This window comes from Sapajus apella, unplaced genomic scaffold (genome assembly GCF_009761245.1).
Source record: "Sapajus apella isolate SASKATOON/1434 unplaced genomic scaffold, GSC_monkey_1.0 scaffold16, whole genome shotgun sequence".
In the NCBI taxonomy this organism is placed as follows: Eukaryota; Metazoa; Chordata; class Mammalia; order Primates; family Cebidae; genus Sapajus; species Sapajus apella.
Window position 1 is genome coordinate 5,872,379 of NW_022436956.1, and position 144,179 is coordinate 6,016,557.

The 144,179-nt window shown below is 42.8% G+C and overlaps 1 protein-coding gene and 1 pseudogene across 1 annotated transcript; one reads left to right on the plus strand and one right to left on the minus strand.

The window, feature by feature from the left end:
• Positions 1-19,113: 19,113 nt before the first annotated feature.
• Positions 19,114-96,155, minus strand: BARX2 (BARX homeobox 2). The gene is made up of 4 exons (XM_032284995.1): positions 95,652-96,155; positions 34,100-34,400; positions 28,603-28,687; positions 19,114-20,253 (listed from the first exon to the last, which is right to left on the minus strand). Exons 1-4 carry the CDS (start codon positions 95,836-95,838, stop codon positions 19,987-19,989), a joined length of 840 nt encoding a protein of 279 aa, XP_032140886.1. The 5' UTR covers positions 95,839-96,155; the 3' UTR covers positions 19,114-19,986.
• Positions 96,156-128,852: 32,697 nt separating this feature from the next.
• On the plus strand, positions 128,853-130,061 carry LOC116556041 (annotated as a pseudogene).
• Positions 130,062-144,179: the final 14,118 nt, after the last annotated feature.

Genomic DNA, 144,179 nt, shown 5'->3' on the forward strand with positions numbered 1-144,179 from the left:
ACAAGGTGATTGATATTGTTTGGCTGTGTCCCCACCCAAATCTCACCTTGAATTATAATGATATCCATGTGTCAAGGGCAGGGCCAGGTGGAGATAATTGAATCATTCGGGCAGTTTCCCCCATACAGTTCTCATGGTGGTGAATAATTCTCATGAGATCTGATGGTTTTATAAACAGGAGTTCCTCTGTACAAGCTCTCTTGCCTGCTGCCATGTAAGATGTAACTTTGCTTCTCTTTTGCCTTCCACCGTGATTGTGAGGCCTCCTATGTGGAACTGTCGGTCAATTAAACCTCTTTTCTTTACACATTACCGAGTCTTGGGTGTGTATTTATTAGCAGTGTGAGAACAGACTAATACAGCGATTCTAAAATTTATATGGAAACGCAAAGGACTTTACATTTTACAATAAATTTTGCTAAAGAAGAACAAGGCTGGAGGATGAATGCTATCTGATTTCAAGACTTGTTATAAAGCTATAGCAATTAAAACTGTAGTATTGGTGTAATAATAGAAAATAGATTAATGAAACAGAATAGTGAGTCCAAAAACAGAAAGTCTTGACATATATGAACCACTGATTTTTCACAAAATTGTAAAGTCTCTTCAGTGGATTAAGAATGATCTGTTCATCAGATGGTTATGGAACAATTAAATACCCATATACAAAAAAAAAGAGAGAAAGAGCTAAAAACTAAGTACAAAGTACTTTCATCCATTTCTTATACTTTATACAGAAATTAACTCAAAAACTGATCAGAGACCTAAATGTAAAATCTAAACTATGAAACTTCTAGAAGAAAATAGAAAATTTTGTGATTTTTGAGTGAGGTAAAAATTTCTTAGATATGACATGAAAAGTATAATCCATAAAAGAATAAAACTTCTACTTAGCAAAAGACACTCTTAAGAGAATGAAAAGACAAGTCACAGACTGGGAAAAAATTATTTGCCTGGGAAAAAAATTTGCAAAGTATGTATCTGATAATGATTTGTACACAGAATATAAAGAGAACTCAAGAAAATAATAAGAAAACAATTCAATTAAGTGTGCAAAAAGTTTGAATAGACATTTCACAAAAGAAGATATACAAATAGTAAATAAATACATGAAAACCTGCTAAACATAATTAGTCATTAATGAAATGCATACTAATACCACAGGGAAAAGTCACTATACACCTACTGGAATAATTATAAGTAAAAAGAGTAACTATCCTAAGTGTTGGTGAGGATGTGGAGGACCTAGAACTCTCACACACTGCTGTAGGAATGTGAAATGATGCAATCACTTTGGAAAACAGTTTTGCATTTCTTAAAAGATTAAATATGAGCCTATTCTATGAGTAAGCTATTCTTAAGTATTTATCCATCAGAAAAGAAAGCAGACATCCACACAAAAACTTGTACATTAATATTCTTTGTTTCATTTGCAATAGCATAAAACTGTAAACAATATCAATGTTCACCAACTGGATAAACCAATCTTGGTTTTTACACACATTAGAATACTACTCAGCAATTTGAAAAATAGTTATTTATATACACAATATAGTACATAAGTATATATATATACATATATATACTATATATATATATTATATATATATACACACTATATATATATATATATAGTATATATATATAGGCTATATTGTGTATATAATATATACACAATATAATATATATATACTTGAGATTCACAGTATGAATCTCAAAATAATCATACTGAGTGAAAGAAGCCAGACAAAAACAGAGTATCTACTGTATGATTCATTCATGTAAAACTTTACAAAACACAAACTAATACTATAGTGAGAGAAGGCAGGTCAGTGGTTGCCTGGGGAGGAAGGGCAGAAAGAGAAGGATTAGAAAGGGCATAAGAAGGCTTTTTGGGTTGGAGGATATGTTCACTCTCTTGACTGTGGTAAGTTTTACATGTATATAGTTACGTCAAAATTTACCAAATTACAGTCATGTGTTGCTTAATGATGAAGATATGTTCTGAGAAATACATCATCAGGCAATTTCATCATGTGAACATCCTAGAACGTACTTACACAAATCTAGATGGGATAGCCTACTACACGTCTAGACTACAGGTATAGCCTATTGCTCCTAGGGTACAAACCTACATAGCATGCTTCTATACTGGATGTTGTAGGCAACTGTAACACAATGGTATGCATTTGTGTATCTAAATATATCTAAACATAGAAAAGCTACAGTAAAATTATAGCATTATAATTTTATGGGACCACTGTGATATATGTGGTCTGTCATTGAAAGAAACATTATTATGTGGCACATATATGGGGTTTGAAATACATGGAGTTTGTTGTATATGTCAGTTATATCTCAATAAAGCTATTTAAAAATAATACTTATGAGATAGATGCAGAGATTGAAGAGAAAGGAGTGAGGAGATATAATCTATATGGTAAATTTCCAAAAGTTGGCAGTGGAACATGCAAAACACATGTCAAAGAAGCAGTTTTGGCTGTGTGCAGTGGCTCACATCTGTAATCCCTATGCTTTGGGAGGCTGAGGCAGATAGATCACCTGAGGTCAGGAGTTCAAGACCATCCTGACCAACATAGTGAAACACTGTCTCTACTAAAATACAAAATTGTCTGGTTGCAGTGGTGTGTGCCTGTAATTCCAGTTACTCGGCAGGAGAATCTCTTGAACCCAGGAGGCAGAGGTTGCAGTAAGCCAAGATTGCTCCATTGCAATCCAGCCTAAGCAACAGAGCAAGACTCTGTCTAAAATTTAAAAAAAATAAATAAAAATAAAAAAGGCAGGGGTAAGGATACCTCTTCAGCAATAGGAGGGAAAAAAGAAGATGGAAACAGATGGGCAGGGTTTGTAGATTTGGTAGCAGGGAGATGAAAGGGTTCCCATCTAATGGTTTCTTTTTTAAATGGAAAGTTGAAGGCAAACTCATCTGCTGAGAGTGAGGTGGAGAAGGTTTAAAATAGTCATTGCAGATGGAATGCAGTGTGTCTAGAAAGAGGAAGAATAGTGTCCAGGAAGTGCTGAGGGCACAGCTGAGGTGGCTCAGAATGAGTGGTTAATGGTGCCCCTCTGCCCTCCCATGCCATTTCCTGCAGCAGAAATCAGATGCCCTCATGCAGACACCAAAGACGTAGACAGTTCAGTTCACACAGGATTGGAGATTTTCCTTGACAATGATGGCAAAAAAAAAAAAGGAAGTTCGGGTTATCAATGGAATGTGAAATCTAAAGTGAATAAGGAGTGACATGAAGAAAGGAGAAAGCTAATATTTTGTGAGAAAATAAACTTATTTGGAATGAAGGTTTTGATGACCTTTCAGAACAGTTATAGGGGAAATCATTGAATTATGAATAGAAAGAATTTGAAGTTATGATCAGGGAGTAAAATGTGTAAAATAGTCATTTTCAAGCTAGATGAGTTTTAGATGTTGACAAGATTCACAGTGTGACTATTGAACCAGGACATTGAGAGAGACTTACCCTGTGGAGACAAAGTTAATAAAGTCCGTATAGATGTATTATCAAAAAGATTGCGTTTTGTTGATTGCATCCCTGAGCATTGTTTAACATGTTCTCTGTCCTTTTATATCCTATAATTTATATCTAAAAGTATAATTAGGTTCAGATTTGATTTTTATTTTATTTATTTTTTATTATACTTTAAGTTCTGGGATACATGTGCAGAACATGCAAGTTCATTACGTAGATATACATGTACCATGGTGGTTTGCTACACCCATCAACCCGTCATCTACATGAGGTATTTCTCCTAATGCCTTCCCTTCCCTTGCCTCCCACCCTTCAACAGGCCCTGGGGTGTGATGTTCCCCATCCTGTGTCCATGTGTTCTCATTTTTCAGCTCCCACTTATGAGTGAGAAAATGTGGTGTTTAGTTTTCTGTTCCTGTGTTAGTTTGCTGAGGATGGTTTCCAGTTTCATTCATGTCCCTGCAAAGGACATGAACTCATTCTTTTTTATGGCTGCATAGTATTCCACAGTGTATATGTGCCACATTTTCTTTATCTAGTCTATCATTGATGGGCATTTGGACTTGTTCTAAGTTTTTGCCATTGTGAATATTGTTTCAACAAATATACATGTGCATTTATCTTTACAGTAGAATGATTTATAATCCTTTGGGTATATACCCAGTAACGGGATTGCTGGGTCAAATGTATTTCTGTTTCTAGATCCTTGAGGAATCACCATACTTCCACAATGGTTAAACTAATTTACACTTTGACCAAGAGTATAAAAGTGTTCCTGTTTCCCCACATCCTCTCCAGCATCTGTTGTCTCCTGACTTTTTAATGATCGCCATTCTAACTGGAATGAGGTGGTATCTCACTGTGGTTTTAATGTGCATTTCTCTAATGATCAGTCATGATTAGTTGTTTTCTTTTCATGTGTTTGTTGGCTGCATAAATATCTTCTTTTGAGAAGTGTTTGTTCGTATCCTTTGCCCACTTTTTGATGGAGTTGTTTGTTTATTTCTTGTAAATTTGTTTAAGTTCCTTGCAGATTCTGGATATTAGCCCTTCGTCAGATTGATAGGTTGCAAAAGTTTTCTCCCATTCTGTAGGTTGCCTGTTCACTCAGATGATAGTTGCTTTTGCTGTGCAGAAGCCCTTTAGTTTAATTAGATCCCATTTGTCAATTTTGGCTTTTGCTGCAATTGCTTTTGGTGTTTTAGTCATGAGGTCTTTGCCTATGCCTGTGTCCTGAATGGTATTGCCTGGGTTTTCTTCTAGGATTTTTATGGTTTTAGGTCTTACATTTAAGTCTTTAATCCATCTAGAGTTAATTTTTGTATAAGGTGTAAGAAAGGGGTCCAGTTTCTGTTTTCTGCATATGGCTAGCCAGTTTTCCCAACACTATTTATTAAATACGAAATCCCTTCCCTATTGCTTGTTTTTGTCAGGTTTGTCAAATATGAAATGGTTGTAGATGTGTAGTATTATTTCTGAGGCCTCTGTTCTGTTCCATTAGTCTATATATCTGTTTTGGTACCAGTACCATGCTATTTTGGCTACTGCAGCTTTGTAGTATAGTTTGAAGTCAGGTAGTGTGATGCCTCCAGCTTTGTTCTTTTTGCTCAGAGTTGTCTTCACTATATGGACTCTTTTTTGGTTCCATATGAAGTTTAATGTAGTTTCTTCTAATTCTGTGAAGAAAGTCAATGGTAGCTTGATGGGAGTAGCACCGACTCTATAAGTTACTTTGGGCAGTATGATCATTTTCACCACATTGATTCTTTCTATCCATGAGCCTGGATTTTTTTTCCCATTTGTTTGTGTTCTCTCATTTCCTTGAACCGTGGTTTGTAGTTCTCCTTGAAGATGTCCTTCACATCGCTTGTAAGTTGTATTCCCAGATATTTTATTCTCTTTGTGGCAATTGTGAAAGGGACTTTGCTCATGATTTGGCTCTCTATTATTAGTGTATAAGAATGCTTGTGATATTTGCACATTGATTTTGTATCCTGAGACTTTGCTGAAGTTATCAGTTTAAGGGGTTTTGGGACTGAGACAATGGGGTTTTCTAAATATACAATCATGTCATCTGCAAACAGATAATTTGACATCGCCTCTTCCTATTTGAATACTCTTTATTTTTTTCTCTTGCCTGATTGCCCCTGACCAGAACTTCCAATACTATGTTGAATAGGAGTGGTGAGAGAGGGCATCCTTGCCTTGTGCCAGGTTTTCAAAGGGAATGCTTGCAGCTCTTGCCCATTTAGTATGATGTTGGCTGTGTGTTTGTCATAAATAGCTCATTATTTTGAGATATGGCTCATTAATACCTAGTTTACTAAGTGTTTTTAGCATGAAGCGGTGTTGAACTTTATGGAAGGCCTTTCCTGCATCTATTGAGATAATCATGTGGCTTTTGTCATTGGATTATGTTTATTGTTTTGCATATATTGAATCAGCCTTGCATTCCAGGGATGAAGCTGAATTGATCATGGTGGATAAGCTTTTTAATGTGCTGCTGGATCCAGATTTGCCAGTATTTTCTTGAGGATTTTTGCATCGATGTTCATCAGGGATATTGGCCTGAAATTTTATTTTTTTGTTGTGTCTCTGCCAGATTTTGGTATCAGGACGATGCTGACCTCACCAAATGAGTTAGGGAGGAGTCCCTCTTTCTCTACTGTTTAAGAAGCATAGTTTCAGAAGGAATGATACCAGCTCCTCTTTGTACCGCTGGTAAAATTTGGCTGTGAATCTGTCTGCTCCTGGGCTTTTTTTGGTTGATTGCTATTAATTGCTGTCTCAATTTTAGAACTCGTTTTTGGTCTATTCAGGGATTTGACTTCTTCCTTGTTTAGTCTTGGGAGGGTGTATGTGTCCAGGAATTTATCCATTTCTTCTAGATTTTCTAGTTTATTTGCATAGATGTGTTTCTAGTATTCTCTGATGGTTGTATTTCTGTGGGATCAGGGATAATCTCCCCTTTATCATTTTTTATTGTGTCTATGTGATTCTTCTGTCTTTTCTTCTTTATTAGTCTGGCTAGCAATCTATTTCATCAATCTTTTTTTTTAAGCCAGCTCCTGGATTCATTGATTTTTTTTTTTGAGGGTTTTTCATGTCTCTATCTCATTTAGTTCTGCTTTGATCTTCATTATTTCTTGTCTTCTAGCTTTTGAATGTTTGCTCTTGCTTCTCTAGTTATTTGTGATGTTAGGATGTTGATTTTAGATCTTTATGGCTTTCTGATTTGGACATTTAGTGCTATAAATTTCCCTCAAAACACTGCTTTAGCTATGTCCCAGAGATTCTGGTATGTTGTATCTTTGTTCTCAATGGTTTCAAAGAACTTCTTTATTTCTGCCTTAATTTTGTATTTACCCAGTAGTCATTCAGGAGCAGGTTGTTCAGTTTCCATGTAGTTGTGGGGTTTTGAGTGAGTTTCTTAATCCTGAGTTCTAATTTGATTGCACTGTGGTCTGAGAGACTGTTTGTTATTATTTTTGTTCTTTTACATTTGCTGAGGAGTGTTTTACTTCCAATTATGTAGTTGATTATAAAATGAGTGCAACATGGTGCTGAGAAAAATGTATATTATGTTGATTTGGCATGAAGAATTTTGTAGATGTTGGTCCAGAGCTGAGTTCAAGTCCTGAATACCCTTGTTAATTTTCTGTCTCACTGATCTGTCTAATATTGACGATGGGTGTTAAAGTCTCCCACTATTAATGTGTAGGAATCTAAGTCTCTTTATAGGTCCCTAAAAACTTGCTTTCTGAATCTGAGTGCTCCTGTATTGGGTGCATATATGTTTAGGATATGTTTTCTTGTTACATTGATTCCTTTACCATTATGTAATGCCCTACTTTGTCTCTTTTGACCTTTGTTGGTTTAAAGTCTGTTTTATCAGAGACTAGAATTGCAATACCTGCTTTTTTTTGCTCTCCATTTTCTCGGTAAATCTGCTTCCATTCTTTTATTTTGAGTGTATGTGTGTCTTTGCACATAAGATGGGTCTCCTGAATACTGCATAGCGATGGTCTTGGCTCTTTATCCAATTTGCCAGTTTGTGCCTTTTAATTGAGGCATTTAGTCCATTTACATTTAAGTTTAATATTGTTATGTGTGAATTTGATCCTTTAATCATGATGCTAGCTGGTTATTTTGCACATTCGTTGATGAAGTTTCTTCATAGTGTCAATTGTCTTTAAATTCTGGTGTGTTTTTGCAGTGGCTAAGTATAGATTTTTCCTTTCCATATTTACAGCTTCCTTCAGAAGCTCTTGTAAGGCAGGCCTGGTGGTGACAAAATCTCTCAGCATTTGCTTTTCTGTAAAGGATTTTATTTCTCCTTCACTTTTGAAGCTTAGTTTGGCTGGATATGAAATTCTAGTTTGAAGATTCTTTTCTTTAAGAATGTTGAATATTGGCCCCCACTCTTTTGTGGCTTGTAGGGTTTCTGCTGACAAATCTGCTGTTAGTTTGATAAGCTTCCCTTTGTGGGTAACCTGACCTTTCTCTTTGGCTGCCCTTAACATTTTTTTCCTTCATTTCAATCTTGGTGAATCTGATGATTATGTGTCTTGGGGCTGCTCTTTTTGGGGAATATCTTTGTGGTTTTCTCTGTATTTCCTGAATTTGAATGTTGGCCTGTCTTGCTAGGTTGGGGAAGTTCTCCTGGATAATATCCTGAAGTGTGTTTTCTAACTTGGTTCCATTCTCCTCGTCATTTTCAGGTACACCAATCAAATGTAGGTTTGGTCTTTTCAGATAGTTCCCTATTTTTTAGAGGCTTTGTTTGTTCCTTTTTATCTTTTTTTATCTAATATTGTCTTCACACTTTATATCATTAAGTTGATCTTCAATCTCTGATATCCTTTCTTCTGCTTGATTGATTCAGCTACTGATACTTGTGTATGCTTCTCAAAGTTCTCATGCTGTGTTTTTCAGCTCCATCAGGTCATTTATGTTTTTCTTTAAACTGATTATTCTAGTTAGTAATTTCTCTAACTTTTATCAAAATTCTTAGCTTCCTTGCATTGGGTTAGAACATGCTTCTTTAGCTCATAGGATTTTGTCATTACCCACCTTCTAAGGCCTCCTTCTGTCAATTCATCAAATGTATTCTCCAACCTGTTCTGTTCCCTTGCTGGCGAAGAATTGTGATCTTTTGGAGGAAAAGAGGCATTCTGGTTTTTGTAATTTTCAGCCTTTTTGCACGGTTTTTCCTCATCTTTGTGGATTTATTTACCTTTGGTCTTTGCTGTTGATGACCTTCAGATGGAGTTTTTGCACGGTCATCCTTTTTGTTGATGTTGATGCTGTTGCTTTCCATTTGTTAGTTTTCCTTCTAACAGTCATGCTCCTCTTCTGCAGATCTGATGGAGTTTGCTGGGGTTTTATTCCAGACCTTGTTTGCCTGGGTATCACCAGTGGAGGCTGCAGAACAGCAAAGACTGCTGCCTGCTCCTTCCTCTGGAAGCTTTGTCCCAGAGGGGCACCTGCCAGATGTCAGCCAGAACTCTCCTGTACGAGATGTCTGTCGATCCCTGCTTTAGCACGCTGCTGGGAAAACCCTCCTTGTTTGGATCCACTGCCCTCCTCAGAGCCAGCAAGCAGGAATGTTTAAGTTTGGTGAAGCTCCACCCACAACTGCCCCTTCCCCTAGGTGCTGTGTCTCAGGGATATGAGAGTTTTATCTATCAGCCCCTGACTGGGGCTGCTGCCTTTCGTTCAGAGATGCCCTGCCCAGAGAGAAGGAATCTAGAGAGGCAGTCTGGCTACAGCAGGTTTGTGGTGCTGTGGTAGGCTCTGCCCACTCCGAACTTCCCGGATGCTTTGCGAAGGGGAAAACACCTACTCAAGCCTCAGTAATGGTGGACACCCCACCCCCACACCAAGCTCAGGTGTCCCAGATCAACTTCAGACTGCTGTGCTGGCAGCAAGAATTTCAACCCAGTGGATCTTAGTTTGTGCGCTCCGAGGGGGTGGGATCTGCTGAGCAAGAGCATTTGGCTCCCTGGCTTTAGCCCTCTTTCCAGGGGACTGAACGATTCTGTCTCACTGGCATTCCAGGTGCCCATGGGGTACAAAGGAAAAAAAAAAAAAAAAAAAACTCCTGCAGCTAGCTTGGTGTCTGCCCAAACGGCTGACCAGTTTTGTGCTTGAAACCTAGGGCCCTGGTGGTGTTAGGCACATGAGGGAATCCCCTGGTCTGCAGACTGCAAAAACTGCAGATTGCAAAAAAAAAAAAAAAAAAAAGTATAGTATCTGGGCCAGACAGCATCATCCTTCATGGCATGGTCCCATAGAATTTTTCATACAAGACTGAAAGGAGATGTAAATTTATTAAATTTGGACATCCAAATGCTCTACCTTGGAAATAAAAATAAGGATCCTTGCTTTGATCTAGAGTAAAAAACTAGCATGTAGAATGGAGATTCAGTTTTCACTTTGGCTTATGAAATCCATAAGGCTTTATAAAAGTCTTAGATAATATGAAAAGTTTCCATGTTTTGTATTGTTTCTGCAACACTAATTTAGTGCTGATGTTCTCTTAAGTTTTCCATTGCTAAGCCTTTGCCGTTCTCTTGGGAACTAAATTGTTTCTTTTAGGGTTTTGCACTTGACTTGCTGTAAGTCATTGACATGTGCCGGAGCAATGATTGACTGGAAACTACTCAAAGTCTAAGGCTAATTATCAAATCTTGTTTACATGCTAAAAAGGCTAAAAGCTAGATATTTCCTTTCACACATCTCCTTTCACCAAAAGAGAGCAGGATTCTTTTAGCTATGGGAATATGACCCCAAATAACTTTAAATTAGTGCTGCTTATTTCAGCATATGTAAAATATATAGAAAATTGTAAAAGATTTACTTAATTTTTAAAAAGTCAAAATTGAACATTGGAAACTCACCTCACAAAAATTCTGGTATGTTACAGCTATAAATACTTTTTTTTTCACATTTATGAATAAAGTTAGCTGCCTTTGGAGCACTCTGTATCAGCCAGTGCTTTAAATAGTCCGATCCTGACACTAAGTCTGGAGTTACCTCAATTCTGGAAAGATTTTACTGCCTCTGAGGGCAGAAGCTTGTAGAAATATGCACCCATTGAAGCCTCTGATTCCCATGACCACACATTTGTGTTCCAGGGTCCAGCAAGCATAATAGTCTTGATAACAAAAGCAAATATTTGCCATCCTTAGAAAGCAATAAGAAACAACCAGCTCCAACACATTCCAAGCTTTTGTATGGGTGAATGAACACCCCTTCTTGCTTCATATTCGCATGTACAACACCTGTTTTGATTGTTCATTGTATGTGTGTAATTGTGTTCTGTTCATAGTAACTTTTTCATATGGACTTTATTTGCACTGAAAACACACTGCAAATAAAAAGCAATGGCAAAAGAGAAACCAGAGAAGAAATGGAGATGAGGGAAGCTGGGAAAGGAAGAGTAGCTCTAGGCCTTTAAGGAGCAGAAGCCAAGTGATCTAAGGGCCAGACCCAGGGCTGCAAGGCTGAAGAGACCTCAGAAGTAACTGCAAGAACGGCTGAGAAGGAGTAGCATCTGCATCGGCAGCTTGGACAGAGAATCGGCATTCCAGCAGCATCTACTGTGGTTCACCCTTCCTCTTGTGCCCTCTTGCTCTCATGTAGGAAGCCATGTCTACTAGCGAGGCTTGCTGCTCCACAGTGAGGATGCTGTCCTGTTACTGTGCTTCAGTTGGGAGCTCCCCCTCCAAGTTCCTCCAGAGTCTAGCACCCCTTCCAAGGTCAGTGCGCATGCCAACACACTCCGATGCCCTCAAATGCTCCTGAGCCCCTGATACACAACCAAAGAGGTGGCAGGGGACCTGGACTTCTTGCTAGTACAGGTGAGTGGGTGGAGGGTTTGATCACTCACACTAGAGGGGAGGACTGCACCATAAACTGAAAGTAGGCTGTGAGAGATGGCCCCCATTACAGCTGTGTGGGGGCAAGGGTGCCTACCCACGCTGGGGGGTGCAGGGTCAGCTTGCCTCGGCAATGTGCTCTGAGATCAGGCTCAGCCAACTCGGACTCCTTAGAAGTAAGCACAGGCCTGATTGGGGGATAAGAGACCTCCCAGCTGTGTTGATAGCTGTGCAAGTTACCTAGCCACATTAAGTGTCAGTCTCCCCACCTCTGAAATGGAGACAGTAATAGGATCTACTGCATAAGGCTGCTGAGATGATGAAATGTGATGATGTAAAGACCGTCCTTGTCTGGTGCCTGACATATAGTCTGCATGCATTAAAAAGACACTGGACCGGGCTCTTGCTACTTTTTTGTGTGGGGCGGCAAGGTTGCCTTGCCCAGGCTGGAGTGCAGTGACGTGATCATGGCACACTGCAGCCTCAACCTCCTGGGCTCAAGCAATCCTCCCACCTCAGCCTCCCAAACTGTGAGATTACAGGCACGAGCCACCACACCTAGCATTCTTGCTACTTTCGGCTGAGCAATTTGTGTGTTTAAGGACCAGGTGCTTGGGAAGAGATGCCGCCAGAAGGAGGGAAGCCCTGGTAGAACCAAGAGAGTTTGGATTGAGGAAATTGACTGAGGATCCCAAAAGGGCACAGATTCAGCCTGACATGCCCCGAGGTTCTTGGGAACCATTTTGAGCAGGTACACAGCAGCCACTGAGCCCGCCCCACGCTGTCTGCTCTCTGGCAGCCCAGACAAAGAAGAACTCTAGACCTCAGAATCCTGCAGGAGAGATGACACACGTCTTGATAAACAGGGTAAATTCAGGGCAACTGTGAGGGCCCTTGTTACATTGTTGAGCTACAGGAGAGGCTGCTGCTTGGGTTTCGGTTGTTCTTGGCCTCCTCACTAACCCGGGGCACTATTTCCTCCTCCTCTCCTGTCCCCCATGCCTCCCCCACCCTCTTTTAAAAAAATGTTTAAAGGGTTTTGTCAGTGAATGATCTTATTCATGAAGCAGGCATGATGACAGTTTGCAGAGCTAAATGGGCACTTAACTGTGTGTCTAATAAATCCGCAACAAAAATAAACAGAAGGGAAGAGGGTTTGGGAGAGAAAAGAGGGCAGGCATGAAAGGAGCCTGTCACAGTGATTTACACAGCCCCCCTCGGCAGGCGGTTTCTACCCCAGCCCCTCCTGGCCATGGCTGACCTGCAGATGTCAGGGGCTGCCAGCACAGAGCAGCAGGTGGAGGCCAACGACAGAGCGCACCTGGGTGGAGTGCAAGCAGTGAGTGCGACAGGAAGCAGGAAGGCTGCCCCATCCACTGCCCATCCGCTGCCCCTTGGTAAGACAAAGGCAAAGTACAAGGCAGGCAAGCCAGGCTGGTGGCACCCACTTTCCTCAGGATCTGTGCCCAGATTACAGTTGGTATTACCTGGATCTGCCTGCTCTTCTCAAACCATTCTCCACCCAGGATCTTGTGGACAATCCGGGATTAGAGGCATATTCAGGTGAGTTTAGCAAACACCTGTTATTCCAGTGTTAATCACCCTTCCAGGGGCACAAGAGGCCTACCTAAGGCATGAACACTGTCTTAGTGTCTTAGCCTGGTGAGGACGTGCTTAGGAATGCATCTCCCATGAATCACCTCCCTTGCCCAGAAAGAACACCATCGTGCAGCGTAAGGGAAGGCGTAAATGTTACAAAACCTTGGCTGGAATCCCTAGCCCCACCCCCAAACTCCCTAGACTATATGTTTCTCCGACATGATTTTATTGAGTTTGAGGGCAGGGACAGGTGACTTTGCCCCCTTGGCCCCCTCCCACCCACTTTCCTCCCGTAGTACTAGCACAGGGCTAGGCAGAAAATAAATGCTGAAGAAATACTCATCGGCTTGGAGGGTGGCTAACGCTGCGTCTGGCGGTAGGAAGTCCCAGGCACTGCTTTCTAAGGGCAGGGCTGCACTGGCTGTGACCCTGGTTGGCCTTGAGGCCCTCTCTCAAGTCACTGCCATCTCTTCCAGTTTATCCCTCTGCAAAATGGAAAGGATGTCTCTGGCTGCTGCTTATTCTGAGATTTTGACTCCAATCCTGAAAGCTGAGTTCCTGGAGAAGCCTCCAAGGCAGAAGTCAGCTGGAGACCAGGAGAACCAGGTCCTTTAAGGCCCGTCTTCAGGCTTTAGAGACTTCAACACAGCAGAAGGAACTCAGAATGTACAAACTGGAAAAAACGCCTTGAGGAATTTACCCTCTAATAGGGAAACAAAACTAATCCGTGTCCACTGGAAATACGGCAGTGATAATTACGAAGGGTGCAGGAAGAGGAAGAGGTGAGGCAGGAGTTAACAGAATAGACTGGAGAAAAGGTGAGGTTAATTAAGGAACACTTGCAGGGAAAGGTGACTTCAAACCATTATGCTGAGAAGCCTAAGAGAGAGGAGAGCCAGGTGGGCAGGAGAAAGGACCCACAGGGCACGCTGGGGCAGAGCATCTCCGAGCAGCACTGGAAGAGTCGAAAAGGAGGAGAGATGCCTCTGTGCCTGGAAGGGACACAGCTCTAGCGAGGCCTCCCAGGAGGAGAGCCGGAGGGGACTGGAAAAGGAGATATTTACACAAAGAGCAACAGTAGCCACTCAAGGTTTTAGGCAAACACAGGCAATTAAGTGCATAGAAATCCCGAGAAACAAGTTTTAGTGCAAAGAACATTTTAACTCTTTAACCCCAACACTACCTGCCCCTCAAAGGGTCGTTTCAAATACAATGCAGGAAAAGATTTACATAGCACCTATGGAAAACTGCCAGAGGATCTGACTCCCAGCTAGCATTGATCTGGGTGGGAGAGAGAGTGGGGGAAGCCCGTGGGACGGTCTTTCAGGCAGACTGCCAGCCAGGTGACTTCTAAGTCCCTGCTCACTTTCTGCTGAGCAGACAACACTAGTCCAGGCTCACAAAACAGTATTTCTGAGGTGGACAGAGTTTCATAGCCTCCAGTCTAGTTCTAAGCCAGACCCAGCCCAGGCACATGGGGCGAGGCTGAGGTAGAATGAAGTTCAAGGGTTGTGAGAAGGGTGGCTGAACTCTAAGCACTCTGTGGATGGAAAAGGCTCACAGTGCCCTCATACCCGCTCTTCAAGTCAGCTCTAGAACTGACCAGATTCAGAGAAACTTGTTTTTTTTTTTTTTAATAAAGATGGGGTTTCACCCTGTTGGTCAGGCTGGTCTTGAACTCCCGACCTCAGGTGATCCGCCCGCCTTGGCCTCCAAAGTGCTTGGATTACAGGCATGAGCCACCGCGCCTGGCCTCAGAGAAACTTTAAACCAGCCTCAGTAAGGCTGGTTTTGGATAGGTCTGTTTAGATGAGTTTGAGGGCTCATGGCTCATAGCATGAGACCATGTGGTTGCTGGCTATCAAGACAGGGCTGCTGGGGCTGGGCACGGTGGCTCACGACTGTCATCTCAGCTCTTTGGAAGGCTGAGGCAGGCAGATCACTTGAAGTCGTGAGTTTGAGGCAGGCCTGGCCAACATGCGGAAATGCCATCTCTACCAAAAATACAAAAATTAGCCAGGTGTGGGGCATGTGGCTGTAAGCCCAGCTACTCAGGAGGCTGAGGCAGTAGAATTGCTTGAACCTGGGAGGCAGAGGTTGCCGTGATTCGAGATCATGCCACTGGACTCCAGCCTGGGCCACAGTGAGACTCTGTCTCAAAAAAAAGAAAAAAGATAGGGCTGCTGTTGTGTCTTAAGAAACCTTTGCAGACCCTGTGTAAGCAAACTGAGGGCATCGTGATCCACAACAGAAACTCAGATGTGCAGACTTGGAGTCTGGGAGCTGCAGCAGGAATCCTTCACTCTTGAGCAGTTAAGATGCGCCCTGAGGAAGCAGAGGCAGGAACCCCCCACCTCCAAATGCCTGCAGTGGGAAGAAAGCTGAGTACCGGGAGCTTTTCCACCGCAGCCCTTTGCAGTGCTAATGGCAAAGACCCACTGCAGGGAATCTGGCCCAGGGCCTCGGTTCCCAGCAAGGCTCCTGAGTAACCATAAGACCCCAGGAAAGACATTAAGCTCTCTGTGATTAATGGGTTTGTATAAAGCTGGAGGAACAGCCCATTTTACAGCCCAAGGCGGCAGCAGAAGGGCAGTGTGCTTGTGAAAGTGGTTTACAAGCCTCCCAGAGGAGACACTTCTAGAAGAGAGGGCTAAAGTCCCTAAGAGGTCAGCTTCTCCAAGTTGGATTCCTGAGGGCTTGCCACGGCTCTCGTTTTCCCGGAAAACTTCAAAACAGCAGCAGTTATCAGACCCTTGAGTAACACCGGAACTTTCAGGGGCTGCCCTCCTGGATGCCAGGAAGGGAAGAGGATGCTTTTGTTTGGCAAGGCCTGGAAAGGCAAGTGGCCATGGGAAAGCTAAAGTGGAGACACCCGGAGAAAGAAGCTGAGAGAGCAAAGGGCACTTCAAGCTGTGTAGTCCTGCTCCAGACCCGCACAGAACCGCCTCCAATGCAACACGCTTCAGAGCAAAACGGTGAAGCTGGTTTCTGGATGCCAGTCACATGCTTTGGGAACTGGGGAAAAAAGGGAAGGATGAAGTTCGTGCAGCAGGGCTTGGCTCTCAAGCAGGGCACAGACAGCAGTGTCCCCATTCACATTCAAAAGGCCAGCCCTTTCTTCAAAAAATTAAAAGTGGAACTACCATATGACCCAGCAATCCCACTCCTGGGTGTACAGCAAAGGAAATAAAATCAGCATGGTAGAGATAGTGGCACCCCCATGTTCACTGCAGCTGCATTCACAACAGCCGAGCTATGGAAACAGCCAGGTGTCCATCACAGGGTGAATGGAGAGAGAAAATGCGGTCTCTATACAGTGGAATACTACTCAGCCTTTAAAGAGAAGGAAATCCTGTCATTTGTGGTGACATGGTAACCTGGAGGATGTTATGTTAAAGGAAATAAGCCAGGCACAGGAAGACAAGTATCATATCATGTCACTTTCTTTTTTTATATTCAACTTTATTTTAACTTCTGAGTATAAATGCAGGTGTGTTACAGAGGCAGACTTGCGTCATGGGGGTCTGTTGTACAAATTGTTTCATCACTCAGGTATTAAGCCTAGTGCCCATTAGTTGTTCTTCCTGATCCTCTCCCTCCTCTCATCCTCCACCATCTGAAAGGCCCCAGTGTGTGGTGTTCCCTGCCGCATGTCCATGTGTTCTTATCACTCAGCTCCCACTTATAAGTGAGAACATGTGGTATTTGGTTTTCTGTCCCTGTGTTAGTTTGCTGAGGATAATGGCCTCCAGCTCCATCCATGTCCCTGCAAAGGACATGACCTTGTTCTTTTTATGGCTGCATAGTATTCCGTGGTGTATATGTGCCACATTTTCTTCATCTAGTCTATCATTGATGGGTATTGAGGTCACTTTCATGTGGAATCTAAAAAAGCTGGACCAATAGAAGCAAAGAGTAAAATGGTGATTGCCAGGGGTGAGGGGTCGGGGGAGACTGGGGAGATGTTGGTCAAAGGGAACAAAATTTCAGTTAGGAGAAATAAGTCCAAAGGTGTATTACACAACACGGTGACTATAGTCAATTACGTATTGTATACACGAAAATTGCTGAGAGAGTAGATTTTCAGTGTTCTCACCATAAACATGTGAGATCATGCATATATTAATTAGCTTGATTTAGCCATTCCACCATGCATGCATGTTTCAAAATATCATGTTATACACCATAAATATATACAATTTTTATTTGTCAATTTAAAAAAATAACTTTTTAAAAGGCGCAGCCTGGCCTTTCTGGGTCACCAGGCAAAGCCATGCATAACTGAGGCCAGAAGACAAGCCGAGGGCTTGGACTTGGATCCTCCAAAACACAAGGAAAGCTCATCAGAGGTCTTACGTTCACCAGCAAATTCAACCCTGAGGGGCAAGACACAAAAGCACAGGTCAGGTGCAAAGGAGTGACAGCCAGAGGTCAGAAAGAGCGCCCAGAACCCAGTGCTCAGGAATATGGCTGTGTATGGACACGTATATTGTGCGGTGACAGTCACTATCAGGTATTTCAGAGGAGGACACCATGAAAACACATGGACACACAGAGGGGAAAAATACACACAGGGGCCTAGCAGAGAGAGGAGGGTGAAAGTAGGGAGAGGATCAGGAGAAATAACTAGTGGGTACTAGGCTTAAATACCTGGGTGAGGAAATAATCCGTGCAACGAACCCCCATGACACAAATTTACCTGTGTAACAAACCCGCAGATGTGCCCCTGAACTTAAGTAAAGAAAAGAACATCGTGGGAGCCCAGGGCAAGAGAACAAACACCATCCTGGGAAGCCAGCATCCAGACAGGAGGCCTCTTTGGGGTAGGGTGAACAGGACAGAACGCTTCCTTAGGATTGAGACTGAACTAGTACCAGCCCACCGGCTTACTTTGGCCGTTGTGCACGTTCTTTGGCTCACTGTGACACCACCTGGTAGGTAGATCATAAAACTGTACAATGGGGTGGGCTGGAGGTAGAGGAGGCGGCGTTCTGCCCGCTTGGTGAAAGCAACCTCAACAGGCAGCTGGGTGTGGTCTGCTCAAACTGGTTCTCAGAAGCCAAATCCTCCCCTCCTTTGTCTATTCACAAGTGTTAAGAAAAAGACTGCTTTCTCTGTTGATCTCAATAGCAAAGGGAATGAGGCACTACCTTGGCAAAGTCAAAATTGCAGTCACTTTCTGATTGTCTCTGTTAATGGAGAAAAGCAGGCTGCCTGCCAGGTGATGGAAAACACGTGGATCTTTCCTGTTTCAACTTTGAAATGAATTATGCGATTGTTTTACAGAACTAGTAACAGGTTTGGCTTCCTTGTTGAGGCCACTGTTAAAAGTCGGTTGGTATTCTCCAAGCCTACAACTGGGAAGAGTTACTGTGTAATTAATAACTGAGAGTCCTCTAAATGGGCACTCAGCCCTGTAAGGTATCAAAGGTGAGCATACGGGGCAGTGATCATAACGGTGACCCCTGTGAGATCAGGCTCTGGGTCGGAATACACGAGAATCAGACAAAAAACGGAGGCAGGGTCCTCCTGCTAGGAAGTCTATATAGATCCTCCCTCTTTTTGGTCTTAAATTAACATGGAACACCGTTTTTAAATTTAAAGTCACCCAGCACATCTAGCTAAGTAATTCTCAAGTCTTCTTTTGATAAAAGTTGCAGAACCCATCATCCAAATGAACACTTAGTCAAGAAACCTTGGAAAGATGAACAAGAAACCAACAAAAATAAATACCTGCAGGGGATTCAGGGGAAGAGAGGGCAGGGAGGAAGCAAGACTTCTTTTTTATAATTCTGACTTTTGAAGCGTATACATTTCTTACCTCTTTAAAAAAGTAAAACAGTTAGACGCCCAAATGTAAAGCGGCTGAGAGGGGAGCTGCTCTGACAGAAGGCAGTTGGAGAGGTGGAGGGAAGAGCCCCGCTACTCTGCCCTGTCCCACCCCGGAGGCTCAGTGCCACTCCCGCCGCTCTCAGCACTTGGACATCAATGGCCTGACCCAATCCTTTGTTTTATAGACAAGGAAAAAGTGACCCCCCGAGTCTGGTTCACTCTCTGGGTCTCTCTTCCCATAGGACACATTTAGGCAGAATTAGATACACTCCCAAGAAGACACAAAATGCTCAATCCTTTTGAAAGATTTATTTTTAATTAAAAAATAAAAGTTATCTGAACATATCTGCATTGCAGCTTCAGGGATGTCACCTTAACCCATTTATGCTGAAGGTCGTAAATTTTTTTTTACGAAAAATCAGACCTTGGTGATGATCTTGAGCAGTAGGATATAAATAACTCCCACAAGCTTGGCATTCCAATAATGGAACACTAGGCATAAATGGGCTAATGAAGCAAAAAAAAAAAAAAAAAAAAAAAAAAAAAAGCTTATCAGTTCTTGGGTCTCATGACCATTTTATAATGGGTACAAAGGCACACGTGTCTGCAAACACACTTGATTCAGAAACATTTCTAATAACTCAGAACTCTCCCCATATTTTTGCCCACCCTCACCCTCCCCAAAAAAAAACAACCAAAAACATTGAATTCTTTTTTAAAACTACAGAAATAAATGCTGAGTCAGCAAGGAACCTGGGCATGCCCACATGCCGCCATGTCTCTCTGCTTTGATGACTGACTGTCCAGAGGTCGGGAGGGAGAGAGCTAAGCACCCTCCACTGCATGCCAGGATAGGGCTTGCAGCACAGACCCACCTCCACAGCCGTCACCCCAGCTGGGGCAGGCAGCTCCTAGGCGCTTTCTCCCTTAATTAAGGGCATCCATGGCTAAAGCAGCCTTTCAGGAAGAGAAAGGCCCAGGACAAGCAAGTCTTTGTCAAATGCTTGTGATGACAAGGCCACTGGGAACTGTGGGAGGGAGGGAGACGGGTAGAGATCTTCTCCCCCAGTTTACCAGGCTGCTGGAAGGTTTTCTCTCCCTACGCTCCCTGCCTTCTCTCTTTTCCCTTCTCCCCAGTCTCCCTTTTCCCTCAAAAGGGTTTTACTTTAGCTTAATGGTGGGGGTTCTGAAGAGGGTATTGGCAACTCCTGGGGTGGGTCTGGTGGCTCTGCCATCTCTAAGGGGACATCACATGCTTTCGGTTCCTGTACTTCACAGAGCTCCTTCTGCCCCTGGGAGGGCTCCAGTCGCTCCTGACCCTGGGCCTGGCTGTTCATCTTCTCTTCGGCTTCAATCTCTTCTGATGTGGGGATAGAGTTCTTCTTGGGACGACCTTTGGGTTTTGTGGGTGCTTCCTGTCCACCTTTAAGAACCTGCATGAGTAAAACACAGTTATTAAATCTAAGAAATAACTCCTCTCTGCCTTTTTCCTCCCAGTATAACCTCACACTGCATCTATACCATCTGTTCTGGCAGTGAAACCGCAGGATTTGGCAAAATATATTCTCAACCCATTACCTCTGGCCTACAAAGACACCTTCATTCTTTAAATGCTCAATGCACTTTTGGTTAATCTTACGTATTTTGGCATTTAATATAATATTCATAAGCAGCTACAGAATTAAACTTCAACAATAAGGGAAGAAATGAAAATTAAAATGTTAATGCAACTACTATCAAGTTGACAAGCTAAACAGGCAACAATATACATAGCACGGAGGGAAATAGACACACTGTGTAAGCGTGATTGCTACAAGCTTTTCAAGGCAACCTGAGAGTTCAAATCAAAAGCCTTGAAATCTGCATAGCTTTTTGACACAGAAATTCCTTAGGCTACATTTAAAAAAATGATCTAAGACTGAGACAAAGATTGATCTGCCAAAATATTCATCACAATATTGGTTATAACTGCACAAGTTGGAGGGGAGTGATATGTAATTGGGTAGAATTATACTGTAGTAAATCCCAAAGAGAGAATACTTGACAACCGCTACAATTACCATGTAGAAAAATGTTTAATAATATGGAAAATATTATTAATATATTTTTGTAAAAAACAGGTTCTTAGCATAATCCAATTTGAAGGCTAGACAACCTATACACCACCTTGATTGCAGTGATCTGTACACCTTGTTTGCATGATCATGGATTATTTTTAATCTTTTCTGTTTTCTAAACTTTCAACAATGATTAAACACAAATATTTCTTTTTTTTTTTGAGACGGAGTTTCACTCATGTTACCCAGGCTGGAGTGCAATGGTGCGATCTTGGCTCACCGAAACCTCCGCCTCCTGGGTTCAGGCAATTCTCCTGCCTCAGCCTCCTGAGTAGCTGGGATTCCAGGCACGCACCACCATGCCCAGCTAATGTTTTGTATTTTTAGTAGAGACGGGGTTTCACCATGTTGACCAGGATGGTCTCGATCTCTTGACCTCGTGATCCACCCGCCTCGGCCTCCCAAAGTGGTGGGATTACAGGCTTGAGCCACCGCGCCCGGCCTACAAATATTTCTTTAATCAGAAAAAAATATGTTATAAAACATGTAGTCTTGCAGTGTACAAGGAAGTAAAGCAGAGAGCTTAAAAATCGTTTTGGCTTTGATAGTAGAAAAACTGGGTTAAATTCCAACTGTGCCACTTATCATCTTTGTCTTTGGGAAAGTCCTTTAAAGGCCTTGAGCATCTTTTTTCTAATCTGTAAAATGGGAATAATAATATCTTGCATTACAGGGTGACAGTGAGGGTGACCAACAGATAGCATGCATGAAGGGACCAGAACTACCCCTGAATGGTAGGTTTCCTTTGCCCAGGATAAATTTGCCACCCACCCTCCTTCTCCTGGCTAACTTCTCCTGGAAGCCTTCCGGATCCCCGAGGTCTAGGTTAAATGCCTTCTGCTATGTGCCCTAGGAGCAGCCTCTACTCTCCCGACCAGAACACTTTCAAGAAACTATGGTCACTGCGTGTTTACCTGCTGCCCCTCTCACTCAGCCCCTGCATGTAGCAGGTGTTTGGCAACTGTCACCAAATGAACTAGGCTTTCTCAACAAACCTTTCCCTAGAGTTGAGGAAAGATATAAAGCAAGCCAAATAACTGAACCGTAAATGGCCTTGGCTGACTTCAAAGGCCTGGCACCCTATTACCCCAATTTGTGACCCACACAAGAGTCCCAGGTGGTAGGCAGGGATAATTTGGAAAATATTTATATTTTACTTTGAAATGTAACAGACACTCCTTCCTCCCTGGCTTGGCATAGTCCTTGATTTTCTGGGCAGCTAGTGAGAAAGGCTTCAAGAGGACCTGGATTAGCACAGATGATTAGGGGTGGGAGATATTCTTGCTATTTATAAATCTTAATCTTATCTTCTATATATAACCTAGCTTAATCTTATCTTCTATATTTGCATATAAGCTCCCTGAAGACAAAACCTGCTTGTCTCCATTTCTCTATGCTCCAAGAATCAAACTTCCAGCTAACTTCTATGCAGTCCCTAAATATTTACTGACTGTTCCTCTTTTCTTCAAGAGCAGCAGAGGACCTCCAGGTGCTGAATTTTAAGAATGAAGCCATAACTTATTTTTTATGTGGCTTTGAGATATAATTCACATATCAAAATTTAAAGTGCACTATTCAGTGATTGTTACGATAGTCACAGAATTGTACAACTATCACCACAATGCAATTTTCGAATACTTCTATCACCCCACAAAGAAAGCCCATAGCATTAGTGGTCAGTCCCTATTTCCCCCCAACCCCTACCTGATCTGCCCACAGCCCTAGGCAACCACTAGTCTGCTTTCTGTCTCTATAGATGTGCCTATTTTTGGACATTTTATATAAATAGAATCATACAATAGGTGGAGTTTTGTGACTGGTTTCTTTCACTTAGCATAATGTTCTGAATGCTCATGTTGTAGCATATGCCAGTTAATATATTCCATTTTATGGATATACTATATTTTGTTCATTTGCTCATCAGTTGATGAACATGCAGGTTGCTTCCACCTTTGGGCTACTGTGAATGAGGCTGCTATAAACAGAGGCATATAAATATCTGTTGGGGTCCCTGCTTTCACTTCTTTTGGGTATAGACCCAGAAACTGAATTGCTGGATCATTTGGCAACTCTATGTTTCACATTTTGAGGACTGTTTTCCAAAGCAAATGCACTATTTTACGTTCCAGCCAGCTGCATATGAGGGTTCCGGTTTTCCACATCTTTTCTAACACTTGTCGATGTCTGACCATAGCCATCCTAGGGGGTGGGAAATAGTATCTCATTGTGGTTCTGCTTTACATTTCCCTAATGACCAATGAAGTTTAGCATCTTTTCATAGTGCTTATTGGCTAGCTGTATATCTTCTTTGGAGAAATGTCTATTCAAATCCATTGCCCATTTCTAAATCTGATTGTCTTTTTATTATTGAGTTGTAAGAGTTCTTTAAATTGTCTGGAAACATGTCCCTTATCAGATGTAAGCTTCTTCCATTCTGTGGGTTTTTTGATTTTTCTAATGATGTCCTTCACAGCACAAAATTTTTAAATTTTGATGAAGCCAATTTATGTTTTCTGCTGTTGCTTTTGCTTTTGGTGTCATATCTAAGAAGGTTTTGTCTAATCCAAGGTCATGAATACTTACTCATATTCTAAGTTTTATAGTTTTCACTCTTACCATTTAGATAATAATTCATTTTGAGTTAATTTTTGTGTATGAAGTGAGAAAAACAAGAAGTTCTCAGTAAACACCTCCTTTTAGCTGAAAATCTACTCAACCACTGTCTTCACCCAAACAGCTAACACATAGATATTAAGGGGACATTTAACAAGGTAGAGATGCTGACAGAAACCAACCCTGGGGAGAAGACGTTGCCTATATTTCTTTTCACGTAAGTGATTATCTGATTTTGATTTCAGTCTTAGTGCAGACTTTCGAAAGCACCCAATTGTACCAAGATGGAATTTACATGTTGAAAGCAGCTCCACTCAGTATGAAAGAGGTTATACAAAAGTAAGTTGCCTTATGTAGTAATCAAACTAGAAAAGGGCAGGTCTATGGAAGCCACCTAATTGGCAAAAGAAAGTCCAGCCCAGCAATTAGAGAACACCACCCACACGGTTTGGACAGACCCCACCTGGCTGTTTGCCTACTGCATGGAAGAAAAAAAAAAAAAAACCAAAACAATTAGACCATTTTCTAAATGGAATAAAACATTCCAGCACAAGCAATAATTAGGAGATAACTACCCTCTTGGCTGCTTTCTGCACTCAACCTCTGGCCCCCTGCCTTCCAGCACACTTGAGACATGCAATTATCTCAGAACCACCCTTCATCAGGAGCTGCCCATTCACATGCACCCTGTGGTCCTCGTCCCGGGAGCCCTCTCCCCATTTATCCTTAGAGCCAGTTTAGTCCCATTGATCCGGAGAAGCCAGAGAGCTCATTGTATGAGCTCATTTTATGCCTCCTTCTGCCTCTCAGAAGAACACCTAGCACACCATCCGCTTTTATGAGCCGTGCCTGCTCACAGCCCTCCTCCAAACTCTGAAACGAGATATTTAGATGTTCTGCTGCTGAGGGTGTTAAGACCGGGCCTTTTGCTTCCCTCCCCAGCAGCCTGGGTAGGGGGCAGGGAATGTCAGTGCAGGGAGGAACCCTCTCCTTCCCTGCACTTTTCAGATAGGAAACTGAGCTGACAGAGTTTGTCAGTATCAAAGAACAAGCCAAGACAGAGTTGGGATTTGAACACAAACCTCCTGACCATTTGAATCGAACTGTCTTAGCAGTATTGCACTCAGCATAATGGGCAAGGGAAATGTAAAATAGGCCACTGTTCTATGTCTGGTATTTATTTGTAAGTACCCAACCTCCCAGCAGACTCCAGGCAGTAGACTTATTAGTGGGGGTGATCTTTGCTCCTTTTTCTCTGTCTCTCTGTGCAGCTTTATAGAGCAGCGAGGGCCACGTAACTGATGACTGTTTCCATGAGGCTGAGAGACAAGTTTGGATTCCCCAGCATGAATCTCCTCCCAGACGCTGCTCACATTAGCCAATCTTCTCAGCCTGAAGACGGGATGTTCCACTGGACCTCAAGCAGGGCCCCAAATGCCAAGGCGCTGACTCGGACACAACTAGGGAGCAGGGACTGAGAGAGGACAAGCACTCAGGGCTGCTCGGAGTCCCTGAAACTCGTAAAATTCGCTTTTGGCTTATGTATCCTGGCCTCCAAAAATGTGGATTCTCTGAGGACATGGATTTTGTGGATAGGTTAAAAAAATGCTAAAAATGATAATAATGGCAATCACATCTCTTGGCTGTATCCTACATGGCAGGTCCTATTTATGTGTTTTACAGAGATTGGCTCAGTTAAAAATACAACCCTGCAAGGTACATGTTAGGCCTTTTACTGGGGAGTAACAGGCACAGAGAGGTTAAGTAACCTGCCCAAGATTACACAGAGGGCTACTGGTAACAATTCACGGAGTTGTTAACTATTCGGGGACTTTTCATGAGAAAGACAATGACCGTGGGGCCCTCCCAATTCTGTGACTAGGAGAGAGGAGGTATCTGTTTGGATCCTCTCATGGAACAGAATTGCATTTTAGAGCTCAAAGAGACCACCGAATAATGAGACTCTTTCGGCCTATTGCAAAACACTGTGGGTCCCGCTGGAACTAAAGCCAACAGACATGAAATAGAGGGTGCGCGTCCCATCTTAACGTGTAAGATTAAATTTACCCAACCCGCTATAGGTTACCAATGCTGACCGGTCAGGACTCGTCAGAGATGCTATCTTGGTTCTGGCAAGGTTACCCTTGGCAGCCATATGAATAAGTCTGAGAATCAAGTGCTAATCTTTTTCCAGTTCCAATTAGGTTACTAGCCTTGAGACATCTTTATTACCCAATTATCTTTTTCTTTTCCTCCCCAGTACCTAAAGAGATAGCCTTGAAAGAGTTTTACTGGGAAACTAGATGAAGCAATCAGGATCGCAACAAAGCCTTGCTTCACTCTGTGCTGATCCCATAAATCTCCCTGACGGCTCCATATAATGATACCAGATTGCAGGTTTGTCTCCTGCACTTGACTGAGTACCTTTTTATAATTTTATTTTCTAGTGGACAGGTTCATGTCTTATCTTTGCATCTCCATGGCCTGAATGTTAAATGCTCAATGAATTATTGCAAAAGTGAACTGACAGCTTGGCCCTCTTGGCTCTTAAAGGGACCTGAATGTGATTGGCATGTAGAATGGTCTCTAAGGTTAAATCTAAGTTACTTCCATTTTGGTTTACACGGCCTTGATACCTATCAATAACTGGCCCACAACTGTGCCAGCAGCGCAGTTGCTGGTGAAAAACAAGTGATGTCAGAGGCGAAGGCACACGCATTGTCCCACGGGCGCTGGGCGGTGCTGGCAGAGGAGGCTGGTTGTCAATTCCTTAATCATCTGAGTCATGAAAAGATTGCTGATAACCAATTTAAACAATACCTCTGCTACTCGGGAGACATTGATTTCAATGCTGATGATTGACGAGGAAGGAGGTGGGTGGTGGATCTTGCACAGAAAGCAGTGAAGGGACTTGCCCAAAATCAGCCAGGGAAGGGCAAGCATGGGAACACGGGCTGGTGCTTCTCACTCCCAAGTCTAGTTCTTTAGAGATCAATCCCCCAAAAGGTGTACATGTGTGCTTAGCACTGTAGAGTATTTGGTTTTGGAAGACTACCTATTTAACCGAATCCATTCTTCCTTCAATTTCTTTCAGACGGAGTCTCGCTCTGTTGCCCAGGCTGAAGTGCAATTGCACGATCTTGGCTCACTGCAACCTCCGCCTCCTGGGTTCAAAGGATTCTCTGGTCTCAGCCTCGCCTGTAATCCCTCCCTAGCTGGGATTACAGGCACTCACCACCACGCCCAGCTAATTTTGTATTTTTAGTAGAGGCGAAGTTTCTCTGCGTTGGTCAGGCTGGTTTCAAACTCCTGACCTCAGGTGATCTACCCACATCGGCCTCCCAAAGTGATGGGATTACAGGCGTGAGCCACCGCACCCAGCTGCTTCTTCAAATTCAACTTGTCTCAGAAAGCTTCTCCACCACCTCTCTTCTGAACTCCGATGGGCTTACAAATCCGTAACAACCAGCGCTTAATGATAACATGCTTGGGCTTTGTTTCTCTGACTAGACCATAAATTCCATGTAGGCAGGGGTGATACTTTATTTCATTACTTCTTATAGTGCCTAGGAAAAGGAATGTCTCATAAGAGACACAAAATATGTATTTGTTGACTCATGCAGTATCTGTGTTTGAACACGTAACTGGCATCTCTGTTCTACTTTGTGAACACTTCATGAGCCAAGTCGCCTCCATTTGAAAACCCTTTCATTTCAGGGTCAGGTTCCCCCAGAGGAAATTTTGAGATTTCCCCAGGAATTCCCTGTTTTGGGAATACAGTAATTGCTGCTTGTTGACTTCTCTCCTAATTTTTCCATTGATGTTCATTTGCAATTTACTTTATTTTGTTTTGCACCCCGTCACTGTTAGCAGAAAATAGCAAGGTATAGCAAGAACTAAAAGTTTAAGAAGAAACAATATTGGACAAAACCACAGCACTGGGAAAACATCTATCCATTGACTTTTTTTTCCTGAAACTGGCATGAGGAGAATACCTTAGTTACTTGATTCTGATGAAAAATATCACATTCCAGCCCTGAAATGCCAGGAAATGGGGCAAATTAGAATGTCATCATGAAGGCATGGGATGGACGAGAGGAGAAACAGCCAGTAAGATCCGGTGAGGGGTAAGAAGCCCATGTCAGGTGACAAGGTGGCACCTGGGCTCCACAGAACAGCCGGACTTCTTTCCTAATCGCCACCCATCCTCTTTTTCTTTTTCTCTGGTCTTTGACCTTGTCTCTGCGGCTTACAAAGCTGAGAAAGGAAACACTCAACTACTTTGGAAAATTGGGATTTAAGTGCTTTTTTTTTTTTGAGACGGAGTCTGTTGCCCAAGCTGGAGTTCAGTGGTGCAGTCTCGGCTCACTGCAACCTCCACCTCCTGGGTTCAAGCAATTCTCCTGCCTTGTCCTCCTGAATAGCTGGGACTACAGGTGCCCGCCACCAGGCCCAGCTAACTTTTTACATTTTTAGTAGATATGGGATTCCACTATGTTGGCCAGGCTGGTCTTGAACTCCTGACCTTGTGATCCTCCTACCTTGGCCTCCCAAAACACTGGGATTACAGGCATGAGCCATTGCTCCCGGCCAAGTTCTGCATTTAACCTGCTACCCAGGGGATTCTGATGCCCACCAAAGTTTGAGGATCACTGCATTAGAGGATGCACAGCTAAAAGAACAGATGCGTCCTCTGTGTCATTATTAACAAAGAGTACTGACTTTTATTTTTAGCTCTTGGTGGGAGGAAGAAGGAAGTTGTTTGAAAAGACTCACAGGTAGGGTTAAAACTAGCAAGTAAAAAGCCTGTGAGCATTTTTCCCTTTGATTTCTAAGGAAACTGGAAAAGAATATCCCTCTAGTTAGGAAATCCAGGTCAGGAGAAATAGCTTAACCTACAGTTCCAACAGCTTCCCCACAAGCCAGCAGCATGGAAGGCCTTCCAATCTCTGCAGCCCAAACTGCCACATGGTCCTGCCTCCTTCCCATCAGCCCTGGAGTAAAAAGTCCTTCCCATCAGGATGGGCTCATGGCTAGTCACTCCTTTCTTACCATTTTCTTCCATTTCATCCTGCGATTCTGATACCAGGTCTTCACCTGCAGCTGAGTGAGTCCCAGAGACTGAGCCAAGTCCAACCTAAAAGGCACGAGATACAAAGGAAGGGTGAGCAGGATGGGGAGGAGTGGGAGAAACGGGAGCCTGCTGACAGGTTCCAGACAGGCTCCAGCACTGGCTACCAAGGCTTGGACCGCCCCCATCCAACCAGGTCTTCCCCAAAGCACTTTTCTTTCCTCCCAAGAATCCAACAGAGGAAACTTAGGGACACTGAGAAACAGATGTCCGTGCCTTGAGGACACCTGGGCCAGTCCCCATCCTGAAACATTTGTGGTCTGCAAGGGACCTGAGAAGGATGCCTGGGCCTTCAACACACAGTCCTTTTCCTGGCTTGACAAGAGTATTCACTCTGACTCTCTGGCCCAACGTCCAAACTGGAAACAAAAGGCAAAGCCAGATGTTGCTGATAAGAATCCCACTCATCACTCCAGCCCCAGCCCTGGTCCCAGCTCCGGCAGGTGAGTCTCCTGGCTCCCACAGCCCATCTCCCCTGCACCCTCCCACAAGCCAGCAGTCACTCTGATGTCCCACGTTTCCCGCCGTTCTCTAATCACTCCGACTGTGTTATTTCTGCCTCCCTAACTCAGTACTTTTCTACCCATGGAAGTGCCCATCACACTGCTAAATCCAGAACCGGTGCTCAAAAAATACCTCTTAATGGATCGATTCAATCATTCCAGCTGCCCTAAATTGTTATAACAATTAAAATGTTATAAATGAATAAATATTATAAAAATTCCGAAAGAAACATTAAATCCACAGCCCTTCCTGCTTTTCATTCTACTGCTAATCACGGTTCTGTACTTCTCTGTAGTGTTCTGAAAAGCCCTAAAAGTCAGAGCCATTTCTGGGGCTAAATCTTACAATACAGCCACCATTTCCTGAGCACCACGGCATTCCAGGCCACATGCTAAGGTCCTGACATGCTGTTTTCTCAATCCCATTTGCAGCACAGTGAAGTAGGTATAGTTATTCCCATTTTACAGATAAGAGATTTGAGGCTTGGAGAGATTAGACTCTCCCAGCAATTGTGGCCAAATCCTGTCTGTTACCTGGTTGTGTAAACAAAGTTTCATTGTAACAAGCCAAGCACAGTGGCTCACGCCTATAATCCCAGCACTTTGGGAGGCCAAGGCAGGTGGATCATCTAAGGTCAGGAGTTGGAGACCAGACTGGCCAACACTGCGAAATCCCATCTCTACTAAAATACAAAAATTAGCTGGGTGTGGTGGCAGGCACCTGTAATCCCAGCTACTCAGGAGGCTGAGGAAGGAGAAACTCTTGAACCTGGGAGGTGGAGGTGGCAGTGAGCTGGGATCACACCCCTGCAATACAGCCTGGGCGATGGAGACTCTGTCTCAAAACAAAACAAAACATAAAAAGGAAAACAAAAGCTACTTCTGTGCTACAATATCAGAGTGGCGTAGTTGTCACAGAGCATATGGCCCACAAAGTCTAAAGTATTTACTATTTGGCCCCACTTAGAAAACCTTTGCCAACCTCTGGCAGATGATGGTAGAGTTAGGAAGTGGGGTAGGATTCAAACCCACAATGTCTGACGCATACAACAGCTTCTATGTTGGGGCTCACCCCCACCCACAATGTATCTGCACAAGTTGAATCTGTCAAAGGGAATCACAGGGATGCTACATCCCAGGAAGCAGCAAACAACCAGGTGGGGCAAGTGGAATGAGAAAGAGAAGTCTGCAGTGAGGCTTCCAATGTCAGCCTTTGAGACTACAGCCATTGACCAAACAGGAAAAGAACCCAGGTCTACCTCTGCACCAAATGGATATCTGCCTCCCTAGGCCAACATCAGCTGCCTCCCTGCTGCGCCAGCCCTGCTCAACAAAGCAGTGTGGACTTCAGCTGCAGCAACTGGGGACAACCACCCTTGATGGAGCTTGGGCAGTGACCCCCACTTTCTGCAAGGCCCCGGGTTTCTGCGAATTGCTGTTGGTGAATCTCGGGCCCACAGTCTCACCTGCCTGCTCCGTGGGGAGTCTGAGGCGTGGGTTTTCAGCTGCAGCTCTCTACCTGGGGAGATCTAATCATCAGCGATGCCTACAGAGAGCAGTCCTGAAGGTCTCGGGTGCAGCTGACCCATCCCCCTGCTCTGACCAGGCTGCACAATTTAAAACCTTAATAATACACAGAGTCTTCCTTCAAGGGACCCTGGAACTGGTCTTAAACCTGCACTCACTTACATCTGGTCGTCCGTGCAGAAGGGCTACTGGAAGCTGGCAGTTTTATTGAAAGTGATTAACAGGCTAAAGCCAATAAATTCCCCGTGCCAACAGCACTTGGCTCTGCCCACAAACGAAGCACTGCTTCCCAAGCAGTCACTCACTGAGAACCAAGAACCCAGGGTGCCACCCCACAGACTTCTGGTCTCCCGGGCCTCCCTGGAGACGGGTCCTCCACGGCTCTCGAGGTGCCTTCCCGAACCCAGTTCACCTGAGGCCATCAGGTGCATTAGTCAATGGAAGGCTCCGTTCACAGCTCTACCACTGCATTAGCAAACAGTGTTAGCTCACTTGGGAAAAATGCAGCCCTGACTCACTCTGGCTACAGAAACATGCTTCACTGTCATCAGCTTTCTCTCATTACCTGCCACCGTTACAAATTCTCACTTCCCTGCATATTCGCTTAAATGGGGTCACCTAGGGAACTGGAGAAACAAACACAGAGGAGGAGGGCGAGGGCTGTGGGAGGAGGGAGCACTCATGGCGCTGGTCACGTAGAGAGGCGAGGAGAGGGCGGGTGAAGATCCAGCTTCTGTGCCAGCCAGATGGTGTCCTCCCCAGACAAGTGAATCAATCCTGTGTAGGTTACCTGAGAGATGCCTGGGCAGGTATCAGGGAGCCCCAGGAGATTTACGAAGAACTAATGTTTCTGTAAAAAAAATATTCTCTCACTTCTAAAAAGTCAGCCTAAAGTGTTAGCCACGCGTGCTGTGGCCCATTTGACACACCACCATGCTACCACAGACAATGGTGCCCACTCCACTGCGTGCACAAGTTCATGAGGCTCTCAATTACATGCTACGCAAATCAAAACAGCCATGTCATACCCGGAGATCCCATCTATTAGCCTCTGGTTCACAGATCTGTCTACATCATCTGCCCAAAGACACCCCAAATGCATAGGTCTAAAACAGAACTCACCTGTCCCCACCTCAGTCTACCCTGTTCTCTGCCTTCCAAGTTCAGTTCATGGTATCCCTGTCCACCTGGTGGCTCAGTCCAGGAACCCCAGAATTCTCAACTCCCTTCTTACGTCCTCCTGCAATGGTGATTCTGCCAATTCTCTCTTTAAAATTGTCTTCCTCTCACACATGGACACAGGGAGGGGAACATCACACACCGGGGCCTGTCGGGGGGTGGAGGGCTAGGGGAGGGATAGCATTAGGAGAAATACCTAATGTAGATGACCGGTTGATGGGTGCAGCAAACCACCATGGCATGTGTATACCTATGTAACAAACCTGCACGTTCTGCACATGTATCCCAGAACTTAAAGTATAATAATAATAATAATAAACAACTGTCCTCCTCTCTATTCTTGCCTCTCTGTTCCCACTGTCACCCTTTAATTCAAGTCTTCAGTGACGATCACTGGATTCTCTCCTAACTGGCCCCTGCTCTGTCTCTGGCCTCTCTCATCCATCATTTCTGGTGCCACCGCAGAGACAATTCTAAATGTAAGTGCAGTCACGTCACTTCCAGCTCCTAAAGGCAGTGCTAACTGCTTAAACAACCAAGTCCACATCTCAGCTAGGCACACGAGGTCCCTCCCACCCTTCGGTTCACCTCTACCATTTCCCCATTCACACCTTAAACTGGAGATGCCCTGGACACTTGCAGTTTCCTCCATATACCCAGCGAGACATGCTTCCTTGCCTTGCATGTGCCAACCCCTCAGTGTTGGACGCCCCATCCCTCTTGGAATCAAAGCTCTTTTTAAATTTTGCCTCCTCTGAGAAGCCTTCTGTAACCCCATCTCCCACGCTCAGCAGCAGCCTGTGTTCCTACTGCAGTCAACACCATACAGGCACCAGAGCCTGGCTTGCTCCATCCTGTAGTCATTCCTTCCCAGGATCCCTTTCCTTCACAATAGGACTCTCTTGACTACTTTCTGGACCTATAATTCTTGCCACAGTGCCCCAGTGGCACCCAGGAGACTCTTAGCAAACAGCTGACGGTGCCTGGTTAACGGAAGCAGAAGCTAAATTTTCAGTCCGTGATATACAGACTCCTCTGTCACTTAAATTTGTATCAAAGAGCTACTACATAGCTTCAGAGAGTAATCTGAGGTTCCTTCCACTACTCTTTGATAGGACTGGTGTCCAACCTGCTCTGGCCAAGGCAGTAGGCAAAAGAAGAGGAAAAAGGACCTGGAAAATCTCCCCAGTAAATAGGATCACACATTATTAGCTCAGCCATCTCCAGAGTCGGCTTGAAAGAATAAGATGAGACGCACACTATTTTTTTTTTAAGAGACAGGGTTTCACCTGGAGTGCAGTGATGTAATCTGATGCAATCATACCTCACTGCAGTCTCGAACTCCTGGGTTCTAGCAATCCTCCCATCTTAGCCTCTTGAGTGGCTGGGACTACAGGCCCATGCCATCACACCAGGCTCATATTTTAATTTTGCAGAGACTGGGTCTCACCATGTTGCCCAGGCTGGTCTCAAGCTCCTAGCCTCAAACAATCCTACTGCTTCAGTCTCCCAAACTGCTGGGATTACTGGCGTAATGGCATATGTTGCAGTTAAGATAGTAAATTAAAGAAAAGGAGGTAAGACATTGAGGCCTCCCAGAAAGCAAGGGTCACAGCCTCCCCAACATGGATCTCAGAGGGTTTTAAAGAAGGGGCTCTCTGCCAGGTCCTCCTGGATCTCAGTCAAAGGGTTCTGACTTGACATCCAACAAATTCACCAACATGTCTGACCTCCTCAACCAAATCAATCCAGCCCTTCTCAAGCAAGAGCCAGGCCAGCAAACAGAGTCAGTGGGGAACTAGCAGGAGGCTGTGGAGAAGATTGAGAAGATCATGAATCCCAATTCCAGATCTAGTCCTCCCATCCTAAGTGTGAGTGGCTTAAAAGCCAAGCCGGTTTCCCAACTGACTGCCTGAGCAACAATTTGCTAAACTTAACCTTGTTTATTATACTGAAATAGTGAAGTTCAAATATGAAGATAGAGTGCTGAGTGTAAGTTCAGCCACAGGCAGGCTCCAGGAGCCGTGTGGTGGATTCATGTGGGCTGGGTTCTGTCAACCAAGGTTGGGATGACTTGAGCCAAGGAGTGGATTCCTCCATAGTGCCCTGCCTCACTGCCACAGGGCTCTGACTCCATGGCCCACAATCAGAGCAAGTCTCCCCTTCTCAAGGGCCTTAACTGCGAAGGGTCCCTTCCCTGTGTCCTCACCTGTCTGGGGTAGACAAGTACTTCTGCTTCTGGAATTTCTTCTCCAGGCCCATGAGCTGCAGCTCGGTGAAGATGGTGCGACTGCGGCGGGGCTTCTTCTGTCGGGGTGTGGGCTGTTCCGTCTCTGACTCGCTGCTGGCTAGGGCCTCGCCCCCTGGGGCCTCAGCAGAGACCGCCTCGGTGACCGGGTGGCAAGACAGTGCCTGGGCGATTCCCGGGGTGGCAGGGACCAGGTGGGAGATGACGGTGGGCTGGCGGGTGATCACCGAGAGGAGCGGATATGCCCGCAGGGAAGGGGAGCCTGGAAAACAAGCAGGGAGGTAGGTCACCACAGGGAACGGTGCGGGGAAGCAGGCTGGGACCTGCCGAGGGCTACTGGCTGAGGTCTGCTGATGGGCAGGGCCCTGCTCATAAGGAGGTACAGATGGAGGAAGGGGAAGGAGAAGTAATTCAAGACCTACAGCTGCAGGGCGGGCACGGAGATCTGCTCAGCTTGGTGTGGGAGGATGAAGCCCACAGCCAAGAAGAGGTTCCTGCAAGTCCTCTGGTTTTAAACAGCTCTTTTCCCTTTCTCTCCCTTAGGAATCCCTAAATTTTTGGTCCATGGAACCAAGAAGATGAAAAGAAGTAGTCAGAAAAAGCTAGAAACACATATTTCAGAAACTGAAATAGATTTGTAATATGCAAACTTCCTGAGAACCACCTGTGGTCTTTATAAAAAGACATGCTTGTAGCTATGAATTCCTCCTGAGAAGTCTGTGTACCTTGAATCATAGCGTTTTTCAGAGCTGACAGGATGCTTTGGGATTATTTAATTAGCTCCCTCATCTCAGAGGGAGTGAATAGCCCCAGAAAGGTTAAGTGAGTTGCCTAAGATAATGTAACTAGGAGGAAGCAGAGAGAGGAGTCAAACCAAGTTCTTCTGGCTTGAAGTCCCATGCTATCACCACATCATGAATCACATGGATACATTATTTAGAAGAGGGAGAAAAACAGATTTTAATTCACATGAAAGCTCAGATTGGTTTAACTGGTGCCGCCAGCACTGTATTAAGGAGGATTCTCAGTCTGGTCAGAGCTTGGCTGAGGAAAAGGTGCTGGGGTCGATGATTAACAATGTCTGCTATGAGCATGCGGCCGGGGCAGGGTATGGTGGCATACATACCAGTGATGTGCCACTCCTGCGTTAGGAATTTCAAAGCAAGAGTCCTTTTCTGTCCAGCAATCTGTTAAATCGGTAAAGTTCAAGTAAAGCGCCCTTTCCTTTCATTTTTCCACACAGAGCTTAAAACGTCTGGATCATTACCTATGTAAATCATTTTATCTCTCAGTTTAGTCATCTGTACAGTGAGTAAGAAAAGTTGCTGCTTCCAAAGAATCCTTCAAACTCTAATACACTGATGCCACAAAAGGACCTCTCATCCTCCCCATTTGATATCTGAGGAAAATGGAGAAGAACCAGGGGCTGCCCTTTGGGATTCTGTCCGGCCCTGACAAGTGACTTCAAGGCCACGGCCAGCATCTGAGCCATCCAACATTCATACTAGCTCTGAGTTGAAACCGACTAACCTCACAGAAGCCCAGGTACTCAGGAACTCAGAAGCCCACAGTCCCCACGTACTACTCCCGCTCTGCTTTCTTCTTTGGTATTGCGTTTCTCTTCTCATTCCTTGCCATGCCTTTGTTTGGACCCCAGTCACAGTTATTAAAACAAATAACTTCTCTTGTTCTTTGAGTCCACATCTAGCAAGGCCCAACAGAAACCACAAAGTGGTTAAATAACAATAAATCACCACTTGCTACAACTTCCATTAACTCTCCAGCCAACTCCAACACTGGAGGTTTTGTGCTATGGATTCTTTTTAAGAAAAGAAAAATCACCTGGGAATGATATTTTATAGCAAGAAAATGAGGATACGTGGGCTTGCGGTTTGGATCTCACAGCACGCATCCTGAAATGATGCTTTTTGAAAAAAAAGCTGGAAGCTTCTTAAAAAGGCGGAAGATGTTTCTCATCTCAAATCACCTTACTCCTTTAATTCTGCCACTTCTTTCAAAAGAGACTATCTTCCTTTAGCAGGCTAATGTGTAACCTGGAAACTAAGAAGCTTATCATTGTAGGAAATGACTAACAATCCACCTGTAAGTAAGGCTTTGTATCACCTTTCTCTTTTGTAAGAGAGTTAAACATTTTTTTGCCCAACATTGAATAATATTTTGAAAGTGTGGTAATGTCTAGCATTGGCAAGCATATGGGGAAATAAGCATTCATGTATTGTTGATGGGCGTGTAAAACTATAATCCTTCAGGACAAATTAAGCAGTATCTACAATTTGAGGTCTACGTGTACAAAGATTTACGTACAAGCATATTCACTGCAGCCTTGCTTATCATTGTGAATGGGGGAAATAACCCATATATTAATACCTGTCAACAGGAAAATGATTAAATAAATTGTGGTGCATCCATAGTAAGAACTACAAGCAACCATTACAAATAACTATCTAGGCCAGGTATGGTGGCATGCCTATAATCTTAGCACTTTGGCAGGCGGAGGCTGGAGGACTGCTTGAAGCCAGCAGTTCAAGACCAGCCTGGGCAATAGAGTGAGACCCTATCTCTATTTTTTTTTAACTTACTTTTTTTAAAAGTAGTGACAGGGTATCTGTTTCCCAGGCTAATTTTGAACTCTTGGCCTCAAACAATCCTCCCATTTCAGTCTCCCAAAATGTTAGGATTATAAGTGTGAGTCACTGGGCCCAACCAGAGATTCTGTCTCTTTATATATATATATATATATATATATATATATATACACACACACACACACATATATATATACATATATACATATATATGTATATATATATATACTGATGAGAAAGATCAATGAATAGATGGATAAACTATTTATAAACTGATATGAAAAAAATACCTAAAATACATTAAGATAGAAATATATGATGCATAATCATTTGTATTATCATTCTTTAAAACTATGATTTTTTTGTCTTCATTTATAAATGCATTTTTAAAAGTCTAGAAAGCTAGTTACCAAGCTATTAACAGTGATAACCTCTGGGAAAAGACTTGGAATAAAACAGGATGAAAAGGAATCTACACATCTGCATCTAATCCTGCATTCAGTCCAGTCATGAATATTATGGAGCATCTACTATGGGCTACACTCTGCTCTGGAAGCTGGGGAGATAGCAATGAATACTATAAAGTCTCACTGTCATGGAGCTTAGATTCATGTGGGGAGGCAGACAGCAAACAAATAAACAAGTAAATACGTAAATAATGCCAGGTAGTGATAAACTATGATGAAAAATACAGCAAAGTGTGAAGAGGGGGCAGCTAGGGTGGAGGGCAGATATCGGGGATGAGGAGTCAGGGAAGGCCATGGTGGGAAGATGACCCTTCTGCAGGCAAGCACTCCCATGCAGAGAGCCTGGAGAAGGCACGGGACAAGCACCCCAGCCCCAGAACCAGCACAGGCAAAACCCTAAAGATGGAATGAGCATGAGTTCAAAGAACAGCAAAAAGGCAGGCTAAGCAAGAAGCCAAGGAGAGAAAATTGTGGAGAGATCTGATGGAGCCAGATTACACAGGGCCTTGTAAGCCAGGACAAATCACTTGGATTTTATTCGGAATGTGATTTTTTTTTTTTAAAGCCATTGGCAAGATGTGAGCTGAGGAAGGACACGATCTGACTGATGTCTTTAACAATCCCTAGAGCTGTGTGTGGAGGTTAAATGGCAGGGGCCAGGGTGGAAGCAGAGAAACCAGTGAGGAAGCCAGGCCCTGTTCTTCTAGACTGGAGGCAGCAGCTACAGCAGTGAGAGGGGGTGTATTTTACAGTTACGTTTGAGATGACTTGATGAAGGACTAAATGTCAGGTCTGGGAAGAGTGAGTTGCCAGGAGATGCCTGATGTTTTGGTCTTAGCAACTGGAGGCAGGATGGTGCCCTTTACCAAGATGAGAAAGACTGGGCAAAGAGCAGGATTGAGTGAGAAAGCCGGGATTTCTGTCTTAGACGTCTTGCACGTGTTGAAGAGTCAGTTAGATAGAGGTTGGGTTAGAGACACCACTCCTGGGAGTCTGTGTGGCCATGGGATTGCATGAGATCACCAAGGGAAGGAGTGGAATAAAGAAATGAAGAAGTGCAAGCACTGAGCTCTGGGGCACACCGACATCTGAGGTCACAGAGAGGAAGAGGAGCCGGCCAGAGACACTGAGGAGGGGACAGAGAGGCAGTAAGAAAGCCAGCGTCTCTCGACACCCCCAAACCTAGATGATACTTCTGCCTTATTTACATTTTGCATAGGCATGTATTTTTTTTAATCTTTAAAAAAGGAAAGTTACATTAAGTGAGTTATAAGTTTCATTCTCAGTCTGAAGTTTTATTTTATATGTTCAGTTTGTCAAAAAGAATGATCATTTGTTGACCCTTGGTCCCAAGGAGTAGTTAAAACTTCATCTTAAAAGCTAGGCAAAGAAAACTAGTCTAGAAATTCCAGAAATTGAGTGTAAAATATGTTTAGTTTTATGACACTTCTGGTAAAACAAACATTGTGGGTGTTCTCCTGGAAAAGGGGAGCTCTTTAGCCCATTCAGAACCCAAAGGTCTAGAGAATTTTCTCCATTTATGTCAAAAGATGTCTGGGTTCTTGAATCATATTCATTCTTTTAAAGGAAGCTCATTTAATGTGGAGAAATAATAGTCTTTTCAACAAATGAGGCCGGGTGTGGTGGCTCACGCCTGTAATCCCAGCACTTTGGGAGGTTGAGGTGGGCAAATCACTCGAGGTCAGGAGTTTTGAGACCAGCCTGGCTAACATGGCAAAACCCTGTCTCCACCGCAAATACAAAAATTAGCTAGGTGTGGTTGCATGCACCTGTAATCCCAGCTACTTAGGAGGCCGAGACATGAGAATCCTTTGAACCCGGGAGGCGGAGATTGCAGTGAGCCAAGACCATGCCACTGTGCATGATGAGACTCCATTTCAAAAAATAAATAAAATAAAAATTTTAAAAATAATGACTTTAAGAAATGGTACTGGAGCAATTGGACATCCACATGCAAAAAAAAAAAAAAAAATGAACCTCGACCTCATAAATTATTTTTAAAATTCACTCAAAATGGATCATAGACCTTCAGTAGAAACAAAACCTATAAAACTTTTAGAAAGAAACATGAGAGAATCTTTGTGACACTGGGTTAGGCAGAAAAGTCTTAGTCATGACACCAAAAGCATGATGCATAAAATAAAAAGGCAAAAAACTGGCCTTCATCAAAATTAACAATTTTTTGCTCTGTGAAAGATACTGTTAAGAAAATGAAAAAAGTTGCACATTGTGAGACCTGACAAATCTCATGCCTGACAAATGATTTTTACCCACAATATATAAACTCTCAAAGTTTGACAATTAAAAAATAATCCCATAAAAATGTGCTAAAGTTTTGAAAAGACACTGCCAAAGAGGTTCTATATATGGCAAATTAGCACATGAAAAGATGCTTAAGATGATTAGTTATGGGAGAAATGCAAATTAAAAACCACAGAGAGGTACTGTTTACACAACTGCTAAAACAACCAAAGTTTTTAATGAACTGACAATATCAGATGCTGGTGAGGATGTGGAGCAACTGGAACTCTCCTTCATTGCTGGTGGGAATGCAAAATAGTACAGCCTCTTTGGAAAGAGAATTAGCAGTTTCTTATAAAGTTAACCAAATGGTTACCATATGACCTAGCAAAACCCCCACTAGATATTAACCCAAGTGAAAAGAAAACACAAAACCCTGTATACAGATGTCTATAGAAGAATTATTAGTGATTATCAAAAACTGGAAACAATCCAAATGTCTCTCATTTGGGGATGGATAAACAAAAACTGATACAGACATGCAATGAAATACTGCTCAGAAATACAAAGGAATAAAACTATTGATACACACTGCCAGGTGCAGTCACCCACACCTGTAATATCAACACTTTGGGAGGCCGAGGCAGGCAGATCTCTTGAGGCCAGGAGTTTGAGACCAGCCTGGCCAACATGGCAAAACCCTGTCTCTACTAAAAATACAAAAATCAGCCAGGCATGGTGGTACATACTTGTAATCCCAGCTACTCAGGAGGCTGAGGCATGAGAATCACTGGAACCCAGGAGGTGGAGGTTGCAGTGAGCTGAGATCATGCCACTGCACTCCAGCCTGGGCGACAAAGTGAGACCCTATCTCAAAAAAAAAAAAAAAAACTAAACAAAAAACTATTTATGAATAGTGATGAATCTCAAATGACTATGCTTAAGTGAAAAGGCCAGACTCAAAAGGCTGTATGATTCTATTACAGGACATTAAGGAAAGGCGTAATTAGGACTAGAGAATAGACTGCCAGAGGTTAAGGGTCGAGGAAGAGCTTAACCACGAAGGGGAAGCACAGGAGAACTGGCTGGGGCTGGGGGAGATTTGAGGGGACGTGCAAAGATTGTTTTTTGTCTGAATCATGGTGGTGGTTATATAACTTTTTGCATTTGTTAAAACTCGTTCTTCTACCAAAATAGTGAATTTTTACTAAATATAAATTAAAATAAAATTTTAAAAGAAATTAAAATGTTACATTTGCTACAAAATAAATTTAAAACAATTCAAAACTACATAAAGTAGAAGACTCCCCTCATTGCTTTCAACCCCAAATCTTAGAGATAAACTTACAGAATTGTTCCTACGTACATATATATGGCCTAAATCCAGTAATGTATATTGAAATATATAGTTATAAAATGCTTATTTTACAAAATATAAATGTGTCACATTATTTTTTCTGAATGGACAGCCAAAAACCCTTACACCATATATTGACTAATTCAGTGACTTACAATGGCAGGGTTAAGATATAGTAAATTCCCAAAGAAATAAAGTTGGGAATTTTTGTTCATCAGAATTCTGGGAGTCTGCTGGGGAATTTCATCAGCAGAATTCAAAGAATCTCCTGCTCTCCAGAAAAGCGGCCAAACTAGGGGGGAAAACTTCCCCTCCCCGCCAAGGGCTGCCCTCTGTGGAGGCGGCCACAAATTGGGAACACAATGTATTGGGGACAGGGAATGGGTGAGGGAAATAGAAAGTCAGAAAACCGAGAGGAACAGACACATTTATAGAGGCCGCTGTGCATTTGCACCTTGGGGGAGAGTGAAGGCTATTTAGAGAAGATTTCTGGAAAATATTTTAGGGAGTATACTTTGTGAAATCCATGAATATACTCCTTAAGAAAAACTAAAATAAAGATCTTCATGTTCAAGGCTTCTGTAGTCAGATTTCTGTTTTACATCCACTCGGCCATATGGGGCCCTAGAAATAGTTGGGTTATATTATGTATACATGGGTCTATTCCCGGATTCTGTTCTGTTCTACTGAACTAATATATGATCCTATTATAGGATCACTCCACTTTAATGATTGTGGGTTTTTAGAGCATTTTCTTATCTGGTAGAACGAGTCCCCATCTTTATTCTTCTTACAGAATTTTCTGGGGTATTGTCATTTATTTTTCCAGTTGAACTTTTTTTTTTTTTCATTAGAGACAGGGTCTCCTTCTGCCACCCATGCTGGAAAGTAGTGGTGCCATCATAGGTCACTGTAACCTTGAACTCCTGGGCTCAAAGGATCCTCCTGTCTCAGCATCCCAAGTAGCTCGGACTACAGGCACACACAACCACACCGTCCTATTCTTTTTTAGAGGTGGGGTCTCACTATGTTGCCCAGATTGGTTTCAAACCCCTGACCTCAAGTGATGCTTTCACCTCAGCCTCCCAAAGTGCTGGGATTTCAAGTGTGAGCCACTATGTTCGGACTCCAGTTGAACTTTAGAAATAAACTTGTTATACTCTGAAGAAAGCAAGTCTCACTAAAAACTTGATTGAGTTATACTAACCTTATAGATTAATTTATAGAAATGATTCTACTGATGACCTGTCCTTTAGTAAGCTGAAAAGCAATTGCTAGTTATTTTTAAATGACTTTTAGAGATTTGGTTCCATAAAGCTTAAACTAATGAAAGCCTTCATGAAAAAAATAAAAAACACAACTTCTGATGAATAATAGTGACTTAAGGCAACATCCTAATCACCAAAGTCCATTGTTCAACAATCTTGATCCAAAATTCAGCTCTAAGAGTGCACTCTCCCCCACTGGCTGAGAGTACCCCCCTGAAGGTGGAGGTGCACACACAAAGCTACTGTGATGCTGAGAAACATTTCAGGATCTTAGGAGGACCACTATTGTCAATAAATAGAATCGCCATGAGGCACTGTCTTGAGCTCTTGGCATTTGATACGTGTCTCTAAGTTCAGAAGAACAGGCATGGCTGGAATGGGAGTTGGTGGGTAATGTGTGTGCTACGAACCACTGGATCTCCTGAAAAGCAAACCCATGGGGAGCAGAAAAGTGAGACAAAATATACTTGAGCCAGCTGCTTGCTGTCTTTTCTAATTTTAATATATGACTTGATTTCCAACAAAGTAGCACTGACCCAGAGCTTTAATTTCACAAAGCACTTGCATTCCAACATTTCATACTCTTGAAAACAAGTACTGTGAAACGGTCCCACCATAAATCTATATTTTGACTAAAAATCAAACCCAGGTTTTAAAAACAGTGCAAAATTATAAATTAATGCATACATTAGGAGACACTTTGGTTACTGAGAAGACAGATAACTTACAACTCTAAGCATGTCTTTTTATTTCCTGAGAATTATCACAATGTGAAAATGTTGACTGGAGACAGCTGCCCTGCTACCCTAGATCATTTACATACACTTGTGAAATTCAGGCACATTATATGCTACTGAGAATGCAATGACTGTAATAAACCAAAGACATTGTCTAAACAAACAGTTTTAGTTGACAAAAGGAGTGTAAACATGACCCCATTGAACACATTTTCTAATAGATGTTTTTCTTCAACCAATCCCCTTAACCAATGTTTCCCTCTAGGATGGAGATCACATAATTGTGTGTATCATTTACCTGGAAATACTTCCCTGCCAAATGTCTGGCCTTTTTGAGACTGTGTTTTTGAATTCTGGAAAACCTGAGTACATTAGTGGTTGGCAGATGCCGGGACATCCAGGGAGCTTGGGGAGATACGGAGCATTTGCTAGGCTAAACAGAGTATTTTCAGTCACGTTAGCTCTGAAAGCTGTCAGTAAACTCGTGCATGTGAACATGCTTAGGCCAGGCATGTAGCCACTTCAGGGGTGCTGGTTCCTGGCACATCTCCTCCATTTAAGTCCTCCTTCATGGCAGAAGCCAGATCCCTGCAGCTACAGCTGCACTTGAACCTCAGAGCAAAATCCCCCCAGTATAGTTTCTGGCCTCACACACCTCCTGTGGGCTTCTCCTCCATTCCTCCAACACTCTAGTCTCCAGACTGACTCTCCACACCCACATTTCCGGCTTACACAAGCCAGGGCCAAAGGGCTGAGTGGATAAGAATCTCTAAGCTGGCTGCTTGACTGATTTACGTTCCAGGAATGTGCGACCTATATATGCACAGGAAGCTTCAGAGGGACATAAACAACACACATACAAAGACACAGGCCCAGAGGTATGCAGGTAACCTGGAAGAGGGATGCCATGGACAATTGAGCAGCAATAGCTGTTTCCTAAAAAGAAAAAAACAAAAATCACCCACATCGAAGAATTCCCCTAAGCCCCCATTCCTACCAACTGGCTGGAAATTTGGGGTAGTGGAAAGAATAAGACCTCTATTCCTGACTCGCACAGTGACCCTGAGCAAGTTACCAAAACTTTCTTAGTTTCAATGTCCTATAAAGTCAGGCCAAAATTCTGCCTCCTAGGTTATTGTGAGGATTAAAGGCATTAGTGAATCTGAAGTGCCCAGGGGGGACTTGGTTCCCTTTCTTTCCCTCCCTTCACTTGGTTTCATGAGGCTCAGTGATTGAGCCAAATTAAAGTACATTAATTTTCTTATCAAGAAAGCACACCTACTCATGAAGCATACATATGTATCTTCTCATCCTCTGCACATTCACATGCATAGTGAGATTCAGCAATAGCAGTGTTGGCCAGTTTCTCTTTGCCCAGTGGAAGTCTTCCAATGCCCTTGCAGCCATGTACTGAGACGGACAGCAACCAGGGAGCTCAGAGAAGTCAGTCAGCAGAAGGGCTCACCTGGCCGGACAGCTTCCTCAAAACTACCAGCCGGGCGCGGTGGCTCACGCCTGTAATCCCAGCACTTTGGGAGGCCGAGGCAGGTGGATCACGAGGTCAAGAGATCGAGACCAACCTGGTCAACAAGGTGAAACCCCGTCTCTACTGAAAATACAAAACATTAGCTGGGCATGGTGGCGCGTGCCTGTAATCCCAGCTACTCAGGGTGCTGAGGCAGGAGAATTGCCTGAACCCAGGAGGCGGAGGTTGCGGTGAGCCGAGATCGCACCATTGCACTCCAGCCTGGGTAACAAGAGCGAAACTCCGTCTCAAAAAAAACTACCAACACCCCCACAGAAAAGCTTGAGAGTCCCAAGGCACAGCCCTTCACAAGATTAGTAACAGGCAAGGAAGAATGGAACTGGGGGACACAAAGCAGAACCAAAGTCAATTTCTAAAACTGCAGGAAGGGGCCAGGCGCAGTGGCTCATGCCTATCCTCCCAGCACTTTGAGAGGCTGAGGCAGGTGGATCATCTGAGGTCAGGAGTTCGAGACCAGATGGGCCAACCAACATAGCAAAACCCCATCTCTGCTAAAAATACAAAAATTAGCCAGTTGTGGCGGTGTGTGTCTGTAATCCCAGCTACTTGTGAGGCTGAGGCAGGTGAATTGCTTCAACCTAGGAGGTGGAGATGGTAAGTAAGCCGAGATCGCGCCACTGCACTCCAGCCTAGGAGACAGGATAAGACTCCAGCCAAAAAAAAAAAAAAAAAAAAACCTACAGGGAAAACAGATACAGCATGGTTAAAGTTACTTTGCCTTGTCTTATAATGAGAGTGAGCTGCATCAAAGTAGAGCTGAGTGTCGGTAGTCACCAGACGTAACAGTTCCGTGACTGTGTCCCCATACGCACAATCTGTAAGTCTGGGAGAGAGAAGAACAGAGGGAGGGAAGAAATACAAAGAGATTCTGAGTAGCCTTTTAACTGTGATTCACCAAGTTTTTAGTCCAGCAAGACTGAATGAAACAGATGCACTCTCTACAGATTCTGGCTTTGTGTGACTGAGGAAAACAGAAAATGTTTTAAGAGGCCAACTCAAAGGCTGACAAAATGTCTTGGCCATTAACTATCTCATTTAGAAAAGAAAAAAGAGGGGCCGGGTGTGGTGGCACATGCTTGTAATCCCAGCACTTTGGACGGCCGAAGTGGGTGGATCATGAGGTCAGGAGTTCAAGACCAGCCTGGCCAACCTGGTGAAATGCCGTCTCTAAAAAATAAAAAAATAATTTAAAAAATTTAAAAAAAAAGAAAAGAAAAAAGAGGAGGAAGAGCATTTTGTGAGTGAAATGTAACTAAATTAGAAACACGGAATAAAATAAATTTATTCTAAAATCCACATTAGACTGCCATGATAGAGACTCTGGAATAACCATCTAGTTAAATAAAAACTTAAGAAGGTTACAAAAGTTTAAAAATAAAGGGCAGAGAGGTGGAGTGGGGAGAAAAGACTGGGGAGATTTAGAAAAACGAAGCAAAGGACATCAGAGAGACCTTGGAAGGCTGATTGCTTCACACCATCTTTTCAGATTCTTCATTTTGCAGAGTTGCACCAAGTCTTATCACATTATCCCTGCAATGCACTAGAACTGTAGACACCCACGAAACCACTCAGCCATGCTGGGAGCTAAGTGAGATCAATTATACTAACCCAACAGGTAAGTTTCTAGACTTTGTCATGCTGCCTAAAATGGCATACCACCTAATGCGGTCATCATCCAGTCCGCAGCCTCCACCACCCTTCATCTCCCTTGGCCAATGAGCGCATGGACATGGCATGGTCTTTCTCCTCCCAGCCATGCTGTTTTCTATATACACCCACACCTACTTTCATCCATGCTTCACAAGCCCTCCCTGACAGAAAGCTGCCAGGAACAGCTGCTGTTTAGTACAAAGACAGAATTAATCATGCCTACCTTCATGCACCCACACATTTTGTTTGTGTCCTTATTCACTCTTACTGAATTCAAACCTTGAATTAGGAGTTAAGTTGTTTACCCATCTGTTTCTCACGAGATTGAAAACTTCTTCAGGAAAGAAATTTGAAACTCCAGCTTCCTGGTGCTTAACTCCATGCTTTATTGAGCTGATTTTACCTGGAATCAGAATATCAGGGCTCTCCAGCCTGTGGTTCTGACACCTTTGGGCTCTATGACCTTGGTCCAGTCATATTTCGAAGCTTCTGTTTTCTCTTCTATAAAATGGCAATACTAATACTTCTCCACAAGCTTGGTCAAGAATAACGTTGGATAATGAGTATGAAAGACAATGAAGAACTGTCCCAAAAAGGCACTGATTTTTTTCCAACACCCAACTTAGTAGACCCAATGAATGTTCCATATTGTGGAGATGCCTCTATTCACTAAGAAGTCACAACATTGCTTTGCTGTGCTAACCACATCCATCCCTCTGCCTTATCTTGGCATTCATAGAGGGAAGTCTACACACAAAGTTTCTTGGGAGAAATTCTCTGGTTCACTGTCATCATCATTAGGGAACTCTATTGAACAGCTACTCAGCTCTGTGCTGACTGGTAGAGACAAGAAGAGAAGCAATTTCTGATCTGTGCCTTCAAAAAACTAATTATTTAAAGGTAAAGAGAGAAATGAAGAAACATGTGGCAAATGCTGAGTGGCACAGGAACTGTAGGAATTCAGGGCAGGCTGCTGGGTCCTAGAGAGTATGGTGCCTGGAGACGGGGTGAGCTGTGAAAAGAGCAGGAGTCGGGTTACAGAGGGGAAGGAAGGGGATGGATTCCAGAGGTACTGCCAAGGAAAACCCAATAGGATCTGGAAATGACTTGCAGGGGTGGAGAGAAGAGGGGTAGACACATAGGAGGAGGAAGAATCAAGACCCTCGTGGTGACTGCTGGATTTGGGGCTGTTGAGAGAAATCTGAAGTCTCCAATATGAGAATATTTGGGGAGAAAGGATGAGGCTCACAGTTTGAGGTGACAATCAGACACCCAAATGTCAGAGACAGTCACAAGCTGAGGCTCCCCAGAAGGACTCTGAGATGAATGCGTAAATTCACACAAAACTGAAGCTGAAGGATTAAAAACAGAATTCACCTCCCAAGAAGACAGACTTAAGGAACAGAGGATGAAGGACTGGGCCATGAGTACACCTTCATTGACAGGGCTGGAAAAGGACATCGTCAGTAGAAGAGGCAGGCATTACAGCCTAAGAGGTGGTAGCACAGGCCAGAGTACAGGGCCAACAAAAATGGCCAAAGAGAATTCCAAGAACGGCAGACATTCAACAGGGTTACTCATTAACAAGCCTTTTCACATACGTTTGGAAACTTTCTCCCCTTCTCTGACTATGGCCTCTGGAAGCGGACCATAGTCCTGGTTTAGGGATCTCCACCAGGCATGCTGGGGAGACGTGCATGATGTCAGGGCACAGGGCCCAGATTCCAGAAAAAGCCACTGGAGATTACCTTTCTGCACGTGGCCCCCTGGGTCCACAGGCAAGTTCCTGATTACCCAGAAGGAGGATACATCTGCCAAACTCAGAATATTTTATGCAAAAATGTAATTTAAAAAATCCAATCTGGGCCAGGCGTGGGGTGGCTCATGCCTGTAATCCCAGCACTTTGGGAGGCTGAGGCAGGTGGATCACGACATCAGGAGTTCAAGAACAGCCTGGTCAACATAGTGAAACCCCGCCTCTACTAAAAATACAAAAATTAGCTGGGCATTGTGGCAGGTGCTTGCAATCCCAGCTACTCGGGAGACTGAAGCAGGAGAATCGCTTCAACCCAGGAGGCAGAGGTTGCAGTGAGCCAAGATCACACCCTGTATTCCAGCCTGGGCGACAGAGCAAGACTCCGTCTCAGAAAAAAAGAAAAAAATTCATTCTTCTCCCTACACATTTTAATCCTGACTTAAATCTCCCTATGGCTTGCCTTAGTTGCAAAGAATTAAAAACAAAGGGAGATAAAAGAGAATAAAATCTGGCAGGGCGCAGTGGCTCACACTTGTAATCTTAGCACTTTGGGAGACTGAGGCAGGCGGATCACGTGAGGTCAGTAGTTCGAGATCAGCCTGGTCAACATGGCGAAACATCTCTATTAAAAATACAAAATTAGCCAGACGTGGTGGCATCCACCTGTAATCCCAGCTATTTTGGAGGCTGAGACAGGAAAATCGCTTGAACCTGGGAGGTGGAAATTGAAGTGAGCCAAGATGGTGCCATTGCACTCCAGTCTGGGTGAAAAGAACGAAACTCCATCTCAAAAAAAAAAAAAAAAAAAAAGAATAAAATCCAATTCAACTCAGTAAATTGTGGAATCCCTAGTATAAATACAAGAGCTCTACACACTAACTGGGGCTAAAACAATACAGGAGAAGACCATGTCCTGGCCAGGTGCAGTGGCTCATGCCTGTAATCCCAGCACTTTGGGAGGCTGAGGCAGGAGGATCATTTAAAGCCGGGAGTTCAAGACCAACCTAGGCAACGTAGTGAGACATTATCTCTATGAAAAATTTAAACATTAGCCAGGCTTGGTGGTGTGAGCCCATAGTCTTAGCTGCTTGGGGGGCTAAGGCAGGAGGATCACTTGAACCCAGGAGTTGGAGGTGACAGTGAGCTATGATTGCACCATTGCACTCCAACCTGGGTGTCAGAGTAAGACTCTATCTCTTAAAAAAAAAAAAAAAAGGGAGAAAAAATGAAAATTTGATTAAATAAATACATAAAAGACAGACCAGGTCCTTGCCCAGCTTAGGGTCTAGCCAGGATGGTAGACGATTTTAAAAGTAGTAGTTCAGGTGCTACAGAGTATTATTTAGGGGCTGCGGACAGTGGCTCATGCCTATAATCCCAGCACTTAGCGAAAATGAGGCAGGAGATCATTTGAGGCCAGATGTTTGAGACCAGCCTGGCCAACACAGCAAGACCCCATCTCTATGGGGAAGAAGAAGAATATTTAGGAAGATCTAACCAAGCATAGGCTGTCAGGATTCTCCTGAAAGAGTGGCATTTAACTGAGATTCTAAGAATGAGGTTAGCTGAAATTCCAATCTGAGATAAATTGAATGATAAAAAGCAATAAGTGAAAGTTTAAGATATGCCAACATAAAAGTATATAAGTTTGCCAAAGTATAACTGTTTAAAAAAAAACAGTAAAACCAAAAACCTCAGGAGTAAAGAAAATAGAGGAAAAGGCATTTGTGCCTCATTTCAACTTTTGATGTTGGAATTGCTTCCGTAGAGTAAGTACAAGCAGGAAGAGCTCTCTGCTGGAACATGAAGGCAAGTCATTAAACTAGAGCACCTGCAAACAAGCCAGTATCTGGCAAGGCCCCCAAAATATAATCAGTGATTGGATGATTTCCCATTGCTGTGATGACTGGCATCATACAGGCATTTCCATCGGGACATTTCCATGTCATGCAGACAGCTGTATGACTTCTATGGAATCCCATTGATATTCTCTTTCTGGTATTCTATTATTTTTTTCTTTTCTTTTCTTTGTTTTAAGACAGAGTCTCACCCTGTTGCTCAGGCTGAGTGCAGTGGTGCGATCTTGGCTCATGTAACCTCTACCTCCTGGGTTCAAGTGACTCTCCTGCCTCAGCCTCCTGAGTAGCTGGGACTACAGGCGTCCACCACCATGTCCAGCTAATTTTTTGTATTTTTAGCAGAGACAGGAGTTTCACCATGTTGGGAGGGCTAGTCTCGAACTCCTGACCTCAGGTGATCCACCCGCCTCGGCCTCCCAAAATGCTGGGTAGGCCACTCTTACAGGCGTGAGCCACTGTGCCTATTCTGGTGTTCCATTATTTTCTAATAGACCTGTATCCTTAGTGGTTATGTAGCTAAAACACACAGGGGTCATAAAACTGTGCTGCAAAAAGGATTTCGACTTTGAAGGAATCCACCCATCGAAGTAAGAAGGAAGGGGAAGCTCTGTGTTTGATGGAAGGATCTTGTTGGATGGAATGAGAGTTCCTTTCTCTTTTACTTAAGCTGTTAAGAGCAAATGGCAGCCAGTGTATCCCCAAACAGTTGAAGGAAAATTTTTACATGAGATATCAATACTTACTTATGTTTGAGTCTTCGTCTTGAACCCACTACTGTAATAAGGGAAGCCATAGGAATAATAGCAGTAAGATTTTGCAACACAATGCACATCAGTTCACAGACCATGGTATCCAATTGGTTACCAGGACCAAAGACAGTTGCTCTCTACAGCAAGAAGGCCTTTCTCTCCCCCTGCACAGAGCCAAAGCCTGTCTATGAAGGTTGAACTCTGGCCTTGACACGTCATTAAACTTGCTCAGCCTCTGGGCCACAGTGAGGTCTTTCCTGCTCTGAATATTCCTCATCTGTAAATGAGGGAGTGAGATGATTTCGAAGGTCCCTCTTTGGTACCAAGGTACAATGATTTTATGAATAATATCACACTAGGAAACAATGCTTCTCTCAATATTTCTCAACTCCATTTAAAGTCTTTGCCTTTTACTTCCATCTCCCACAGTGTTCTTCCTGTACTTTGCACAGGATATCAACTGAACAAATATTAGCTGAATACGTGTATAAAGAACAGAATATTAATGCATGCATATAAACTTCTCCAGCTGTACTCAATCATCTCAATTCACAAGGAAGTGAAGTAATAAACTATCAACTATTTACTTACCTAATATTCCCATGGGTGATGCAGACCGTAACTATGAAAGGCAAAAGACTATATTTGCACCATGCACAATTAAGACTTTGAGGTTAGGTGATTTATAGCTAATAACACACTAAATGACAGAAGAGAGATTATTTTTTCTATCCCAGTCTCTGATGGATGAGGCAGAGGGCATTAAACAAAGTCACACAGAAGAAGGCTAAGGTCTGAACTAGAAAAAGAGCTCAGGCCTCCTGAGGAGAGAACAAGTGTTCTGTTCACATCACTGTATTGCCTTTCTGGGCAAGAGCTACCAAAATACTGATGCTCGCATGGCCTTGGGTGCTTATTTTCCTCCTTCATGTGGCCTATTTTTCGGAGAGCTTGAGTGTGTCAAAGATTCACAGCTAATGATCTGATGTATTAACAGCAAATCCAAAAAGCTTCTGCTTAGAAAATGCCTCCAAATTTGGCCAATGTACATCTAGGAGGAGAGGAGGAAAGAACGAACAGCCCTTGGATTGCATTACAACCGGCCCACAGCACTGACACTGATTTGTTCACTAAAAAATAATATTGATAGACCAGACACGGTGGCTTATGCCGGCAATCCCAGCACTTTGGGATGCCAAGCCCAGTGGAACACCTGAGGTCAGAAGTTTGAGACCAACCTGGGCAACATGGTGAAACCTCATTTTTACTAAAAATTTCAAAAATTAGCCAGGTGTGGTGGCTCATGCCTATAATCTCAGCTACTTGGGAGGGCAAGGCATGAGAATTGCTTGAACCCAGGGGCTGGAGGCTGCAGTAAGCCAAGAGCATGCCACTGCACTCCAGCCTGGATGACAGAGCAAGACTCCATCTAAAAATAATAGTAATAATAATAATAATATTGATAGTAATGCAGCACCTGTGGTGAGGACCTCAGGAAGGGTTAACCACCCGCAAGCAGAGAGCCTCGACAAACCGCTAAATCGTCCTGTTGTCTCTCAGATTCCCCCTACAAATCTCAAGAGTAAGGACAGAGGGACAAAAGGAAGGAAGGAAAGCTCACTGGACACCACTAGCAGCTGGACTTTGAACATACATCTTTCACTCCACACCAAAATTATCCAATGACAAGGTCACATATCTGGGATTTGAACAGAAGTCTGTTTGATTCATGGCTCTCCTCCTTTAAGTATATGTCATGTTACCTCCCAAAATTCTAGAATAAAGTAAGTCCTCACTTAGTATTATAGAAAGATTCTTGAAAACTGTGTCTTTAAGTGAAACAACATATAAGAAACCCATTTTCCCATAGGTCAATTGATATAAACAAGAGTGAAGTTCCTACAGCATGTTTCTAGTGACAAAAATATCAAACTTCTAAACAAAGACCAAAACATTTCTGTTATTAAACATTGAAATAAATATGAGCTATGTAAATATTAAGGAATGATTATAAAATCAACTAGGGTATTTACCCAGTTATTCCAGTTCAGGGGCGCAGGTGGCCAGAGCCTGTTTCAGCAGCTCAGGGTGCCAGGCAGGGGCCAGCCCTGGAAAGGACATGCCCCCATCGCAGGGCACACTCACATGTACACCCACACTCACTCACACTAGGACCATGTAGACACGCCCTTTCACATCCCGAAGCCGTGCACAGTAGCTTTGGGATGTGGGAGGAAACTGGAGGACCCAGAGAAAACCCGTACAGAGGTGGAGAGAATGTGCAAACTCCACACGGACAGTGGCCAGGCCAAGATTCATTTTTTGTCATCAATGTTATAATGAAACAACATTGAATGAAACGATGCTATCTGAGGACTTTCTGTACAACCTGCCGGAGACTTTCCTTTCCGACATTCTAGTCTTCCAGGCAGTTGATGTGCATTCCAGTACAGTTAAAACCTTCTGCTCCTTGCAGGGTGTGTTAATGAGCTATGCCAGGCATTGGTTAGACAACATGAGAACAGGCCCTCATAATTCTCATGACAGGATGCCCAATTCCCCCAAAAAAAGGCAGCATAAAGAATATGTTTTTATTTCTGAGATAGAGATCACATAAACTTTTTCCCAATAGGAAACAATATGTTTCAGTGTAGAAAATTTCAGTGTAGAAATGTATACATCAGTAAAAGCCATGTATATTCCCACACACAGAAAATCTAAGCAACTTCTACAAGATAAAGGAAGCCCTATTTGGAGAGGCTTCGCCCTGCCTGGGAGAAAGAAGGCACTCTGGTTTCAGTGCAGGGAAGAAGAGGGCAAATCGTTGTGTTTCCCGGGGAACTGCTTGGGTTGAAATAACACAACATTCTGAAATCCATCGAACACAGAAATAATGACCCCCTTACCAAGTCCAAAGAACTGAGCCCAGCCACACCCATGGGCAGGGAACTCAGACTGGCAGCCAGCTCTTCAGGTATTTTCTCATTTTCCATGAGCATTTCCCTATTGACCACAGGAGAAGTAGAGAGGCCTTTTTATAGAGCTTGCAACCATTATGCCTAGAGATAGACATCAGCAGTCTGGGTTTCCCCTAATTCATCAATTTACTTCCTCAGCTGGTAACAAGCTACCAAATGTGGTAGAAAACGAAGTGCAAAAACAAATAAATGCTTCCTCTTCTCACTAGATTCTAAGCTTGGGATTACAGAGCCAAAAATCATCATTCTCTCTACAGAAAGAAAAATAAGGTCAATAAACTGCAGTGTCGAATTTTACCGAAGCTATTTCAAAGCACAGAGTTTTAAAGTATCTACTTTTAAAGTGTAGGATCTCTTTTGCCTACTTAATGAGATGGATATCAGAACAAGGTTTTGAAATTGTATCAGAAAAGAGAAACTTATGAAAATGACAAAGTAATATTTGACATATTTTATTTTATATGCACTATTATAAACTGCAAAAGCCATACAAATGGAGGCTGCTGTTATGATCTGACAGAGGATCTCTGGACTAGCACAGTCCTTCCCCAAACATCTCCTCTCTTGCTGTCAACATCGGAGAACCCAATTCCCACACCAAGTGTAACAATCAACACAGACTCTGATTCTGCAGCAGACCCACACCCCTCCAACAGCTGCAGCGTGCTTTCATCTCTGCTCTTCAGGTCTGGCACAGAAAAGAGGATTTTTGACAAAAGCAACTTTTAGGCCCTGAAAGAGGAGAGTTTAAAGTGTGGTTTGCCCTGCAGGCACGTGTTCCTTTCACTGGACCCCAGCTCTCTTCCAGTGGTCCGAGCCCAACGCTCTCTATCCAGCTGCCACCTGATCATTTCAGGAAAGATCCTGCCATCCTGCCTTCCCTCCGTCACCACACAGCTGAGAGCAGGAGGTAAGAAATATTCCGGGACACAGCCTTGCTGTCCTGAGGAACGGAGCTGAGTCAGGACAGAGCAGCATCCCTTTCCTAACTGGCTGTGTCCATTTTATTATCCCTATTATCCTGCAACTCAGCAAAGCACTGGCAGAAGACAGGAGCGCTGCGATGTCTTTTAAAATAAAAATAAAGACACTGGATGGATGTGCTCCTACAACACTCCAAAAGCCTCCAAAAATAGCCTCAAGCAGCAGCTGAATTACACCAGGCCAAAATCTCAGTGGAAGCCATCCATCCAGTCGGTGACATTTGTAGGCCCGTAATGAAGTTATTAGAGTCAGGTTCAAGTTTTCACATCACTAAGGTAGTATTTAAACATAAACTAAAGGTGACAATACATTAGCATATTCATTACTCATTAGAGCTTCTAGCTGGTCAGAGTTCAAGGAGGAAATGACCAGCCCCAATGAACTCCAAGCATTTTTTTTTTTTTTTTTTTTTTTTTTTGAGATGGAGTCTTGATCTGTCACCCAGGCTGGAGTGCAGTGGTACGATCTTGGCTCACCGCAACCTCTGCCTCCCGGATTCAAGCGATTCTCCTGCCTCAGCCTCCGGAGTAGCTGGGACTATAGGTGCATGACCCCATGCCCAGCTAATTTTTTTTCTTTGTATTTTTAGTAGAGACAGAGTTTCACCATATTGGTCAGGCTGGTCTTAAACTCCTGACCTCATGATCCGCCTGCCTTGGCCTCCCAAAGTGCTGGGATTACAGGCATGAACCACCGCGCCCGGCCAACTTCAAGCATTTTTAAGGGACTTTACTATTTTTTAATATTCTGAACTAGTAAAGAGCTATAAATCCTTAGTTTCAAGATTCTTTGGGCATCATAGCCAAAGATAATCCATTGGAAACACTGAGTCAACTCCTTTCTCCTGAGAAATTTCTGGAAAAGTTTCTGTAGGAAGAGGCTGTCTTGCCAGACTTTTCCATGCCCAAACGCTGTGCCTCTTACCTCTCAACACACTAACATTTGGTAGTCTTTCTCAACCAACATTCCCGCCTCCACCCCTAACCACACCCTACTCATTCCACAACTACCACTGAGCGTCAAGGCTAGGTAAACAATCTACGACGGTCCCCAACCACTACAAGATGAAATAGCAAAACTCAAGTCACGGTGCTAAGATTTAAAAAGCCCACACAGACTGCCTCTGTGTACCAGCCCCTGGCCCTGAACATACCTGAAGACCAAGTTCAAAGTGCCCACACAGAGAACAGCCAGCCAATCCAATCCAGTCCTTCCTATAAAAGACAAAGATGAAACAGGGGTCTTCTAAAGGAATCCGTATCTCTGAACTTGACTGAGTCATTCTCAGCATGGACTCTGAGGAGCCTAAGAAGGAAGCTAAAAGCCTAAGTCATGTCAGATCCAATCAGAAGCCACAGGAAACAGTGTCATTTGGAAAGTAGAGGAAAATTCGTGGGACTTAAGTCACTAACTTACTTCTAAAACACTTAGGATTAGGATCATCTAATCAGCTTGAATTTAAAGTGGGATGTTGGCGCCTTTACTTCAGGAGGAGGGATACAAAGGAAAGTTGGAGTAAGGGAAGAAAAAAAGTTTATTAAGTCTTGATAAATATCTAAATGTATTTTGTGCAATGCAGGATACAGTCATTCCTCAGCCTACAACTCTCTGAGCATTCTAGTCTCAATAAGGGGCCCCAGGGCCCAGGGCCGGGCTCACACCTGTAATCCTAGCACTTTGGGAGGCCAAGGCAGGCAGATTGCCTGAGCTCAGGAGTTTGAGACCAGCCTGGGCAACACGGTGAAACCCCATCTCTACTAAAATAGAAAAAATTAGCTGGGCATGGTGGCGTGCACCTGTAGTCCCAGCTACTTGGGAGGCTGAGGCAGGAGAATTGCTTGAACCCAGGAGCCGGAGGTTTCAGTGAGCCAAGATCACACCACTGCACGCCAGCCTGGGCCAACGGAGTGAGACTGTCTCAAAAAAAAAAAAAAAAGAAGAAGAAGGAGGGGCCCTAAAAAGCTTCCAGGGCCCAATGCTCTGTGATTTGGAAAATGGTTTGCAAACACCTGATATTTCCTGGTGAGAAGCGAGACATATCAAAAGTAATGGGAGATGCATTTAATAGACAAGTTATGACGGATGGGCCCAGCAGAGCAACCCTTATTGCTTATCCCAAATCTCTGAACCACTGTATGAAGAAAGCTTGCTGCATGGAATAGTCCTGTAAGAGTATGCCCCGTGATATCCTGCAGGCTTTGCTGAAAAAAATAAGGTGAAAGGCTTTTCCTGAAGCTTCTGGAGCTTAAAGGGGGAAAGGGCCATGAGGAGAACTGGCCAGGCTGACCCCCTTCAATGGAGTCACAGAAAACACCAAAGAATCTATATAATTTAGGCAACAAAAACATACCTAAAACTCATCATTGTCATCAATAACACCATAAAAGCATGCAGTAAGAGCCTGATGTAGGACCTATCATAGGGAGTGAACTGAGATAGTTCCAAAGCACCATAAACCACTTTTGCCGATAAAGTTTATAATGGGGGGAAAGGAGAGAGTCATTCCTATTTTTATATTAAAATAGAAGATTTAAGATTAAATAAAAAGTGAAATAAGTTAAAATTAAATTAACAGTACTAAATTAAATAAAAAATGAAATAAGTTAAAATTTAATTAACAGTACTAAATAAAAGTATAAATGAGCAATACTGCACTGCTTACCATGACTTTAAAAATGAGATGCTTACTGCCTAGAGCCAAAAGGAACAATGAGGCCATTCATTCATTAATTGCTATCTCATTATTTGGGAGTTTTGTTGACAGCACTATTGTTCCCTTTAATTATTTTTGGCCTAAACTCTTTAGCCCTTATGAAAATCATTAGTAATAATGTTTTCGGACCTCTCACGCCTAGCTTAGGTAGTATCATCACATACCTGTGATGCCAGTCACAATGAAGGCACAGCATCTTTCTTAAGCAAACCCATGGCCGCAATCACAACAAGCCATCAACAGGCTCTGATTCACTCCCTTCTTCTCCCCAATGTCATCATTTGCATGTCATGCTAATATGGGATTTGAGGACATGGGTTAGGTAGAACCATAGGGTTATGGAAGCCTAGGGAAAGGATTTATGGAAGTTTCTCATCTAAGACTTGGAAAAGATCTCATCTAGTAGAGAAAGGCCTTGAGATCTGCACCCAGCCTAGTGTCTATCATTAGTACTAAAGGAAAGAAGGCAGGGGAATGGGAAATAAGGTTTACTGACATGCTGAGAAGTATTACCAGAGTCCAACATTAGAATGAATGACTGTATTTATGTAGTTCCTTTATCTCAGTAGCTCTTAGATAAGCCATATAAAACAGCTTAGTCCCAGGGCCTAAATTAAATTATATCAAGAACTGAATTGAATCAAAGGTCATACGGTACTTACAAGCCTAGAACTAATGTAGATAGGACTTAAATCATGTCAGAAAAAAAAATCACCATTTGCCTTTTTCTTAGACGTCTCTGAAGAATGTATTAATCCATTCTCAACTCTAAAATCTCCCCCTCTTCATTGTAATGTAAGAAAGTTCAAACTGATACCAAACCTAAATAACCCCTGAGCTATTACTGTTTATTCTCACACCCCTGCTGTCTCTGGACATAAAGAACCTTCTTCTCCAAGATGCCAACACCTTTTCCACCATTTCTCATTCCACCCACCTCTCTCAGGCCGCTAACCTTCATGCCTTGACCATGAGATATCTTTTGACCTTGCTGCCATGTCCCCGGGCTTTAAGATTTCCCAGGAAATGCTTTCTATTATTGCATTCCCTGCCTCAAAAACCTTCAAGGAGTCTACAGCATCCAGAAGATAAAGTTAAATTCCATGAAGTGGTAGTCAAAACCTCTGACAAATTGAATTGAGCCCCAGTTCACTTTTCCAACCAAGTATCTGCTCAGCATCACCTGCCACTTACTCAATATTCAAGAAATACACTTTTCCTGCTCTGGCCTGTCTCTGCGGCTGACCCTGGTCCTACAGATAGTGGTTACAGCCCTGCTTTTGAGTTTAGCTCCACCACCTAATCACTTGTTTGGCCTTTGACAAATTTATTTAACTTTGATAAGCTTTGGTTTTTCTACCTGTAGAACCGAGATAATAATAATGCATAGCTCGTAAATATACTGTGAGAATAAGATAATCCATTTAAATGCTTAGCATGGTGCCTTGGAAGTAGCATGTACTCATTGTTCACTTTTAAAATTACTAAATTAAATGAATTCTTTGCAGTTCTTTAAGGCAAAACTCATATTCTACCTACAAATAGAAACTTTTTCAAGACATACGTTAAGAATTCCTCTTCAAACTCCTACTGCACTTAAATTCCCAAACATAATTTAGCATCAAATAGCTCTCTGTTTTTTTTAAGCTTTATATTTTTGTTTTCCTCTTCCTAAAATAGAAGTTTCTTGAGAACATATACTGTCAATTATTCCCCTATGAACCTCTTCAGAACTTATTTTAGGGACAGATACATAATTGGCACGCAATTAATAGTCCCTAACTTAGGTAAGAGGTGGGACTCGGACGCCGGACCAGACTAAGAACTAGCGGCCACAGGGCCGAGACAGAAGCAGCTTTCCATAAGACACACCCACCAGTGTGTGCCATGTCAGTTTTCCATTGCCATGGCAACACCCAGAAGTTACCACCCCTTTTCACAGCAATAACTAGACAACCCGGAAGTTACCACTCTTTTCCTAGGAATTTCTGCATAAATTGCCGCTTAATTTGCATATAAGTAAAAGTGGGTACCAATGTGAGTACAGACTGCGTTTGAGCTGCTGTGCTGGGCACACCGCTTGCTCTGCAAGCTGCTCTTTCCTCTGTTACCTCTGCTGCTGCGGTATACTGCTGCTTCCATAATCATGGCTGTTGAACACCACTGGCTTGCCCTTGAATTCTTTCCTAGGCAAAGCCAAGGACCCTTCCAGGCTAAGTCCCAGTTTGGGGTTTTGCCTGTCCTGAATCATAAACATTCCAAACCAAAGTAACTCCCCATTCAAAATCATCTACCTGTGTTATATAAACCACTTCTTTGGCACTTATAAACCTTATATGTCACTTAAATTTTGAGTGTTAAATTTCAGGCTCCAACAGAATCTCTCAAAAGGACAGGAGACCTATTTTACATCTGGGGCTTTTCCAGAGAGGGGCCATTCCTATGAATCTCAAGCCAAGCCGCAAATCAAAAAGACCTCATGAGCTTTCAAAAAATATTAATTCTCGGGCTCCACCCCCTGAAAGTCTGATTTAATTGGCCTATCGTAGGGACTGGTGATGTGATTATATAGCCAGAGCTGAGAAGTAACTCAGCTCTCAGCACATATTACAAGTCAACAAATTCTTGTTGACTTGCTAATTGGCAAGTTGCGGACTATAATGAAGCCTCTCAGTGCTCCTGTCTTTGGGCAGGTAAATCCTTTTTCTCTAAACCTTCCATTCATTACATGGGCTTCATCCCTATTCTTACTATTTTCTTCCTGATGTCATCCAGCTCGTGAGCCCACAATTCAGTTACGGAACTGCCATATAAGCAAAGCTCCCCAAAGAATGAAAGTGCTATTTGCTGAGCATAGCTTCTTCATGTCCATATTATTCTCAGTGATATCCGCTCTGCTATTCTTTAGACTCTCCATTCCACATGGAGTGTCACCATAGCACCAACAGAGAGACTGGGACATCTGTGTATTACAGACCTATTTCAAGCCTGTCTAAGAATGTACTTGGAAAGAATCTTGCTATAATTTGGGCTTGGCTATTCTGTGGCTGCACAGTGTATACTGTGAGGAGAATGTGATTTCAATAGTTCAGGATCTGAAGAGGCTCTGGAGCAGGCAAAGCCAGACACAGCAGAGGGCAGAGAACTAAATGGATGGCTGTGTGCAGAACTGTGGGGTGAACCTGCTGCGACTCAGCCCTCTCAATCCCAGAAGCAGACATGTATCTTCACCCCACCTGCTGGCAGAAAACTGGGGGATTCTTTTCCAGTGAAAGCAAATGGCCATAGCAAATGACCTACTGGCACTAGTGTTTCTAGGCCCACAACTAACAGCTTGCTCCACGCCTGGGCGCTACAGGGAGGCCTGCAAGCCCGCAGGGTGTGCACATTTCATTCATGCACACACACACAGCCCCACACACCCCTCTCACTCAGTGTCTCAGAGCTTCATTCCTGTAGATAAAGAGACAGTCCAAATCACTAAGCAACTGAGAAAAGCCTCAAACATGAAAGACAGAAATCAAACAAACAGGTGGAAAAAAGAAAACTGGCATAATCAGAGGCAATTCAGGGAATAGAGGAAAAACTTATAAAGAAAGCTATCATTAACATCTTCAGAGCGGTGAGAAAGAAATATTATATCCAGGAAATAGTATGTGATTTCAAAAAAGAAACAATTTGAGAACAAGAAAGAACTTTATAAAAATACGATAGCTGAATTTTCAAAATAGAAGACAGTTGGAAGACCAAATTTAGGAAAAACACAAAAAAGCAGATTAAAACACAAGGATATAGAATATGGTATTAACAATAGTAAAGCAAAGACAAATCTGTAGAAAGTAATATTGACAACAATGCTAGGTGCTGTTCCATAAACATTTTCTATTCATTTGTAAATGTACATTTACACGGGATCTTTGTAAAAAGGGACCATCAATAATTCCATTTTATAGATGAGGCTATAAGGCCCATATAAGTTAAATCAAGTTTCTAAGATAGGACACAGAGTCAGAATACCAAGTAGAGAAATGTGAAGAGAAAAATAAGAAAATTAGTGGAACAACCCAGGGCTTGCAATATCCAATTGGTAGACATTCCAAGAAAAAAGAATGGAGAGAATTATAAATGAAAGACTATAATAGAATATTTCTTAACTGAAGGTGAATAAGATGAATCTGCCATCTTAATGAATGAAAAAAGACTCACCAAAATCCAGATCATTTTACAATTTCAGAAAACAGGATGGAAATCAAGTCCTAAGAGTTTCCAAAGAGGAGAAAAAAATCAAACCAGGCCACGTGCACTTTTAATATCATAATAAAAGCACAATAAAGGAACAGTTACTGGTAAAAGTTTCTCTAAGGCAGAACTTTACCTTTTTTTTTTTTTTTTTTTTTTTTCAGAACTTTACCTTTACCAGCTCTCCCAAAGTTATCAATTCTAAAAAAGGGGGAATGGACAGCAATTATCCCATCAAATATATTCACTTGTCACCACATCATCTAAAAGATTTTCCTGTTTTCACAAAAGAGAAACAAGCCTATGGTTGAGGTGGCTTAGTTATCAAGCCCCTGGAGGGTGAAGAGAATGTGTATGTGGTGGGGGATTGTAGAGATCCTAGAAAAGACAATTTAAAAATTGTGCGTGAGCTCTTTAAAAAAAAAAAAAAAAACACCAGACTGAAGAATTCACTGAAAGCAAGTGCTTCATTTCTTAACTTTTTAGTAGCATCCTAGACTAATAGATAGAATACACAGACTATCTCTCACATACTTAAACACGAGGCAGAGAACCGTAGGTGGAATGGGAAACATGAAATTCTCCCCTGAGAGAGCATTAAATTTCAGAGCATGCCAACATTTGAGAGGTGGGGAGGTTATTCCATTATACTTCAGTTTTGAAAAGTAATTAGCAAATGGAGAGAGAGATTGCTCAAAATTTCCATGATTTCTCTGAGAGCTCTTGTATTATCATATGGGGATCTCCTGAGCCCCAAGGTCTAAGTTACTCTAGATTCTGGATGGTGAATCCCACTCCCCTTTGATTGGTCTGAGGACAACAAAGGTCACAGCCCATCTCTTAGGGTTCAAGTTCAATCATATTCAATGGGTGTTCACATGGAAACTTTCTCATGTAATAGTCAAAAATATTTATTGAGCACCTGTGGTAGACAAAATAAATATGGTCTGCTCAAGGAGCTTATAGTGTAGAGAGAGAAAAATAAATAATCCAATAAAGAAGTATATAAACAGATATACAATCATGGCTTGGGGTAAATACTCTGCCATGAAAGAAAGAAACAGGGTTCAGTGATAGAGCATGTCTGGGTGAGGTTCGAGAGTGGGGAGGCTGAGATAGTCTCCAAAGAGGAGACATTTCAGAAGAGACTGAAAGGCTGAAAAGCACTAGCCAGAGAAAGACTGTTCCTGACAGTGGAACAACACAGGCTAAGAACCAGAAACACAGAAAAGCATAGTATGTTCTAGGAACAGCAGAGAGGGTGTGGATGAAGCACAGCGAGAGCTTGGAGAAAGTTTGGAGGAGACACAGGCAGGGCCAGGTCATGCATGAACAAGACCGACGCCCAATGAGGTGACCATCCCTGTGCAAGTTGATTAATGGCTACCTTCTAGGGCATGTGAGGGGCTGTGGTCCTTGTGTTATTTCTTTTCCAATATTTTTATCTAAAATGTGTCTAAAAACAAAGAAGGTATTCTATCAAATCTCATGTCACAAAAAGTAATGTACGACATGACATAATCAAGATTTTTAAAGCTTGAAATGGGCTAACATCAACAGATCCAAACACAGCTTCCAGTGGCTTTTGGAATCCAGTCTCTTTAGCTTCTTCTTTAATCACTGAACGTATTGTTCTTGTCCTACCGTCAGTCCCTCAGATAGCCCTGGCCTTTTCATGCCATGCTCCTGAAAAGGTTGCTCTGTTTACCTGCTTCTCTTCCTTCACCTGGTTAGCTTTCATTTGTGCTCCAGCCTTTAACAGAGGCACCAAATCCTCCAGGATTTGCAAGTGAAGGGTAAGAGCCCCTCCTCCATGGTTGACAAGCATCTTGTGTTTACTTTTATCACACCAGCACACTATAAGTATATTGATAATTTCTGTGTATGGGTCTTTCCTACTGGATTGAACTTGAATCCAAAAACTGTATCTTAGTCCAGAACCATATTTTCGAAACAACATTTAGTAGAGTGCTGAATATTTAGTAGGTACTCAAAGTTTACTGAATGAATAAATCCACTAAATCAGCATAATATGAAAAACATCTGATTTCATAGCTGTTTGTGGAGATGAGTAAAACATGGGATTTGGGCTGATCCTAGCTCAGTCCCAACAGAAGTACAAAACACAGACTGTGCATAAAGTATTGGGCCTAATTTTGAGGTCAGGTTTTAAACAACATGTAATTCTGCAGAAAAGGGTATTGAGAACAGGGAGTGATTTAGAAACAATGTCCTCTAAGAAATTGCTACTAGAACTAAATGAGCCCATAGTGGGGGAAAGCTGTGTCTTCTTCAACTTGTATCCCTAGTAAATAGCATCATACACAAAATAGGTCCTCGACATAGGTTTCTTGAATGTGTTACAGGAAGATGTAGGAGTTTGGTCTGATGTGGGTGAGCAGGGTTATAGGAAGCTGCCCTCTCCACTAGCCATGTTCAGGCAGAGGTTGAGACCGCCGTGGAGGCTCTGGAGGCTCTGTGGGTGAAGGCTCTACAGAGTGAAGGAGGTTACACAAGTGACTTCTGAGGTCCCATCCCGCAAGCTGTAGGACTTAGAGCCTACACTGGGATATATGCAAGGGCAGAGGTGTGTGCCCAACAAATCCTAGAATATCCTTCCTGTAGACCACTGTCAGCTTTGTTAATTAGCTGCCCACTAAGTGCTTCCTTGAGTTCACGCTACGGGTTGGATATTTGAAAACAAAAGGAAGTCATAGCTGCATTTTTAAACCTGATTTTTAAAATATTCCTACAAACCGGTTCTTTAGTTACTCCAGTGGGTCCTTGGCTCCCATTCTCTCATCACCATCATCATCATCACCATCATCATGAACTATTTTATGTGAGTCCAAAAACTGAGGGTCGATGTCCTAGTTTGCCGTGACATACAGGCTCAACTGAAATAAAGAGGCAGTTATGGACTCTATCACCTTTGAGGATGGTTAGCCCAGGACTGGGGGTCCCCCTCCTTCAGGGTCCCTTCTCAGATCGCGGAGTCTTGGGAGGTGCCTGCAGTGTCATCCTTCCCCTACTTCCCCAAGCACCGTCACAGCAGCCACCCCTCCTGCACTGCTGTGTCACTGCAATGCCACTGTTGCTTACACATCTGTCCCCCTGCTAGCTGGAGGCTCCTAGAAGCTGGAAATGTGCCTTATTCACCTTGTATCTCTACATAAGTCACCCAAAGAACAATACAGCCCAGCAACGTGAGTGTGCACTCTAGCGTCAGCCCTGAATTTGCATTTAGACTCTGCTACTACCAAGTTGGGTGGCCCTGAAGGAATTCGTCTCTTTGAGCTGTTTTTCTAAACTGTGAAATGAAGACAAAAGTAATAACCATGCTGTAGGATTACTGTAAGAATTAAATGAGATTGGTGTGATTTTTATGAATGAAGAGCTCCTTAAACGTTTGTTTAAAATAATGAGCATAAGGAATTTCAGATGAATGTTTATCATAAGTTAATACCATCCATTTATTATTTTTTAAATATTGATTTAGAGTTACCATAGGCAAGGCACTGTGTTATGCTCGGTAGGTAACAAATATGTTTAAGAAAAAAACCTCTTTGTCCAGGAATTCGTAGTCTAGTAACGAGATAGATAAGTAACATACATAGGTACCCATAAAGCAAGACAATCTGTTAAATGTGGACTAGAGAATATAAACATTATAGAAATTAGCAGACAGAGGAAATACTTCTGCCTGGAGTGGTCAGGGAAGGAGACAGTACATTATCTGGACTCTGAGTAACAGAGAGAACTTTGATTGGCAGAAGGAAGAACTGTAAGCATTCTAGGCAGAGGGGACATCACTACAGAGGCAGAAATACAAAACCATGCACGACAGGTTAGGGAGGAAGAGTCATGAGAGACATGTGGAGACTAGGATCAGAATGCAAATTAGAATTTCTAAACTTTAAACCATTTTTGCCTATTGAAAGTCATCATTTCTTCTATGTTCTCCCGAGAGCCTAAAGGATATGTCCGCACTCTCTGTTCTGTCATCTGTATTTCCCAGTCACATTTTATCTGTCATCTTAAAGAGTAAAGCTATATTATCAGTTATGGAACTGCTACAAGACGAGTGCTGGTAATAATAGCCTGAACTAAGAGTGTCAATGAAGAAACAGAAAGAAAAGAAAAACTATACAGTTTATAAAGACCAATCAGAGGTAAGGAGTGAAGGAGATAAATAAAGGGTACTTGGAGCCCCATGCCTATATGAGGGACAAATGGGGATCCCATTAAATAAATAGGGACGGATGTCAAAAGAAAGGGTTCCCTAGGAGGCAGTGATAGCAGAAAGGTGATGAGTTCCGTTTCAGAATTGCAAACTCTGTCATCACCCCTTCTAGAAAAGTCAGCCCAAGTCACCTGCCCTCCAGAGTGTGAGTAGCCTACTCTTGGCGGCATATTAAGGAGTGTTAGTTTATCGTACTGTAGTCGGGATATCCCAGAATTGAGCCACATCCAGAGGAAAGAAATGCTTTTGCCCAAGTGCTCTGAGGCCTTAAATCCCTTGGCGCATTAAAAGGGACTGAATTTCATTGCATCAGAAGGAAATCTCTCTCAGATCAAGCGGTGGTCACAAGGATGCAAAATTCGGATCAAGAGGATATACATATGGATGTATATATAACCCACATATTTTTTGCATACTTCCAAATTGTATTGTTTGTGCAGCTGTTCACAAACTCAGTGTCTCTGTTTATTTTTGTCCTTAGAGGAAAAAGAGAAGAGAGTTCTGCCTATTAGGCACAGCAAGATCAAAGAGCCCCCAACCAGGCTGAGAGAGTGCTCCATTCAACCCTCCCATCTGAACAAAGATCAAAACAAGACTGATGCCCTCGGAATGGCTCCTCCACTAGGAAGCTTGCAATGGCACCTGTCGGAATCCTCCATTCACTGCTCACACCAAATGGACAGGCTTTGTGTTTTCCTGGGAATGAAACATGAAATGACGGCAAGGCCCTCCGAAGAGAAAAGCATTTTCCACCAGGCTTATTAAGACAACATTACTCCCACAGAACAGGTAACATCACTGTTGTTTTATGAACCAAGTGGGAGGCAGGGAAAGGCCCAGAAAGGTCAACTGACAAACTAAAGGTTGTCCAGCAATTCGTAAGTGGACGTAGGAAGTAGGCAGATGGCCAACACTTGCTTTCTCTCTTGGGCAAAAGGGAAAAAACTGACGCCCCTGTGTTTTCTTTCTCCATCTCTGCTATGTGTCACCCTCTTAATTGGTTCTAATCACCCAAAGCAAGGTGATAAGTTTCACATGGAGTGACACTGATTCCCAGCATCACTTTGGCTGGCACATGGGACAGGCATCCCCTTGTAACCTGTTGTGTTGGTGTACCGTTCACCCCATCAGCCTGCAGCCTCCCTTGCTGCCCTCTCCAAGCCGACTGGGGTTTACTGCAGGATGTGGCAACGTCATTCAGAACCGTGAGCAAAATGGCTGTGCAGCAATATGTATAGGTATGGGTCTTCACAGTGCTCCTTGTTGAAAATTTCAGGGCAACATAGCAACTGGATTATTTTTCATGGAATCTTTGATAGAATCATTCACAGAGTGGGTTTCCAGTGCAGGACCTCAACCCTGGTTGTGGTGCAGTCCTTACACCTACGGACCTTTCTTTGCTTTCAGAAAAGTACTAGTTAGCCTGGGCAACATAGCAAGATCCTGTCTCTGAGATACATTTTTAAAATTAGCTGGGCATGGCAGCACACATCTGAAGTTCTATCTACTCAGGAGGTTAAGGCAGGAGGATTGCTTGAGCCTGGGAGTTCAAGACTGCAGTAAGTTACCATCACACCACTGTACTCCAGCCTGGGCAACAGAGTGAAATCCTATCTCTAAAAACTATTTTAAAAATACAGTTTGCCACATGATCCAAACTCCAACAGTAGTAAAAGCAACCAAATATTATTTAAGTAAGAAGCAGGGTGAGGGCTAAGTTACTGTTTTCCCGTCTAGGCACTGGCAATTCCACATAAAATCTTTACTAGGAAATGCCAGCCAGTCATATGGCAAACATAAAATGGACAGTCATGTGGGGAAGCAGGGGATGCCAGGCACCATCACCTCTGGCTGGGGAAGCCTGCCCAGAGTGTGGTGGGGGGACTGTGGCCTACAGCATGTTGGGAAGTGGTGGTGCAAGAGTGAAGGCTGCCTCTCCTGAAGGCTGAGAAACCAGTCGCAGCCTCCTGGAGAAACTGGGAATGATATCCAGAGACATCCAGATTTCACACAAGCCTTTAAATATGATCCAGTGCAGAACCAACCCATTCCCATAATAAAAATTAAGTTTGTAATACTGCCCTAATATATCCACTTCGATTTCTTTTACCACCTATTTTGTAAGCAAGAAGGGGTGAAATAGAAGAAACAATTTCTAATTAAATGACTGACAGTGACCACCTGACTAGGAAATCAAAAGAGGCTAGAAAAACTCATTTGAGCTGGGAGCTCTGGAAAGCAGCAGAGCTACAGGTGAGGCCGTTGCAACAAAAGGACAGCTGTGCCTTCTTCCAAGGACACCATTAGCATTCCACCTGGTCATGCATTTGCATATAGAATTGATGTGCAAATACCATGCTCCCGCCTCTGAATACTTTCTTCACTGTGTGCTGTTTGTTTCTCTCCTCACTTGGCCTGAATCACCTCCTTCCTGGAATTTCTTATGTTCTGATAGACTTTAAGCTCCTTGAGGACAAGGACTCCTGGGGTTTTTGTTGCTGTTTGTTTGGTTTGGATCTCTCTCTGTGTCTACAATGGCACCTTCTATTTTTTAGCCATTCAATTAGCAGTTGCTGACTGAGCGATTAATTTGCTAATTTCTCCTTTAAAGGATCTTCTGGGAACCTGAGACAAAGAGAATTAACCAACCAGTCAATCCTCTGACCACTGAAGCCTCCCCAGCATTTACAAACAAAGTGAATTGATTGCTTCAATTTCTGAAACATTAAATTTCGTTAACAGTATTTCCATGACTAGCTCATTTTTCTCTTTATAAAATCCTGTAAATGAAAGGGCACCATTATTAACCCCTTTTTAACAGATGGGGAAACAGTGACATTTCAATATTAAATGGCCTGCCTAGTCGTGCACTGATTTTTACATTCACTCACTCATTTACGCATTCAAACGATTATGGGATGCTTATTGGGTCTATAATAGCATGGTACCCCTGACAGTTCACAGGCACATTTTCTCTTTTAATCGCCATAACGATCCTGTGTAGTGAGTATGTCTTTTTCTGGAATGAAGAAACAAACAGAGTGTCTAAGTAATGTGCCCAAGCTAACATGCATATTTATCTTTTAAAAAAAACCACACTGTCAACCACATGTTCTGGAAGTTGGCCTTCATTTCTTTCAATGCTTTTCTTTTCTCTTTTTTTTTTTTTTTTTTTTGAGACAGATTTTTGCTACGTCACCCAGGCTGGAGTGCAATGGTGTGATCTCAGCTTACTGCAACCTCTGCCTCCTGGGCTCAAGTGATTCTGTCATCTCAGCCTCTGAAGTAGCTGAGATTACAAACGCCCACCATCACACCTGGCCCGTTTTTGTATTTTTAGTAGAGATGGGCTGGCTGGTTTAGTTGGCCAGGCTGGTTTCCAACTTCTGCCCTCAAGTGATCCGCCTGCCTTGGCCTCCCAAAATGCTGGAATTACAGATGTGAGCTACCATGCCCAGCCTCTTTGCATGCTTGATTCATTTATCACAAGTCTTTACCTGCAAGGTGCTATGAACAATTTTGGCCAAATGGATGAAACTTGCAGAAACCACCATGTATAAACTGCAGGGTAGAGTTAGCTGCTGTTTCTGACCTTGTCTCTCCACATCCAGTGCCAATTTATAGTCACTACAACCTCTTTCTAACCACAAAATTGCATGATTACATTATCGAAGCATAAAATTAAAAAAAATAATAATTTAAAGAAATAAAGCCACTTTACCTATTTTCCAACCCCTCTGGTCTCCTCCAGGACCCACTATCATCCATTATCCAACTTCCTCATCAACCTCAAGCTCTCTATACTTTGCTTGAAGCCAAAAAACAGGTGCTCAAGTCTCTGCCAGACGGAAACTATATCTTAACTTATATCCATCTCAAACAATTTCTCTTTTCTACTTTAGCCATGTTTCTTGCAAGACTGTATTATTTCCATGTTCTCATTAACTCCTAAATTTGCTGTAATGTTGATTCTGTTGCACTATTCCAATGAAGATGCTAATGTTAAGCTCATCAAAACCATTTTTATATCCAGACTGTGTTTCCCATTGCAGAGAAAGAGCTTGCACTCCTAACAAGCTCCCAAATATCACTGGTGCTTCTGGCCCATGAACCACATTTTAAGGAGCATGGCTCTGACCACTTTTCAGTCTTTATCCAATTGGATCCCTCAGCTGCCTTTAACACAGGAGATCACTTGCTCCTCTGGAAATTTTCTTCTTGACTCTCTTTTCTAATCTGTCTTTATCTCTCTGGGTAGGGTTTTGCTTAGACATCCATTACATGCTGGGAGTCCCTCTGCTCCATCCTTGACCCGCTCCTGCCACTGCCGGAGTGGGTCATCTCTTGACTGGATGATGGCAGGAACCTCCTAACAAGCTCTCTCCTGCCTTCAGTCTTAGCCCTGTCAAAGTCATCTTCCACAGTGATTCTCCCCAAACTCAAATCCAATTATGTTATTCTCTTGCTTAAACCCATTCAGTGATCCCCAGAGCCTGCAGAATAAAATCTTCATGGCACAAGTTTTCTCAAGTATAGAATGTATACTTTACATTCCATTAATATTGGCCTGCCCTTAGCTCCCAGACACATACTATCTATTTTCAGTCACTTTATCTTTGCTCACATTTTCCCCTCTTCTCAGAATGCCCAAAGCCTCACCCCAGAAGTCTCATTTCCCTGGTTAACTCTCACTCATCCTTTAAGATTCAGCTAAGGTTTTCTCATCCAGAAAATCTTCCCCAGCCTCCTCCACAGACTGGGCTAAGCCCCTTCCTTCATGCTCCCATGGTGCCGCCATGCTTAGTACCTTTTTCTCAGCAATGCCCAGGGTATTTAAATTGATATGTCTGTATCCCTTTACTACTCAGTAGCTCTTTAAGAGGACAATGCATCATTATAACTGCTACCTTAGCCTGGCAAAAAATAGGCACTCAAGGAATGTTTTCAGAGCTGACTTAAACCTCTACTTTGCTCCCAAATGAAGGCCCTCACTAGGTGAGCAGTCATAAGTACCCTTCAGCTCCAAAGGCCTGTGGTCGTAATCAAAGACCAAGTCTCAGCTGGACATGGTGACATGCATCTGGAACCCTGAGGTAAGAGGTGGAACTTGAGGCCAGAAGCAGGGCTCAGACACCACAGGTGGAAATTGGACACCAGACCAAATTGAGGACTAGCTAAAACAGGTCTGGGGTGGGAGGCACCTTCCCATAAGATACACCCACTAGTGTGCCATGTCAGTTTACCATTGTCATGGCAAGACCCAGAACTTACCACCCTTTCCATGGCAATGACCCAACAACTTGTAAGCTGCCACCTTTCCCTAGAAATTTCTGTATAAACCACCCTTAATTTATATATAATTAAAAATGGGCATAAATGAGTGGAGTGCAGAATTGCCTCTGAGCTGCTATTCTGGGCACACTGCTTATGGGATAGGCTTGCTCTGCAGTACCTCTGCTGCTGCTGTACACTGCTGCTTCAATAAAAGGTGCTGTCTAACACCACCAGCTCATCTTAAATTCTTTCCTGGGCAAAGCCAAGAACCCTCTCAGACTAAGCCCCACTTCTGGGGCTTGCCTGTCCTACATCAATCCCAGCTGCTGGAGAGGCTGAGGCAAGAGGACAGGAGGATTGCTTGGGCCACAGAGTTCAAGACCAGCCTGGACAACCTAGTGAGCCTCATCTTGTTGAAAAGAGAGAGAGAAGGGGAGGGAGAGAGAGAAGGGGAGGGAGAGGGAGAAGGGGAGGGAGAGAGAGAAGGGGAGGGAGGGAGAGAGAGAGAGAGAGAGAGAGAGAGAGAGAGAGAGAGAGAGAGAGAGAGAGAGAAGGTGTCTAGCTAGATCCAAGAGAAGCAGAGAAGCAGCTGGCCTAAAGTCAAACTTGCTCTGTTGACTTTCCAGACGACTTGTCATCCCACATTGCCTCTCTGGCCAACCTGAAGGTCTTCCCATGAGAACATCAATCCAAATAAGAAGCTGTCTAATTAACTGCACTCCCAGAGAGCCTACAATACCAAAGCTCTGTATATTGTGAATGCAATATTCCACAGGACAGACTAATCCACTGGGTCAATCTGAGCTGACCCAGGGGACTATCATATAGGTAGTCTATCACAAATGTCCCTTGAACATTGAGAAAAGTGTTTATGCTTTTTCCCTTGCTGAAAATATTCCTAGGTTGAACTGCAATTCCAGAATGGGGCTTACAGAAGTAAAGAGTACAGCATGACTTGCTCTGAGCCACTATATTATAAAGGAACCAAACACAGCTCTCCCCAGGCTTTTGAGGTCAAGCAAACTCAGAGCCACGTAGATCCCTTCTCTCACCGCCCTGTCTCAGCTAGTTAGTTCTCCTAAGGTTCTATTAAGCCAACTATTGGAACTGAAATCAAATTCAGCTTTTACAATGCTGAGCTGTGTTCTACATAAAGTGAACTAACACATTTCCTGATCTGCCATGCAGAATTTTAATAAACTTAGCTAACCAAATAATGGATGAACCAGAATCAAAAATACTCAAACACGGGGTTCTAAATTTCCAATGAGAACAGCGCACGATTTTTTTTTCGGTTCACCTGTTGCAACTATTCCAATGCTTTGCCATGAACTGTGATTGTTTAAACTCTCGATTAGAATTACTTCAGCAAATATTTACTGAGCATGTGCTTGGAATAGGCAAATGTTCATACATAATCATATCTGGTGTTTTCCTAAGTGTCTTATCTGATATTTAAGAATCTTCAGGCACTTCACCAATGAGCATAATATCTCTGTCCAAAAAGAGAAAGAAAAAAGTTCAAAAGAAGCAAAATAAGCCATCCATGTCACTCCAGGGACACATGACAAATCTAGAAGTAAGCCCAGCCTAATCAAGTGAGCTTCTTTTCCTGGTTAAACACAAAGTCCTAACTGATTTCATCAAGAGACATGGATCATACTCTGACCCTCCAAGGCAGCAATGATGAAAAGAAGAAAACAAAACAGCTGTAAATTTATGGAGCAACAATAAGTCCAAAACCACATAACTACAAAAACACCCAGGTCACCATCACAGCCTCATCGTGCTTCCATTGTACAAGTATTAGGTTGAGTTTACACAGGTTCATTTTAAAAACACAACTTCTAAAGATGCAGTTGAGATCGTGTTATCATTACAGTCTACTACATCTTATACAATGACATCCACAACACTATATTTCTAAAGATTGGTGATAAACATAATTACCCTGAAGGTCATGAGATCCTCAACCACCAGAAAATGTTCAACTGTATTCACTACAGTGTTCAGAAAAAGAAACTCATTTTAGAAATGTTCTGCCTCTGCTAGTTCATTCCTCTCAGCCTTCCGTTTCATCCTGCAGAACTCAATTTAGAGGCTGCCCTCCCCACACCCTCACTAACTGCTCAGCCATATCTCAGTCTCAGGTGCCCTTAGCACGCCCACCTTCCCTCATCATGGAATTTGTCATATGATTCTGGTAACTGCATATTTACTCATCTGTGTCTCCCACAAGAACGAGGGCAGGGGCTCTGACGCTCACATCCATCCACTGTCCAGTCCACGAATAGCGCCTGGTGGGCAAATGCTCCACAATATTTTTTTAATGAACTCTAGCTGAAACAAAAAGTGCTGTTAGTTTTCCTTTGTTTTAATCAGAAAGTTCAGTGTGGATAACTGCATCATTTAAGGGTTAAATTTAATTCACGAAAGCTTTTAAGGTAGATACTATAAGTATTTGATAAACTTGTTCAGAGTCCAATTTTTTATAAAAATAATCACAGCCCACCTATACAGTTTCCTGTGCACAAAGAGAGGCAAGTAAGCTCATGAATAATTTTATTTCAAATGGGTCAGCACTGTTAAATGGTGCTCTAAACATTCTTAGGGCCTTTTCCGATATCTACTAGCAGAAGTCAGTTTCTTTCATGAAAAGATGCTTAATACTTGTTATATGCATTAGGTAACTACTTCAGTTTCTTAGCACTTTTCATCTCTGAATTTTTTAATTTTTTTTTGAGACATGGTCTCTGTCACCCAAGCTGAGTGCAATGGCATGATCACAGCTCACTGTAGCCTGGAACTCCGAGGCTCAGGAGATCCTCAGATCCTCTCACCTCAGCCTCCCAAGGAGCTGGGATACAGGCACATACCACCACACCCAGCTAACTTTTGTTTTTTTTGTGTGGAGATGATGTCTCATTATGTTGCTTAGACTGGTCTTGAACTCCCAGGCTCAAGCAGTCCTCCTGCTTCAGCCTCCCAAAGTGTTGGGATTACAGGTTTGAGCCACCGTGCCCAGCCTTGAAAGTTTTTAAAGGTTTTCTAATTATTATCATCAGCCTTGTGGGACACTAAGGCGACAAGAGCTACTCTGCCTCTACTTTATGGGAGTTTATTTGTCTGTGAGAATAGATAGGAGGTAAAATCCATGAGCCGGTAACTCCATCAGTCTTTCTTCTGGGGCATCTTAGGGGAAAGAGTTGAGGAGTTCTAGGAGACATAGTCATTGTCTACAACTGCCACATCCTGTATCTCTCAGTGTCCTCATCAAATTCCAGCATATTCTATTACTCCAATTCCTTTTTCATGTTGAAACTGTTGTGAAGAGTTGCTATGCACTGTTTAACAGCTGCTACCTCGCTCCATCCCCCACCCACATGGGTTACACTTCAGTCGTGTAGATTAACTTGAAACGAACCATTATCCCTCATGATGAAGTACAGACAATATGAACTTAGAGAATTTTTTTTTAAGTAGACTGTTTACTACCTACAAACAAAGCCTTTAATTTAAGAATTCCCAAGCTGGAAGAGATCACCCCAGGTAATAGAGTCTATTAGCTATGTGTGACAAACTGTATATTATGAGTACTTAGAGAAAAAAAAAAAAAAGGTAGGTAGGGAAGGACTGGCAACATCAGAAAACCACAGGTGTGGGGCCAGGGCAATCCCTAAATAGGAGAAAGTTCAATTATGGGGAGAAAGCTGGGAACCGTCAAGTAAGAGAAAACATATTACCTACAGGAAGAAAAGTGCTGTAAAGAAACACGAGGGAATTTAGTAAGGTTCAAAACTGTACTATTTTTACCACCTACTAAGTGCAAAAATATATGCTGGTGTGAGGGGCACCAAGATGAAGGCACAATCCTTGCTGGAAGGAAGCTCAGAGCCCAACGGGAGAGTCGGTCAATCTCGTGCACTAAATAAGCCAGTGCTACCGGACCACACAGAGAGAGGGCGGCTGATGGATGAATCTGGTCGTTATTATTACACTCTAGCTTCTTACAGGTTGTGTTTCCTGGATTTCTGCTGTAGAAACAGACAGGAACATCTAGGATTCTGTATCTTTTGAGGTGGAATTTTTTGTCCAGACAAGATTCAGAAGACTGAACTCATTCAATCTCTATAGCAAACGGTGAGCACAGGTGCCATTTTTATACCCGTTTCACCATCAGCAGCCTGCCCAGGTCACCCACGTGAGAAGCAGAACCGGAAGCTGAATCCACACCGTCAGGCTCCAAGTCCTGCTGCATTTCTATTACTTTCCTGAAACAGATTTTGCATATGCAGAGATTCTCTTTAAGGAGAAAACCCACCCCCAGGCAAATGCAGAGCTGACTAGCACTGAGGGATTAGAGGAGCGGATTTCTTCCATGCTGAACCATGGCTATTTCAGGATAGGTGCAGAGAGAGAGACGGCTGAACGTGGCACTGGAAGGGTGTGACCGGGAGGGCCAGAGGAGATTCCAAGAATATGAAAAGCCTCACACCCAACCCTAAATGCATGGAACTCACTGCCCACTATCCCAGTCTAATCCAAAAAACCTCATTAAAATCACTCTTGCAAAGCTGCCGCTTTCTTCAGAGGGAAAGCCTTAGGACAGTGTGTGGACAAGCTGTCAGAGAGGCCTGTGCCATTATTTGTTGACACAACAGCAGGATCCTTCAAGTGTAGTGCTGGTCCTCGAACATCTCTGGCGACAGCTGAGTTGTAAGACAATGGAAATATTGTCAATGCCAGAAACCAGCCTATGGGAACTAAATGGACTCTCTAGGCTCGGCACAGTCGGCAGGGTGGAGAAAAGCATTTTAAAAATCAAATAGCAAACTGTTATTATGGACTTGATTAGTGACTTTGTTTTTTAAGTTATATGAAATAAATTAAGATGCACAAAAGCAAAAGATGTATTATTATACAAAGCAACTTGTGGCTTCTAATTTCAAAATGGCACTACAGATTTATGTAGCTATTTTAGAGTCGTTGTATTTCAAAGGCATTGCAAGCCTTGGAGTGATCTTGATTAAGTAATTTAATTACTCTGGGCTTTGGTTTTCTTTCCAGTCAAAAAAAAAAAAAAAAAGGCTGAGTGGACTATAGCTTCTTGCCTGTCCTAAACCTCGGTGCCTTTGCGCAGTTCTGTGGATTATTTCAGAAGGTTTCTAATGTCTTTTGAAGCTGAAAAATGTTAGATATAAACATTTCTTGGCTGGGTGTGGTGCCTCACGCCTGTAATCCCAGCACTTTGGGAGACCAAGGCAGGCGGATCACGAGGTCAGGAGTTCCTAGCCTGGCCAATATGGTGAAATCCCATCTCTACTAAAAATACAATTAGCTAGGCATGGTGGCACAAGCCTGTAGTCCCGGCTACTAGGGAGGCTGAGGCAGAAGAATCGCTTGAACCTGAGAGGCAGAGGTGGCAGTGAGTTGAGATCGCGCCACAGGACTCTAGTCTGGGTGACAGAGTGAGACTCCATCTCAAAATAAAATAAAATAAAATAAATATTTCTTTTCTAGTCTGCAAATAAATGTGAGTAAGGCAGAGACCATTTTACCTATATAATGCAATTCTTTTGTTGCTCTGGATGAAAAAACTTTTTTAATGTTTAATTTAGAGAAGTACTTCACATTTTAACTAAAATTATTTAATATTTTAAAACTTATTTTATTAAAATATTTATAAAACCTTTACTGTTAAATTGGGATGACTTATTTTCTAGTGGTTTTACAATAAATGCCTTGATTTGCTTTAGAAAATAAAATAAATAATTGTTCAACTCGGGGCAAAAAATTAACAAAAGCACTAAAAATACACCCACTTAATAGGTAGGCAGCATGCGTCCCAAAATAAAAACTACAAGTGTTTGTTCAAGGCACAGGTTTATAATTTTCATTAAACTGTAGAATTATTTTTTGCATAGAAAAACTATTTCACTTACATGAGTCCTCCTGATCATTAGTTTTCTAAAAAGGAATTTAACAAGCACGTTCAAAGCAGCAAAAACAACCACAAAGTCCATCAACAGAACAGATAAACGGTGTGGTTTATGTCCACACTGGACACTCTATCAATAAAAATGAGTGAACCATAGCTACACACAATGGCAGACAGGAATCTGAGAAGCGCAATGCTATGTGAGAAAGCAAGTCACAAAAAATACAGTCAGTGTGATTCCATCTGTATAAAGTCCAGAAATGAGCAAAGCTCAACAACATATGATTTAGGGATAACACATGGCAAAACTACAGAGGAAAGCTGAGAACTCAGATACTGGTGACCTCTAATGGGGAAGAGACATGGACAGCATCAGGGAGGGGAACCCAAGCAACCCAGAAGAAATGTTCTTTTTCTTTTGTTTAAATTTATTTCTTAAATTTTTTATAGGGATGAGGTCCCACTGAGTTGCCCAGGCCGATCTCGAGATCCTAGCCACAAGCAATTCTCCCGCCTCTGCCTCCCAAAGTGTTGAAATTACTGCATGAGTCACCCTGCCTGGCCGAAATCTTTTTCTTTTTCTTTTTTCTTTTTTTTTTTTTTTTTTTTTGAGACTGAGTTTCACTCTTGTTACCCAGGCTGGAGTGCAATGGCGCGATCTCGGCTCACCGCAACCTCCGCCTCCTGGGTTCAGGCAATTCTCCTGCCTCAGCCTCCTGAGTAGCTGGGATTCCAGGCACGCACCACCATGCCCAGCTAATGTTTTGTATTTTTAGTAGAGACGGGGTTTCACCACGTTGACCAGGATGGTCTCGATCTCTTGACCTCGTGATCCACCCGCCTCGGCCTCCCAAAGTGCTGGGATTATAGGCGTGAGCCACCGCGCCCGGCCATCTTTTTCTTAAACTGGGTGTTGGGTAGACACAAACGTTCATTATATTATTATTCTTTTTATCATACATATATTGTATAAACATTGTCCTTGCTCAATATTTAATTTTTAAAAATATTAACAGTAAGATAAAATTCATTTAAATCATAGCCATCCTGGAATAGTTCCTAAGGCTGTGGATACAATATTGAACTGTGTCCCTGTCATTAGCTCGCTTTGTAAGTTTGGACACTGATGCATTCCCTAGAACTTCAGCTGTGCAAGAACTTTACTGCCCCAGGAAGAAGAAAAGGATGTCCTAATCCAGGAATACTTTTATATGGCCTACAAAGAAAAAACTAGATAAGGAAAATCAAAGCCGTGATAATAGAAAGAAAATCAGAAAATACTTAAATTAAATATTTAATATTTTTAGAAAGCATTGCTGAGAATTTTCTCTGTACCTAGCACCATACTTTTTAAAATAAGACATTCTTGAGTGTAAGCCATGTTAGATAAGAGAGCTCCCGAAGTGTGATCAGGACTGGATTTGTCTTCTGTTCCTCCACTCTTTTTTTTGTGGGGGGTAGTGTTGTTGTTTATAGATACTGGGTCTTCCTCTGTTGCCTAGGCTGGAATACAGTGATGCAATCATAGCTCACTGCAGCCTTGAATTCCTGGGCTGTAGGAATTTTATTTAAAATTAATTTTATTAAACTATTTATAAAATCTTTACTGTTAAATTGGGAATACTTATAAGGATGAGCTTTTTAAATTTTTATTTTCGGTGGAGAGAAGATCTCCCCATGTTGCCCAGGCTGGTCTCAAATTCCTGGGCTTAAATGATCCTCCTGTCTTGGCCTCTCAAAATCCTAGCATTATAGGCATGAGCCACGGTATCTGGCCTTCTATCTGTTTCTTCACCTGTCAAATGAGAAAAATAATAGTATCTCCTCATATGATTGTGGTATAATTAAATAAGTTAGCCAGGCGCAGTGGCTCACACCTGCAATACCAGCACTTTGGGAGGCTGAGGCTAGTGGATCGCTTGAGGCCAGGAGTTCGAGACCAGCCTGGGCAACATGACAAGACCCTGTCTCTACTGAAAAACAAAAAATTAGCTGGGCGTGATGACACGTGTCTATAATCCCAGCTACTCAGGATTGCTTGAACCCGGGAAGCAGAGGCTACAGTGGGCTGAGATCATGCCACTGCACTCCAGACTCAGCAACAGAGCGAGACTCTTGTCTCAAATAATAAGAAACAAACAAAAAAATGAGCTAATTCATATAAGGCATTCAGAGTAGTTCTTGGCACATAGTATTATACCAGTGTTTGCTGTTATGTGTGTGTATTATTAGTAGTAGTATTGTTTTTCAATCTCATCTGTGATTTGGAGTAAGAAAATCAAGTGTCACCTGTACTACACATACTTTTCTTGGAGGTGGAATTTTATCTACCAACATCAGTAATCTCTTCTGACATTAATCAACCTTGCACTTGTGCACACTCCTCTCCATTTTATGGTAAGGGCCACATCTCAAGGGTCTTCAGCCTATTGGCTGGTAAGCCGGACAGTGCACAGGAAGTTGCAGCAAATCAGGTTAATTTCACACTTCCCGCTCCCCAGTGGGCTTCATTAGCTCAAAGGCTACCTTGGAGACGCAAAGCCTCACGCTGACCCAAGAGCCTTGAAGTAAATAAGAGAGCAACTAGAGAGTCATGCTCGTCCTTCCTGACAGGTCTGGCAGCTCCTGACCCTAAGAGTTGAAAAATCTAAAGGCACATAGTCTTATGTACTTCCCCAGCAGAGTGGACGATCCCAAGTAAGTACTCCATCCAGCTGTGCAAGCCCTTCAGGGCAGAGCTGTGCTGATGTGATTGTGTAACTTTTGTGATCATTACTATTTCTTCTAGGGATGGGCAACAAGTTAAAGTCAATTAAGAAGCATATAAACTGTCACCCAAATCTCAAACTGAAAAATGCCAGTGATGTTGACACGCCCAGCCTCTCCTTAGGGGCCATCCTCAGCTTCCCCCTGGGAAAACCGGTCAGGGCTGCAGCAGCAAAGAGAAAGTCTCAAAACTACTTTACTGAATTCTACCACGTTACTAAAAACATACAGAAAATCCTTGTGTTACTTCTAGAAAGGTCTGGAAATTTATCCTAGAGCCTGATCTCACTTTAAGAGAGTCCTTGCAAAATTCCCCACTAAACTCCCACTGTTGGGCCTTTCTCGAGTCACAGGATGACAACAGAATCCTGGATCAAAGGAGGCATTTTTGTGCCCTGGAATGACATCATAGGTTGTGGAGCAGTAAAAACCTTATTTCATAACTGAAGAGCTTTGCTTCCAACAGTCTGGTTGAAGGGTTGGCGAACCTTTCTTGTAAAGGGCTGGCGAGTCAATATTTTAGGATTTATGGGCCATGCGGTGTCTGTCACAACCTCTCCCTCCGCTGTGACAGCAGGAAATCTGCCACAGACAACACACAGACCAGTGCACGTGCTGTGTTCCAGTAACATTTTTATGTACGGACACTAATCTCTGAATTTCACATAATTTTCACAGGTCACAAAATGTTTTTCTTTTGATTTTTTTCTTTTTTTTGAGAGGGAGTCTTGCTCTGTCACCCAGGGTGGAGTGCAGTGGCACAATCTCCGCGCACTGCAACCTCCACTTCCTGGGTTCAAGCAATTCTCTGCCTCATCCTCCCGAGTAGCTGGGGTTACAGGTGCCCGACACCATGCCCTGGCTTTTTAAATTTTTTTTAATTTTTATTTTTAGTAGAGATGGGGTTTCACCATCTTGGCCAAGCTGGTCTTGAACTTCTGACCTCGTGATCCACCCACCTTGGCCTCCCAAAGTGCTGGGATTACAGGCGTGAGCCACTGTGCCCAGCCTCCTTTTGATTTCTTTTCCTCCATTTACAAGTGTGAAAAACATCCTTAGCTCGTGGCTGTAGAACAATTCATAGTGGGCCAGATTTGGCCAATCCCTGGTCTAGCTTTCCCTGAAAACACCATAATACATGTAATTCCCTGGAGACTGCATGGAGTCCCTCCCAAAAAGCAACAAATTAATACTCCTTCATCAATCACTGCTCCCCAACATACTGGGGAGGTAGGATGTGTTTTACCAATAGCAGAAACTGAGGTATTGAAACTTCACAGAATGAGGCGGCGGAGGCCCTGGAAGGAAGGTTTTTGACAGGAGTTCCACTTTGAACCCTGCTTCCATGCTGCCTGTACATCAAGTACACAATGTCCTGTGTGCCACTGCATGAATACTATTGTTGTATTATAATACAATTGTCACAATCTTTTTGACCCAGGATGATAAAATTTTTGAATGCATCATTAATACATATGATAATTGGCTACCTGTGTAGCTGGGCAGGCCATTGCCCAATCGGAAGTCATTGACTGCTGTCAGTTATGAGGAACGCCTCTGAAAATAAGCACGTACTCACAGGGCCATTTCCAAATGAAATCTTCCATTCTCGTTTTTCAATTTGTTTTTCTCCTGGAGACAACAAATGCTGAGCAAGCACCTAAATGACCCTGTTCTAGTGGACTAACTTGTTTCCTTATCCCCGACTCTCCCTTCCCCATTGGCCAGCATTCCTCTTCTCCTCCCACCCATTCCTGCCTACTCCGCTCCTACTGGAACACAAACACATGCATTTTGTTTTTCTGAATCCATAGGCTGAACAGAGCATTCTCAACAAGATGCCAACAATCCATGTCTCTGACTGAATCCTATTTCAACAATTCAGAAAACTCAAACTCTATGGTTCTGAGGACCCGAGGAGACAAAGTGAGGGTCCGTCTCAGTGGTGATGACACATCCACCTGTCTTATCCTACCTGGCCCCCGCCCGCCACAGAACCTGGATGAGGCCACTAGAGACTGCTTGTCAGAATCACCATTATATATGGCTGGACAGAGGCACCACCCTGCTCACCAGAGCTTCCTTTGCACCATAGAAGGTGAGACCTCCTCATCAAGAGAATTCGTCTCACACTGTGGAGGGGATTCACCAATGAATGTATTTCACCAACAGATACTAAACTCATAAGACACCAGTGATCAGCTGAGAAACACAATTCCAGAAAAATCCATGTGGAACTCTTCCTCAGACAGTTCCTCCACATGGCAGCCATCCATCATTACCACTTAGAATACATTCAGAAGCTAGCCCCCCCAGCAATTTAAAACCTGTCACAAAGGCACCTCATTTGGAACTAACTCTGCATCACAGACCCAATAATAGACTAGGAAAGCGATAAGCTGTCAAACTGCTACCTTTTTCTATACTACCGAATAGGAAAAGAACGTCTCATTGAAGTTATTTTCCTCTCTCAGTGCTCTGAAATAAGAAAAAGAATATTCTCATTTTCTTCTAAAAGACTATCGTAACTCTACTCTTGAAAGAAGAAACGAAATTAAATGTGTTGAGAAATTCTGCCACTTCTCTAGGATAGTTCTTGAGAATCTTAAGCTGCATGATGAAACACTTCCTAGAGGCAATTAATTCTAAGCAACTCTTGTAAAAAAAAAATAAAGTAACAAAGCACATCTTGTGATGTTGTAGCACTGACCTGTTTGTGCCACTCATTTAAGAATTTATACAATTCTGAATTCATATTACAAAACAGAAATGTGGGAAAAATAAAGCATACTTAATTCATGAAGACTTGAACTCAAACAAATCACAGACCACCCAGGTTGCAAAAGGCCTTAAAAGCAGCTAGGGTAGCTATAACCCAGAAAAATGCTCTGGAGTAAAGTGGGTTTTTTCTAAGATTTTAATTTTTCTTAAGTTTAATTCACCAATAATGGTAATCTTTCCCTAAGGGGTTGTACTTCAGTGATGGGGTTATGATTGTAAGATAATTATTTTTAATAGAAGCTGTGAATTACTAAGCACTTTGTTGCCACAAACTATACTAGGAATTTTAAATACATTATCTCATTTAACCTACACAACTAACCCTATTATGTGATTATTATTATCTTCATTTACAGATGAGGAAATTAAGTGTCAGAGAAGTTAAGTAACTTACCTAAGGTCACACAGCCAATAAAATACTAAGAGCTTTATACACATGATCTCATTTAACCTCCACAACTAACCCTATTATGTGATTATTATTATCTTCATTTTACAGATTAGGAAACTGAGTGTCATAGGAGTTAAGTAATTTGCCTAAGGTCACACAGACAATAAAATACAACAAAACCCAGGACCATCTGACTCAAAACCCCAACAGTAGGATTACTTCACTAAATGGTTTCATACATTTGAGTCATGGGGTGCAAATTATATCAGTCTCATCTTTAAGCTGTTATGTACATTACAGTGGTTCCTGGAGTTGACTTTTAATTGTAATCATACAGAAAGCTTTTTAAAAATAGGATTCCCAGAATCCACTCCAGCTCAGCCAGATAGAATGTGAAAACATAGTCTCATTCTTTTAAGTGATGCCAATCAACGGCCAGACATTTTTCTCACTGAACCTAATGAGTACTCCATGAAAAATATCCCAAGTGTTAACTCTCAGGGCATTTGGTTGGCTTTAGTTGTTCAGCACTTTCTCTCAAGTTAATAATGAATGAATGAGTAGGAATTCCACCCTTGATTCCCCCAGGAAAGCTTTATTCAAAGAGTGACAGCTGATGGAAGCACAGTGACCCAGAGAGTGGTGGCGAATGCTACACAGACACGGACATTGATTCCAGGGCAGTGAGATGAGCGGAGAGTCACACAGCCAGACGGCGACAGGTCTGCAATCTCCTAACTACCTCGCTTCCTCCCAAAACCCCACTGCCTCAATCACTGCAGGAAATGAAAGACTGACTAGCACACAAGAAATGAGTATAAATATGTGTAAAAGAGTTGGCAGTTTCAAAACAAGTTCCAACAGACCTGACACATTAATTAGACCTTGACATATATATTTTTATATCTATGCACACACACATATAGTATGGTACCTATACATAAAGAGACAGATACGTTCTAGTTTACAAACTTCCAAATAATCATATCCAGTATTGGACTCTACATTGAAAGAGACAGATGCAAGTTCCAGTCCCTGCCACTTACTCATGTGACCCCGTTCCCATTTCTTAACTTCTTTGAGATTCACTTTCCCTGCCTGAAAAGCGGTGGTAATAGTAACTATTTCTATTTGGCTAGAACACATTTATGTATACAAGTACCTAGTGCAGTGCCAGGCACGTGGTTACCATTTATTATTATTGTTATTTCTATTTAGCAGCTCCCTAAGAAATGAAACATTCTGTTTAGCAGCTAATTATTCTAACCAGCAAGGGCTCAATCTCCCAGTAGAAAAAAAAAAAAAAAGGCTAGCATGTCTTGCTCTAAACTGACGATTGAAAACATGCTTCCGATAGACGCAGCTGTCTAACGTGCTGAGAGCATTAATGAGTTACCGTGATATCCAAGGATAACAAAATTAACAACACTCTCCCAAAATATCTCCTCTGGGGTGACTTACCAATTATTTTAGCAAAATTTTTAGTCATAGAAAAAGGTCTTAGATTGGAACCATATTAAAACGTCCTCCTCTCTCTGTCATTCAGTGAAACACGTTTAAAATTTACCCTAAATATCCTAAATATTTGCTTGTCTTTTCGCAAGGAGTTCCAGACAGGACATTCAAAAGTGGATCTGTCAGATTTGCTGCCAGTGAGCAGACCCTCCTGGGTTGCCGGCAGAAGGCCTCCGCATTTTTTCCTGACTTACGCAGTCCCGCGGCAGCTCTTTGGAATATCTTCCTTGACAGTGTTTTCTACGTGCACAGCCCTAAGCCTGGCTAGTTCATTTTACGAGGAATAAGGTTTCACTGGAGAGTTCCAGGAGGTCGAAAGAGTGAGGCACAAGCAAAAGTGTCAGTCTGTTTAATTGATCCCAGCCACCGTGCGTGACTACCTGGGTAAAACAAAACGCAGAAGGAAAGGGTCCTTACCAGGGTTCACGAAAGTCTGTACCCTGGTAACGGATCTGACAGAGCCACCATCCCTTCCGTCATGTATAGCTTGGCCGCAGTCTTTGTTCTTAGCAGCAAAGAAAGTGCAGCCCCACGGGCCACAGATCGTGTGGGTGGGCGGAAGGCCTCCCAGCGCTTTGATTTGTTTCCTGGTCTCTGTATTTATTTAGGCAGACAGGAGTGGTCGCAGGAGGGGAAACGCTTTGGCAGACTCTCCATGGTACAAACTGTTTCCTCCACACTAACACTTTCCCTTTGGAAGGACACAGAGCTCCCAAAAGGCCATGTTTTTCCCAAAATGTCTAAAAGCAACATTTCTAAATTGGGACTATTTTGCAGGGAAAAGAAAAATGTCTTTGGTGTTGGGCTGAATAAAGCTTCTGCCACTACGGTTGTCATTCGGGAGTAAAACGTGGTCCTGGTGAATTCCTCCAAACAAGAGGACGACCTTTAATGACTAGAAACAGACGTCTCTCTGAGATCACATGGCAGCATTCATCCCTTCTAGCAATCCCCAATGCCACATATTGAACAAGGTTTTAAAATCAAAACATGACTACAGACTATAATACGTCAGATAATAGGCCACTGTCAACGTAATTCTTTCCTGCTAAGAATGTTAACATTTTTAGATTATTTGGTTCAACACAACTGTCCTTAGACAATTTTTGTCAATGAAATTGTCAATTCCAAAGGACCACTGGTGAAATGCTATGGGTAGTATATTGCCATATCAGCAAATACTGGTAAAAGCAAGGTGCAATCAAAGGCAGTTTATTATGATTTTAAATATCATTAAGAAGCAGCAGAAAAACCCTGACAAGTCTCTCTTGCAAAATTATTGATGTATATGGGCGGGGTGTGGGGGACCAAATACTTCACTAGTAATCCTTCAAGAGCATGCACCCAACTCAGAGAGCTATTTACTTCTATGCCAAAGCATTACCAGGGAAACAGCAGTTATCTTGGTGATAAATAATAACCCCAACCAGCCAGGCAAAGTTAGTAAGATCCAAAAGCCAGTTTCAGAAGCCACAGTGGTTGTTTCAGTGTGAGTTGGACATCTGTTTAGTTATAAAGTGTTGTCATTTTTCCACTGTGAAACTACGTACAACAAGCTCTGTATTTAAAAGCTGCTGTTTCAGGACCGAAAAGCTATTAAGAAAAAGACTGACATTTCCACCAGATGAAGAGTTCTGTGGACATGTGTGATCTCTTGTGCTATCGATTTTCAATGTTTATGTTATGAAAAATTTTAGATATATGGAAAAGTACAAAGAATAATGTCAGTAACATCTATGTACCCATGACCCTAGTTTCATCACATCATAATACTTAGCCACATTCACATTAGGCCTTTTTCTCTTAATAAATAAATAAATTACACAGGAACATAAAAACCTGTGGTTAGTACTCCCTCCTCCCATGCCCCTGCCTCTCTAAACAATATGTAATGTTAGTTTATGCCTTTTCAACCATTTAAATAAATGGTATCAGACAGTATGTATCAATCTACCAGTTTTTTTCTCAGCATTGTATTTTTAAAATTTATCCATATTAATACAAGTGTATCTGGTTCACTTATTTTAACGCTGCATAGAATTTCATTGCATGGATATAGCATACATTATTATTTTTTATTTATTTATTTATTTATATTTTTTATTATACTTTATGTGCTGGGATACATACGCAGAACGTGCAGGTTTGTTACATAGGTACACACATGCCATGGTGGTTTGCTGCATCCATCCCCCTATCATCCACATTAGGTATTTCTCCTAATGTTATCCCTCCACAATCCCTTACTCCCTGCTATCCCTCCCCTAGCCCCCACTCCCCCTGACAGGACCCAGTGTGTGATGTTCCTTTCCCTGTGTCCATGTGTTCTCATTGTTCAACACCCACTTATGAGTGAGAACATGCGATGTTTGCCTTTCTGTTCTTGTGTCAGTTTGCTGAGCATACATTATTTTAAACATTTTTCTTTCTGAAAGGATGGAAAAATTGTTTTTTATTTTTTACTAACATAACATGCAAGTGAACATTCTGACAGGTATCCTTTTGCACTCACATACTGGCTTCTCCAGGCACATACACAGAAGTGGAACTGCTGAGCTGTAGGGTTTGTGTGTCTGCAGCTTTGCCAGATGTTGCCAAACTGCTCTCCAAAGTTATCCCACCATACAACACTCCCACCAAAGTATGGAGGGCGTCTGTTGCTCCACATCCTTATCATCAATCGATATTGTCCTTTCATTTTGGTCTAGCTGGTGAGTGTAAAATGGTATCTCATATTAATTTGGGTTTTTCCATTTATCAGCGAGGTTGAGCATTCTTTCACGTTTACTGGCCATCTACATCTTCCATTCTATGAATTGCCTGATTGTAGCCTTTGCCCATTTTTCTTATTGTTTCATAACAGCTCTTTATATCTTGTGACTTTAGGAAAGTCACTTAGCTTCTAGTGTTCTACCATTAACAAAAGAGATGAGCCAGGTGCGGTGGCACATGCCTGTAGTCCCAGCTAGTCAGGAGGCTGAGGTGGGAGGATTGCCTGGGCCCAGGAGTTCTGGGCTGCAGTGCACTATGCCGATCAGGTGTCCGCACTAAGTTCAGCATCAATACGGTGGCCTCCCGGGAGCGGGGGATCACCAGGTTGCCTAAGGAGGGGTAAACCGGCCCAGGTCGGAAACGGAGCAGGTCAAAACTCCCGTGCTGATCAGTAGTGGGATTGTCCCTGTGAATAGCCACTGCACTCAGCCTGGGCAACAAAGCGAGACCCCGTCTCTAAAACAAAAAATAATAAATAAATAAAAATTAAAAAAAAAACAAAAGAGATGATAAACCTATCTCAGAGAGATGCTTCGAAGCGGATCAAAAAGCACTGAGTCTAGTGCCTGTTACATGTTAGGTAATTTCTAAAAAGTCACTAATTACTATTACTATTATTGCATGCCTATGAGTATGGTTTAGGGTATAAAGCATTTCTAGCATTTCTCTCAAGTTTGTGGCTCCCTTTGGATAAATACTGTAGGACTCAGAAAAAGAAGTCTCAGCAAATCTTCTTTTCCATGAAATTTAAGAAGTCTCAGCAAATCTTCTTTTCCATGAAATTTCCTCAAGATCAGAAGATACAATATCAGCATTCTATTGTCTATAAATTATCAGTAAGGAAATGTACAACGTCAACTATCCTAGACATTGCTTAAACTAAGCATGGAAGTTACACTTCCTTCAATCCACACAAGACTGTGACCTCTTTTGCGAAATGCCCATCATCCTGAGTCTCAGTGATGTTTAATTCACTGAGTGAAAAAAATTCTGGGAAAGAAAGAGCTGGGCAGTGGAGGCTGGCAGGTTATTGATATGAGGGACTTGCCAGTACCAGGTACTTCCCAGGAAAGAAATATAGAAAAAATTCCATCAGGTCCAAGACCACTCCATTTATCCACATAGCACGTAATCCTTGAATAAGAAAAACCAAAGGATAATCTTCATATCACTTACCAATGCATACATTGGGTTTAAAAAAAAAATGATCAGAGGCCGGGCGTGGTGGCTCACACCTGTAATCCCAGCACTTTGGGAGGCCAAGGTGGGCAGATCACTTGAGATCAGGAGTTCGAGACCAGCCTGACCAACATGGTGAAACTCCATCTTTAAAAAAAAAAAAAGATCAGAAGTGCACTGACATCACCTAGGCAACAGCCAACCCTATTCAATGCACATTGTGAAAATACTCATCTATCCCCAATAGCCAGGAGAACATGTTCCTAAGAACATGTTGGTAAGCTGGAAAGAAAGCGATAAAAAGGAATTTTGCAAGTGTGTCTGCTTGCACATGGAACATATTTAGTTTGATGCCAAGATCCTCCCAGCTTGGCTTCTTTTCAGTCATCTCTTGACCTGTACATGGAGGAAGGCTGTGTCATCTGTGTGCACTCTGCCATAAGGAAGCTCACAGAACTGCCCTCCAGACCTCTCAAGTAGTCCTGAAATCAGCTTCAACTGGTGACTGGCAGGGGCCCTTTTCACATGTACTTGAACATCACCTAATGTTCAGAATTCTCTCCCTTTGTATTCAGTTTCAGCTGGCACTCAAGTAACCAGAGGCTCTCCTTGGTCACTACGGACAGAGGCCTCCTCTTCTCTCTTCTTGAGAGCAATCATATGTTAAGATTCGACTCGAGCCCAAATATAATTAGACCAATTTCTGATATCTATCTAGGTGCATGGCTTTCTTCCTTCAATGTGTGCCAAGTTTCCACTTTCGAGAAGTTAAATTGCCATATAAAAATGCCCTAGTGATGATGAGTAATTAGACACTGTAATGGAAAATTAACTGTGTTTTTATTTAGAGCATTTATTTTAACAAGACTTTTCTTCTTCTAACTGTTATTAAGCTGTAATAAAAATAAATTAAATCCTGAGGGTTTCCAAAGGTTTTCTGGTTAAAAAACAAACAAAGCACCTCTCTTCTTGGAGAGTATTTGTTAATGCCACCAAGTTTGTACCAAGTCCTTGTCTGAATCCCGTTACTAATAAATCCTGATGCCAATTCTGATTTTGTCGTCTGTGCTGTGGAGAGAAAACTACCATTCTATCCTCTCTCAGGCAGCTGAAATGGAGGCAGGCACCGACAGACAGGTCCAATGTGCTTCTCCACGCGTGCAGTCTTTGTGCCAATGCCCTCAATCTTTCTCTTCTTCTCATTGTCATGCTGCTTCCAAGAAAAGATACCACCTGCAGCACGTGGTCTTCTGCCTGTCCTTTGAGAACCCGTGGGCTTTAGCAAGCTCTCGGGTAAAAGGTGGCTAATCCAGCTGTGAGTGTATCCCTAGAGCCACACTAGAAACACCAGTTCCACAAGACTGGAGTGTAAAACAGAACTGCATCCCCAACAGAGGATGCAAAATGAGGCTTCAATCTGTGCATCCCACCTGAGTCCTCTCAGGCCTCTATTTCAGTGAAGAGCTCATCAATGGGCTTGGCCATAGACTCACCAACTCTAGTCCAGTAACTACACACGTGGACAGGCATGTGGCAAGGAGGACCCTCAGGCTCCACAACATGCACATTCACAAGCTCAGTACAAATGAAGAGGCCTTGGCAGGACGTGGTTGCTCATGACTGTAATCCCAGCACTTCAGGTGGCCAAGGCAGGCAGATCACCGGAGGTCAGGAGTTTGCAACCAGCCTGTCAAATATGGTGAAACCCCGTCTCTACTAAAAATACAAAAATTAGCCAGGCATGTTGGCGCACACCTGTAGTCCCAGCTACTAGAGAGGCTGAGGCGGGAGGATCGCTGGAAGCCAGGAGGCAAAGGTTGCAGTGAGCTGAGATTGTCTCACTGCACTCCAGCCTGGGTAAAAGACCAAGATCCTATCTCAAGAAACAAAAACAAATGAAGAGGCTTTAGCCCATGCGATGTACCTACCTTTGCATCTCTATTGCCCCTCCTACCTGACCTCAAAACACAGAGCAAATAACACCTAAAATTGCTTCTGGTTTAACATTTACTCAGTCTTCCAGAGTGAAGGCTAAATGCTGAAGAGAGCTCAGGCTCTGTATCTCAACCCTGAAGAGGCCCCAGCACATGTCTAAGTAAAATCAACTTTAGCCATTTAGTATCCACAGAGCGACAGAATTTCACAAGCACCTTTGTTTTGTCTGTACAGCCTTTCTGAGGAACGCTGTGCTGTGAGGCTACATCTGCATGGCTTCAAGAATTTCAAAGAAACCTACCCTTTCTTTCCTTCTTCCCTTCCTTTTCTCCTGTTAATCTCTCTTTGTAATTGAAATAATCTCTTGCAGTCCTTACTCTTTTTCATATTGGATTTTTGGGATGCGTTGCACTTAATCTTTTTACTCTAATTTCTAGGGTATGCTAAAACTAATAACTTTATACTGTCCGCATTTCTATCACAAATCCAGTCTTGGATCCAGAAATACAACCAACAAAAAACAAACATATCTGTAGGAAATCAGCTTCATAATAGAGTTTCACCCGAGTTGTATTTAGCAAAGTTGGTTTGACAATTTTGCTGCTGATAACACCCTGTAGGTAGAGTTCAAAGAGAAAATTCCACATGGTAAGCAAAAGTATTAAATTGTCAGAATGTTCCCCTATCCCAATTCCAAACGGCCTATCACATACACTAGGAAAAAAAAAAAAAAAAAAAAAAGAAGGGCTTAGCCATGGTTCTACTAGCAGTTGAGAGGGATTTTTAAAAACACCCTAACTGCTAGTCAAAAGTTAGAATAAACTTCAAAATAATGGCTCAATGACAACACCATCACCAAGCAAATATAAACATTTGTTGAATTAAATTATTGAATTAAATGATACTGAAGAGTGGACATTCGGAGAAGCATTTCAACCCTGAACAAAATGTCTAGTCATTTTCTCGTTTGCTAGTAGAAAAATCAGAGCTAGAGAAGACACTGCTAATGAACTATTCGTGAGTTAAAACTGACTCCTAAGGAACCTCTTGGCATCGCTAACAAAAGTTATAAAACTTCAAGAGTAGCAAGATAACAGCTAAGGATCCCGAAAGAGCTAAGTTCCAAACATATTCTGACCCTGGATGAGTCTCAGATCCCATGCATCCCTCTATTTATTTACCCCTGCAATGGGAACAGGAGAAGCAGTTATGAGTAATTGCTAATAACAGCCTATGTGCCTCTGGCAGAAATACAAATGTTTGTTGATAATGATCATTTTCCCAGACCCTGGTTTATGTTTCTCCATTAACATTCCAGTGTCCAAATCTCAGGTTACCGAGATCCTACCGGTTTGGGTCTCTGAAAAAGACCAAGCTGAGATTTGGAGAGTCACCAGAACCAACTCCATGAAGCACCAGCCAGCTCCCTAACTCCTAAACCAGACATTATATATGTCTGCACTGCGTTTAATTTTTTGCTGGGATGACACCCAGTGTTTGTGATAAAAATGCACCCAAGGACACTACCCCGAAGAACTTGCTTCTCTTGGATCCACCAAAGGATAAAATGTTCTCAACGCCACCTCCTAAGATAAACACCCTTCCCCAAATGTCCCTCCTAATTGGCTGGTTGACTGTCGCCTGGGTGTGGCTGCACGGGTTAGTCCCGCGTGTGTAACCAAGTTGGAAAAGTCTTCCTGATTCCTGAGTACTCGGACAAGGAGGACGGTGGCATAGAGAGTGGACTGAATCTATACTGAAGCACTGACGTGACTCTGGCATTTTGCAAAAAAATACCTTCTGTTTGAGGATATTGATATATGATCTGATGATCCCCTCCAGCTCTGTAGGACTAACCACCAAAGGTCAGAGAGAGGTGAGAGATTCAACAGAACCATTCTGCCAGAAAAGGAGAAAGGAATTAGACTATAGGTTAGTGGAATAATTAAAAGTCTCATCCTCTTCACAGGTTGTAAAATGTCCAAGTATCTACAGTCACCTGCCCACAAGTGTGCGTGTGTAAATGTAAGCTAATAGGTTCTAAGTATAAAAATTGTAATAAAAGTAATTAGTACCATGGGTTCATTTATCAGTATCTTCAAGTGAAAACCCTTAGGGTAAATTGTAACGACCCTTATTTTTGTGAAGGAAGTTGTCCATTTGTTCTCAATATGCCTCAAATTTAGAAATTGCCTGATTCTAAAGACCAGGCTGAAAGGCAGAGCCTTCCAAAACGACCATGTTGACGCCTCTGCAAACTATTTGACCCTAAGAAGCCAACTTTCTTCAAGTGGCTTTTCCACCAAGAAACATGAATCACGACCAGAAAAAGAAAATAGAGCATCCTAAGGTTAAAGAGTGTTTATGATACCCTACAACGCACTTCTTTTTTGGTTTTTGTAATGATGGTGAATGGTCTGAAGTTTGAGAACTCATTTCTGATTTCTAAATGGCAACATACTTCCTTCTGAATGGGGATTACTGTGTACAGATTTAAAAATAAAACCAACTTGTTATATACTAACTTAATTCTAAACATATTCCACCCCTCACCAGTGGCCTGAAAGACACAACTGTTTTCAGATGGAGGCGTTCTTTGGGCTTAGCTGTTTAAATTTTAGTTTAAATGTAATGATAAACCTTCCTGCGGTGGGGCTTACAGGGAAAGGATTCCCTTTTGCAGCATCTATTGGGGTGATTTACAAGATGTACTAGGAAACCGAAAGAAATTTAGAGACAGCTTTCTAGAACTAAAATTATTGTGTTTATAATAAGAAAGAGCCTATTAAAAAGTAATTTTTGGAAGGTGAGGATTCCATCAAGGCTAGAGTGTCTAACAATAAATTCCTGTCAGGTGATTATCTGCCTGATGAAAACTATTTCCATTTCTTGGTTTGCTTGAATACATGCTGTTCTGCCTGAGATTTGGTATCATAAATTGACCTTTAGGTTACTAAATCTATACAGCATGAACTGTTTCATTATGCAGTGTGTGCTTTTTTTTAATGCTGTAGTTTTCTTTCCACCCCAATTTTATGCACTTAGTGTACATGCTGGTAACTTTTTTATTTTGAGAACTTTTTTTCTCTTAGTTTCCGTTATTTTACCTGATGCAGTTCACTTCTGTTACACTTATTTAAACCTTAAATCAGTAAATGAAAGGCTGAGAAAGTTCAGTAACTTTAATTCCAATGTATGCCTTTCACTTAAACTTTTTATGCATTGCTTCCACCAAAAGTGATAAATATTTCATTCTATCTAGCAAAAGAAAAAAAAGAAAAGAAAAAAATTACGGTTTAATTAGGAATACCAGCAACTTATTGTTGTTTTTTTTTAATTAATAAGACAAAAGATTACGTTCAACTAATCCAAGATTTTTATCCTGACCTTAACAGTTAAAAACAACAAAAATGCTTTGAAAGTATGGTATTTGCAAAACCCCTGAGAAGTCACTAATGGGATTCCCATGATCTAATACATGTAAGGCTTTAACTGTAATTGTAAACCTACTGAAGGCTTATGATCTGAAAGTATGAACTTTTGTAGCCAGTTTTTATGGGTTTAATTCCACCAGCAAATCCCAGTTTCTATATTTTAATCTCAACTAGAGTAAAATCACGACACATTTTCAACTAACAATCTGAAAGAAGAACACACTGGAATAATGGGACCAGAAAACCATGGCCAACAACCACCCTCTGTCACGAACGATCAGTGTACTTCGAAAACCACAAGACTGAGCAATACTTTAGTCTGTGACCTATGTGCATTTCACTTATAACACTCACAGAACTACATATGAATCATTTTATTTTCCTCTTATTTATTTCTCACACAAGGTTCAATAAAACACAGCACTTACTCAGCCACCTCTGACTAAATGACTATTCTCTGCAGCCATTTATTACTACTCTTCTGCCACATTTTCTTCTATGATCCAATTCTATGACTCCTATAAGCCAGGAAAAGCAGCCTTCAAGTCAACGCAGAGCTCAAAGTCACTGAAAATTATGCCGGCATTAGGCTCTACCTAGGTGCTTAGAAGTTGTTCTGTTTTGTCCTGGGAATGTCCCATATGCAATGTTAATGACTGAAACAGATCCTCTTTTTCCTCAAAGGGAATTGAGTTATTACAGCAAAGGATGATTTGTGCTCAAAACAATATTCAACCTACCACACCATTCAGTATATATGTATCCAAGGGTCACACACATCACTTACTCACAAATATAAAAATATCAACACTCAGGAGATCTACCTTGTTTCTAAAATTTCTTATTTGTTCCTTGTCTCATATTTTTCTTGGTTTTAAAAATTCAATATTACAAGGCTTGTCATGGGATATCAGGCCTAATTCCACCTTACAGACAAATTAACTCTAAAAAGGCATAACTGAATACAGGATACATTTTACAACCAAATACATGTAGGAACAATTTGATTTTAAAAGAACTTCACTGTATTATTTATCACATGTTTATTGATTGTCATATAGGGACTATCAATGGAACCTAGAGAAATACAGGATTCCACACATTGCACATTAGCAACTTTTGGCCTGACTGTTCCAAAAAATATTTTCCAAAACTGCTGGCCTTTCATTTTTTTTCATTGTAAGGGCAATTTAATTTATCTCATGCCTCCCATACAACTAACATAACCTCAAAAATTCTTTTGGTTTGGAAGTACATTATGTTAACCTTTAATGGAAAAGCACAGTCAATAACGTTTTTTCTGATTAAAAGTGTTCCTACTTCTTTTTCGTTTTATTATACCATGTCCCATAACCTAAATCCTAAGAATGCCGAGACACTTTGAAACCTGGAGCTTCTCTTAATGCCTTCAAAGTTTAAAAAATATCTCGGATTTATTTTTAATAGAAACCCTACTACGTTTTCAATATATGTATTAAGTTCTCTTTATTTTTCCTATTGGTCTTAGCTCCTGTGAAGAGAGAAAACCAGGTTTGGGTGATGTTTTTATTGTTATCATTGCTGGTTTTCGTCGCTTAAGACAAACAGGGGTGACCTTTTCCGCTTGTGCCACAACGGCACTGGACTTCAGAACTACTTTCCCAGAGGGCGATCATTTTAAGCAAAGTTCAGTGAATTTGGGATTTTGTTGGGAACCTCAGGATATTGATTTACTTGTAAAATTTACAGTGGAGACAGTAGGAGGTTGGACAAGTTACCTCAAGGTGAGATGCAAGGCTGCCAAGCTCAAGTTTGAAATCCACAACACCACTTCCTGAAACAATGATTTAGGCGCTGAACCCGGTCAAGTGTTTGAACTTGCAGCTGCAACAATCAGGCGTTGCGCGAGCAGCCCACTCCTGAGGCCGTGCCGCCTTTATTTTATTTCCACTTGTGCGATCGACACCTCGCGTGGCCCTTCCCCGCCGTGTCGCAGTTGCCCACCGCTTGCGGAGGCGCAAGAAAAGAATCCCTTAACTTAGCCCTTCCTGTCGCCCTCGGGTCGCAAAACACAAGCGACCGACACGGACGTGAAAGCTATCGCACCCCACTAATCCCCCAGCGGAGCGTCTTACCCGTACAGGAATGCAGGGGCTTGGGTCGCACGACCAGCGACGGGCACACGGAGTAGAGGGAAAGTTTCTCAAAGTAGTCGCAGGTCTCCTTGGAGAGGATCTCGTCGATCATGAAAGTCTTGTAGCGCCGCCTGGCTGCTTTGAGTTGGCCGGGCGAGCTCAGCCTCAGTTCGGCGTGGCAGTGCATGGTGAGCCGGGGCGAGCGCCCGCCGGCCCGAGCGCGGCTGCGAGTGCCCGGCCGGCCCGGACCCCGGGGCTGGCGCGACGGCGGGGCCTTGGCCCCGCTCCTGGCAGCCGGGGAGGCGACTGGGCTCGGGAGGCGCGCGGAGGAGAGCGGGTAGCGGGCGCGCCTGCCGCGCGTCTAGACCCACCCGCAGATCAGCATCTTCACCGAGCCTTTTTGGGACAACGCAGCTGTCAATCAGCGTGCGCTTCCTGCAGGGCCGGGTGCGGAGTGTGTGCTGAGGGGCGTACGCGCCCACCCCACCCCCGCCCGCCCGTGCCACTCCGGCGCTGACCTGCGCGCCTAGTGCCCGGCGGCTCTCGCTCGCCGCCTCCCGCTCTGGTGTCTAGCACTCCTCTGCCTGGCTCTCTATTTTAAGACGCTCGCTGTGGCTCTCCTCCCCCTCCCCCCTCCCCCGGGACGCGCTCCAGGTGTGTGTGCAGGAGTGTTCGCGCGGTGAGGGGAGCGCGCCCCACCCCGGCCGGCGGCCAAGACCCTGGCCGGTCGCTCCCAGGGGCAGTGTCCCTCATGTGCACCTTAGTGCTTGTCCTGCCACCCGCCGGCCAGCGGGTGGGCACGTTCAGGTCTCTTACTAGAAAGAAGTCTAGTCCTCACTAGGCTCCAGGGACTTCGGGCCACAGCGCCAGAGCCCCCGAGGACCCACTGTGCCTTTCTGCTTCCCCGCGTGGACGGTTTCCCGAAGACCGCAGCTTCCCAAGCCCTCCATCCACAGCCTGGCTGCCCGCGCTAAGCCTGGGCGCCCGTAGCGTAGGACTTTTGCGCTGAAGTTGCAAACTTGATTGCCCCCAGATCCAAAACCATAAATGACCCTGGTCCCGTCCATTACCCTGAGAAGAAACTGAGAAGAAGAAGAAAAAAAAAAAGATAAGAAAAGAAAAACTAGTAAAAGTGTGAATTATCGCCGGGAGCGGAGGCTCACGCCTGTAATCCCAACACTTTGGGAGGCCAAGGTGGGAGGGCAGCTTGAGGCCGGAGGTTCGAAACCAGCCTGGTCAATATAGTGATACCCTGCCTCTACAAAAGAGAAATTAAAAACAATCGGCATGGTGGTGCAAGCCTGTAGTCCCAGCTACTGGAAATGTTGAGGTAGAAGGAAATCCTGAGCCCAGGAGTTCGAGGCTGCAGTAAGCCGTGATCGTGTTACTGCACTCCAGCCTGGACAAGAGCGAGACCCTGACTTTTAAAAAGTGCGCGTTCTTTTCTTTTCTTCTTTCTTTCTTTTCTTTTCTTTTCTTTTCTTTTCTTTCTTTCTTTCTTTCTTTCTTTTCTTTCTTTTCTTTTTCTTTCTCTCTCTCTCTCTTTCTTTCTTTCTTTCTTTTTCTTTCTTTTTTTTTAAGAAAAACCTGTAGAACTTTTTTTCCTCGTCGGAAAGGGCCAGAGCTGCACGATTCTAGGGGCCCTGGGGCAGCCCATCCCGTCGGGGTTCTCCCAGCGCCGGAGCCTTCAGGCAAAGCGGCTTTCAATCATCGGTTCCCTAGCGACGCCACCAGGTTAGAAAGTCGCGAAGACAGGTGTTTATGGGGTGATTCGCCTTTTTCTTTCCAGGCTCGTAGTCTTGGGGTCTGTTCCAATCAAGATCTGTACTAACTTTAGTTGTTGATTGGAATCGTTGCGTAAAGGGGACCCCACTGAGCTTCCGCTCCGGCAGCCTGCACCGGAACAGTCCGGTGCGTGCCGGTTGCCATGACTTTGCTTTGGAATGAGTGTGCGCGGGGTTGGAAGGAAAACGCACAACAGAGACACTAAGAATTATAGACACGGATGGCTTTCCCCAGGGCCAAGTTTGGGGCCGGTGATATTTCCTCCCCGCTCTCAGCCTAGAATAGGCGAGTCCCGGTGGGTTCTCCGCGGAGCCGCTTGCCTAGGGGGCCCTGGTGGCCGTGGAAGCAAGCCGCCTGGGCTGGTGGTTAAACTCAGAGGGAGGGACATGCCTGGAAGACTAATCATTAGGCTGTTAAAGAAAATAGATTTTTTTTTCTTTTTGTGACGGAGTCTCTCATTCTGTCGCCAGGCTGGAGTTCAGTGGTGTAATCTCGGCTCATAGCAACCTCCGCCACCCGGATTCAAGCGATTCTCCTGCCTCAACCTCCCAAGTAGCTGGGATTACAGGCGCCTGCCACCGCATTCGGCGAATGTTTGTATTTTTTAGCAGAGGCCGAGTTTCATCATCTTGGCCAAGCTGGTCGTGAACTCCTGACCTCGTGATTCACCCGCCTCAGCCTCCCAAAGTGCTGGAGTTACAGGTGTGAGAAAATAGATGTTAACAGGCAGAGTCATAGCCTAGCATTAGACATGACCCGCAACGCGTCTTTGGGGAACTTATTTCCCAAAGTATTTGCAAACTGGCCTCATCTCCCCTCCTTTCCATTTAGAGTTGTTTTCCTTCATTCTCTTTCTCCTTGCAGAGGCTGCTGAAGGGCATGCGAGAACGGCTGCCAGGTGTCCCGGTGGGGCCGCGAGTCCTGCTGTCGGACTCCGGGGTCACCAGGTTGGCCCGAGGCTCGCCCCCAGCTTCCGCGGCGGGAACCTGAGGCTGGTCCTCTGTCAAGGCGCGGGACCCGGGACAGTTCACCGCTCAGCCCGGGCGCTGCTGTCCGACGCCACCAAGGAGAGGGTTCCCCCCGGGCGCAAGTGGAGAAGGAAACCGCTGCGCTTGAGTTGGGGACGAGGCCTGGGGCCACAGCGTTAGTTCCCAGGGCAATCCCGGGCGAGGAGCTCTAGGCGCCCCAGGAAAGTGAGCCGCTGGTAGGCAGCCGCCAGTAAACTGAGTGCTTGAGGGATCCGAGAGCGAGAGGCGGGTGAGCGACCTCACCCGCAGCGCCGACTACGAGGCGGGCTTGGAGCTGGGGACCAGCACCTGAGCGACAGCACCGCGACCTGACGCCCGGCGGGGGCCCGAGCGCGTCGCGTTTAGACTTTCTATCCGCCCGGCTTGTGCTCGCAGAATGCGCGTGCTCGGGGCACTTTTCGGGGCTCCGACTTCGCACTGCTCTGCTTTTTCTCAGCCTCTTTTCTTTCCGGCTCTTCGCTTTCCTTCCACCGCCACTAACTCCTCTCCTCTTCTTCCCTCCCCCTTCTTCGGTCCCCGCATTGCTCCCTGCACTTTGGGCCTCCGCATCTCTGTCGAATTTCCCGTTTCTGTTTTCTCTCGTGTCCTCTCTTCTCCCCGTCGTTCATCCTTGTTCTCTCTCTCTAACCTCCCTCCTCCTCCTCTCCTTCTTCCCTCTTTCTAAACCCGGGTCTGGACTCGCTCTCGCGCTCCGTGGTCGCGATGCTGCCCCGCGGAAGGCTGCAGGTGGCTCACCCGCAGGGACAGAGCCCAAGACCAGGCGCCCGGAGGACGAGAATCGCCCTGGAACCCGACTCGCCACGGCTGGCCGCGTCGCCCCGCGCTCTCACTCCTCTCTGCTTCCACTCGGCCACAGGCACAAAACGCACAAAATCCAGACACTTCCGCCGTCGAGTCCTTTGATTTGAAATCTGCGGTGTTTTAATAGGTGAAGAAGTAAAAATTCCAATTCACCTTTTTGGATTTTCCATCTTTTCTATTTCCCGCTACAGAGGCAAGAAATCTCAGAAGGGGTCTACGGACACAAGTCCCACCTGCAGTGGAGAGGGAGAGATTCCCTATCTTGAAGTCTGCATCCTTGCTCTCTCTGTCACTTGCACCCTAAGTTGAGCCTCAGTTTTTTCGTTTGTAAATGGTGACCATAAAACCTACTTCACAAGGACGGGCTTTCACAATGCCTTTATACAAGTTTGTTCCCTTTACTTGGAATGCCCTCTGCACCTTATTCTGTCCTTCTCTGCCCCAAAACCTAGAGACTCATGTCAAACGTCACCCACTTTGTGAAGTGTCTCCACACTCCCCAAGGCTGCTGATTCCTGTTCCTACTTCTATGGCAGCATTTCCTGCACTACATTGTCTTTTGCATGTTTATGTCACCCACTGGACAATGACCAGGTGGGCCAACGCCCTATGTGATATTATTCATTTGTATCACCAATACCCATATAGCACACAGTAGGTTCTCAGTAAATGTGTCATGAATCAATGAATGCGTGAAAGCTGGGAACATTAAATTATATGGTATATTAGATAGGACATCAAATCTTAACTAGTCATACTAAGTTTGTCTTTCTCTTTAAATGAGCCTCTCCCCAACTCCCCTCTTCCCTTGAGAATTTCGCTTTTTTAGCAAGGCATCTAGCCCAATTCCCTTTTTGCTCCCATCTCCCTTTTTTCCCCTACTCCCTCTTTCCTGCTTTCAGACTGTAAAGGGCTCCTGTGGGAGGAAGCACACCCCAGCTGTCAATCATGAAGTGGGGCTTTGGTCAGAATAGTGAGGGGTTTTGTTTCCAACATTAATGAAGTGGCTGGAACAGCAAACATCTGCCAACAGGACTCAAACCTTTTCCAGCTGCTGGAGACCCACAGACACTTCCCAGCCTCATGTGACTGTATGTATCCAGGCAGTGTCTGCTCCTGCACCCTGGGGCGGAGGACGGGGGACACACCACATGCAGAGGGACAAGCAGGCATGCCCTGAGCCACACATAGGCAGACACGGAAAGGATAAAAATTCGCACCCTCCATGGAGCTTCAGGGTATCACTCCCACCCCCAATCCCCCAACAGCTCACGCTCCCAGTCCCGTTCTAGTACCTGTTTCCTGGGGACAGACCCTAACCAGAGAGAAGGGGACAAGGACATCTTTGCAAAGTTAAAGCTGGAAACTCTAGATTTGGTTTCTTCGGTTTCTTCTGTCAACTGGAAACCAAAGACTTCCTTTTTATCATTTGACCTCATATAAGGCAGTTCCTCTCTGTTAGAACTCACGAAGCCTAATAAAACAAAATGGTGTTTTATAACCCTAGGGTGACACTGAAGTTGCTTCTAGGGTCTAACTGTAGATGAACTTGACTTGACTTTTAATTTAACTCTCCTTTTGTATGTTTGGCCTATGTGTTGATATAGATATTCAGAAGCAGCCAGGACATGTCTTATAAGTACATTAATTCACTTGCAACCATCTTTTCTCCTAAGAGTGGAGAGGGGTAAAATACATTTCTTACATTCTAGTAAAGCGTACTTAATAATTTGTATTTCAGTCGCTACGTTTTGAAATAGTTTCAGACATGTAGAAGCAAAATAGGGAAAGCCTTGTAAGTTAATATTCCCCTGGGCCCCCAGGCCATGCCAAAACTGCTGTCTGTGGAGCTCAGCACGGCAGCCTCAAATAACAACTTAAAGGAGGTGTGCGCCGAGGCCAGCTTGTTTTTAATGATGATATTAATTTACAAAAACTGCTCTCATACACTATAAACCGCCTTTTTTTAAGAGAAAGCACAAATGTGATTCACTTGACAAATGGGCTTGGAAAGGACTGAATAGATTTTTTTCTCTTTCTTTCTTTCTTTTTTTTTTTTTTTGAGACCGAGTCTCACTCTGACACCCAGGAGGCTGGAGTGCAGTGGTGCAATCTCAGCTCACTGCAACCTCTGCCTCCCGGGTTCAAGTGACTCTCCTGCCTCAGCCTCCTGAGTAGCTGGGATTACAGGTGTGCACCACCATATCCGGCTAATTTTTGTATTTTTAGTAGAGACAGGGTTTCACCATGTTGGTCAGGCTGGTCTTAAACTCCTGACCTCATGATTCGCCTGCCTCAACCTCTCAAAGTGCCGGAATTACAGGCATGAGCCACTGCACCCAGCCAAGAAAGGAATGAATAGATCTTTCTATTTTTTCTCAAAACATCTTTCTAGAGGAAAAGTCTAAATTGAGGGGGAGGGGGAAGGCAATGGCTTTTTCTACAGAGCACCAAGCATCTACATGAAGAGCAAAAATGCAATAAATTATCCAGATGTCTCCAAATTATTAGAAACTTGGTATACAGACTAAAATTGGCTGATTATCTCCCTTTTAAAATTGTGCTATCCTGACATCAAACAGCCATATTTCTGTCAATACTGCATGCCGTTACAATATTCCAACAGATATAGCCAAGAAAATAAAAGTTAATCTCTCCCAAGTTTATAATAATATTGTGAAAATAAATATGAATGTTTGGGGCATCATTGGATTTGACTTTTTGTTTTTTTTCCTAATATCCTTTCACCAATAAGAAAGCTGCACAAGAGAGAAACGGCACTTTTATGAAAACGCAGTGGAACAGCGTTCTGGCTGCCTGGGGTAAGAGGAAAGAACTTCTGAGCCAGGCGAACCTGGGTTCTATTCCCAGCACATTCACTTGGCAACTTCCCTGACCTCTAGTCCTCAACCATATCATGTGGGTAATAACAGCCAACTCAGGGTTTGCTGGAGGATTTCACGGGAGATTGTGTACAGGACGCTAACTTATGAAATGCCTGTCTCCCCACCACCTTTACTTTTTCAGTAAAATAAGCAATTTGCTATCAGAAACCATGACAAAATAAAACTGCATTTTAAAAAGCACCAAAACCAGATTCTGCGGATACAAAAGTGTGTGAGGTGGGGTTTTGTTCCAAGTTCAAAACCCAGGACCAACCAAGAAATAGTGAGAGGGGCAGGAGTAGGAGGGCAGGACTATGGTTAACTAAAGGAAATGACCCTGGCCCTGAGGGTCCCTAAGTGCTATTTAACATCTGGCCCTACAGCCACAGACCCAGCATATCTGCAGGTGTCAATTAGTCTAACCAGCACTTCACAGGGGACTGGGTCATTTGTAGTTCTGACGGGTTTCTTCTGCCAAAAACCGCCATGATCCTACACCCAGTGTGTGACAGCACATTAAATCATCTCATAAAACATTTTCATTCTGTCCTTGGCCTCAAGCAGTCCTTGGTTAGGTTTTGTGTGAATTCTCTATAGTCTTCCCTCATCCAGCGAGGCAGGATTTCAAAGCGAACAAGCGGTCAGTCAGTCATTATTAGCATTGCCTGTTATCAAGGACAAGAAGGCTCCTGTGTCAGCCAGCACAGGGAAAGACTTGTGGAGCCAGTCTGCCTTCTGAACACATGAAGGAAAAACAACACTCACAAGAGCTTTGAATGATTAATGAAATCTGCTGGCATGATTGTTACTGTGCTCACACAAAACAATATTTACTAAGAACACTGGGCGCAATATGTCAATCAAAGAATATATTGGTCTCTGCACTCCGAGTCCTAAGGAAAGCAGAAGTCTGTACCAACTCCTGGACACAGGTGCTAATCACCTACTGAGGTCAAAGTGTAGATGTATGTGTGTGTATGAGTGTGTGTCTCTCTGTCTGCACATACACACCCTGTGCTCACTTTGTAAACTTTTCTTTCTTCTTTAAAAAAAAAAAATGAATGAAGAGAGGGCAAAAGGAAGTGAAAAAAAGGGAAAAGAAAGACATTTGAAAATCGTATTTGTTAAACAAATTCAAGAGGAATTCTCAGTCTCATAGAGGTAAAAAAGAAAAGAGAGCTGAGGGGCCATCAGCCTGAGGTTTCACATTTGTAGTGTCTTTCTGTCCTGGGTTCAGCCATGGTTAGCAGGCTTCTCTGTGTACAAAGAAATGTAGACTGTTTCCCTTTCTAAGAAATATTTCACAATTTGAAATATTTCTTACAATTGTAGGCTTTTAAGAGAAAATTGACCTCTGTGAGCTATTCATAAAGAATGTTTTCATATCTGCAGAAATTATAATAGCACAGTAAATATGCTAGAAGCAAAATAGAGAAACAAAACAGTAATATGGAAAATCCAGGTATTGAATATTCTTATATAAAACACTCAAAAACTTAAGAAAATGCAAACTGTCATTAAGAAAATGATAATCTGAGTCAAGTGACTATTTGCTTAAGTTTTTCCATTTGGGGATTTTTATGCAGAGAAATAGTTTACTTCACTTTAGGCGGACAGCCACGAGGACAGCTTTTACAGATCTGCAATGCTGTGGTATTTCCTTCGTTACTTTCCAAAGTTGCAAGGATGCTTGGATCTAAAGGAGCTATAAATTACTAAAGTAAATGAATGATATGGTGCCAATTTCCCTGCGTTTCAATTACGCAAGCAGCCTGCCTTTTTAAATGGAATTTGAAGTCATCACAGAAGAGAATCCCCGATTCTATTGCCAGTCCACATCCTGATACGTTTACTTAAGTCAATTATCAAGTTGCTTAGATTATGTCTACAGAAGCTGCCAAAACATCTGGTCATTTCAATCAGTTCAATAAAAGATTCTGCCAAGTCAGGGGTAAAAATTAGTCAAATTACTCATTTGTATAGGCAGAACAGAGGGTTGTTTTCTCTGGGTAGACAGTGCATGGATATAGCTCAAAAGGTTTTGGTTTTCTCTTCTGAAATATAGTTCCTGAAGGAGGTTGTGATTTTTATCAGTGTTTGGGAGGTGCTCTGACAGATCTGTAGTCCAAAATGTAATGGATATGAAAAGGACTTAGCCACGTCTCTGAGACAATTCTGTGTTCATTTGAATCCTATGTTCTCAAGGTTGGGCCAAGTCAGAATTAAGCCAATGGATATTTGCTAAATTTTGAAAAATAAAAGTAATAGTCCTAGAAATCGCAGAATAGCGCCTTTTCTCCTAAAACCCACTGGCATTCTTGTCCGTGTATGTCCTCACTTTAACAAAATCTGACATATGATTTGAATTCCCAAATACAGAGGAATATATGGTGTTTCCCTGCCACCTCTATTGCATAAAATGCTGCTCTATAAAATCAAACTTATTATTTCTTCAGTCTCTGATACAGTATCTTCGATGGATATTTGAAATTTCAAATGATTATCTTTACCGATCACATAGTGGCAGCCCCAAAGAGAAATAAATGCTCAGAGAAGGGGAGGAAGAGACTCAGAAGCCCAGCCCAACCTTCTGTTCCTATTACGCTGTTTTTCCTTTCACATTTACAGACTCACTCAACGTCTCAGGTCAGAGGACTTTAATGAAACATTCTGAAAAACGATTTAGTTCAGAAATCTGTATTAGAATACAAGCTTTCCCTTGACTAAACATACTGGAAGAAGAAAACAGTTTCATTATTCATTTGGAGCAACGTTAAGTACAAATAACGTACCCACATCTAATTTTATATGACTTTGTTCTCTGTACATAGATCTGAAGGTTTTTTAAGGCCTGGTACAATTAGGAACAATTATTGTCATAACTGAATAATATAAACTTTGTATTACGCTCTGAGGTGACTCACCCTCCTACTAAATATTCCAGAGTACATGATCTGTTAGGCTGATGTCTGTGTAACTTGTTAAATGTCTATGGTTTAATTGTTAAGAGTTGCTTGTTAATGAATTAGCAAGAAAGTCTTGCTGTTTCCTTTAAGAGAGAAAATAGCTCTTTGTTTCAAGAACAAAGAAATGTTTAAAACCTGTTTTCTAGGTGGGAGGAAGGTAATTTTTTAAAAAGGGAAAAAGGTTTATTTAGAATCTCGGTAGGAGTAGACTCTTGCTTTATATTAAAAAAAACCAACAACAACAACAACAACAAAAAAAAAAACACAGAAATTTTACTATAGCTCAACCGAACTGAAGAGTAACATCTGGGGTCCAGTAAAGAATAACATTCAGGTAGCCAAAGAGGATTTTAGTTTTGACACAGACAGATTGGAGGTTGGTAGGATCAAGACTTTTTAGAGAATTAGCAGAAGGACCCTGCACTGAGAATAAATAAAACCAGGTGGTGAAACGGGGGTTGTGGGGTAGACCTTAGTTAACTTCTTGTGGACAGAGCTAGGATTTGCTTTCCCTCTGTGAAAACTAATGTTGCAGAGTTTATGTCTTTATTTATCCAGTATAATTTTGGAAAAGTAAGTTTTACTGCCCTGACGATGATGGCTTGGAGAACAGAAAGGAAGCAGGACATGAAGAGAAGAGAGAGTATGTCATCGAACAGAATATACAGCTTCTGAGGTTCCAAAGAATCTCAAAATTATTAACACAAATGAAAAACAGTGCCCAGTCTTGAATTCAGCTTTAGAATATACATACCCCACATACTTGTAGGCTAACGAGTAGTTTACTGTCCTGATGACAAACTAAGAAGTCATTTACAAGGTAATATTTTGGAGTGCAAAGACCCACATAAAAGAGCCTGAATTAGTCACATGCTGTTTGTGGGAATGTAACCTGGTATGATATTTCTGGAGGGCAGTTTGGCATTATAACTCAAATACAAAACCAATCCAGCAATCCCAATCTAGGAATTGAAACCAAAGCTGTGGTTCATTTCCTAGGAGAGCTTGTTTAAAAACGGCCAATTCCTAGATTTCCTCCCCCTAGAAATGTGTAGGTGTGAGAATTGACATTTTAAAACAAGCAGTCCTATTGATTTTGCTGCTGTTTAACAAACAGATTGCTAAAGAGATAAAAACGATAAAAGTGGGTCAGGTTGTAAGAAGAAAAAAATGTTAGTTGTAAGATTTTAAGGAATTAAACATTAGTTGTAAAATTTAGGGAAATTAGAAAATCTGTAATTTTACCTGTCTGAGCCCCAGTTTCCTTGTCTTTACGATAAAGAGTACATACCCAATGGTGCTATCATGACACTAAAGATACTTATAAATGGTTCAATGACTGACATGTAAAGATCAATTAATGTTAACGATTATTACTGTAATGCTGAGTAAAAAAGTCATTGAAATAATAAAATGTGCAATAAAATTCAAGTTTCAAAGCATTGTTTATATATACATGCATATAGGTGCACATAGAGGTGTCTAAAAGCATATTCAAAAACTGATAATTTATTTAAAATTTATATTATTATTATTTAAAACTTACATTATTATATTGCTTTTTAGAGATGGATGTCTTGCTATGTTAACCAGGCTGGTCTTGAACTCTTGGCCTTAAGTAATTGTCCTGCCTTGTCCTCTCAATGTGCTGAGATGACAAGTGTGAGCCACTGCATTCAGCCAGTGATAATTTATTCTCTGTAATTTTGAATATTGTTTACATTGTTTTACAATCAACATATTTTTTCCTAAGAATTATATTTAAGTTCAAAAATATTTTACGTTCAAAAATAAAAAGTGAATTTCAGTGTCTTACATTTGCATAACATTTCCATTTACAGAAAATTTTCAAATGCAGTACTTCATGTGAGCTTCATTCAGCTCTATATATGAAAAAGGACGTCTTATTATTCCTATTTTACGGAAGAGGAAACTGAGGAAAAGTGGTTTACTTGGGGCTACCCCACACAGCCACAACTACGCTTGCAAAGCCGAGTCTCAAACCCGAGTTTTTTGAGTCCAAGTTCACCACACCCTCAATGGGACAATGTTTCTTCACTCATCCGTTATATTTTTCAAAAGAAATGAAATTCCAGTTTTATGAGTTTCTATTTTTCACTTATCCACCCCTCTCATAAAAAAATGCTAAGCACGTGATAAAACTGAGGTAAACTGAATATTAAGAGGTCTGATATAAAAATATATTAAAGTCAGGAAATATCACAGGTCTGGTAAGAAACCTTAACCATCTCATGTGTCATGAGCTTTGTTTACTAGGTAATCCTCTAAATATAGACAGCCCCAATCACCTGTTAAAAATGAACAGCAATTGCATGAGCAAGAAAAATGAGTTGATAATTATGTAGAACTTGGACTGTCCACTGGATTGCTCTGAGTTCTCGAAAATTTTTCACCTCCTAGCAATGAAGCCCCTGTGTCTGGCGGAGCCTCCCAGCCAAGCCGGCTTGGCTCTGGACCACGCCTGCAATCAGAAAGGATCCTAAGGGCCGCCACTTCTCAGCGTGGCAGTGTGGCCGCTACTGCCCTCTACCGGACGGCAGGGAAGCATGGCGTGTGTGTTGTGGAATCAGGTCTCCCTCTATCGGCACGAAGTAAGTATATCATCGAAGATCGGCTCTCCGGAGGTGCTGAGTCAGTGCTAACGACTGTCCCAGAACATTGTCTTAGGAAGGCCACTGGGGGCTCCTTGACCTCAGCACTGTCAGAAGTGTCACCTGTTGCTATTCCTCCCTAAAACAGACCAAGGGACTCTCTAGACTGGACAGGGAAGGCTCTTTGCGGGTCCTGCACTCCAGGATTAATCCTAGTCATTCTCACCATCGAGGACTTCAATTCTCCACGAAAATCATTGTCCATGACTTAGCTCTACTTCTAGTTGATAGGGGCATTGAATAAGGAGGATATGAAAGCAGCACATACCAGTAGAAAGTCTGTAGCATACAACTCTAAGATCCAGGACTGTGCCCTGATATCACCATTTATTTTTATTTATTTCTTTATTAGACTTTAAGTTCTAGGTACAAGTGCAGATTGTTCAGGTTTGTTCCATAGGTAGACACATGCCATGGTGGTGGTTTGCTGCATCCATTGCCCTGTCATCTTCTTACATTAGGTATTTCTCCTAATGCTATCCCTCACCAATCCCCCCACCCCCTGCTATTCCTCCCCTAGCTCCCCACTCCCGGGCCCCAGTGTGTGATATTCCCCTCCCTGTGTCCATGTGTTCTCATTGTTCAACACCCACTTATGAGTGAGAACATGCAGTGTTTGTTTTTCTGCTCTTGTGTCAGTTTGCTGAGAATGATGGTTTCCAGATTCATCCATGTCCCTACAAAGGACACGAACTCATCTTTTTTATGGCTGCATAGTATTCCATGGTGTATATGTGCCACATTTTCTTTATCTAGCCTATCATTGATGGGCATTTGAGTTGGTTCCAAGTCTTTGCTATTGTGAACAGTGCTGCAATAAACATACATGTGTATGTGTCTTTATAATAGAATGATTCATAATCCTTTGGATATATACCCAGTAATGAGATTGCTGGGTCAAATGGTATTTCTATTTCTAGATCCTTGAGGAATCTCCACACTGTCTTCCACAATGGTTGAATTAATTTACACTCCCACCAACAGTGTAGAAGCGTTCTTATTTCTAAAAATCCTCTATAGCATCTGTTGTCTCCTGATTTTTTGATGATTGCTATTCTAACTGGGGTGAGATGGTATCTCATTGTGGTTTTGATTTGCATTTCTCTAATGACCAGTGATGATGAGCTTTTTTTCATGTTTGTTGGCCTCATAAATGTCTTCTTTTGAAAATTGTCTGTTCATATCCTTTGCCCACTCTTTGATGGGGTTGTTTTTTTCTTGTAAATTTGTTTTTCTCCATAGATTCTGGATATTAGCCCTTTGTCAGATGGGTCATTGCAAAATTTTTTTCCCATTCTGTTGGTTGCCAGTTCGCTCTATTGACAGGTGTTTGTTTTTTTGTTTTTTTTTTGTTGTTGTTGTTTTGGGTTTTTTTTTGGTTTTTTTTTTTTTTGCTGTGCAGAAGCTCTTAAGTTTAATTACATCCCATTTGTCTATGTTGGCTTTTGTTGCCATTGCTTTTGGTATTTTAGTCATGAAGTCCTTGCCCATGCCTATGTCCCGAATGGTATTGCTTAGGTTTCCTGCTAGAGTTTTTATGGTGCTAGACCTCATGTTTAAATCTTTAATCCATCTAGTGTTAATTTTTGTATAAGGTGTAAGGAAGAGATCCAGTTTTAGCTTTCCACTTATAGCTAGTCAGTTTCTCCAACACCATTTATTAAATAGGGAATCCTTTCCCCATTGCTTGTCTTTGTCAGGTTTATCAGAGATCAGATGGTTGTAGTTGTATGGCATTCTTTTTGAGGCCTCTGTTCTGTTCCATTAGTCTGTATCTCTGTTTTGGTACCAGTACCATGCTGTTTTGATTACAGTAGCCTTGTAATATACTTTAAAGTCAGGTAGCATGATTCCTCCAGCTTTGGGTTTTTTTTGTTGTTTGTTTTTTGTTTTTTTTTGTTTGTTTGTTTGTTTTGCTTAGGATTGTCTTGACTATGCGTGCTCTTTTTTGGTTCCATATGAAGTTTAAGTTGGTTTTTTACCAATTCTGTGAGGAAAGTCATGGGTAGCTTGATAGGGATAGCATTGAATCTACAAATTATTTGGGGCAGTATGGTTATTTTCACGATATTGGTTCTTTCTATCCATGAACATGAATTTTTTCCATCTATTTGTGTCCTCTTTTATTTCCTTGAGCAGTGGTTTATAGTTCTCCTTGAAGAGGTTCTTTACATCCTTTGTTAGTTGTATTCCTAGGTATTTTATTCTCTTTGTAGCAATTGTGTATGGGAGTTCACCCATGATTTGGCTCTCTGTTTGTCTGTTATTAGTGTATAGGAATGCTTGTGATTTCTGCACATTGATTTTTGTATCCTGAGACTTTGCTGAAGTTTCTTTTCAGCTTAAGGAGATTTTGGGCTGAGCTGATGGGGTTTTCTAAATATACAATCATGTCATCTGCAAACAGGGACAATTCGATGCCCTCTCTTCCTATTCGAATACCTTTTATTTCTTTCTCTTGCCTGATGGCCCTAGCCAGAACTTCCAATACTATGTTGAATAGGAGTGGTGAGAGAGGGCACCCTGGTCTTGTGCCAGTTTTCAAAGGGAATACTTCCAGTTTTTGTCCATTCAGTATGATACTGGCTGTGGGTTTGTTGTAAATAGCTCTTATTATTTTGAGACACTGTCTATCGACACCTAGTTTATTAAGAATTTTTAGCATAAAGAACTGTTGAATTTTGTCGAAGGCCTTCTTTGCATCAATTGAGATGATCATGTGGTTTTTGTCTTGGATCTGTTTGTGTGATGGATTACGTTTATAGACTTGCCTATGTTGAACCAGCCTTGCATCCCCAGGGAAGAAGCCTACTTGATCATGATGGATAAGCTTTTTGATATGCTGTTGCATTCAGTTTGCCAGTATTTTATTGAAGATGTTTGCATCAATGTTCATCATGGATATTGGCCTGAAATTTTCTTTTTTAGTTGTGTCTCTGCCAGGTTTGGGTATCAGGATAATGTTGGTCTCATAAAATGAGTTAGGGAATATTCCCTATTTTTGTATTGTTTGGAATAGTTTCAGAAGGAATAGTACCAGCTCTTTTTTCTACATCTGGTAGAATCTGGCTGTGAACCCGTCTGGACATGGACCTTTTTTGGTTGGTAAGCTATTAATTGCTGACTCAACTTCAGCCCTTGTTATTGGTCTATTCAGGAATTCAACTTCTTCCTGGTTTAGTCTTGGGAGGGTGTAAGTGTCCAGAAATGTATCCATTTCTTCCAAATTTACTGGTTTATGTGCATAGAGTTGTTTGTGGTAATCTCTGATGGTAGTTTGTATTTCTGTGAATCAGTGGTGATATCGCCTACAATCGTCTGATCTTTGACAAACATGACAAAAGCAAGCAATGGGGAAAGGATTCCCTGTTTAATAAATGGTGTTGGGAAAACTGGCTGGCCATGTGCAAAAAGCTGAAACTGGACCCCTTCTTTACATCTTACACTAAAATTAACTCCAGATGGATTGAAGATTTAAACATAAGACCTAACACCATAAAAGCCCTAGAAGAAAAGCTAGGCAAAACCATTCAGGACATAGGCATAGGCAAGGACTTCATGACTAAAACACCAAAAGCAATGGCAACAAAAGCCAAAATAGACAAATGGAGCATTACCCAGCAATTTGACTCCTAGGTATATACCCCAAATAAATAAAAAACAGAAACAAACATATTTTTAGGCAAATGCTCATTACCTAAAATAGCAAAAAGTAGAAACTATCCAAGTGTTTATCAACAGAAAATTGATACTTAGATTCTATACAAGATACTTAGATTTTAGTTATGCTTTTCAAATCTTAAATATCATTACCACTTTTTCTGTCTTCTTATTTTACCACCAAGAGAAGTGAAAAAATATTTAAATCTAATTATAAAACTCAATAATAGAAAGACAATAACCCTATTTTCTAAATGGACACATTTGAGTAAACCTTTTTTCCAAGAAAATATGCACATGGCTAATCAGCACATAGAAATGTGTTCAACATTGTTAGTCATTAGGGAAACGTAAGGTGAAACAGCAATGAGGTACCACTTCATACCCACTATGATGGCTATAATATTAACAGAAAAAAGAAACAGAAAATAGCAAGTGTCAGAGAGGATGCGAAGAAATTGGAACTCCATACATTGCCAGTGGGAATGCAACATGGCATAGCCACTGCAGAGAACAGTTTAGCAATTCCTCAAAATGTTAAACCTAAGAGTTACCAGAGTTACCATATGATCCAGCAATTCCAGTGTTTTATGTATATACTGCCCCCATTAAAAATCCATGGTAATACAAGGCTTGTTTATAGAAGCATCATTCTTAATAGGTAAAAAAATGGAAATACCCCAAATGTTTGTCAACCAGAGAATGGATATGTAAACTGCATTACATTCATACAATGAAACACTACACAACAAGGAGAAATAACAACAGTTGGGTAAAATAACATGTATGAATTCCACAGACAAAGTTCTGAGTGATAAAAGTTGAACACAATTGATTGACAAAGTATAATTCCATTTCTGTTATTTTTAAGAAGAGGCTAAACTAGCCAGGCGTGGTGGCTCAAGCCTGTAATCCCAGCACTTTGGGAGGCCGAGGCGGATGGATCATGAGGTCAAGAGATCGAGACCATCCTGGTCAACATGGTGAAACCCCGTCTCTACTAAAAATACAAAAAATTAGCTGGGCATGGTGGCGCGTGCCTGTAATCCCAGCTACTCAGGAGGCTGAGGCAGGAGAATTGCTTGAACCCAGGAGGCAGAGGTTGCGGTGAGCCGAGACCGCGCCATTGCACTCCAGCCTGGGTAACAAGAGCGACACTCCATCTCCAAAAAAAAAAAAAAAAAAAAAGAAGAGGCTAAACTAATCCATAGTGAAATACAGTAGAGTAGTGTTTATCTGTGACAGATGATATTGCCTAGGCAGTGCATAAAGGAGTCTTCTGAGATGCTGGAAATGTTCAATACTCTGACTTGGATGGAAGTTAAATGAATTTATACTTTTATAAGAATTCAAGGAGATATATGCCTGAGATTTGTGTACTTTGTGTGTCTTATAATTTAGTTCTTAAAAAAAAAGTTTTAAATATCCTTACAAGTTAATGATTGGCTTATTTAAGCAAATTATAGAATAAGCAAAATAGCCTAGAAAGGAGAGCCAACTTCAATTTTGTCTGCTGCTGACCTTGAGGATCTCTGTGCTAGGTTCTCAATTTAGAGAAATCTAAAAACAGCAAGGGGAAAAATGAAAGAATCAGTGACTCGTATCAATTCAAGAATATTTACTAGACGCACAAAAAAGTGAAATATTCCTTGGCAGGTGTGATAGACAGACTTCTAAGATGTCCCCAAGTTTCCTGCCCCCTGGTATACGCACTCTTTAGCATACCTGGCGCTGCACTTATGATGGGATATTACTCCTGTGATTATATGGCAAATGGGATTTTGCAGAGATAATTAAATTCCCAATCAGCTGACCTTAAAGCAAGGAGATAACCAGGACAGGCCTAGCGAAATCACATAAGTCTTTAAACTGGAGCCGGGGATCAGAGACAGAGATTTGAAGCACAAGAAAAATTTGATGCATTTTGCTGGCTTCAAGATTGAGAGGGCCGCATGGCAAGAAATGCAAGCGGCCTCTATAGGCTGAGAGCAGCCCCTGTCTGACAATCAGCAAGCAAACTGAGACCTCAGTCCTACAATTACAAGGAACTGAGTTCTGGCAATAAGAATTGAGCTTGCAAGCAAATTCTTCACTAGAGCCTCTCAGACAATAACTTAGTTGCCACCTTGATTTCAGCCTTGTGATACCCACAAAATGCATTTGTAGAAACATCGTTACCTCCTTGTTCAATCACCTGTTGAGCACCTTCATTGTACTGGTATTTTACATTTATAATCTTTAAACCTATGACCCACCTTGCTGCATTAGTTTTCTTTTGATGTGTAGGAAGTTGACATAAAAAAAAAACTTAACTGCCTGAAACAACATCCATGTATTAGGTTACAGTTCTGTAAGAGTACTCACTTCTGACCTACAGAACTGTAGGCTAATATACGGATGCTGTTTGACGCGGATTCGTTTGCGGCAATTTGCTGAGCATCAAAAGAAAATGAATATGGCAAGATGGTCATGGGTTTAGAAATTATATAGTTAAAACACCAAGTACAATAAAGGTGCCCAAGGAGTGGTAGCTATTCCCACCATGTAAACTGACAGTTACAAGACAACGAGCCAACAATGTTTCTACAAAATGCATTAAGTGAAGGGAATCCTATGTCTTTCTGGGGAATTCATAAAAAGTTCCCCTGAGAAAGTAGAGTTGGTGTAGAGACTGATGAACGAGGGAGGTTTGTAAGTTACCTCAGCCCGCTTTGGCACAAAGGCTCAGAGAAGGAGAAGTTCCATATGCATATGCACAGAGCATCGAATGAAAAGTGTTGCTAAGGAACAGAAAGCAGGAGATAAATATAGTCCGGTTTTCAGGGTCCAGATCGTTCCTGCTTCAATCCTCCCTGTAGAATAATATCCAGACTCCTCCGTACTACGTGATCCGGTGTGTGCTTTCACCTCCCATCTCGCATTCTTTCACTGTATTTTTCAGATCCTATTCTAGGTTTCATTATTAGCTGCCATTATTCACCACTTCTCATATTTATGCCATTTGTCATGTAATTTTTCAGTACTGCTCCACTCAGCAATGTAACTTGTTAGGTCAATAAAACGAAGCAGAAGTCATGGGGTGACTATTCTATGTCTGTCTGGGCTCAAGAGACATGTCACATTTCTACCTGTACCTTTCACTTCTGATGTTGCCATGAGAAAAATATGGCTAAGCCGCTGCTCTCAGAAGAAGGAGAAGGAGAAGGGGCACACAGAGAAGAACCAAGTCACTCCACCAAGTTCAGCCCAAATTGGTCAACCCTCAGCCAACCTGCCAGTCTGTCTGCACAAATGATTCTTGTTTTAAGCTACTCAGTTTTCAGAAGCTAAGTGTGGAAATAGCTGATGCTAAGAGAATTGTGGAAATCCGAGCCACCTGCTCATATAATTCATTTGTGGTGGCCACAAAGTCTTTGCTGTTTCTTCTGTCAAGAAGTGGAATTTATTTTCTTTTTCCCATGAGTCTGAGTTGGCCTCTTAACTCACTTTGACCAGTAGAACGCTGCAGAAGTGACACTGTCACAGCTCTGGGCTAAGCACTTAAGATAACTGGCAGGTCCACTTTTTCTCTCTTGGAAGCCAGCCACCATGAAGTCCAGCTGCCTTCAGAGACCACTATGGTGGGAGGAGACCCAAGCCAGCGATGTGGTGAGAGAGGGGTCATGTGGCAGAGCACCAGGCACGTGAATGGAACCCTTTTGGACTACCCAGCCTAACCAATATAGTAACCTCACAACATACAGACACAATAAGGGGCAGATGAACCTCCCAGACAAGCCTGCTTGAATTCCGGACTCACAGAATCATGAGGAAAAAGAAGTCATTAATGTTTTAAACCGCTAATGTCTGGGGAAGTTTGTCACACAGCAATAGAAAAGGAAAACGCTTGTGCCTGCTGGACCTGTTCAGGTTTGGCCTCATAGATCCTATTTCCATCCTACAGTGGCATGGTGTTCTGCAGGTCCAGTGTTCTGATTTAGTCAAGCAGTTAGAGTTAGTTCAAGGTGGGTAGTTCAGGCTGTATAATCACTTGGTGTCCCATAGTCAGACACTCAGTCTCTGCCAGGGCCCAGTAGCAAGTCAAGGGCTGCTTTCAAATAGAGGCAATACTGGCCACAAAAGGAGCATGGTCTTCCCTTGTGGACTCCTATTAGAACTTACCAGATGCTGCCTATAGCATCTCTGTCTCCCAGAGATACTTCACATAATTTTAGGTCTGCTGGATTTTATGATGAAATTGGTGGGGCAGTTCAAAACAGTGCTTGGACCTCTGCGAAGACATTTCTTGTGCTGGGTCCCATTCAAGATTGGCAACTGTATGGATAACCCAGAGCTCCAGTCAGAATAGCAGAGCCAAATGTCTTGTGTGATACTCCAGAAACCGAAGGGGTCCACAGACTGTGTGGCTTTTTCTTGTGGTGAATAGTGCAAGGTGCAGAAACCTGTGTCTCACTTAAAAGTGGATGTCCCGATATGCCACAGACCATTAGACTCCTAGTCATTTCATGGAAGCAGCGAGCAGTTTTGAGCTGTCAGTCTCTGACACGCATGTGTCTCACTAAGGCAGTCGGCATGCTTGCTGATTCCTTTTTCCAGACGCAACTCAAAAAATGTCATCACTGTCAAGGGCCAGCATGATGTTCTGGGGGATAATAAGATGATCAAGTTTTTCCGGATTATTTAATGCCACAAAGCAGAAGCCTTGACATGGCTCTAAGAGAGTAGAAGTAATGCTGTTATTCCCCCCATGTGAAGGCAAATTGCTTCTAATTATCTTTTTTTTTTTTTAACTTGATCATCTTATTATCCCCCAGGAGACGGAGTTTCACTCATGTTACCCAGGCTGGAGTGCAATGGCACGATCTCGGCTCACCGCAACCTCCGCCTCCCGGGTTCAGGCAATTCTCCTGCCTCAGCCTCCTGAGTAGCTGGGATTACAGGCACGCGCCACCATGCCCAGCTAATTTTTTGTAGTTTTAGGCTTCTAATTATCTTTTTTGAAAAGAGGGGAAGAGGGAAATGTGTTCAGTCAATAGTTACAGTCAATGCCAGGAGCCAAAGACTATGTTGATTTGCTCCAGCAAAGATGCCGCACCCAGAAACACCGCTGTGATTGGCGTCACTACCTGATTAAGTTTGCCCTCACCTGTAATCCTTCCCAACTACTACTCTGGTTCTTGCATGAACCAAACAGGAAAGTCTGAAAAGGATATGGAAACCTGGGAAAGAGTACATGTAGTGACCGCATTTTTTTTTTCTTTCTGAGTTTCCACATAAAAACAGAAAGAGAACTAATAGAAAAGCCAAAACCCATGCGCAGCATTTGCAGCGAAACTAAGTAACAAGGTATCCACATGAAATACAAAATGCAATTGACGAGAGGAACCCACCAACAGCACAAGGGCAGCCTGGTATGGGCACATGTGTGAGAGAATGCAGATAGAAGCAATATGGTATTTGACAAGCCAAGAACAGGTGAACCCCAAAATAGAAACTGGTATTCCCCAGAAGGTATGGTGAGCTAACTTGAGCACAGCAGCTGAAACTGAGCAGTTCTGCCTAAGCCAGTGGTAGGTGAACAAGAAGCCCAAGGTAAAGGTCAAAAGTCTGCAGCAGCCTAGCATCTGTCACTCTCAAAACTGCCTCTTCGAGACCCCCTCCCTCTCAGAACTGTGCCCACACTGAGGAGAAAGTTCTAACAGTAAAATCAACATTCCACAGGACAGGGGTAATACAGACAAAGAAAGAAAAGGCTCAGGTAAAGTGGAGGGAAAAAAAGAGACGAAGGAAATTTCCAAAAGCATGCCACTACGTATTTGGACACTACTGTGACGTTAGAAGACCCACTCTGAACTATGCCTCTTCCAAAATTTCAGGAAAACTAATTTCACATAAAAATTAGCAACAGAGAAAGCATCAAGTTCAAATCCTGGGGAATTCTTATGGAGAAAAAAAATGAATAAAGAGCGGAAGAAAACCGCCTACAGACAATAAAACATGCCTACATCTTACCTACAGATGAAGTCAAAACTGCAAACTTCTATTTCAGAAGACATTAAAAGACATTTTTTAAGATAATACAAACTTCCCTCCTTCTTAAATAATTGAGCCCGAGAACCATGCATCAGACCCAAGCAAAGGAGATTGAGCAAGAAGTTACTTGGCAGGGATTGTGAACAGAGTGAAGAAGGTGGCCCAGTCACACCATTCAGGTCCAAAAATTAGTAACAGGGAGATTGAGCAAATAATCTCGGTGAGAATCAGGCTTCTTATTATCAGAGAAAGGAGTTATAAATTTGCAATGAGGACAAGCTAGAAGTAATACTCTGTTGTTAAACTGGAATTGGAGATATTGGTGTGAACTTCTGGTTTTCCACATATAGAGCATAAGTAAACACAGATTTGTGTGTGTGTGTGTGTGTGTGTGTGTGTGTGTGTGTGTGTGTGTTGATATAATTCCTATCTCTGTCCACTAGAACTGCATGACAGCAGCAACACGCAAATTGCAATGAGCGCACATAGCATCCCCAGACATTGGGTTCCAAATGCCATTCTCTGCTAAAAGGAGAAGTAGCTTAGTCTAGGATGGTGGCAGAGAAAGTACAAAATGAACCTGGAGCATCCTGTGGTGATAAAAAAAAAATAAAAGAATTAAAAGAACGATTGGACTTATCAAAAGGGCACAAAAACCAGCACAAAGGGGCTTCCGCTGGACAAATTTGGGGCAAATTGACGATCAAAATACATAATGAGAGTAACAAATAGTATATCTCATTGCATAATACAGAGGTACATGAGCCAACACTAATATAAATATATACATTAATAAATAAATAAGGAGAAGAGAAAGCCCTTCCTGTGGTAAATGCTAAGTAGTAAATGCAGAAGGAATGATGTAATAAGAAAATCACTGTTTGGGAATCATTGTGGTAATAATTAATTTAGATAAGAAGCACAAATACATCCTAAACTAGTGGATTAACATTGGATGAGGAAGGGGATATTTACATAAGTTCAAAATATCTCATTACAAAATAATTATTAGGTACAGAGGGGAAAAGTGTAACTTTGCAGTAGAGAAACTTGGTAGATAGCACTTCAATCAAGGGGTCAAAGTAACATCACCAGAGGTAGGGCAAATCAATACCATGTGCTACCTGACGGAATGCAGGGAGAAGAGCACAGCTTCACTGTTGTGATATTCCTAATACTAACTTCCAAGAACACAGGGAAGATCGTTCTCATGACCCCTGCTTGAAGACTGTGCAAGAAAACCAATTTCAGGCAACCATGATGACTAGAGACATTGATAGAAGGACTGGTGGTGAGCACTGAAGACAGCGTATTTGCAGAATGAAGGCTAAATGAAGATCAAATGGAAGAGGGTGGTATGTAATTGTTATATGCTATATTAGTCAGAGTTTTCCAGAGAAACAGAACCTGTAAGATAGAGAGAGAGAGACAGAGAGATAGATTGAAATCTACATCCAGATCTAGCGAAGAGGGGTTTTTATCTTGAGAGTTGACCCACTTAATTATGGAAGGCGAAAAGCCCCATGATATATTTTCCACAAGCGAGAGAACCAGGAAAGTCAGTGGTGTAATTTAAACTATGTTTGACGGCGGGAGAGCCAGAGGAGCCAGCAGTCTCACTCTCAGTCCGAAACCAAAGGCCTGAAAATCCAGAGCTGTGATGTCCAAGGACCGAGGAAGGTAGATGGTGAATGGCCCAGCTGCAGATATGAGAGCAAATTTGCCCTTCCTCTGCCTGTGTGTGTGTGTGTGTGTGTGTGTGTGTGTGAGCAACATGGCTGTTTATTCACCTGGGTGCAGGTGGGCTAAGGCTGAAAAGGGCATTAGCAAAAGGCAGTGGGATAGAAGTTGGTTTTATAGGTTTGGGTAGTTTTTTTGGGGGGTGGGAGTGTTGTAGAGTAGGTTCAATTACAATAGCAGGGTTGGGTGAGAGGTATTTACGTTATCATATGATATGGCAGGGTTGGGTGAGGGGCTTGTTCGGAGAAGCTCTGCTAGGTGATCAGGGACAATGGCAAACGAAGGCACAGGGTGGCAGACATCGGCAGAGGCAAGCAGGACTTCAGACTTTCAGGCTCCAGGCTTGCATATGGAGACCTGACATACCTGTCAAAATAGCTGGTGGTGTGCATCTGTGAGCTGGTCTGATGACTCCAGGTTGGCAGGTAGATGTCTTCATGGAGGGAGCAGAAGAACAGGGACAGGGGTTTTTTCTCCCGTAGTTCTCCCGTCCCGGGTTTCTGGCACCAAAAGTTGAAAAACGCGTGCTTTGAATGCGAGACCTTCCAAACAGGCTTTGTGTGAGCAACGTGGCTGTTTATTCACCTGGGTGCAGGTGGGCTAAGGTCGAAAAGGGCATTAGCCCTTCCTCCACCTTTTGTTCCATCCCCAGACCTCAAGCAGATTGGGTGATGGTCACCCGCATTGCTGAGGGCAGATCTCCTTCACTCAGCGTGCTAATTCAAATGAGAATCTGTTCCGGAACATCCTCACGGACACACCCAGAAATGATGTTTTACCAGCTATCTGGGTATTCCTTAATCCAGTCATGTTGGCCCCTAACACTAACCATCACATATGGGTGAAAATATAGTACAGCTGTATGAGGACATTTTCAACTTGTTTTCAGTAATTAGATAGGTATATATGTGGTGATAGTTTTTTTTTTTTTTTTTTGAGACGGAGTTTCGCTCTTGTTACCCAGGCTGGAGTGCAATGGCGCAATCTCGGCTCACCACAACCTCTGCCTCCTGGGTTCAGGCAATTCTCCTGCCTCAGCCTCCTGAGTAGCTGGGACTAAAGGCACGCGCCACCATGCCCAGCTAATTTTTTGTATTTTTAGTAGAGACGGGGTTTCACCAATGGGGTTTCACCATGTTGACCAGGATGGTCTCGATCTCTTGACCTTGTGATCCACCCGCCTCGGCCTCCCAAAGTGCTGGGATTACAGGCTTGAGCCACCGCACCCGGTGTGGTGATAGTTTTAGTGTTGTTATTCCAAGGCTGTAAAGTACATAACGTGGAATGAAGCTTACTTAGCCCTATTAGAGAAGCCTAACAACAGTCACCAAACCAGTTGCAATGAGCATTAGACTTCAATTTAAAATATCATTTCCCACTAAGAGAAACTAGGGCTTCTTGGAGAAATTTTTATTTTGTAAACAGGATCTCACCGTTTTGCTCAGGCTAGTCTGAAAGTCCTGGGCACAAGCAATCATTTTACCTCAACCTCCTAAAGTGCTGGGATTACAGGTATGAGCCACTGTGCCTGGCCAGAAGACTATTCTTTCCATATCGTGTTGTATCTTGCTGTCCTTTGAAACAGTCAGTTCATTGTTGAAATAAATGTGAGGGTTTTTTTTTTCAAGACTTTCAATTCTATTCCATTGATCTATATGTCTACCCTTATGCCAATATCCTATTATTTTGATTTCTGTAGCTTTCTAGTAAGTTTTGAAATTAAGAAGTGTAAATTCTTCAACATTATTCTTTTTTTGTCTGGATTATTTTGGGGGGCTGCTTTTGTCCCTTTGCATTTTCATATAAATTTTAAGATAGGCTTGTCAATTGCAACAAAGATACCAACTGAGATTTTGATAAGGATTGCATTGAATCTGTAAATCAGTTTCAGGAATGTTGCCATTTTAATATTAGGACTTCCAATTTATGAACATGCAATGTGTTTCCATTGATTTACAATCTCTTTCTCTTCCTTCCTTCCTTGCTTCCTTCCTTCCTTCCTTCCTTCCTTCCTTCCTTTCTTCTTTTTCTTTTTTTCTTTTTTACTTTTGAGACAGAGTCTCACGTCATCACCCAGACTGGAGTACAGTGGCATAATCTCAGCTCACTGCAAGCTCTATCTCCTGGGTTCAAGTGATTCTCATGCCTCAGCCTCCTGAGTAGTTGGAATTACAGGTGCATACATACCACCATACCCAGCTAATTATATTTTCTTTACTGTATTTCAGCAATGTTCTATAGCTTTCAGACTATATGTCTTGTATTTCTCTTACTTTTTTTTGAGACAGAGTCTCACTCTGTCATCCAAGCTGGAGTGTAGTGGCACAATTGTGGCTCACTGCAGCCTTGACCTCCCTGCCTCAGTCTCCTGACTAGTAGTCCCCATGCCTGGGACTATAGGCATGCGTCATTGTGACCAGCTAATTTTTTAAAAATTTTTTGTGGAAATGGGATCTCACCATATTACCAGGCTGGTCTCAAACTCCTGAACTCAAGTGGTCCTCCTGCCTCAGCCTCCTAAAGTACTTACAGGCTTGAACCATCACGCCTAGTGTTGCAGAATTTTGCTCCTTAGCTCAGCTAAAACTGGGTTTTTGTCGCATGACCAAGAAAGATTAGGAATGCAGACACACTGAAGGGTGAGAAGAATGGAATGTATTGGGTGAAAAAAAAAAGGCGCATGGTAAACCTCTCAGCAAAGCAAGAGGGGATCCTGCCAGCTCACAGACTGAATGCCAGGCTACCATATAGGAACTGAAGAGGCCAGGCTCCTCCCCTCTGCAAATTTTCCATGGCTCCACCTCATTCTTCCAGTATGCAAGCCAATTAGAGATTCTCCAGTGATGCTCTCTTTATCTTCCTGCTACATCTATCACTAGCCTTGTATTTCTTTTGTTACCAATGCAATTCTTAATGCTTTGGTGAAGATCCTGGCCTTTTGGATTTCCGAGGACATGTGATTAGGGCATAGACAAGCAGCTTGTTCAAGCATTTCTCTCTCTAGCTTTCATATGCTTTCCTTTACAACACTCTTAGAGCGGTTATCAAAATCACAACAAGGGATTCGTATAGGAATTGTTGGAAATACATATCTCAGGTACTGCTTAGATCTGCTGAATCAAAAACCTCAGCTGATTCATGCATAATTAACAATTGAGGTACATTTCTATGCAGTAACCTAGGGAAGCTACAGCATCTGAACCTCATTGACCATAGGCTGCCTCTGCTTCAGTTAGACAAACTCGTAAACTGCCAGTGCCTCTTTCAAGTGCTTAAAACAACATATTAAATCTGGAATGTTGAGCAAATAAATGCATATCAACAGTTTTTCCTGTTCAAACGTTATGTTTCATAATCTTTGGTTTTCTTCTCTTAGAATCCACTCCTGTGCCTGCTCCCAAGACTCATGACAATGTTGGTCAATCCGGGCTGTGTGGAGATCTAACTCTCATCCTGGAGCTAAGGATGGGAGGTACAGGGTCCTGGGGAAAACTGATATCCTCTTGTGAGATATTTCCCCAAGTACAGTTGTAGGAGACCAGAATGTGGCATCCCCAAAACAAGATTATTTTGAGCTGATTATTTTGAGAAACAGCAGCCACAGAGAAAGTCTGAAAATTGAACTGAAGTTATCATTTTGTAAGGGAAATTTATATATGTAAAAGAAATCTCCATTTGTAAGAGTGTCCCCTTTTCTGGACCAGGAAGGTAAGGATGACTCTAAATCACTGGAAATTCTTGTCAATGGAGAAGGCACTTAATTAAATCTGCATAACAAACTTTACCCTTGTTTATGGCTTTTCAGATACTTTCCCGTATCTGGCCTCCCCAACACCTTCTTACCTTGCTCCATTGAAGATGACACTGAAGAATGAATTCAAAGCCACATCTTGGAGATTTACTTATTTCTCTAGGTATCTCTCATGTATACACAAGTTATACATGTAAATAAACTTCTGTTTCTTTTTATTAATCTGTCTTCTGTTATGGTGGCTCATCTCAACTAAGAACTATGAAGGGTAGGAGAAAACTTATTTTCCCTCCTCTACATAGACTTTGAAAGGCTTTCTAAACAAGTAGAGTCAGGAAGAGGGGAAGTTCCTTCAGACAGGCAAGAAATCCTCTTCCAGCAAGAGACATTTGAAAAGATCTGGGGGTTGAAAGTTGTCAGCTTTGTCCATTTTAGCCAAAACGTCTCAGTCACACATCTCATGGTCCTGAAACTGCCTTTGCAAAAATTGTAACTGAGAGAAATCTAACATAGCTTCCAACCTTACAAGCTAACTCTCTTTGCTCATTCCTGGATGTAAGCTGTCAGGCCTCCACGTGCAAGCCCAGACCCAGAAAGTCTAAAGTCCTGCCTGCCTTGGCTGATCTCCTGTCCTCCTTGCTTGGTTGGCCCTGTGATTATTAAATGTTTTCCTTGTTGCAATACCTGCTATTCTCAGTGTATTGGCTTTTTGCAGGCAGCAGTTAAGAACCCATTGGACTGCAATGGTCCTATTCTATCACTGTTGTAGGAGTTATTAAGAAATTATTTTAGGCAGATAAGAGGAAGAGGGATCTTTGGGAAGCTTTCATTTCTTTTAAAGCAGCTCCAGAAACGTCTCTTGTATAGCAGGAAAGCCCTGGCTCTTAGAGCCAGGCAGCAACCTTTGATGTGCAAATGCCATCCACTGGAAACTGGGACCACCCAAACATGGCGATTCCACTGACTTCTTCCTTGCTCCCACATGTGCCTAGCAGCATGGCCACCCCCACATATCTCCACGTGTGTAGAACATCATGGCACCCTGCATTTACATACTAAAAGACTAGGCTGAGAGGGCCAGTTTTTCCACAGGCTTCATGAATGACATACCTGGTCAAACCAACCCCGAGCCCTATGCAAATCAGATACAGCCTCCTCTAGCCTTCTCATAAAACTGGCTGATTTCACTGCACTCAGTTTCCTCTCTCAGCTTTGGAGCTCCCTCCCTCTGTCTCTGTACAGGAAGCTTCTTCCTTCTTTCTTGTCTATTAAACTCTCTGCTCCTTAAAACCACTCCATGTATGTTGGTGTCTTTTTATCAAAATTAGTGCAAGACTAAGAACCCTGGTGTTCCTCCAGTCATTGGAGCCATATCATCCCCATTAGTGATAGAATCTGGCAGTGAATTATCAAATAATGTGTAAATTATGGTACATTTATGTAACCAAAAGCTATGCAATAATTAAACATTATTGGCTTGGGGAGATGGACAGTTGCAGGCATTAAAAGCAAAAACTGAGAAGACAAAATTCTGCCTCAAGACTACATCATCAATTTCTGCTCCACTTTTCCAGCCTACTGGCCTCCTCTATAAATTTTGAATTTGCCAGTTGTCCCTCACCACTCAAAATTGTGTGAAACAATTCCTTTTTAAAAAATGATCAAGAGCTCTGTAGATCTCTCTCTTATTAATCCCGTTTCTTTGGAGAACTCTGATAGATACAGATTTGGGGAACTGAGTACAATTCTAGAAAAACAGAATCTTAAAAATGAGTTCCCTGAATTGGTTTCCTAATACAATTTGTTTTAAAGGGACTAATGATTTTATCCCCACAGAACTCATGGCATGATGTGGAGATAGAGATACAAAAAAAAGTTACTAATGGATGCTCCTAATAAAGTACTTACAAGAGGCAAGTTTCTGGGAAACCATATGTTTGACACCTTAGAATATTTTTGTCAAACTAATGAATACAATATAATTGCCTAACTAGTTGTGCCTAACTGCACTGGAGAAAGTGAGGGAAAAATACGATGAGCTCAAGAATTCTCATTTCTACCTCATGCTTCACAAAACTGATATGAAAGATTTTGTATCTGCCCTGAAGAAACCATTATCTCCCATAACTGCAGAGCCAAAATTGCTGAAAAGTCAAATCAGCCTCATCCTGTGAGTGGCTGAATTACAACATGAATTGAATTCCCAACTTTACAGGGTATCTGTGTTAAAGCAAAGGCATGGATTCGAAAAAAAAAAAATGAGATCCAGCAAATTGGAATGTGGACATATGGGCAGATATTGGTAAGGCTGGGGCCACCAAACCCCTAAATTCTGTTGATTTTTTTTTTCCCAACAAAAACAGCCCTTCCACTTGTCTATAAAGGGGTTAACCCTACTTTGTCCTGAAGAACCTGTAGTGGCCACCCCTAAAGTAGTTGCCTCATAGGACACTGCTAGTTCTCCTACCCTCACCACCTATCTTTGCCTCTAGACCTGTCACTAGATTCAACTCCCAACAGGCCCTGACAGATGTAGAATGTGTAACACATGAGGAAGTATGCTACACTCCACAGAACCACAATTTTTTCAATGCATAGAACACAGATATCTAGGGAATAGTAAGGGGTTGGATATTAAGAGTGTGGAATAATGGTGGAAAAACAAAGTTGGATCAGGCTGAATGTAGTCATATGAACCCAATTCTGGATTCAGTGTTGCAGCTTGAGGAATTAGAAAGGGCTCTAACACATTGTTTAGCTGGGTGGCTTAAACATGGAAAACAATGGTGGCATACACTAAATGGTGGCTGTACAGTACAGCAAGGCAGTTAAAAGCCAGAACTGCCTGGTTGTACCCAAAGGCTCAGGGGTGTTGGAAAGTTAACATGGATTTATCAACTAAGACTTACTCATCCACAGTTGCAGGGTCTAGAAACACATCTTCCGTCACAAATATGAGAAATACATTTGTGGGGGAAGTCCCAGTATCTTTGAAGAGCTCCTTGGTTACTTTTCTCTGCAGGCCAAAAATTACAAAGGTAACTGCTGACACGGGAATCTTTATTTATTTATTTTTGAGACAGAGTCTTGCTTTGTCACCCAGGCTGGAGTGCAGTGGTATGATCTTGGCTCATTGCAATCTCTGCCTACCAGATTCAAGCGATTCTCTTGCCTCAATCTCCTGAGTGGCTGGAATTTCAGGTACATGACACCTCACCTGGTTAATTTTTGTATTTTGTAGACACAGGGTTTCACCATGTTGGTCAGGCTGGTCTAGAACTCCTGATCTCAATCAATCCACCCACCTCAGCCTCCTAAAGTGCTAGGATTACAGGCAAAAGCCACCGTGCCTCACCATGCTACATTACCTTTTTCTCCCCTACCTTGCACTTACAGCCTCATGGAGAATTTACTATGATAGCCAACTGAAGAAGAGAAAACTCTGGCCTGCTTTACAGATGATTCTGCACAAAATGCAGGCACCACTCAGAAATGGACAGGTGCAGCATTATGGCTCCTTCGTGGAAAACCCCAGATGGACAGTGGTAAGGGAAACTCCCTTAATGGGCAGAAATTTAAGCAGTGCACCTGGTTGCTCTTTTTGCTTAGAAGGAGAATAGCGAGAGGTATCAGTGTATCATTTGGCTCAAGGTTGGGAACTTGGAAGGGACATGACTGGAAAATTAGTGACAAGGAGGTCTAGGGAAGAGGCATAGGGAAAGATCAGTATATAGAAATCTTTCTGAATGGGCAACAAACTGTGAAGACATTTGTATCCCAAGTGAATGTTCAGCAAACAGTGACCTCAGCAGAGGAGGATTTTAACAACAAAGTCAGTAGGATGACTGTTCTGTGGATACAGTCCGCCTCTTTCCCTGGCCATTCCTGTCATTGCTCAATGGGATCATGAACAAAATGGCCATAGTGGCAGGGGTTAAGGTTAGGCATGGGCTCAGCGACATGGACCTCCATTCACCAATGCTCATCTGGCTACAGCCACTACTAAGTGTCTACTCTGCCAGCAGCAAAAACCATTTGTGTCAAGTCTGGCACCATTCCCCAGGTTGATCAGCCTGGACCACGTCCATCATGGAAGCCTCCGTGCTTTGTTCTTACTGGAACTGGTCCTTACTCTGGAGACAAATTTGTCTTCCCTGCACACAGTGCTTCTATAAAAATGACATCCCTGGCTTAGAGAATGCCTGTCCTCCATTGTGATATCCCAAACTGATCAAGAAACTCACTTCACAGCAAATGAAGGGCATCAGTGGGCCCAGGCTCATGGAGTTCACTGGTCTTACCATGTTCCTCATCGTCTTAAAGCAGTGGCATTGATAGAACAGCAGAATGCCTTTTCAAAAGCTCAGTTATAGTGCCAGCTAAGTGGCAATATCTGCAGAGCTGGGAAGAGGTTCTCCAAGAGGCTATTATTTTACAAGTCAGCATCTAATACATTTCTTTATATATATATATATATATATTTCTTTATATATATACATATATACATATATATATAAAACTTGATTTCTCCCATACCCAGGATTGACAGGTCCAGGAATCAAGGGATAGAAATGGGAGTGGGGCCACTCACTATTACCCTGAGTGATCCATTAACAAAAATTTTGCAGCTATTTTGCATCCTCTTCTGGGGAAAGACTTAGCACATTTTGGGGTACACAGGATAGTTGTATTGTATTTGTAGAAGTGTGACTAGCACAATTGATCATCGTAAAGACTTAGAACCAACCCAAATGCCCATCAATGATAGACTAGATAAAGAAAATGTGGCACATATACACCGTGGAATACTATGCAGCCATAAAAAAGAATGAATTCATGTCCTTTGCAGGGACATGGATGAAGCTGGGAGCGATCATCCTCAGCAAACTAACACAGGAACAGAAAACCAAATACTGCATGTTCTCACTTATAAGTGGGAGTTGAACAATGAGAACACATGGATACAGGGAGGGGAACATCACACACCAGGGCCTTTCCGGGGGTCAGGGACAAGGGGAGGGAGAGCATTAGGACAAAAATCTAATGCATGTGAAGCTTAAAACCTAGATGACAGGCTGATAGGTGCAGCAAACCACCATGGCATATGTATAATTATGAAAAACCTGCAGCCTGCACATGTATCCCAGAAGTTAAAGTAAAATATAAATAAATAAATACAAATAAAAAGATAGAGGTTCAGACGGCAGAGATGAATATGATTCAACTACATGCTGCCTACAGGAGCCACACGTTAATTCCAAAGATATGAAGAAATTAAAAGTAAAAGACTAGAAAAAGGGTATACCATGCAAACAACAACCGTAAGAAAGCTGAAGTGCCTGTGCTAGACCCCATCTCAAAAACAAAAAAGCCTACCTCTCAACACTGTGGCACTGAGGATCAAGTTTCCACATATGAATTTTGAGGGACACATTCAAACCATAACACCTTGGTTTTGGCAAACGATTCTTAGCTATGAGACTAAGTGCATGGGCAATAAAAGAAAAAGCATAAAATGAACTTCATCAAAATTAAAAGCTTTTGCCCAAAGAATGAAAGAAAATATTTGGCCAGGTGTGGTGGCTCACACCTGTAATCCAAGCACTTTGGAGGCCAAGGTGGGTGGATCACCTGAGGTTGGGAGTTCAGACCAGCCTGACCAACATGGTGAAATCCTGTCTTAAAAAAAAAATTAAAAAAAATTAAAAATAAACAAAAAAAGAAAAAGAAAGAAAATATTTAAAAAATTTGAAAAAAGAAAAAGAAAGAATAATGTAAAGAACTTGTGTCCAGAAGATATAAAGAACTCTTACCTCTCAATAATGAAAAGACAATTAGATTTTAAAAAGTAGACAGGAAGATGGCAGCGCACAAGTCACATTTGACACATGTTTCCGCAGAGAGGACCCGGCAATGACGGATGATATCACCTCTTCTCTGGTGAGAGTCTGAGGACAGAGACTTTTTTCTCACCATGAATGTCACCCCAGAGGTCAAGAGTCGTGGGATGAAGTTTGCTGAGGAGCAGCTGCTAAAGCACGGATAGACTCAAGGCAAAGGCCTAGGCCGGAAGGAAAACGGTATCACCCAGGCCTTCAGGGTGATGCTGAAGCAAGACACTCATGGGGTAGGACATGACCCTGCCAAGGAGTTCACAAACCACTGGTGGAATGAGCTCTTCAACAACACTGTGGCCAACTCGGTAGTGGAAACAGGGCAGGATGGAGTACAGATAAGGGGCCTTTCTAAGGAGACCACCCGTTATAATCATCCCAAGCCCAACTTGCTGTATCAGAAGTTTGTGAAGACGGCCACGTTGACTTCAGGTGGAGAGAAGCCGCACAAAGACTTGGAGAGCAGCAGTGATGACAACCAGGGGTCCAAGTCCCCAAAGATTCTGACTGATGAGATGCTGCTCCAAGCCTGTGGGGGTGAACGGCACACAAGGCTGCTCGTCTTGGGATCACAATGAAGGCAAAGCTTGCACGCCTAGAAGCCCAGGAGCAGGCCTTCCTGGCTCATCTCAAAGGCCAGGACCCTGGGGCCCCTCAACCACAGTCAGAGAGCATGCCCCCCCCCCAAAAAAAAGAAAAAGAAAAGGAAGCAGAAAGAGGAGGAAGAAGCTACAGTATCTGAAAGGAATGATGCAGATGAGAAGCACCCAGAACATGCTGACCAGAGCATCAGAAAAAGCAAGAAGAAAAGGCAACATCAAGGAAAGGTCTCAGATGAAAGAGAAGATACAACTGAAGGGAATGAGGAGGAGGAGGAGGTCACTACAGGAACAAGTGGGCCTGGGGAATTGAATAGCAGAGAGCAAACCAATCAGTCCCTCAGGAAAAGGAAGAAAAAGGAGAGGCGGCACCATGAAGAGGAGAAGATGGGGGGCTTGGAAGAAAGAGGAAAAGGCAAGGAGGCTGCAGGCAGTGTCAGGACGGAGGAGATGGAGAGCAGGGCATACGCTGACCCTTGCAGCCAAAGAAGGAAGAGGCAGCAACAGGAGGAGGAGGACTGGAACCTAGAGGATGGAGATGAGGAAACTGTTTTAGGTGGTGGGACCAGGGAAGCAGAGAGCAGAGCATGCAGTGATGGAAGAAGCAGGAGAGGCAAGAAGAAAAGACAGCAGCATCAAGAGGGGGAGGATATCTTGGATGTGAGGGATGAGGAGGATGGCAGGGCTAGGGAAGCAGAGAGCAGAGCATGCACAGGCTCAAGCAGCAGAGGTAAGAGGAGGAGGCAGCAGCATCCCGAGGAGGAAAGAGCTGGAGTCAGCACCGGCCAGAGAGCCAAAAAGAAGAAACAGAAGGGGAGAGACTAAAGGTCTGGCCAAGGTGGGGCTCAAGCGATTCATTTTCAGGAGTTGAAGGCTCAAAGAACAGGGTCAATGCAGGTCTGCAGGTCTTCTGCACCCCCCTCAATGAGGAGTCCCTCCCAAAAAGGAAACTGATCTCCAGGACGTCCACTGCTGAGAGGAGCCAGCAATAGTAGTGTACCTTAGTTGAGGGAACCAGCATAGTCCCCTCTGCGGCTTGTAACCCAGGATCATGAACCCAGGTGCCTAGAGAAGTCAGGCAGCTAAGGGACAAGGAATGCTGGGGGCTGTGGGAACAGGAATGCAGATACCCTTTCAAGGAGCTTTCCTCTTAAAAGAAGCTGAAAATGTAGACAATGTGAAGTGCTCTGATTTCTAAATATTGTGAAGGTTAAGAGAAACGAATTTAGGTCTATGGGCTAGATTTAACCCACAGTTGCCAGCTTCTAGCACTACCAAATGTATGAATGAATCAACATCAACTTGGGTTCCTAGCCTAAAAAAAAAAAATTGACAAAGGTTCTAAGTAGACATTTCTTCAAAGAAGTTATAGAAATGAGAGAGAAGCACATGAAAAGATGCTCAACATCATTAGTCATTTGAAAATTAAAACCACAGTGAAGTGCCACTTTGCACCACCAGGATGATGGCCTGCCGACAAGGTCCTCATTATGGGAAGTGCTGAGAGTTCAAACAGCGTCTCACAGGTACTCACAAATAAGTCCACTTGAACTGAGTACTTTAATGCTCTTCATAGAACTAGGCAGGCGGTAAATCCAAGTGACAGACATCCTCTATATTACTTGTCCCATTAGGAGGGTGAGTAGGACTTTCTTATAGAGGGAAGCTGGTGGCTGCCTTCTTTTCTTTCCTTTTTTTTTTTTTTTTTTTTTTTGAGATGGGGTCTCTTTCTGTCACCAAGGCTGGAGTGCACTGGCACAATCTTGGTTCACTGCAACCTCCACTTCCTGGGTTCAAGCGATTCTGGTGCCTCAGCCTCCTGAGTAGCTGGGACTATGTGAGTGCGCCACCATGTCAGGCTAATTTTTGTATTTTTAGTATAGATGGGGTTTCACAATATTGGCCAGGCTGGTCTTGAACTCCCGCCTCAAGTGATCCACCCACCTTGGTCTTCCAAAGTGCTGGGATTACAGGTGTGAGCCATCACACCCAGCCTGTTTTCTTTTTCCTTAGATAATTTCTCTACCAGGAAACTCCTTATAACTCCTTTCATGCTATCCTTGGAGGAATGAATCTCTGACAGATCTTACAACCATTTACCAGATATTCAGTCCCAGCACCTCCGAACCCCAGGACTGACCATAGCTCCTGTTCCCTTCCAGGAGTTTCCTAAGTTCCAACACAATTACTTTCTGTCTGTCCTGATGTGTTCAATCAAACGTATTTCATTTCCACTTAGAGACAACTCCTCCCACTCCATAGTCCCATGTTACTGTTTGTTTGTTTATTGAGATGGAGTCTTGCTCTTTTGTCCAGGCTGGAGTGCAGTGGCAGGATCATAGCTCTCTGCAGCCTTGACCTCCTGGACTCAAGAGATCCTCCCACCTCAAGCTCCTAAGTAGCTAGGACTACAGGCCCATGCCACCACACCTACCACACCCAGCTATATACATACACACACACACACATATATGTATATATATATATAAATATATACGTATATATACGTACACACACACATATATGTATATATATATATATAAATATATATGTATATATACGTACACACACACACACACACATATTTGTAGAGATGGGGTTTTGCCAAATTGCCCAAGCTGGTCTTGAATTTCTGGACTCAATTTGTCTGCTTCAGCCTCCCAAGTAGCTGGGACTACAGGCCCATGTCACCACACCCAAGCTAATTATTTCAATATATGATTTTTAAAATATATGTGTATATATATATATGTCTATATATATATATATGTATGTATCTCTCATAGATTATATATATAGAATATATATGTGTGTGTGTACATATATATGTATGTCTCTCTCATAGAGACATATATATATACACACATATATAGAGAGACATATATATATATATACACAGAGAGAGAGAGACATATATATATGTGTGTATATATATATATATGTGTGTGTATATATATATATATATACACACACACACACACACAGAGAGAGAGAGGGAGAGACATTATATATATACACACACACACACACACACACACACACACACACACACACACACATATATACAGAGAGAGAGAGAGAGAGAGAGAGAGTTTCACCAAGTTGCCCAGGCTGGTCCTGAGCTCCTGAACCCAAGCAGTCTGCCTGCCTCAGCCTCCTAAAGTAATGGGATTACAAGCATGAGCTGCCATGCCTGGCTCACAGCTTTTATGTGCATGATTATCTAATTTTACTCCTGCCTTTTCCAAGACTGCGTTATGATTTTTTGTGGGTCCTGGACAATTTTGCCTTCATGGACTTCTTCCTCCATAAAAATACTACATGTTATAATTTTAAAATACTAAAATTGTGTTAAAAAATTTGCATTGGCATAAAAATATTCATTTTTCTTCCACCTAAAATTTCATGTTTTCATCTATATAAAAAAAATTAAAACATTTTCATGGGCTTCTAAAAATATTGTGGGCTCCAGGTACTGGGCCCTCTGTAACCATGAATTAAGTTGGCCCTGGTCTTTCTGTCTTTGTAACCCTAGTTCCCAATCTGAGCGCAATCAATATTCAATGAATTTTTGTTGAAGGAGGTTCATATTCTAGTCCAGTCCACTCAAAAAGTTGTTTGAGAATTAAATGCGAGAGGAGTTTCAGAAGCAATGTATAAACTGTGAGCTCTGTGCAAATAAAATAAATTTGGGGCAGAGAAAGAGATGTTAATTTGTGGAACAGAATTCAAGATTTCATCCAGAAGAGGAAGCGCACCAGGCTGTGAGTATCGCTGTTAGGGAAAGCGGCAGAACACCGAAGCAAATGTTTGCCTCCTTCAGCATTTTGCCAAGGCCTGGGCCTGTGTGGGGCTCGCCCCTGGATTTGGACAGCTGTCAGGAAAATCAGCAGGAACCGGGAACAAACATATGTGGAGACACAGGCAACATCAGACTGTGAAAACTGAGCCGCCAGGCCGGCTCCACCAGATGGCAGTATGTCAACGGGGAGTCTGACGGAGCCTCTCCAAGGGACCCCAATTAAATGACCTTGTGCTCATGCCAGAGCAGGGAACTGCTTGTTAGGATAATTGCTGATAATTTTTCTTCTCATTATCAAGTGAGGATTTTTTTTTAATTAACAGCAAAGAATACAAAAATAAGTATGTTACTTTACTCCTGGTCCACAATGAAACAACCAAGACATGCAAAAAAAAAAAAAAACAAACAAACAAAAAAAACAGTAATAGGTATTGATAGTCATTGTACACAAATTAATTTATCGTCATCAATTACAAAATGCTATATTGACGTCGAGTTTTCATTCAGTCATTTAGCTGATCTTGGTGAATTTCTTCTGAGTCCTGTAGATAGAAATTCATTGGGAGATGTAAATCGTATGGACACGGTCTGTGATGATACTCCAAGAGTTGTCCAGGGCTGGAAAAGTGCATGTCAGAGGCCACACCCTGCAGCCAAGCACAGGCCCCAGCCTTCCCTGAGCAGCTGAGGACTTGCAGACAATGCCTGGCCTGCATCACAGCCACATTTTACTCACCTGGAGGCTGCCAAGCAGCCACAAGAGCTTGGGCCTTTCATTAGGACACCTGTGTTAGTTTGCTCACACTGCCATAACAACCTACCACGAACGAGGTGACAAACAACAGAACTTTATTTTCTCACAATTCTGGAGGCTGGAAGTCTGAGATCAAGGTGCCAGCAAGACTGGTTTCTTCTTGAGACCCCTCTATCTGGCATGGAGAGAGCCTCCGTTCTGTGTCTTCATGTGGTCTTCCTTCTGTGCTTGTCTGTACCCATCTCTTCGTCCTATAAGGACATCAGTCAGGTTAGATTGGGGCCCACCCTAATGACCTTATATTAACTTAATTAGCTTTATAAAACCCTATTTCCAATTACGGTCATATTCTGAGGTACTGGGGCTCAGGGCTTCAACTCTCACTTACTGAGTGCGTAAGATACTAACGTTAGGCACTCAATGGGCCTCGGGCTTCTTGGCTATAAAATGAGGTTGTTGGATTATGTCATCTCTGTGGTCTAAAAGTCTATGATCACTACAATCCATACAAGTCTGAATTTTGCAAGACCAGGAGCAGGATGATTTCCAAACTAGTTACAAAGGACAATTGTCTCCTTGCATGGATATCAGCACGTGCACGCATATACGTGTTTCTGTGTACCCTTGCATGGATATCAGCATGTGCACGCACATACGTGTTTCTGTGTACCTTTGCATGGATATCAGCATGTGCACGCACATACGTGTTTCTGTGTACCCTTGCATGGATAACAGCATGTGCATGCACACACGTGTTTCTGTGTACCCTTGCATGGATATCAGCATGTGCATGCACATACATGTTTCTGTGTACCCTTGCATGGATATCAGCATGTGCATGCACACACGTGTTTCTGTGTACCCTTGCATGGATATCAGCATGTGCACGCACATACGTGTTTCTGTGYACCCTGTTGTCTGTAAAAGCAGCTTTCGTCAACTTATGAAGACCGTCTTCCACATATCCTCATGCACTTAGTGCTGAAGGACAATATCAGAACAAAGCATAATAAAAATGTATTTTCTCCAAGTAAATTGGTAATTTTTCCTTTTATTCCGTCTTTGAAAGAAAACTGCAAGCAGAGAATCTACTGTATTCTCTTTTGAGTCCTTATCTATGTGGTTATTCTCTGCATGGATTATCCCCTTCTGCACTCACCCCTGCCCTAATTCTGCAGGACAAGCGACTATACCAAGGCTCAACTCAAATGTCACCATATAAAACCTTCCCAACATCCCAGAAAGAACTGTCTGCTCTTTTCGCTACCTATACAGCATATGGTATACTTTTCTATAATAATAAATAGAACCAGACAGCAATGCTGCCCAGCAAGGCCTATGCAATTGTTCTTCCTAAGTCCAATTTATTCACTTAGCAGGACTCCAGCGGCCACCATACTAAGCGTCACAGTTTAGGATGACACAGTGTATCCAATCCAGACCCGGCCTCAGTAAGGAGGAGGCATCGTGATCACTCAGGGCTGCACGCTTTCTTGTCAGAGGCTGGCAGTGTATTATTTCTGAACACAGCGAGGAGATTACTTTAAAGGTAGGACACTATTCCCAAAGGCCTCTTCTCCCAAGAAAACTGATGAGTAATGGAACCCGCACTACATTCACTACCAGTCATCCAGGGAACAAGATGAAAAATACATGTCTTATTCCACCCTCTTCCTGCTGTCTCCTCTCCTGCTGTGTACAGCAGGAAGAGGTACCAAGATAATAGCCAGAGACATAAAGCACACTCAGATGCAAACCAGCCTACTCAATACTCATCTTGGCTTCTTCTCTTGAAAATCCTCCCCACCAGTGCTCCCCTCCAGGGCTCCCCACCTGATTTAGAAGATATGTCAGAAATAGGCTCTCTCAGTGACTCGTGCCTGTAATCCCAACACTTTGGGAGACCAAGGCGAGCGGATCACTTGAGGTCCAGAGTTCGAGACCAGCCTGGCCAATATGGTGAAACTCCATCTCTACTAAAAATACAAAAATTAGCTGGGTGTAGTGGCTCACCTCTGTAGTCCCAGCTATTTGTGGGGCTGAGGCAAGAGAATCACTTGAACCCAGAGGCAGAGGTTGCAGTGAACTGAGATCATGCCACTGCACTCCAGCCTGGGCAACAGAGTGAGATCCCGTCTCAAAAAAGAGGAAAAAGAAGTAGGCCTTACCTCTGGGCAACTTATGGCCTTCACATTTCTCACAGAATAGGCAGAGCTGTGATTCAGCCAAGGTGTGTGCCTCTGTGAAAATTAGGGAAGGCCACACTGGAGCTCTGGAGGAGAGATGGAGGATTGTCTTCTAGCATGGAAGGCAAATTACCTGAACTTAAACACCAGAAGTCCAAGAACTGGAAGTAGAACATTCTCTAAGAGATTAACACTTGGGTAGCGACTAACTGTGTGACTGTAAGCAAAGCAAATCAGCAACTTCTCTGGCTCTTGAACTCCATGATCTACAAGATACCTCCTCCAGCCATGGCAGCCTGATCTGCTAATCCATCCCAGGCAGGTTTTTCCGAAGAGAAATTTTCAAGAGAAAGGAGAGGAAAAGAGTGTTAGGGAATTACAGCCCAACAGCTTTCTCTTGATGAAAAGGGACCAAATTCACAGCAAATTTTTCTACCAACTGACTTGGAAAAGAAACATAGATGTGAAAACACATATTTATTTATATTTCAGCTTTTTGCTAGTGAAAATTCTTGTCTGTTTCAATTAAATTGAGAACTGAATTTGCTTAACTAGTGAATTTGCTTAATAGGCTGACCTGAGAGAATAAAAGATTAACAGATAGCTCTAGAATATATCATTTTTATTCTGAATTTAATCACACATTTTATATAAGTGCAAATGTAAAACACTTTGAGACAAAATTCATAGAACAGAAGCATATTAAAATAAAATTAAAATAGAATCATTTTTCTTTGACAGCTAAATTCAGAAACTTGAGTCTTAGATTTAGTTCAGAAGCTGCCATTTCAAATAATTTTTAAGCATTGGACTATGGGTCGACCAAGGTAAAATTGAGAGTTAGAAAGGTTGTCTCTTCACCCTTCCTCTTTCCTGGCACCCATGCCATTTCTCTCAGCAACCTCGCTAAAATTTCCCCTTCAAGCATCCATGCCTTGTTTTTGCCCTTCATCTATCAGGGTTCCTCCACTCCTTTTCCCCATTTCTTCACCTACTGTCATTCCCAACCTAACTTTGCTTTCCCCAAAACATCCAGTACCCCAGCGATTTCTTCACCCTACTTTCATCAAAAGTAGGCTGCCCTGTCCTCCATTTCTCGAGGGCTACATCCCTGAGAATTGGTGGTCTTCTCTGTTGGCCTCCCGGGAACCTAAGTGCCCTTACAGTACACCAGGAGAGACAGAAAGCACACAGCAAAGAGGGGATATGTCCTGGGAAGCCCACTCTGAAGCGTGCAGGGCAACTCATAGAGCTCACACTAAAAGGCTTACAATATGGTTTGGCTCTGTGTCCCCACCCAAATCTCATCTCAAATTGTATCCCCACATGTGGAGGAAGGGATGTGTAACCCCCAGGTGTCGAGGGAGGGAGGTGATTGGATCATGGGGGCTGTTTCCCCCATGCTATTCTCGTGATAGTCAGTGAGATCTGATGGTTTTTTTAGGTGTTTGGCATTTCCCCTGCTTGCACTTATCCCTCCTGCCACCATGTGAAGGAGGTCCTTGCTTCCCTTTTACCTTCTGCCATGATTGTAAGTTTCCTGAGGCTTCCCCAGACATGTGGAACTGTGAGTCAATTAAACCTCTTTCTTTACAAATTATGCGGTCTCAGGCAGTTCTTTATAGCAGTGTGAAAATGGACTAGTACAACTTATTAATAAATAGGAGTCATTTCAGGAGAGTGTTCTGACATGTGCTCATCAGTACCCATGAATGTTTAAAGAGAGCCATCAGCTTGGTAACCATCAAGGAAATTTTGGGGTGGGTTTGGGGAATGGGGAATGAGAATAAGGTGACCAAAGTGTATCAAGTTCCAGTTGGCTAGGAGGAATAGGTTTTCCAGATCTATTGCACAGCAAAGTGGCCACAGTTAATAATAAATGTATTGTATATTTCAAAATTACTAAAATAATAGATTTTAAATGTTCTCACTACAGAAAAATGGTAAGTATGTGAGGTGATAGCCATGTTAAGTAGCTTGATACAAACTTTCCATAATGTACACAATATCAAACCATCACATTTTACCCCAAAATACATAACATGATCATTGGTCGATTTAAATTAGAAATTAGCATCTACGAGAAAAGTCGAGGAATTGGAAATGTTTAACATGGAAAATAAGAGACAGGAAAACAAGTATCACACGGGGAGACATAGCTGATTTTGTTGTTTTGACTCTAGAGGGTAAAGTAGGGAGAATATTGAATAAAGTTGCCGGACGCGGTGGCTCACGCCTGTAATCCCAGCACTTTGGGAGGCCGAGGCGGGTGGATCACGAGGTCAAGAGATCGAGACCATCCTGGTCAACATGGTGAAACCCCGTTGGTGAAACCCCGTCTCTACTAAAAATACAAAAAATTAGCTGGGCATGGTGGCGCGTGTCTGTAGTCCCAGCTACTCAGGAGGCTGAGGCAGGAGAATTGCTTGAACCCAGGAGGCGGAGGCTGCGGTGAGCCGAGATTGCGCCATTGCACTCCAGCCTGGGTAACAAGAGCAAAACTCCGTCTCAAAAAAAATAATAATAAAATAAAATAATAATAAAAGTTACAGAAAGGCAGATTTCAGCTCTCTGTAACCGGTGTCCCAACCCCTGGCCCAGACTGGTCCAGTCTGTGGTCTGTTAGGAACTGGGTCACTCAGGAGGTCAGCAGCCAGCGAGCAAAGCTTCATCTGTATTTACAGCTACTCCCCACGGCCCGTGATATCCCCTGAGCCCCACCTCCTGTCAGATCAGGGGAGGCATTAGATTCTCATAGAAGAGTGAATCCTATTATGAACTGTGCATGTGAGGGGTGTAGGTTGCGTGCTCCTTATGAGAATTTTATGCCTGATGATCTGTCACTGTCTCCCATCACCCTCAGATGGGACCATCTAGTTGCTGGAAAACAAGTTCAGGTTCCCCCTGATCCTACACTAAGGTTGGTATGTAATAGCAATAGAAATAAAGTGCACAATAAATGTAATGGGCTTGAATCATCCTGAAACTGTCCCCCACCACCCCCTGGTCTGTGGAAAAATTGTCTTCCATGAAACCTGGTCGCTGGTGCCAAAAAGTTTAGAACCGCTGCTCTATAAAAAAAAAAAATCTTTCAAAATGTTAAAAGTGTCTATTAATGAAATAGGCTAATCAATGGAACGGGTGAATCAAAAGCCTGCCTTCTGCTAAAGACAATCAAGTAAAGGCTAACAGGTTACCTGGAGGAATTATTTTTGAAGAGGAAAATAATGCAATAATCACTGAGCACTTCCTATGGTCAAGCACGGGTCTAGACACTGGAGACAGAAAACTTAACGGGCTGCAGTCTCAGTTAGGAGAGAGGTATCAACAGTCGACAACAGTATGAGTAACTCATATGTCACTGGCCTTACCGGCCTATAACCACAAAACCAGACTAAACTTACTTTTCACATACTAAAATTATTTTAGCACCAACCAGTACCTGCTCTCCCCCCTCAACCCCCACCTACATTCCAGAAATTAGCCTCCTATAAAGGATCTGCAATTATTTCTCAGTCTTCTTATCTGGCCAACAGGAGAAAGAAGGAGCATAAGGGCAGAAAGCCATAACAATCGTGACAGAGCAAGCTACAGAATTATAATCGCGGCTGGGAGGGAGCCTGTTTCGGAATTTGGCACAGGGTTGGAGGGAGGCTACTTCGTGGGTGAGGGCGAGCAGGAGAGTTTGAGGGTAGCAAAACACATCCAGAATTTAGTGGCAGAATACATCATTCTGACCTGGAACTGGGCATGGTACCTGAATATTAACCCTAAAGGACTTGATTTTCCCTAGAGAAGCAGGCCAAGAATGTTGGCATCGTGGGGGAGAAGCATGGAAGTGAGAAACGCACCTGTTTGTGTTAAGCTGTGTATTAGACTGTTTTCAAGTCGGGTGATGATCTCTTTTCTCAACCCCAAGCCCCTCTCTCTCTCTCTCTTTTTTTTTTTTTTTTGAGACAGAGTCTCCCTCAGTCGTCCAGACTGGAGTGCAGTGGTGTGACCCCAGCTCACTGCAATCTCCCCCTCTCGGGTTCAAGGGATTCTCCTGCCTTAGCCTCCTGAGTAGCTGGGATTACAGGTGCACACCACTACTCCCTCACTCCTAGCTAATTTTGTATTTTTAGTGGAGATAGAGTTTCACCATGTTAGCCAGGCTGGTTTCGAACTCCCGACCTCAGGTGATTGGCTTGCCTCTGCCTCCCAAAGTGCTGGGATCACAGGAGAGAGCCACCGTGCCCAACTCCTTCCTCTTTTGTCGACTTGTTAGCAGATAATTGAGCAGAAATACATTAAAGACTTCATTCTGCTAAGGAAGGAGGAGATGAAGAGAACAGGCCTCGTTTGAAGTTGCAAGACTAGTGAGGACCAAACTCTGACCACAGAAGAACCAGCCAGAGACCTCATCTGCAAGGCTGCTGCCATTTGAGGTTGCTTGGGCTGCTCAGTCACATGGGGCAAGAGAATTGATTTTCAGAGGAAGCTTCTGGAGGCTTTTCTTTACACTTGAGCCCCAGAGCTGTGGGTCCAGCCTGTGCTAGCCATTCCAAGTTCATGACACTTCATGGCGAACAGCATGTCATTACCTCTGGCCCTGTCTGCAACATTCTTGCTGGTGTTTACTCACGGTCACAACTCAAACATGATCCTAAAAGGTCAACGCCACCACCTCGAGTGGATTTCCCTGCCAATCCCAGCCCTGTCCCCAGGGCCAGAATCTGATCCAGGACAGATGGGATTCCTACAGCAGAAGTGACCCTGAGGCTCAGCTAGTGATCCTGAGGGGGATTTTATTTTACTGTTTGCAGCACGAACAGGATGCCACATACTTCAAGCACAACAGAATAACAAACCTCACGGAAATGCCAAGAAGTCCTTGCGGGAGGAAAACAGCCTTGATTCCGGAGAAAAGGAAAAATTGTAATAATGTTATTACCCCAAAGAAACCACTTAGAGAAGTCAGATGATTTTCTAACCCTGAGAGATGAAAGTAAAACACCATGAACTAGACTGAATGCCAGAAGGAGGTCCCTTGCAATAGTCAACATTGCAACATGACTCTCCAGATGGCTCTCTCTGGGGCAGGCGGACTCTATCAGAGAAGGAAGTGGGTAGGAGGGAGAGAGAGAGAGGCCGCGTTCACACCAGGCAAGGAAAGGGAAGTGTGCATTTAATTTTAAACTATCCTCCTGGGCTCCCCACTGCTCAAGCCCACCAGAGAACAGAGGGAAGGAAAATAGTCACATTGTGCACTGTGTATGTGTGTGTTCTTCCCTCTCCAACTCTGTTTATACAATTCGCGCATGTTACTTCAGGGCAGCGTATTCCAGAGGGGATCCTACCAATTGCTGCTTCTTCAAGATGTTGATCTGTGTTATTAACAGTGGCGAAGGGGCAGGGATGTCCTGTGATCGAACTAGTTCCAAAACACTGTGTTTATCAAATGTTTAAATCTTTCTCTGCTGTAGCGCTTCTAGTTCCTTTGGCCTTCTACTGCACAGTGTGACTTTCCAAAGAGGGAAATAGGTGGTATTTCCTAAATTTATTTATTTGTTGGTTTTATTATTGTTATTTTAACGGAGATGGGATCTCACTATGTTGTCCAGGCTGGCTTTGAACTCCTGGGTTCAAGCAATCCTCCTGCATGGGCTGGGGCTATAGGCCTTCACAGCCACACCCGACTTAGACATTTCCCAAATGTAGATGAAAGGATACTTCTCTCATGAACTGTTTTCTGGACTTGGTGTTCCAGCAAATGTATCTTTTATTGAACTTGTCATTTGGCCTTACAATCATTCTCATATTTGTCTTTTCCTTCTAATGTCATCCTCGATACCCTAGTCCCAGCTGCTGGCCTCCTGCTTGGGCTGGCCAACTCAGGATCTCCAACCTGAAGTCTATTCTGTATGCTACTTATATATCACCCAGTCACTCTCCTCTGTCTGCCTTTGAGATGCCACAAAATCTGCACCAATGCACCTCTGCTCTTGCCCCAAAATAAGAATGACCACTTCTTCAGTACTAGCTATTTTAGGCACTCGACCTGTATTACCTCATTCAGTCTTTTCCACAACCTCGTGCAGTAAGTGCATTCCTTTAAAATTATACAAATAAGAAAACAGATATGGAGGCTTCAGTAACTTGCCAGAGGTCACATGCCTATTCAGCGGCAGAGCCATGGTATGAACCTGGGTGTTCTGGCTGCAGAACTAAGACTCATTTGTAGCTCCCACCTGCGTGCCTCTGCAGATCAACCCCTGCAATCCGCCAGCCTTGTGTTCACTGTCCAGCCCTTGCTCATGAAGCATCCCCAGCCTGGTATGCTTTGTTTCTGGTGTCTCATTCTACCGCAAATGAAGGGTTAAGTCTGGGCAAGGACGGAGGGCTTAGCAAGTCCTGTTGAGGAGTTTGGACTTTGTCCTGAGGACAACCGGGAGCCATTAGCAGGTTTGGGAAGATATGTGGCAAGATTAGATTAGAAAGGGTGCAGAATAGGTTGGTCTACATTTGACAAAATTGGAGAAGGGTCGAGGATAACCATGAAGGCTAACATGAATAGCACCTAAATGAATAAGTTTGTTGAATTCTCACAAAAGCTTATGAGAGGCCAGGTATGGTGCTCATGCCTGTAATCCCAGTGCTTTGGGAGGCCAAGGCAGGAGGACTACTTGAGGCCAGGAGTCTGAGTTTCAGACCAGCCTGGGCAACATGGTGAGATCCCATCTCTACAAAAAAAAAAAAAAAAAAAAAAAAATTCCCTATAAGTTCTATACTCTGCTCCTGTCACCTCCGTTTTCCAAATGAGGAAAGTAACAAGCAGAGAAGCTAAGAGCCCATCTGAAGTTACCTGGTTAGAACGTGATTTGAGCTGAAGCCATTTGTTTCTAAGGTGATCCTCTCTTAATATTTCCAAAGTGAGCATTACTGCTTCTCCTGAGTGTTTTTTCACTATCCTCTAAACTTTTATCTGTACTCAGAATATTCCATAATTGTTTTAAAATGGACTGGGAGGGGACAGATCAGATGCAGCGGAGCTGTGAGGCAGCCATGCAGGGGAGCCGTGCAGGGGAGCTGTGCAAGGGAGCCCTCGTGGTGCCTGAATGTGGGCAGAGGCTGGGAAGACTCAGACTAATGGACAGACTCGAGAAGGGTCCAGAATGAGACCCCGCAGGGACTGATGCTGAATAAGGTGTGAGGAGTAAGGAAGAAAGGCAACCCAAAAATCAGTCCAGTGTTCAGTTTGGTAAACTGGGTGCTTTTATTGCTTTGTGTGGGATGAGCACAGCAGCCTTTTGGATGGCTACCTGGTTCCAAGTCCTTCAACCTAAACTCCATTCTGCATTCTACTAATAGCTTTATCTTTACCAAAAGGGCAGAAACTGTCATGCGAGCAGGTTAAGGAGAAATTACTTGCTTAAGGAAAATGTAGAGTCAACCAGGAATATTTACAAAGCATCTCATCATTATTATTTTTAAACAGAAGTCTAATTACCAGGAGACATATGTTATATGCCAGGCACAGAGCTAGGAATTAGACATAATAGATAAAGTTCCATCAAAATGCATTTCTCAAAAAAATCGATTCCTCTGATAGCCTGGAAGATCAGTGAAAGACATTGTTGCCTACTTATGATTGGAAAGGGAAAGGAGTCCTCTCTGCCCCAAAATATCCCCCTGTGGATATTTGCAATCCATATTTGAGATTCCATAGAACCTCCAAATAGGAGATCTTGGAACTCACATATTCAAACATTCTAGTATTTCTTTTGAGAAAACTGGGCTCTGAGAGGTTAAGTGATTTGTCCAGCATTACCCAGGTTGCTACGGGTCCCCGGTCTAGGGTCCCGAATTCCCCCTGATATTCCCCCTTTCAAATCTTCTTTGATAATTGACATACGGGAGGGAAGGTGAGGCAATACTTTGGCATCCCTAATGCCTTGGAGTGACAGGCCTACAACCTCCTGAGAGGCTTTCC

Bases quoted from the DNA above. Each gene is read 5' to 3' on its own strand.
- BARX2 (XM_032284995.1), bottom strand. From the start codon at position 95,838: ATGCACTGCCACGCCGAACTGAGGCTGAGCTCGCCCGGCCAACTCAAA. The intron at 34,401-95,651 runs GTAAGACGCTCC...CTTGTTTTCCAG, and splicing joins GCCCCTGCATTCCTGTACGG to GCTCCCCTTCCCTGCGGGCA. The intron at 28,688-34,099 runs GTGAGGACACAG...CGTGCCTTTTAG, and splicing joins TACTTGTCTACCCCAGACAG to GTTGGACTTGGCTCAGTCTC.